We start from the raw sequence: 121,896 nt of genomic DNA, 5'->3' as shown, positions 1-121,896 counted from the left end.
ACCACTCTTTGGTAATGAGCTCCTCCTTCCATTCACTGCCAGCAACCACATCCTCTTGGCAACTGCCCCCTAGCAATCACCCCCAGCAACCATATTCCTCTGGCAGCCACTGCTTTAGGGACCCTGACAACTACCCCCCACCCACACAGACCCTAGCATCTCCCCCCCTTTGTGGGGTTGGGCCCGAAAACCACAGGATCAGACCCAGGAATCACAGGCTGTTCTTACCCCGCCCCCCTTCACTAATGAACAATGTGCATTTGCTGCCTGGTCTCTGAACCTTCAGAGGCAGCATTTCCAGCCCCCCCCCCCCCCGCCCCATCTATGCCAGTGAGAGCTGGGATTCCCCTGCCAATCCTTGACTCCAGGAGATGAGGATTTAGGGAGAACTCGGGACATGGTGAGAACATCAGGCCTGATCACCCGGGCAGAAAGCAGCCCCCCTCCCTGCACCCCCCCCCCACTCCTAGTGCACCTGCAAGGGTGTTTACACCAACCCAGAGTTCCCCAGGGACGTGCCAGGAAATGTGGAGGCCGGATAGAGAGAGACACTCGCAGAGACAGGGCCTGCCCTGGGGCAGACAGGGAGCATGGTGGAGGTTCGATGGGGTGAAGGGGACACGCTGGGGAAGATGAGATGGAGCTACCCACGAGAGGGGACACAGGATGTGGGGCAGCAAGACAGGGTGGACGGTCATAAGGTGGGGGATATGGAGGGGGGAGATGGGGTCAGGGGATGTGGTCTGCCCCCATCTCCTGTCCCCTTCAGTCGATGCCTTGTCACAGGCAGGAAATCCCAGAGGCGTTCAGGCCTCGCCTCTCTGATCAGAGAACACCCCCCCAATCTATGGGGCTGCACCCCCCTCTGGGCACCCCTCCACCGTGGAGCCCCATGACCCTTCCCCACCAGCTGCAGGGCCCCAGCTACCCCCTGGGACCCTCTGCCGAGAACGTCATGGTCCAGGGCCCCACCCGCCCGCCAAACCACAAGGCCTTGCTGGAAATAGCAGCCGTGGGGCCCTCCCCTCGCCAGGCGCCGCGGGGCCATTGCACTGGGCAAGGGGATGGCGCCCGAGCTGCGCTGCCTCCTGCTGCTGACGCTGCTGGGCTGGGTGGCGGCGGCCGGGATCGGGGCCCCCCCGAGGCAGGGGGAGACGGCCAGACGGGTCACCGCCACAGGTGGGAGGTTCTGGGGGAAGCAGACCGTGGGGGGAGGCTGAGGCCCTGGGGCCTGGGAGGAGGCTAAGGGGGGAGCAGGGGAGCGTCTGGGCCAGGGCTGGGCCCGGTGATGTCTCAGGGCTGGGGGAGCCAGGGGGCGTGTGGGAGAGGCTGGCGAGCCAGCTGTGACAGGTGGAGGATGGGCCAGGCGGTGGCTGGACCGGGGGCCATGGTGAGGGGGATGGTCTGTGGATCAGGCCACGGTGTGGCTGGGGAAAGGTCGGGGGCTGTGACTGAAGTGGGAGGCTTGGGAGGCCATGGCTGCGGAGGAGGCTGGTTCCCCATTTATGTGTCTCTTTCCCCCCCCCACCAGAGTCGAAGGCTGCAGTCCTGCCCTGTGGGGGGACCGGAGCTCTGTATGGGGACCCCCCCACTCAGCTGTCACTCTCCTGGCTGTGGAGGGACCCACGGGGCCAGGAGCTGCTGAGCCTGAACGTGACCCTGGGGGAGCCGCCCCCCCACACCAGGATGGGCATCGGGGCCCAGGGGTCACTGGTGCTGCCCAGCGTCTCCACCTCGGACGCAGGCGTCTACAGCTGCCAGTGGGACGGGGACAGCGGGGGGAACGTGCTGCTCAACGTGCCAGGGAGCCGTGAGTCCGGGGGGGTGGTGGAGGGGCTGAGGTGGGGGGCATGGCAGTGGGGCAAGGTCTGGATGGAAGAGATGACTGGGGGGAAGGTGGTGGTTGGAGGGCAGGGTGGGGAGTTAGGGGGCAGGCACTGGAGGAGTGGGGCTGGCCCAGGGGACTAAGCCATGGCAGGCAGTGGGGTGTGGGGCGGAGTGCAGATGTGGGGGGCTGATCCAGGAGGCAGATAGTGTTTTGGGGAATGTTAGGGGGCTGATCCAGTGAGAGGAGGGGGGCAGATCCAGGGGGGCAGAGTCAGGGACTCAAAGGTCCCCTGTCCTCGGCTCTGTATGGCCCCTGGGAGTAGCCCCCCTTGGGTGTGACAGCCCCCCATGGAGGTCGCACTCACTCTCTCTCGGTGCCCCCGCCACCGCCTGGAAACGCACCGCTGAGCTTTCAGCACAGCTGTCTCTGCCGTGGGCCCCTCGGGGAGTCCACTCGCTCGGCACCCGCCAGGGCTCCCACCCCCAGAGGGAACGATGCCCCCTGATCTTTAGCCTGCAGTGACTCAGCCCGTGTAACACAGGAGGTTTATTGAGCGTCCGAACCCAGCGCAGGAAACTCTCCGGCCCCTCAGGCCTGGCCTCCCTCAGCCCAGCACATCTAGCTCTCTCCCCCATCCAGGTGGCTCCGGCTGCTCCCCCTCTCCAGCACAGCCACCCCCTCCTTCCAGCTGAGCCCCCAAGATCATCTCCCCTTTGGCCCCTCCTCATCCTTTGTCTTTGGTCCCAGGCAAACAGGTCACCGGGGTCCTCTCTCTTCCGTCCTTTGTTCCCCTCTGGCTGGAACTGGCTGGTCAGGTCACCAGGGTCCTCTCTCCTCAGCCATTTTCCTCCCACTGGCCAGAACCGGCTGACTGCCAAGGTGGGCTGAGCATCTTGGTCACCAGTCACTGGGTCCCCCATCTCCAGGCCATTGTCCGGGGTCCCGGCTGCCAGGCGAGGTCACACTTGTTCCTGTGCAACAACAAACCCCCTCCCACCGCCCGGTGCCATAGGAACCAGCAGGCTGTCCTACCAGCCCTTCCCTTGGGCCCTGGCTAGATTCTCCCTGGCCAAACCCATGAGCTCTGTGAGCCTTCCCCAGAATTTTCCTTTCATCTTCCCCTCCCAGTCGTCCCTCATCCAGCCGAAGGAACCCCTCGCTCTCTTTCCGGACACCAACTCGAAAGGGTGGACCCCTGTGCATTTCTTGGGCAGCCTTTGCCCGGTGTGCTGGCCCCATATCTCTAGAGAGAGGCACCTCGCAGCCAGGTACTACCACCGGTGGTACTTCTGGTGGACGACCAGCTGCCTCCTGAGCCCCCAAAGTTGTGTTTTCCCTCAGGGAGCCCTTTCCCGGTACCCGGTCCCTTCTCTCACATGGATCTTTCCCTCCGATCCTCCCCCAGGGCCTGCAAGGGCCCTCAGCTTCTTCCAGGCGGGACCCTTCTGCTGCTAGATCTGGAATTCAGCTGCTGGGGTCAGGGCCCAGCCCCTGTTGCTGTGTGTGTTTCTCCACCACGGGACAAAGCCTCGGTCTCAGCCCTGCTAAGCCCTGCCCCTGGTAACTCACACCCCATTGGAGGTGTTACATCCCCTGCCAGGTAGTTTGCTGGTGTCAGGCCAGGCGGGCGCTGTCTGGCCTGTTCTCCGACCCACCCTCCCGTCAGCACTGCCTCTGGAAGCGGATTGGGCACCCCAACCTCCTTGGGGACCCCATTTCAGATGTACCCTTCTTACAGGCACCTTAACCTGGAGGGTCCGACGACCCCCCTCAGGGTTGGGTTTGCACTGGGCACCACACAGCTGTGCCTGCATCACCTCAGCGCCCGTGTCCCAGTGCCCCCGGCCCCCCTCCCATCTACTTCTATGGGGATGAGGTGGCAACTGCCCCACTGGGCTCTGCCCTATGCTCCCCTGTGGAATGAGCCCTCTCCTGGCCCCCGTCTGGAGGACTGAGATCCGGGCTCTCTCGCTTTAGCTCTCCGGGGGTTACAGATACCAGGTCTGGATCTTGTCTCAGAGAGACATAGTCACTTTCCAAGAGTACATCAAAGCTGATGTGCTGAAGGACCCCAGCTACCAGTCCCCCCGGTCCCCCTCTGAGCCTTCCTGTGTTTGTGCGGGATCTGAGCTATCGGCAGGTGAATGGCTTCTGTTGGGGAGCCTTCCCCCCAAGTTACACAGCCCCTTGGGGGGTTGTTCCACACCAACAAGAGTCTCTTGGTCCCAGAATCTCTCCATCCCATGAATGCTCCCCATTGACCCCCACCTTCCACTCCCACTGGGAGATGTCTTCTTGTGCACCCCTGGGCTCAGGCATCAAGTGGGCTTGGAGTAGAAGCCCGTCTCTCTCCTCCCCTCCCCTGGCCAGCTCTGCCCCAGGAGCTGGCTGGTTGGGATAGACACAGCTGGCTCTCTGAGCCTGCATTACAGGCTGTCCTCCTGTGACAAACTGGGAATGTTCTGAATGTTTTCTCTGAATACGGTGTTGGTGCCTCAGTGTCCCCTCTGCAGTTCTTAAGTATCTAGGTGGTGGGATCAGGGGGTGTGATTGCTGCAGAGGAAGGGGCCAGTGCACCTAAATGCCTGACCCTCTGTCTCTTGGCAACTGATGGCCTGGGGCCCCCCTCGGCAAAGGTGCCAACTGAAGGTGTTGGAGACAAAGAGGTCAGGTGACCCCCTGGCCTGGGAAAGGGTCTGAGCAGAGGAGGGGCTGGGGGGGGTGTCAGTCTGGAGCTGGCTGGGGACGAGGAGTGAGGGCAGACGTGGGGGTCTGGCTCACTGCCCCCCCGAATGGACCCGGCTGAGGGGTCCCGTTAGCTGTACCTACAAGCTCTGTGTTAGACCCTGTTCCTGGCATCGAATAAACCTCTGTGTTACTGGCTGGCTGAGAGTCACGTCTGACTGCGAAGTGGGGGTGCAGGACCCTGTGGCCCCCCCCAGGACCCCGCTGGGTGGACTCGCTGGGGGAAGCGCACGGAGGGGCCGAGGAGGCTGAATGCTCCAAGGAGAGACCCAGGAGGCGAAGCCGTGGGAGCTTCTTGCCCTGCAGACAGTCTGCTCCAAGGGAGAGGAGGCTCCCCAAAGTCCTGCCTTGCTTTGTGGGGAACAGTTCCAGAGCATCACCCGGGGACTCCGTGACACCTCCCTCGCCACATTAGCCCTTTGCAGGCTCTCTTGGGCCAAGATTTCCTCTTGCTTTGGGCATTGCACCACCTGGTATCCTTTTGCACTGCAGTAATTACAGTTCAGGTCTCTCGGGACCCATGGAGGGGGGTCTGCCTGCTCCAGCATTCGTGGGCAGCCGTGCACTGGGCTTCCTGGAGTCCCACCTCTGAGAGGCCTCTGGGCGACTCCCCTTCCAAGTCACCGATGTGGGTTCCTCCCCGCTTTGCTGCTAGAGTACCTGCACTTCTCAGGTCTTTGTGCTTCTGAGGGCAGACGTTCATCAGCTGCTCCAATCCCACCCGATTATACCCATCCTCTGCAGGAGTGGCCCTGCACCCTTTCCCCCCTTTGTAAATGGGTTGGACTCACCCCCGCGGCGCCTCCTGCTGGTGACTCTGGGAATTAGCTCGTTCCAGCGCTGGAGCGCCCTCTGCAGGCTGGTGATCCACCTGTCTTCAGGCCCCCGTGTCCCTCCCTGGACCCGGTGCCCTTTCACATGGGGTGCTGCCCCCTGGCAGTAATCCCTTTCTCTCTGGGTCTCCCCTCCCCAGGGAACCCCACCCTCTATCCCCACCTTGCCTCAGTATTGGCCACTGCCAGTCATTGTCTAGCCCCACGCCCTGGGGCAGGCTGCAGTATCAGCCACTCATCACTGGCAAAGTTGGGGTTGGACCTGCTGCCTTGGCCGACCCCTGGGCTGCCCTCTGCAACCCCCAGTACCTGTTGGCCCTCTGATAGGCCGCAGCCTGGGGCTTTCCAGGCTGGAGCTCCCCAGCCTTTCCCCAGCCCTGCTTCACTCAGGTATCCAGTCTCACGCTCCCTGCAGCCAGGCCCTTCTCTCTCTGAAGGCAGAGAGAGACTGTCCTTGGGCTCCTGGCTCACAGCCTCTTATAGGGGCCAGCTGGACCTGATTGGGGTGTGGCCCAGCTGCAGCCACTGCCCCAATCAGCCCAGCTTTCAGAGCAGCCGCTCTCAAGCCCTGCCAGGCTGCTTTTAAACCCCTCCGGGCAGGAGCAGGGTCCACCCCGCTACACCCTTGCAGAGATATTCCCCCAGCAAGGTGGCAACCTCCTTGTACGTGACCCCTGGGGTTTCTCATACATGCCGGAACCTTTTCCTGTCTGCCTCAGGGGTCTATTCAAACTTAAGCAACAAAGCCTGTTTGAACCATTCATCGTCCCCGGACTGTACACCGGCCATTTGGCTGAGCACTCCAGTGGCCTTGGGACCAAGCAAGGGCCCCGGGGTGTAACGGGGTCAGCACCCACCTCTTGCGAGCGCCCCCTCTGGTTCAGCACATCTGTGTTCTTTAGTTCTGGTGACCCTTTTCGGTGGTTCTCAGCGACTCGGTCCTCTGGCTGAGTCACACACACTGTCTGCATGTGAACAGACCCCTTCTGATTTATACAGTCCACCGGGGCCTATCTCAGTGCCCCTCTGGTGGTGTCTCTCTAGCCCTCCCTGGGCTTTGGACTTTAAATAGTCCAGCCGTGGTATGGGGCCATATCCCCAGGGCTGCTTCTCTGGAGACACGATTTTCTTGCTCAGTCCCCACAGCCAACCAGGAGCTTCTTCTTTGCTCCCCTGGTCCCTGCTAGCAAACTGTCTTTGGCTCAGTCCTAGCCGTCAGCCAGGAGCCTCTCGCTCCCCCAGTCCCTGCCAGCAGATTGTCTTTGGTCCTGCCGCTCGTCCAGCCAGGCACACACTCCTTTCTGCTCCAGCTTCACAAAGCAACTAACGACAGCTGTCATCTGCAGCTCGTTTTCTAGGGCCCTCCTGGCCCCTGATTGGACGTTCCAGCAGCCCCTCTGATTAATTGCACCTGTGGCACCTTGTAGACTAACAGACGTATTGGAGCATGAGCTTTCGTGGGATGCATCCGACGCAGTGGGTGTTCACCCACGAAAGCTCATGCTCCAATCCGTCTGTTAGTCTATAAGGTGTGTGATACAGCATGGCCAGAGGGCAGCAGGAGAGTGTTAGCAGGGAGCCTTATTCCCTGCAAGGGGAGGAAGGTTTGCTATAGATTAACTAGAGCACCTGAAGCCAGTTAGAGCACCAGCAGTCAGTCACATGATATAAACCCCCTGCTTCAGCCAGACAGTGTGGGGGTTGGAGCAGGAAGGTTTGGTTGGAGCAGAGAGCGGTTTGAAGGAGTTGAAGCAGAGAACAGTTTTGAAGAGAGACAAAAAGGAAAGTTTGGAGAAGTGCTGCGGTGGGTGGAGAAGTCCAAGACCCTAGGTAAGGGGCACCTGGCTTGTGTAGAAGGAAGGCAAGAAGCCCCTCCACAAGCTGAAGGGCAGGAGAGGGAAGGAACCCAGGGGAAGGAACCACCAGTTCTAGCGGTTCACCACTAACCTCAGGGCCCCTGGGTTGGGACCTGGAGAAGAGGGCGGGCCCAGGTCCCTCCCTCTCCACTCCTCAAGGACACTAGTGGGGTAATTAAAAATACCGGTTCAGAGGCAAGCAATGGGGCCCTGAACCTTCCCCAAAGAAGAGAGAGCGTGAGACCCAGCATAACAGTATCGGCAATTTTCCACAGGTGCCACAGGACTCTTTGCTGCTCTTACAGATCCTGACTAACACGGCTCCCCCGATACTCTGATTAATTGCTTCCTCATCACTCTAAGCCACTTGGAGGACTTCTCCACTGCTCCTTTCCTGGGATGGGGGTGGCAGAATCCTGAGGCCTTGTTCACCCCATCACAGGGGGTTAGACAGCTGTGCCTGTCCATTGGGTCATCCTGATTCAAATCACAAGCCTCCTCACAGGCCGTGTGGGAGGAATTGATATCCTCCCTCCCGCTGCCCCATTACACTGGGGCATCTAGGCTTCCTGCAGAATTGGCACCTCGGGGTCCCTCCCCACTTACCCCGTGGCAGGTCCTCTTGCCCCGCCTCTCCTCCAGCTCATGTTTTCAGTTAGCCTCCACTCCTCCAGCTCCAGGAGGGGGCAGGCAGCAGGGGACCTGGGGGCTGATCCAGAGGGCAGAGACTGGGGTGGACACGGGGCTGGGCTGTGGTCTGAGCTCACTCTCACCCCTGCCAGGGGAGCTCTACATCTCTGGGACCCAGGGGGGGCAGGTCGTGCTCCTCTGCGCCGCGGGAAATGCCACTGCTGTGGACTGGTTCAGGGATGCAAACAACGGGACCCACCAGTTTGACCGCGCTGGCCCTCGGCATCGGCCCAACGGCAGCTCCCTGCTCATCGAGAGGCTGGAATCAGGGGATGCCGGGCAGTACCGGTGCCAGGCCGGGAGCCAGAACTGGACTGTGCACCTGCACCTGGGAGGTGAGGGACCCTGCTGTGCCCCCGGCTAGAGTTGCAGAAAACTGAACATCCTTGTCCCACCTCCTGCCCCTTCTCTGAAACCCCCAAACTCCTTCCTTCCCCCTCCCTCCATCGCTCGCTCTCCCTCACCCTCACCCACTCGCTCATTTTCACTGGTTGGGGTGAAGGGAGGGTGAGGGCTCTGGCTGGGGGTGCAGGCTTTGGGGTGGGGCCAGGGATGAGGGGTTTGGGGTGCAGGAGGGGGCTCCAGGCTGGGGGGTTGGGCTGAGGGATTTGGAATGGGAGGCAGCTCCAAACTGGGTCTGGGGTTGGGGTGAGGGCTCCAGCTGGGGTCAGGGATGAGGGGTTTGGGGTGCAGGTTGTGGGCTCTGGGAGGGAGATTGGGTGTGGGAGGGGCTCTGGGGTGGGGCAGATGGTTGGGGTTGGGGCTGAGGGCTCCATCTGGGGTCAGGGATGAGGGGTTTGGGGTGCAGGTTGTGGGCTCTGGGAGTGGGTGTGGGAGGCTCTGGGCTGGGGCTGCGGGTTTGGGTGTGGGCGGGGGTGTGGGCTCTGGGAAGGAGTTTGGGTATGGGAGGGGCTCAGGGCTGGGTCAGAGGGTTGGGGTGGGGGGGCTGAGGGCTCCATCTGGGGTCAGGGATGAGGGGTTTGGGGTGCAGGTTGTGGGCTCTGGGAGGGAGATTGGGTGTGGGAGGGGGCTCAGGGCTGGGGCAGAGGGTTGGGGTGCGGGAGGGGGTGTGGACTCTGGGGGATTTGGATGTGGGAGGGCTCTGGGCTGGGGCAGGGGTTGGGGTGTGGGCTCTGGGTTGGGATGTGGGAGGTTGGGGTGTGGGAGGGGTGTGGGCTCTGGGGGAGTTTGGGTGTGGAGGGGGCTCCAGGCTGGGGCAGAGGGTTGGCGTGTGGGCGGGGTGTGGGCTCTGGGGGAGTTTGGGTGCGGGAGGAGGATCCGGGCTGGGGCAGAGGGTTGGGGTGTGGGGGGTGTGGCTCTGGGTGGGAGTTTGGAGTGTGGGAGGGGGCTCAGGGCTGGGGCAGAGGGTTGGGGGGCGGAAGGGGTTATGCACTCCTGGAGGGAGTTTGGATGCAGGAGGGGGCTCAGGGCTGGGGCAGAGGGTTGGGGTGTGGGCTCTGGGGTTGGGATGTGGGAGGGCTCCGGGCTGGGGCAGGGGTGGCGTGTGGGAGGGTGTGGGCTCTGGGGGAGTTTGGGTGCGGGAGGAGGATCCGGGCTGGGGCAGAGGTTGGGGTGTGGGAGGGGTGGGCTCTGGGGGAGTTTGGGTGCGGGAGGAGGATCCGGGCTGGGGCAGAGGGGTGGCGTGTGGGAGGGGTGTGGGCTCTGGGGGAGTTTGGGTGTGAGGGGCTCTGGGCTGGGGCAGAGGGTTTGGGTGTGGGAGGGTGTGGGCTCTGGGGGAGTTTGGGTGTGGAGGGGGCTCAGGGCTGGGGCAGGGGTTGGGGTGTGGGAGGGGTGTGGGCTCTGGGGGTTGGGATGTGGGAGGAGGATCCGGGCTGGGGCAGAGGGGTGGCGTGTGGGAGGGGGTGTGGGCTCTGGGGGAGTTTGGGTGCGGGAGGAGGATCCGGGCTGGGGCAGAGGGTTTGGGTGTGGGAGGGGTGGGCTCTGGGGTTGGGATGTGGGAGGCTCAGGGTTGGGGCAGGGGTGGCGTGTGGGAGGGTGTGGGCTCTGGGGGAGTTTGGGTGCGGGAGGAGGATCCGGGCTGGGGCAGGGGGTTGGGGTGTGGGAGAGGGTTTGGGGTGCAGGCTCCGGGTGGTGCTGACACCAAACCGCTCTGGGGAAGCAGACAGCATGTCCCTCCGGCTCCTAGGTGTAGGGGACGGGGGGGTCCACGTGCTGCCCGTGCCCACAGGCACTGCCCGCACGGCTCCCATTGGCCGCAGTTCCCAGCCAATGGGAGCTGCAGAGTTGGTGCTTGGGGTGGAGGTATCGCATGGAGCCCCCTTGGCCACCCCTGCACCTTGGAGCCGAGGGACATTTTGCCGCTTCCCAGGAGCTGCGTTAAGCCGGGCAGGGAGCCTGCCAGCCCCGCACCAACCGGACTTTTAATGGCCAGGTCAGCGGTGCTGACCAGTGCCGCCAGGGTCCCTTTTCGACCGGGCGTTCCAGTCAAAAACCGGACACCTGGCAACTCTAGTTCCTCCGGCACCCCAATCGCCTCCTGCCCTCTGCTCCTGCCTTCCTGCCCTACAGCCCCCCAGGCCCTTCCCGTCCCACCCCTGAGTGTGCCTGTCCCCCGCAGGGGAGCCGTCATTCTCGGTGCTGGCGGGGGACACGGCCCGGCTCCCCTGCAATGGCTCCATGCCGAGCGGCTGGGTCCAAGGCTCCCTGGCCTGGAAGCGGCTGGGCCCGGGGGTCTCGTGGCAGCAGCTGGTGGAGCTGGCGGCTCGGCGCTACGGAGCCTCCAAGTTCCAGCTCACCCTGGACACCGGGGCAGCCCTGGTGCTGCCGGCAGTGACACTCGACCAGGCCGGGACCTACCACTGTGTCCGGGGCAACCACAGCCACGCCGTGGAGCTGGAGGTCACGGCCCGCACAGGTAGGGGGCAGAGTGACCCGGGGGAGGGGTCACGGCCCGCACAGGTAGGGGGCAGAGTGACCGGGGGGAGGGGTCACGGCCCGCACAGGTAGGGGGCAGAGTGACCTGGGGAGGGGTCACGGCCCGCACAGGTAGGGGCAGAGTGACCCGGGGAGGGGTCACGGCCCGCACAGGTAGGGGCAGAGTGACCCGGGAGGGGTCACGGCCCGCACAGGTAGGGGCAGAGTGACCCGGGGAGGGTCACGGCCCGCACAGGTAGGGGGCAGAGTGACCGGGGGGAGGGGTCACGGCCCGCACAGGTCGGGGGCAGAGTGACCCGGGGGGGAGGGGTCACGGCCCGCACAGGTGGGGGGCAGAGTGACCCGGGGAGGGGTCACGGCCCGCACGGGTAGGGGCAGAGTGACCGGGGAGGGGTCACGGCCCGCACAGGTAGGGGCAGAGTGACCCGGGAGGGGTCACGGCCCGCACAGGTAGGGGCAGAGTGACCCGGGGAGGGGTCACGGCCCGCACAGGTAGGGGGCAGAGTGACCGGGGGGGGGGGTCACGGCCCGCACAGGTAGGGGGCAGAGTGACCCGGGGGGGGAGGGGTCACGGCCCGCACAGGTAGGGGGCAGTGTGACCCAGGGGGAGGGGTCACGGCCCGCACAGGTAGGGGGCAGAGTGACCCGGGGGGGAGGGGTCACGGCCCGCACAGGTAGGGGCAGAGTGACCTGGGGAGGGGTCACGGCCCGCACAGGTAGGGGCAGAGTGACCCGGGGAGGGTCACGGCCCGCACAGGTAGGGGCAGAGTGACCCGGGAGGGGTCACGGCCCGCACAGGTAGGGGCAGAGTGACCCGGGGAGGGGTCACGGCCCGCACAGGTAGGGGCAGAGTGACCCGGGGAGGAGTCACGGCCCGCACAGGTAGGGGCAAAGTGACCCGGGGAGGGTCACGGCCCACACAGGTGGGGGCAGAGTGACCGGGGAGGGTCACGGCCCGCACAGGTAGGGGCAGAGCGACCGGGGGAGGGTCACGGCCCGCACAGGTAGGGGCAGAGTGACCCGGGGGAGGTCACGGCCCGCACAGGTAGGGGCAGAGTGACCCGGGGGAGGGTCACGGCCCGCACAGGTAGGGGCAGAGTGACCCGGGGAGGGGTCACGGCACAGGTAGGGGCAGAGTGACCCGGGGAGGAGTCACGGCCCGCACAGGTAGGGGGCAAAGTGACCCGGGGGAGGGTCACGGCCCACACAGGTGGGGGCAGAGTGACCGGGGAGGGTCACGGCCCGCACAGGTAGGGGCAGAGCGACCGGGGAGGGTCACGGCCCGCACAGGTAGGGGGCAGAGTGACCCGGGGGGGGAGGGGTCACGGCCCGCACAGGTGGGGGGCAGAGTGACCCGGCGGAGAGGGGTCACGGCCCGCACAGGTGGGGGGCAGAGTGACCCGGCGGAGAGGGGTCACGGCCCGCACAGGTGGGGGGCAGAGTGACCCGGGGGGAGGGGTCACGGCCCGCACAGGTAGGGGCAGAGTGACCCGGGGAGGGTCACGGCCCGCACAGGTAGGGGCAGAGTGACCCGGGGGAGGGTGGGTTGTGGGGCAGGATGGTGACAATGTCTCTACCCAGGGGTTGGGGGCGTTAGTGGGGGTGGGTACTGGGGGGCAGTAGCAGGGGGGAAATGGGGGTGAGCCAGGCCCGTAATGATGTCTCTGGCCAGGGGGTGGGGGTATTAGTGGGGGTGGGTACAGGGGGGCAGTAGTGGGGGAGATGTGGGGAGGACATGGGGGGGTGCGGTGAGGCCAGGCCCGTGACGATGTCTCTGCCCGGGAGGGTGAGGGCATTAGTGGGGGTGGGTACAGGGGGCAGTAGCAGGGGGGACTCAGGTGGGATATGGGGGGTGAGGCCAGGCCCGTGACGATGTCTCTGCCCAGGAGGGTGGCAGCCCTGGATCGTGGGGGCTGCGGCACTTGGATACGTTGCTATTGGCCTGGCCTCCTTGTTTGGATACTACCAGATCCGCCGAGGTGAGTGGGGGGGCTGGGACACCCCCAATCCTGACCCACATCTCAGTCCCTCCTTGCAGACCTTCCCCCAGCCCGCTCTGTGCTGTGGGGTGGGTGGGTGTGACTGGGCTCCAGGCTCCGGGGAGGGGGTCCCCACTGTGGGGGGCGCCTTCCCCCTCAGACGGTACCTTCAGTCCTGGGGTGATGACCCCGGCCATAGGGAGAAGAGGTCGGGTGGGGGCAGAGTGGAACAGATGCTGAGTGGGGCGGGGGCTGGCTGGGTGAGGAGGGGGCTGGCTGGGGGAGCACTGGGTGCTGGGAACTGGGGGTGGCTGAGGTTGGGGGCTGGCCTCTCTAAGCCCCCCTCACCATCCTGTGCTGTCTGGTTCCAGCCCTGCAGACCAGGAGGAGGAGGAAACGCCTGATGGATCCGGCCAGGAGGTGACCTGGGTGGGGAGAACCTGCTACCTGGGGTGGGGAGGGAGGGTCTGTGCCCCAGGCGGGATGGGGGTGTCTCTGGGAGCTGGAAGGGGGGTCTGTGTGGGCTGTGGGGAGGGGGCTGCTGGAAGCAGGAGGGTCCCTGGCTGGGCGGGAGGCTCTGGGGTGTCTGGCAGCCGGGCACAGGATGTCTCTGACCACGCGATGTCTGTGGGGTCTCTGGGAGTGGTGGGGGGCAGGGTGGGCCGGGGTTTCTGCCTGGTGGTGGCAGGGGTGTGTGTGTGGAGTTTGTGATTCTGATTTCCCGGTGATGATTACTCCATTTCCAGGTTTTTCAAGGTGACTGGGAACGGGGCTCACACCCCTTACGGGAATGTCCTGCCCCTTGCAGACATCGCTGGTGAGTGCCCCCTTCTACCCAGCCCCCCAGCCCCCCAACAGCCACTGCCCCCAACACCTTCTATCCAGCTCCCCCAGCCCCCCAACAGCCACTGCCCCCCAACACCTTCTATCCAGCTCCCCCAGCCCCCCAACAGCCACTGCCCCCCAACACCTTCTACTCAGCACCCCCAGCCCCCCAACAGCCACTGCCCCCCAACACCTTCTATCCAGCTCCCAGCCCCCAACAGCCACTGCCCCCAACCCCTTCTACTCAGCCCCCAACAGCCACTGCCCCCACAGGAACATCCTGCCCCAGCGGACACCCCCAGTGTGTGGCCCCTGCCTCCACTGGGTCCCCCAACACCCCGACGGCTCCTTTTGGCCCCCAACACACCCCCTGCCTGCCACAAGAACAGTCTGCCCCTATGAACACAGCTGGTGACTGTCCCCCACACCCCATTGCCCCCCTGCTTCCCCACCCTCTACAGGAGCACCCTGCCCCCCAGGTGATCAAGGCCCAAAGAGTCTATTGGATCAGCCTGACTCCCTGTGGTTCACAGCCCATTGTAACCCCCCCATATGGACCCATTGCACTGAAGTGGTTTAGTCCCAAGGAGGCTGAGCTGTTCTGGCCCCAGGCAGAGAATAGGGGAGCCTGGGGTGCCCCAACGCCTGCAGCAGCCCACGGCCCCCCCAGTGTCCCAGCCAATCTGACCTGGGGAAAGAATCCTTCCTGACCCTGCAAAGGGCCATGAGCGTGTCTCTGAGCACGGGAGCCAGCCCCACCAGCCAAGTGCCGGGAGGGCTCTCTGACCCCCCTCAGAGCCCGCCCGCCCGGTGTCCCCTCCCCAGCGCGGCCGGTCACTGGTGCTTCACAGGAAGGGGAAAATGAAACTGAGAATCCAGCCAGCCAAAGTTCCTTCCTGACCCTGCATGTGACAGGCCACAGCCCTGAAGCATGCGATTGGATCATAGGCATTGTCTTAATGCAGAGCCCCCCTTGCCTTGTGTACCCTCACGCCAGTCACCCAGGGGGCTGCGTCCCCACAGTCAGCCCAGGGAGGGACGTGCTGATGCCCTGCTTCTTTCCAGCTCCAGGGCTTGTGGGGCTCGACCCCAGGGATGGCTAGTTGCCACATCTGTCAGCACTGACCCCCTTTCCCCTGCTCCTGCCCAGGCCAGCTGGTGTGACGCCCCCCACCTGTGCCACCCTTCCCTCACTGTGCGTCTTCTGGGGGCCCCGCTCTGACCCTGCCCCTGTTCTCAGGTGTCGGGCAGACAAATGCAATGCCCTATGAGAACATGGCGCTGGATGCAAGAGGGCAGGGGAGGCCACTGCCTGCAGAGGGGCCCATCAGTACTGTCGAATCAGAGGGTGAGTATCAGAACCCCCCTGAGGTGACCCCAACCACGGCTCTCCAAGCACTGCAGAAGTGGGGTGCAGAGAGGGGGCAGGGGAACAGACTGGGAGGATGGGAGTGATGGGGGGCACATATTGGGGTGGGGTGTGTGACGGGATCCCCGGGGTCCTCTCCCCAGCCTGGGCCGTCTCTCGTGGTGCCTTGCTAGTGACCAGCAGCAAACCCCTCCCAGCGCTGGGATCACTCAGCACAGCCGCACGTGGAGCCCACACCCAGCTAGGTTGTGTGCCTGCTCCCAGAGCCACCCCTGAACGCTCCCAGAGAAAGGCACCAGCCAGATCCCCCCAGCTCCCAGCACGGTGCCTCTGGAATGTGCCCTCTTGCCCTGCTCAAGACGAGCAGTGCAAATTTATTAATTGGTTCCCCACTTCATCAATGGAAGGTGGACATACACCAGCCTTTGTAAACCGGAGCAGATTTACCAAACCCTTCACACAAACTGACTGGTAAAGAGAAACCGTTAAACACGTGTATTGATTACAGAAGGGAGATTTTAAGTGATATTAAGTGATAGGCAAAAAGTCAGAGTTAGTCACCGAAAGGAATAAACTATAAGCCTGCGGTCTAACCTCTCAACCCTATTAGACTGGGCTACCACTAGATGACGCCGTTTTTCTCACCCCCCGGGATATTGCAGTTCCTAGTACACAGATTTCACCCTGAAAACCTGGCCCAGTCCCCGCAGTTGGAGTCTTCTGAGCGCCCTTGTTGCTTGCAGTGTAGGTGGGGGGAGGAGAAAGGCCCAGCGTGGGGCCCCTGTGTCTGTTTTATACCCTCAGTCCCATGTGCTTGTGTCACGGGGTCCCCGGGCGCTGCTCTGGAGCTGCTCCCCACCAAGCCAGGCAGGACTCTGGGGAGCCTCCTCTCCCTCGGAGCAGCCTGTCTGCAGGGCAAGCAGCTCCCACGGCTTCACCTCCTGGGTCTCTCCTTGGAGCATTCAGCCTCCTCTGCCCCTCCGTGCGCTTCCCACAGCGAGTCCGTCCCAGCGGGGTCCTGGGGGGCCACAGGGTCCTGCCCCCCCACTGCGCAGTCAGACGTGACTCTCAGCCAGCCAGTGACACAGAGGTTTATTCAATGACAGGAACAGGGTCTAACACAGAGCTTGTAGGTACCGCGAACCGGACCACTCGGCGAGGTCCATTCTGGGGGGCAGTGAGCCAGATCCCCACGTCTGCCCTCACTTCCCGTCCCCAGCCAGCCCCAAACTGAAACCCCCTCCAGCCCCTCCTCCTCTGCTGAGCTCCTTTCCCGGGCCAGGAGGTCACCTGACCTCCTTGTTCTCCCCCAACTTTAGCATCCCCTTGCAGGGGGGAAGGGCCCTGGCCATTAGTTGCCAGGAGACAGAGTGTTGGCCAGAAACTGAGGAACCCACACAGGATTGGGGGGGTTGGACTAAATACCTCCTGAGGTCCCTTCCAACCCTGATATTCTATGAAATGTATTCAGAGGAAACATTAAGAACAGCCCCAGTTCATCACAGCTTGGGACACAGGAGTCCAGGCCTGTCTGGGGCGTTGCTGAGTCCCCGGCAGGCGGAGCAATTCCCCTGGTGAGGCCTCATGCAGGGGAGTCACTGCAGCCTGGCTCCCTTGCTGCACAACGGCTGGTGATGGTTGTTCGACACCCACCCGGGCGTCGGTTACTTTCCTTGCTGTTGCCTCTGGGGAGCTGATATCTGGCTGATTCCCCAACTTACAGCATGTTTCAGTGCCAGGCACACAACACAATCTCATAACTTCACATGCACTAACGACACACATCTATGGATAGAGAAATGACTCTCAGCAGATCATCACCTTTCCCCGATACCGCACAAGGCTGCTTTCTAGGTGAGATCACCAGTATATACAACTGAGGAGTATGGGGGTTACAGGATACTCCCCCAAGGTAGAGAATGTCACAGGGTGTGATGGGGATACAGCCAGATGATGGGTGGGGTGGGGTGGGGTACTGAGGGGCAGGGGCACAGAGTGGGGGACAGTGGGGGTAATGGGGGCCCAGATGGGATGGGGGGCAGCAATGGGGGCCAGCCACAGGCAGGAAGAGCCAGAAAGGGGGTGATGGCCAGACAGGGGGAGTGATTGGCATGGGGTGCAGTGGGTGGGAGGGGCAGGGGGATTACAGTGACAGATGCGGGAGGGGATACTTGCCCCCCCCCCCGAGGGCCCTATGGAGCGAGAGATGGCAGCTCAGCACAGGGAGGGACCAGAGTAAAGGGGACTGGGGGGCGCAAGACCCACATTGACACCCCCTCTCCCCATAGATGAGGAGGAGTATGAGCACCCAGAAAGTGAGGAAGAACAAGCACCCGAGGGTGAGTGGGGGGCAGGAGAGGTGGGGAGCTGGGGTTAGAGAAGGGTATTGGGGCATGACAGGGCAGTAATGGGGTGGAGGGGGTGCTGGGAGGGGACAGGATGGGGGGCATGGGGAGGGGTGATGGAAGGGGCCGGGCTGCCCCCCCCAGGGCCATTGCTTGGGGTCACTTGTTCTGTGTTTCTCTCCTGGCTCCAGATGGTGATGGCTACGAAAACACCAACGGGGACATGAAACTGTGCATGGGGGACAAGGAGTCCAGCGGTAACAGCCCCCCCAAACCACCCCCAGTTCCCCAACCCTTACCCTGCACCACCCACTGCACAGGGGATGAGACGGGACTGACCTCCCTGAGCCAGCCAGTCCCTGCCCTGGGGGCGGATGGGAGCTGGCACCCCTAGAGGGGACAGGCCCCAGGTCCCATTCCCCACCCCCCTGAGCCGGCCCGTCCCTGCCCTGGAGTGCATCGGGGCTGGCGACCCCTAGAGGGGAAAGGCCCCAGGTCCCATTCCCCACCCCCCTGAGCCGGCCCGTCCCTGCCCTGGAGTGCATCGGGGCTGGCGCCCCCTAGAGGGGAGAGGCCCAGGTCCCATTCCCCGCCCCCCTGAGCCGGCCCGTCCCTGCCCTGGGGGCGGATGGGAGCTGGCGACCCCTAGAGGGGAGAGGCCCCAGGTCCCATTCCCCACCCCCCTGAGCCGGCCCGTCCCTGGCCTGGGGCCAGATGGGAGCCGGCGCCCCCTAGAGGGGAAAGGCCCCATGTCCCATTCCCCGCCCCCCTGAGCCGGCCCGTCCCTGGCCTGGGGGCGGATGGGAGCCGGCGCCCCTAGAGGGGAGAGGCCCCAGGTCCCATTCCCCACCCCCCTGAGCCGGCCCGTCCCTGCCCTGGAGTGCATCGGGGCTGGCGCCCCCTAGAGGGGAGAGGCCCAGGTCCCATTCCCCACCCCCCTGAGCCGTCCCGTCCCTGCCCTGGAGTGCATCGGGGCTGGCGACCCCTAAAGGGGAGAGGCCCCAGGTCCCATTCCCTGAGCCGGCCCATCCCTGCCCTGGGGCCAGATGGGAGCCGGCGACCCCTAGAGGGGAGAGGCCCCAGGTCCCATTCCCCACCCCCCTGAGCCGGCCCGTCCCTGCCCTGGGGGCGGATGGGAGCCGGCGACCCCTAGAGGGGAGAGGCCCCAGGTCCCATTCCCCACCCCCCTGAGCCGGCCCGTCCCTGGCCTGGGGGCGGATGGGAGCTGGCGCCCCCACGCGGGGAGAGGCCCCCGGCCCCGTACCCCCCCCCTGAGCCGGCCCGTCCCTGCCCTGGGGCCAGATGGGAGCCGGCGCCCCTAGAGGGGACAGGCCCCAGGTCCCATTCCCCACCCCCCTGAGCTGTCCCGTCCCTGCCCTGGGGCCAGATGGGAGCCGGCGCCCCTAGAGGGGAAAGGCCCCATGTCCCATTCCCCACCCCCCTGAGCTGGCCCGTCCCTGGCCTGGGGCCAGATGGGAGCCGGCGCCCCTAGAGGGGAGAGGCCCCAGGCCCCATTCCCCACCCCCCTGAACTGGCCCGTCCCTGGCCTGGGGGCGGATGGGAGCCGGCGCCCCTAGAGGGGAGAGGCCCCAGGCCCCATTCCCCGCCCCCCTGAGCCGGCCCGTTCCTGGCCTGGGGGCGGATGGGAGCCAGTGCCCTCTAGAGAGAAAAGGCCCCGTATCCCATTCCCCAGGTCCTCAGTCTTTCTGGCCCTAGTCTGCACTGGGGCCTGCGGTCTCCACAGCGGGTGAAGCTCAGGGCCTGTTTAGGGGCATCCGCTCCCCTGACGCCCTCCTGTCCTTCCCCCAGACAGCGCCTGCTACGAGAACAGTCTGGAGGAGAACAGAGCAGGAGGCAACTGGGCTTCAGGTAATGGGGGACTTGGATGGGGGGCAGGGCTGAGAGCAGGGTCCTGTGTGGGGAATGGGGGGGGCAGGGCTGAGAGCGGGGTCCTGGCTGGGGAATGGGGCGGCAGGGCTGAGGGCGGGGTCCTGGCTGGGGAATGGGGCAGGGCTGAGGGCGGGTCCTGGCTGGGGAATGGGGAGGGCTGAGGGCGGGGTCCTGGCTGGGAATGGGGCAGGGCTGAGAGCGGGGTCCTGGCTGGGGAATGGGGGCAGGGCTGAGAGTGGGGTCCTGGCTGGGGAATGGGGGGGCAGGGCTGAGAGCGGGGTCCTGGCTGGGGAATGGGGGGGCAGGGCTGAGGGCGGGGTCCTGGCTGGGGAATGGGGGGGCGGCAGGGCTGAGGGCGGGGTCCTGGCTGGGGAATGGGGGGGGTCAGGGCTGAGAGCAGGATCTTGGGGTGCGGGGGGTGAGGCTGTGGTGTGGCGGGGGGCAGGGCTGAGTGTGGAGTTTCGGGGGGTCTCCCCTGGGCTGACAGAGCCCCCTGTCCTGCACCCCCAGTTCCACAGCTTCCCCCCGTATCTCTCACTTACTGGTCTCCCCCATCCCGGTCCCCAGACACTGCCCACTACACAAATGCTCGCCAGAGCCCCGGGGCCGAAGACCAGGTCTCTGAAGGTAACAGCGTGGGGTGCTGGCGGGGGGCTGCCCGGAGGCCACACCCCGCTCCCAGGCATCCCCCAGGGCGGGAGGGGCCCATCACCCCAGGGTTTGGGGGCGGTGAGGATCTGCGCGCTCAGGGCAATGGTTTCCCAGGTTTGTCCAGAGCATCACCCTGGTAACAGCACCCCTGCAACCATTCATCACCCCGGTAACGGCTCCCCTGGTAACACTGGCCTATGGCCCCGGTAACGGGATCCCTGGTAACTCCAGGCAGCCCAGGGGCTTGCCCCCTCCTGCCCCGGTAGGGTGCCCCAGCCCCACAGCCCATGGGAGGGGAGCAGGCGCAGGCTGCTGCTGACAGGGATCTGCCCCCCCTGTTGGCAGACAGCGAGTGTTACGAGAACACGGAGGAGGACAGCGCCCCGCTGAGCCCCGGAGCTGCGCGGCTCGTAACAGGTGATGGGCTCAGGGATGGTGGGGGTCCCTGGGTGGGGAGCTTGGGGTCAGTCTTCCCCCCCAGGATCTGCGTGTGTCTGGGATCCCAGGGTGCCTATAGGGGGCACTGTGTGTGTGTGAATCCCATGGAGCCTGTAGGGGGCGTATGGGGAGGGTGAGTCCCGGGGTGCCTGTAGGGGGCACTGTGTGTGTGTGAATCCCATGGAGCCTGTAGGGGGCATATGGGGAGGGTGAGTCCCGGGGTGCCTGTAGGGGGTACTGTGTGTGTGTGTGAATCCCATGGAGCCTGTAGGAGGTGTGTGTGAGGTGGTGAGTCCTGGGGTGCCTGTAGGGGGTGCTGTGTTTGGAGGGGGATCCTGAAGTGCCCATAGGGGGTGCCGTGTGTGTTTGTGCTTGTGGGGTAAATCCCAGGTGCCTGTAGGGGGCGCTGTGTGTGTGTATCCCGGGGTGCCTGTAGGGGGCACTGTGTTTGTGTGTGTGTGTGGATCCTGGGGTGCCTGTAGGGGGTGCTGTGTGTGTGTGTATCTCAGGGTGCCTATAGGGGGCGCTCTGTGTGTGTGTGTGGTGTGTGTGTGTGACGGAGTGTGGGGGAGTCAGGGCCTTGCACCCCTCTTCCTGAGATTGACCCTGACTCTCAGCCAGCCAGTAACACAGCAGGTTTATTAGATGACAGGAACACAGTCCCAAGCAGGGCTTGTAGGTACAACCAGGACCCCTCAATCAAGTCCTTCTGGGGGTTCAGAGAGCTTAGACCCCAGCTTGGGGTTCCCTGCATTGCACCCCCCAGTCCAAAACTGAAAACAAAACTTCCTCCAGCAGCTCTCTCCCCCCTCCCCATTGCTCCTCCTCCCTTTGTTCGGTCTCTGGGGCAGACGGTGTCACTTCTCCCCACCCCGCTCCTGGCTCCGGTTACAGCTCAGGGAGCTTCCTTCAAGGGAAGTCCCCCATCCCCAATGTAACCCCCCTGCAACCTTCCCACATCCACACACAGTGGATCCCGAGGTGCCTGTAGGAGGTGCTCTGTGTGTATGTATGGATCACGGGGTCCCTGTAGGGGGCACTGTGTTGTGTTTATCCTGGGGAGCCTGTAGGGGGGCACTGTGTGTGGGGGGAGGGGGATCCCAGGGTGCCTGTAGGGGGCGCTGTGTGTGTGTATCCTGGGGTGCCTGTAGGGAGCGCTGTGGGGGGGGAGGGGGATCCCAGGGTGCCTGTAGGGGGCGCTGTGTGTGTGTGAATCCCGGGGTGACTGTAGGGGGTGCTGTGTGTGTGGATCCTGGGGTGCCTGTAGGGGGCACTGTGTGTGGATCCCAGGATACCTGTAGGGGGGGCTGTGTGTGTGTATCCCGGGGTGCCTGTAGGGGCAGTGTGTGTGTGGGGATCCCAGGGTGCCTGTAGGGGCGCCTGTGTGTGTGTATCCCGGGGTGCCTGTAGGGGGGCGCTGTGTGTGTGTGTGTGTGTATCCCGGGGTGCCTGTAGGGGGCAGTGTGTGTGTGTGTGTGTGGGATCCCAGGGTGCCTGTAGGGGCGCCTGTCTGTGTGTGTGTGTGTATCCCGGGTGCCTGTAGGGGCACTGTGTGGGAGGGGATCCCAGGGTGCCTGTAGGGGGCACTGTGTGTGTGTGTATCCCGGGGTGCCTGTAGGGGGGCAGTGTGTGTGTGTATCCCGGGGTGCCTGTAGGGGGGCAGTGTGTGTGTGTGTGGAGGGGATCCCAGGGTGCCTGTAGGGGGGCAGTGTGTGTGTGTGTGGAGGGGATCCCAGGGTGCCTGTAGGGGGCGCTCTGTGTGTGTGTGTGTGTGTGTGTGTGTATCCCGGGGTGCCTGTACGGGGCACTGTATGTGGGGGGAGGGGGATCCCAGGGTGCCTGTAGGGGGCACTGTGTGTGTGTGGATCCCGGGGTGACTGTAGGGGGTGCTGTGTGTGTGGATCCTGGGGTGACTGAAGGGGGTGCTGTGTGTGGATCCCAGGATACCTGTAGGGGGGGCTGTGTGTGTGTATCCCGGGTGCCTGTAGGGGGGCAGTGTGTGTGTGGGGGGGGGATCCCAGGGTGCCTGTAGGGGGCGCTCTATGTGTGTGTATCCCGGGGTGCCTGTAGGGGGGCGCTGTGTGTGTGTGTGTGTGTATCCCGGGGTGCCTGTAGGGGGGCAGTGTGTGTGTGTGTGTGGGATCCCAGGGTGCCTGTAGGGGGCGCTCTGTGTGTGTGTGTATCCCGGGGTGCCTGTAGGGGCACTGTGTGGGAGGGGATCCCAGGGTGCCTGTAGGGGCGCTGTGTGTGTGTATCCCGGGTGCCTGTAGGGGTGCTGTGTGTGTGTGTATCCCGGGTGCCTGTAGGGGCAGTGTGTGTGTGTGTGGGGATCCCAGGGTGCCTGTAGGGGCAGTGTGTGTGTGTGGAGGATCCCGGGGTGCCTGTAGGGGGCGCTCTGTGTGTGTGTGTGTGTGTGTGTATCCCGGGGTGCCTGTAGGGGGCACTGTATGTGGGGGGAGGGGGATCCCAGGGTGCCTGTAGGGGGCACTGTGTGTGTGTGGATCCTGGGGTGACTGTAGGGGGTGCTGTGTGTGTGTGTGGATCCTGGGGTGACTGAAGGGGGTGCTGTGTGTGTGTGTGGATCCCAGGATACCTGTGGGGGGGCTGTGTGTGTATCCCGGGGTGCCTGTAGGGGGGCAGTGTGTGTGTGGGGGGGGATCCCAGGGTGCCTGTAGGGGGCGCTCTGTGTGTGTGTGTGTATCCTGGGGTGCCTGTAGGGGGGCGCTGTGTGTTGGGGGATCCCAGGGTGCCTGTAGGGGGCGCTCTGTGTGTGTGTGTGTGTGTATCCCGGGGTGCCTGTAGGGGGGCGCTGTGTGTTGGGGGATCCCAGGGTGCCTGTAGGGGGCGCTCTGTGTGTGTGTATCCCGGGGTGCCTGTAGGGGGGCGCTGTGTGTTGGGGGATCCCAGGGTGCCTGTAGGGGGCGCTCTGTGTGTGTGTGTGTTGGGGGATCCCGGGGTGCCTGTAGGGGCGCTGAGTGGCCTCACCCAGTGGCTGGTCTGTCCCCCCAGACCTGCGGATGCTGCTGCTGGGTGCGTGTGAGGAGCCGGAGCGGGATCGGCAGGACGGACACAGCGAGGGCTCTGCTGGTGAGGGGCTGGGAGCTCCCCCGGGGGGGTGAGGGGTCCCCAGACCTTTCCCTGATGCCCCCTTGTTCCCCACAGGCTCCCAGGCCTATGAGGAGATGGCCGGGGCCCTGTATGCAGCCCCTGTCCGGCGCCTCCGGGACCGCAGCCAGGAGGAAGGTGAGCTCCAGGAACGGGGCTGGGACCCCAATATCCCACTCAGGGTCACCCCCATATCCCAGCACCCCAAGTCCCCCTTTCTGGGGTCACCCCATATCCTAGTGCCCTGAGCCCCCATCCCACTATAGCCAGTGCCCCGATCCCCCTCCCTGGGTCACTCCCATACCCTAGTACCCTGACACCCCTGGGGTCACCCCATCTCCCAGTCCCCCTCCCTGGGGTGACCCCAGTATCCCAGCATGCAGGGACCATCCCTGGCCTTGGGGCCCCCACACCAGGCCCTCTCCCTGATGCACCCAAGATGTTTCTGCCCCTGCCCAGGGCCAGGGGTGCAGGGGGAGGCTCCCCAGGAGAAGGGCTGGGAGGGGCTCAGCCCTCCACCTCCCCCACCGGAGATGAGGTGTGTATGGGGGGTGGAGTGGGGGCAACAGCCCCCCCAGGCCCTGGCTCTGAGCCCGGCTCCCGTCCGCAGATGCCGATTCCTACGAGAACATGGAGGGGGGGCCGGGCTGCGTCCTGCCCTCCTGGGAGGGGAGCGTGGAGCTGCGAGGAGACGGTGAGTGATGGGTGGGTGGTGGTAAGATGGGCACTGGGGGGTACCCGGGGCGGGGCCTGGTGGCAGAGGTCAGTGGGGGGGCGCCCCTGGGCTCTCACCTGTTTTGCTCTCATTGCAGCTGCTGGGCTCAGGGCCCCAGGGCCCGTCGGAGCTGAACCCCCCAGGCGGGGGGTGCCCCGGAGCCTGACTCGGGACTAGGAAACGCCGCCCCTGGGCCGAGACAGGCAGCGAGTGTAGCTGAGCCCACGAGCACAGAGCTCCCGGGAGGGCCCTGCGCCCCCATGGATCCGCTCCCCATCCCGGCCCCACGTCCTGGGTCCCGCCGCCAGGGACAGCCCCAAGGCTGCGGGGGGGCTGTGGGCTCCGGGAGCTGCACCGCAGGGCTCCAGACACTGATCCCATGGCTCTGCAATGGCCAGCTGCCCACACCGTGCCCCCAGGTGCCTCTGGCCTGCCCCCCACCCAGGCTCAGCTGCCCCACACGGGCAGCTCCATCCAGCTGGGCCGAACCGCATTCCCGCGGCGTCTGACGCATGCATGTCCGGGCTGAGGACAGGCGCCCCCCCCCCCGTGTCTGTATCCCACCATGACAGGCTGGGGACAAGGATCCCCCCATGTCTGTACCCCCCCGATGACATGCTGGGGACAGGGATCCCCCCATGTCTGTACCCCCCCGATGACAGGCTGGGGACAGGCCCCCCCATGTCTGTACCCCCCAGTGACAGGCTGGGGACAGGGAGCCCCCAGGTCTGTATCCCCCCAATGACAGGCTGGGGACAGGACCCCCCCATGTCTGGACCCCCCCGATGACATGCTGGGGACAGGGATCCCCCCATGTCTGTACCCCCCCCGATGACAGGCTGGGGACAGGCCCCCCCATGTCTGTACCCCCCCAGTGACAGGCTGGGGACAGGGATCCCCCATGTCTGTATCCCCCCAATGACATGCTGGGGACAGGGATCCCCCCATGTCTGTACCCCCCCATGGCAAGCTGGGGACAGGGATCCCCCCATGTCTGTACCCCCCATGACAAGCTGGGGACAGGGATCCCCCCTTGTCTGTACCCCCCAGTGACAGGCTGGGGACAGGGATCCCCCCATGTCTGTACCCCCCATGACAAGCTGGGGACAGGCCCCCCAGCATTTGTCCCCACCATCCCATGACACGCTGGGGACACGCTGCCCACCCTCCTGAGCAGCAATCTCTCCCCACCCATTTCCACTGCCCCTTGGCCTGACATGTAGGAAGAGCAGGGGCCATGGCAGGCAACATGCCCCCCAAACCGCCCCCCCCCACCAGTGTGCCTCCATCCCCAATAAATCCTATTATCCTGGGCCTGAGTTTGTGTCACTGGGGTCACGTTACAGCCAGAAGTGGGAAGGGCCTGGGGTTGGGAGCCAGGACTCCTGGGTTCTCTCCCTGGCTCAGGGATGGGGGCTCTAGTGGTTAGAGCAGGGCTGGCTGGGAGCCAGGACTCCTGGGTTCTCTCCCCGGCTCTGGGAGGGGAGTGGGGGCTGGTGGGTTAGAGCAGGGCTGGCTGGGAGCCAGGACTCCTAGGTTCTCTCCCTGGCTCAGGGAGTGGGGGGTTGGGAGCCAGGACTCCTGGGTTCTTTCCCTGGCTCTGTGGGGGGGGTCTGGTGGTTAGAGCAGGGCTGGCTGGGAGCCAGGACTCCTGGGTTCTCTCCCTGGCTCTGGGGGGGGGTGTGTCTGGTGGTTAGAGCAGGGCTGGCTGGGAGCCAGGACTCCTGGGTTCTCTCCCTGGCTCAGGGAGCGGGGGGTTGGGAGCCAGGACTCCTGGGTTCTCTCCCTGGCTCTGTGGGGGCTGGTGGTTAGAGCAGGGGCTGGGAGCCAGGAGTCCTGGGTTCTCTCCCTGGCTCTGTGGGGGGGGGGTCTGGTGGTTAGAGCAGGGGGGCTGGGAGCCAGGACTCCTGGGTTCTCTCCCTGGCTCTGTGTGGGGGGGGGGTCTGGTGGTTAGAGCAGGGCTGGCTGGGAGCCAGGACTCCTGGGTTCTCTCCCCATCTCTGGGTGGGGAGTGCGACTTAGTGGGTTAGAATGGGGTTGGTGGTGGTGGGGGAGAGGCTGCGAGCCCGGACACCTGGGGTCTGAGAACAATGGAAAAACCTTGTTCCCTCCCGCCCCATTGAGAATAATGGAAGCTGAGTTCTCTGAACACGGCCCTGGTATGGCCCCCCTCAAAGAGGGGTCTGTGGGACACTGGCTCCGGGCAGGTGTGGGGGGGACCCTGCAGTGTGTGAGGGCTGGGCAGTGAAGCTGTGTGCGGAGGGCTGGGATCACCGTGGCTTTGAGCCACCCCTGGGCCCAGGCGTGGCTGTCTCAGCTCTGGCTGCGAGGGAGCCCTGCAGCCCCGATCCCGGCCTGGTTTCACTTCCATCTCTCTGACGCCCACAGACTCCGCTCCTCGGGGCTGGGTGGGAAATGACGCGGCCACTGGTGGTTGGGCGCGTGCTGCGCTCTGACCGAGGGGCCAGCCCGAGCCAGGCGCCGCTGAACGCGGGTCTCTGTAAGGTTGGCTCAGAGCCGCAGCTCCCGGGGGCTCGGCCCAGGGGAGGCAGCAGGATTTGGTGTCGTTCTGGCGAGTTGACCGAAGCCCCCACATGCGAAAGTTGGGTGTCCCGACTCCCGGGCGCTGCGAGGGGCTGCTGGAGAATCTGCGCCGGCTCTAGGTGAGCAGCTCTGTTGGTTAATTCCCCTCCCGGACAAACACTGGCACTTTCGGGGCTGTCACTCTGCCCTGCTCTGCTGGCCGCCGAGGGCTCTGCTCTCAGGAATCCCCTCCCCGGGCAGGTGCCCCTCACCGCTTCGTGTGGCTGACCTGAGTGGATCCAGCTCCGCCAGACAACCCTTTGCCAACCCCTTCCCGGCGTCTACCCGTCTGTGCGGTGCAGAGCCCAGCCCTGGACGCAGCAGCACCCAGTGATGGTCGCACCCGGCTCTCCCCAGCCGGGGGCTTGGCTCTGTAGGGCGGCTGCAGGACAGCTCTGTTACCTGGCACCCTTGGCATCAGGGCCGGGCCCTGCACCCCGGGTGGGCACCACAGGCTGGTCTCTCGCTGCTGGACCCAACCAGGTGTGAGTACAGAATCTGCCGGGGCGTCTCCCTGCCCTGAGAGAGCCCAGAGCCCTCGGAGACCCGGCGGCCGCCCCAGGGATTCACCGACCGAGGGTTTGTTACCGGCCCAGGATGTGTCGCATGCTGCCCATCTGGCTCGTCCTCCTCGGCTGCTTCCTGCTGCAAGGGTCAGGTACCATGGGGGCTGACTTCAGGGGATCCCGGGGGAGGTGGGTGGTGTGGGGAGAGCAGGCCAGGGACGGGGAGTGGGGGCGGTTCCTGGGGAACACACGCCAGGTGAGAAGGGGAGGGGTGCTCCTGGGAGGTTGGGGAGAGACCCTGGCAGCAGAGTTGGGGGAACTGGGGAAGGACAGGGTCAGGGAAGGTCCCCAGCAGCAGGGAGCCTGGGAAGGCGGGAGGGTTCCCAGCAGTGGGGATCCAGAGATTGCAGGGGGGCGGGTCGCAGCCTCTCCTGCTCTGCTCAATGTCTCTCCTCTCCCCCCCCACCCCGCAGAGGTCCGAGTGCACCAGCCACCGGAGCTGAGGGCCTCACCGGGGGGCTCCGTGCTCCTGAACTGCACCTTCTCCGCCACCCCAAAGGCCTCCAAGCTGGCGGTGACCTGGGTGCGGAGTGCACCCGGCGGCAGTGGGGAGGTGCAGATCTACCCCCCGTCCAGCCAGGTCACCGAGCTGCGCAGCCGCCTTGACCTGGACTCGGGGCGCTTTCGGCACCAGCGGGACGCGTCCCTGCACCTGGCCAACCTCAGCCAGCACGACGCCGGGCTCTACCGCTGCTTCATCTGGACCTCGGCCACCAGCAGCCACGCCGGGAACGGGACTGAACTCAGCATCCTGGGGGAGGGACCAGGTACCCCTCCACCCCGTCTGTGGAACCCCCTGGGGGACAGGGGAGCCGGGGCATGGAGGGAAGGGGGAAGGGCAGGGAGAGGAGGGGAGGATGGAGGGAAGGGGGAAGGGCAGGCAGAGGAGGGGGAGGATGGAGGGAAGGGGGAAGGGCAGGGAGAGGAGGGGGAGGATGGAGGGAAGGGGGAAGGGCAGGCAGAGGAGGGGAGGATGGAGGGAAGGGGGAAGGGCAGGCAGAGGAGGGAGATGGAGGAAAGGAGGAAGGGCAGGCAGAGAAGGGGGAGGATGGAGGAAAGGGGGAAGGGCAGGGAGAGGAGGGGGAGGAAGGGGGAAGGGCAGGCAGAGGAGGGGGATGGAGGGATGAGGGAAGGGGAGGGAGAGGATGGAAGGAAGGAGAGGGCAGAACAAAGGAGGGGGATGGATGGGGGGACCCCCAGCAGCCCCCTGTTGCCCCCCCTGCAGGGACCCACACATGCTCCCCTCTGTTCCCTCTCCAGGATCCGGGGTGCAGCGCTGGGCAGCCTGTGGCCCCCTGGGAGTCCTGGCGCCCATCCTGCTGGTCCTGCATGCCATGGTGTGCTGGGAGTGCCAGGGCCTGCGGCACCGTCGGAGGTACATGAGGTCTGGTGCCCAGGGACGGGATGTGGCTGGGGACCTGGGCTCACGGCCAACCCTTGGGCTGGCAGGGAAGGATGGAGCCCCCCGACCCCTCTGATGGCTGGTTGGCTGCAGGGCACCATCGCCTCCGCTCCGGGGTCCTCTTGTCCCCAGGGTCCCCTCCCTTGTTCCCATGCAGAGTCGGCTGGGGGACAGCAGCAGCCGGGGAGGGAACCCCCAGGGAGCCCCCCTGGCAACCTGCACCCCGGAAAGGAGAGGAGGTGCCCGATGTGAGGCGGCTGTGAGATGAAGGGCCCGGGGACGTGCAGAGGCTTTTTGGGAACCCAGGGGGCCCAGCAGCTCCCAGTCCCCCAGGAGGGCACCATCTGGGCCATATTGAGTAGATGGTGCACAGGATCCATGTGGGCGATGCCATCCCCGGCACAGCGACACAGCCCCGCCGCATGGTGCAGGGCCTGCAACCGGCAGCTCTCGTCCCCACAAGCCACAGCCCCAGAGCGCAGCCTGGCCTCCCCGCGTGGTCTGCAGCCTGCAGCTGAGCCTGTCTCTGCCGGGGGAACTGAAACAGGAGCCACATCTGCTCGCAGGGCCGGGAACACCCCAGGCTGCTCCGACCAGGCCCAGCTCAGGGCTGAGCTCTGCTCTGCCTCTGCAGCCGGGGGACGCAGCACGCCCCAGCTGCAGCTCCAGCGCTGCGGGACGGACCGGGGGTCTTTGCATCCTGTGCAGGGCTGGATTCCCAGTTCGGCACAGGAGGCACGTGCCTGGGGCGCTGGCAAAAGCTGCCAAGTATGTGCTTTGCTAGCCCAGCTGGGCAATGTTCAGCTGCCAGTTGCTGCGGTTTTTTAGCAGTTGTGCTGCGGCATTTTATTTTGCTGCCCTGTTGCCGCTGGCCACACTGCTCGGGACTTCTCGGGAGGGAGGGAGCCTCCGGGTCTGCCCCACCCCCTGTGCTGACACCCCACACGCCACTTGTCCCCATCGCGCCCCCTCCCCACAGCACGCGCAGGGTTCTTGTCCAGGGAGGCAGAATTTTTTTTCTGCAGAAAATATTCTGCAGTTCTGCCTTTTGCCCACCAGAGGCGCTGCTGAGGCGCCAGAGCAGCCTGGACTGGCAGGTGTGGGGGGTGGTTTCTCTGCCTGTAATTGTGAGGAAGTGGGGATTTTCCCTTGTTATGTTGTGAGAGTCTTACTGCTTGGCATGAGAGCTGTGTGTGCCTCAGTTTCCCTCTGTGCTGCACCAATGTCCAGGTGGTGGGAATAAGCGTGTGACTTTTGCGGGGGCTTCTCCAGCTGCCTGCACAGATGCTGTAGCCTCCCCTTCATAACCTGAGACCAGGAGGGGGATGCCACCAGGTGACTCTTGGCCCAGAAAGCAGGAAGTGAGACAAAGGCTGGAGGAGGAGCAATGGGCCAGGCAGGGGCCAGGCAGCTGGAAGCGAGTCAGTCCCAGCTGGCTTGAGGCTCAGGGGGAGGACGAGAGCCCTGGCTCTGGGCCCCCCTCCCCCCAAGTTGGACTTGGCTGAAGGTCACTGATTTCTGTGCTAATAAGCTCTGCCCTACGCGGCGTTCCTGTTGCCTAATAAACCTTCTGTTTTACTGGCTGGCTGAGGGTCACATCTGACTGCGGAGTTGGGGTGCAGGACCCTTTCCCTGCCCCAGAAGCCCCGCCCAGGCGGACTCGCTGCGGGAAGTGAACAGTGTGGAATAGGGTGACCAGATGAGAGGAAGAAAATATCGGGACACATTTCGGGGGGAGATCACTGTGGAGGGGGAAAAAAAAAAGCTGAGTGCCGTTGGTGGAGAAAAAACAAAAACAAAAAACGGAGTACCGTGAATTATCAGGACAAATTGCGCCCCAACCAAACATTGGTTGGGACGCGGGACAAACGCCTCAATATCGGGACAGTCCCAATTTTATCGGGACGTCTGGTCACCCTAGTGCGGAAGGGGATGCTGAATGCTCCGAGGTCAGACCCAGGAAGGTCGAAGCTGTGTGAGCTTCTTCAGTCTGCTCAGAGAGAGGAGGCATGATCTGTGTAGCAGGGTTTGGCCAGCGCTCGTCCCTCTCCGGGGTGGCGGGGAACCACACCACCTTCCTACTTCCTTCCTAATGGTCTCCAGTTGCAGTGGGGGAGGTCTAGGTGGGATATTAGGAAACACTATTTCCATAGGAGGGTGGTGAGGAACTGGTATGGGTTCCCTAGGGAGGTGGTCGAACCTCCTTCCTTAGAGGTTTTTAAGGCCCAGCTTGACAAAGTCTTGGCTGGGATGGTTGAGTTGGGTTGGGTCCTGCTCTGAGCAGGGGGTTGGACTAGATCCCTCCTGAGGCCCCTTCCAACCCTGAGATTCTATGAGTCTATGATTCCGGTCGTTGACGGGGAATTGGCCTGGCCACGGGAGTCTCTCGCTGCGGCAGCAGCAGAGGCAAACACAGGCAGTGATTCGCGCGGGCGGCAACGGTGAGTCACGGGCTCAGGTTCTCAGGCAGGGGCTGAAGAACAGACTATGCAATTAGCAGATCCAGGCGCTGGGTCAGGGCTGGGCTGCAGAGAGTCATTGGCTCAGGCAGCGGCTGAGCTAAGATGGGTTCACAACTAGCCCAGGCTCTTGGCTCAGAGGGGCCTGGAGAGGGGGAGACTGACACCCGCGGGGTGGGTGGCAGGGGGGCCGCAGGCCCACCCACTCCACGGCGTCCCAGCCCGGGGCCCTAGCACGGCAGAAGACCCGTCAGTGGGATCCTGACCGCACCGCGCTGACATGGGCTCTGGCAGTGTCACAGCCAGACTTGGGTCGGCTGCCCCCAGGCCACTTCCTACCTCCCCCTCTGGAGGAACCTGGGCCAGACGGTGTCCTCAGGGGGGTCCAGCACCATGGGCTCCTCTGGGTAACTGGCGAGGGGCAGGCTGGGCAGTTCCTCGGGCCGGCCGTAGGTCGCTGGGTCTCCCAACCGGGAGCTGGGCCGGAGGCATCTGGCCTCTGCGGCGGCTGCCTCTCGAGTGAGCTCTGGTTTGGGCTTTGATAGTTCCTCTCCTGCGCCTGGACCTGTGGGGGGCAGGCACGGGACTCGCTGGCTCTGCTCACTCTGGTGTCGGGAGGCGCTCGTCCCTCTCCGGCTGGCGGGGAACCACACGGCCTCGCTGCATCCCCCAGAGTCCTGCCTGGCTCCGTAGGGGGCCATCCCAGAGCATCGCCGCTGGCCCCGTGATGGTAATAAAATCCATTCGGAGCCCGAGGAGCCGTCTGGTCCTCACGCCCAGGGAGGCGGAGCCCCAAGAGCTGGGGGATAAAGTGTGTTGGGCCCCCGAGGGGACACAAGGACGGGACTTTAACCCTAACTCACATTCTGTGGGTGCTTCTGGCTGCCCATGGGCGGGCCTAAGACACCCCCCATAAAGCCCACGGGCGCAGGCAGGCCCCCAGGTGTGAACCCAGCTGCGCATCGTGGGGGCGGGGAGCCGCGGCACTGCGCGGAGCCGGGTGGATCACAGGTGTGCCCTGGCCGGCAGTGCAGGGCCTAGCGTCCCCGCTGCAGCCTGTGGGAGCTGGAGCGTGGCCCTGAGGGGACACAGCGAGACAGCGCTCCACGGGGCAGAAGAGGGACAAACGGGGAGGTTTCTGAGCTCGGCACTGCTGGCTGCTATGTGCAGGGCCACCCCGGCTCGTCCTTTGTCAGGAAAGAGGGTTGCACTGAAGAAACACCTGGCTCGGCGTCATGGAGTGTGGGGGAGTCAGGCCCTGCACCCCCGGCTTCCTGCGATTCCCCAGGACTCTCAGCCAGCCAGGAAAGCAGAAGGTTTATTTAGACGACAGGAACACAGTCCAGCACAGGTCTTGCAGGCACAGACAGCAGGACCCCCTTTAGTTAGATCCATCTGGGGCCCCCAGGGAGGCCACAGCCCCATTGGGAAGTCCCGTCAGGGCTCCCCTCCATTCCTCAGCCAGCTCCAAACTGAAACTCCCGCCAGCCTCTCACTCAGCCTCCCCCCGGCTCCTCCCCCAGCCTTTGTGTCCTTTGTTCAGCTTCCCCGGCAGGGGTGTCACCTGGCCTCCAACCCCCCTCCTGGGTTCTCATGTTACATGCCCCGGTATCCTCCCTTCCCCAAGGCAGCCAGTCCCAGCACAACTCCCCTGCAACCTTCCCAGGTCAATACTCCCCACTCGGCATTCACAGACCACAGCCAGAACATCCCCACTTCGGCACACTCGGATCAACCGTTTCCCCTTCTCCCGGGAGCCAGCCCCAGAGGTTGGCAACCCCCTCGGCCAACACTTCCCTGGACTAGCTTCAGTGTGGCAGCCCGTCAGTGTGAATCAGGGCCCAGGCTGTGTGCACACAGCAGGCCTGGGCACGGCTCTGTTTGCTCACTGCCTGGCTGTGCGCAGGGCGGAGACAAGGCAACCAGCTGTACGGGAAGGGAAAGTGAAAGCATCCGGTCACTGCTCCCTGCTCTAGGCCCACGGCTAGGGAGCAGCCAGGCAGCTGGAGCCCCTCCTGGCTGGGGCTATGGGGGCGCGAGTCGGGCTCCTCTCTCTGCTTCTCGGGGGCGTCTGTGAGTATATGGGCAAGGACCCAGCCCTCTCCCCAGCTCCCTGGTGCACCGGGGGCAAGGAGAGCGGGAGGGTTGCGTCAGTGGGACGACCCCGGTTGCTGCCAGGCAGGGGATCGGGGTCTGAGTCTCTCCCACGGCCGCGCGAGGTTTGCACAGGACCCGAGGGGAGGGTGCGGCTCTCAGGCAGCACTAAACGGCTCGTTGTTGTTCACGGTGTCACCTCCGCCATGAACCAGAGACTCGCCATCTACTGATATCGCTGCCTGTCATAAACAGATAGTTAAGGGTTAAGGTCTCTTTTACCTGTAAAGGGTTAACAAGCTCAGTGAACCTGACGGACACCTGACCAGAGGCCAATCAGGGGACAAGATACTTTCAAACCTTGGTGGAGGGAAGCCTTTGTTTGGGTTCTTTGTTTGGGGGGTTGTTCTCTCTTTGGATCTAAGAGGGGCCAGACGTACATCCAGGCTCTCCAAGCTTCCTGAACTAGTCTCTTCTATGCAGTATAGTGAGTAGTAGAAAGGCGGATCAGTCTTTTGATTGATTTCTGTATTTGCAAATGTGTGTTTGCTGGAACAATATTTTACCTTTTACCTCTTTGCTGTACTTATACTTATGCTAGAGTCCCTCTAGTTTTTATAAGCTGGACCCTGTAAACTTCCAGCCGGATTTTACAGAGATCGTTTTTATCTTTTTCTTTTTCTTTAATTAAAAGCTTTTCTTTTTAAGAACCGGATTGATTTTTCCCTTGTTTGAGACCCCAGGGGATTAGTCTGACTCACCAGGGATAGGTGGGGGGAAGAGAGGAGGGGGAAGGTGAATCCCTCTTTGTTTTAGATTCAAGGAGTTTGAATCAGGGTAGGTTTCAGAGTAGCAGCCGTGTTAGTCTGTATCCGCAAAAAGAACAGGAGCACTTGTGGCACCTTAGAGACTAACAAATTTATTTTAGCATGAGCTTTCGTGAGCTACAGCTCACTTCTTCGGATGCATCCGAAGAAGTGAGCTGTAGCTCACGAAAGCTCATGCTAAAATAAATTTGTTAGTCTCTAAGGTGCCACAAGGCCTCCTGTTCTTTTTGTGAATCAAGGTAGTCTTCCCTGACGACCAAGGGAGAGAAAGTCTGGGAGAGGGAATGGTTTATTTCCCTTTGTTAAGATCCCAGGAGTTTGGATCTGTGTTCCCCAGGGAAAGGTTGGGGGGACAGGGAGTGTGCCAAAACACTATATTTTTGGCTGGTGGCAGTGTTACCAGATCTAAGCTAGGATTTAAGCTTAGAAGGATCCATGCAGGTCCCCATCTTTTGGACACTAAAGTTCAAAGTGGGGAACAAACCTATGACACTGCCTTTGTCCATCACCCGTCCCCAGTGTCTCTCTCCCTCCGGGGTGCGTGGATCTGCTCCTGCCTCGCATCCGCCCCTCCCCCAGCCACTAGAACCACCCGTGACCAACAGTTCATGTCCACACTGACGCGTCATCCTGGGGAGGTACAGCTGAGGCTCCAATCAGACTAATAAGAGCCAGGGGAGTTTGCAGCTCAGAGCGATAGGCTCAGGCTCTCTACAGACCCAGGCAGCGTCATTGTGTCGGTCACATCCGGGGCAGCTCACCCCTCTCACAGCGATGGGCTCAGTCTCTCTGCAGACTCAGGCAGCATCATTACATATGTCACACGCAGAAGGTTCTCTCTGCAGCCATGAGGGGTAGAAACGTACTGTGTTTTAAATGAAAGCTGAAATTCTAGCGAATCTGTTGTGTGTGGCACATCTGGCCCCCGGGCTGGACATTTAACAGTCCCGATTTAGAGAATATTTAGTTGAACAAAAGTTATTTAATCCCCCTCCTCCCCCCCCCACCCCGCAACCTCTTCTCCTTCCTCTCCCGGCTCCACTTCTCTGCGTCCCTCTGTCTGGCTGCGAGCCGTTCTCTGGTGCAGGCTGGGGATGAACCGGGCTCCATTCCATGCAGGCGCCCAGCTGGAGGTGATGGTGGACTCCCCAGTGACGGCTCAGCTGGGCTCCCAGGCTCTCCTCCCATGCACCTTCACCGTGGCGGACGACCCCATCAGCCCAGAGTACCTGGCTGTGCACTGGTATTTCCAGGGCCAGGAGCTGGCGTCGTACGATGACTCCCTCAGCGTCTCCCGGCCGGGAGTGTCCATGGACACGGAGCAGCTCGCCAGGGGCAACGCCTCTCTGGTTCTGCACAATGTGACCGTGTCGGAGCAGGGAGCCTACCGGTGCCTGGTCATCCACAGCCCGGACAGAGGGGAGCAGAGCCTGCACCTGGCAGTGCTGGGTCAGTGCTGGCGAGGGAGCGGGGAGACAGGCGCGGGAACTGGCTCTGCAGCCGGCCCCTCTGCTCTGGGCACGGCCCACACGGCGCGTGTCGCTGGGGCTGGGCAGGGTGTTTCGGGGATAGTGGGCACAAAAGGGGGCAAGGGGTTTCCTTAAATTCCCAGCACGTGATTAGCCCCCCCCCCTGCCGCCAGCCAGGAGCGGGTGCCTCCAGGGGGCTGTTGGCCTCCCGCCCTGGCGTTCCGGCAGCTCTGGCTGTCCCGGGGGGAAGAACCACCCAGCCCAACAGGGGGATGCTTGGGAGGCCCCCAACCCCCCCGGGCTCTCCCTGATGATGCCCTCTGGTTCCCCGCAGCCATGCCCACCGTTGCTGTCCCCAGTAAAGCGGTGCTGAGGGGGGAGCCGAACTTGCTGAAATGCTCCGTGTCCGGCTTCCATCCGGCCGACATCGTGGTGACCTGGCTGAGGGCTGGGGAGGTCCTGCCGGCGTCCCCACTCCCCGTGCCCCAGAGGAACCCAGACGGCACCTTCAACATCAGCAGCTCTCTGACCTTCCAGCCCACGGAGCAGGACCAGGGCGTCACCTTCTCCTGCCAGGTCCAACACGCCGCTCTGCCGCGTGGCGCTCTGCAGACAGACTTCCAGCTCGTGTTCGGAGGTGACAGCGTGGGCGGGGAGCGGGGGGAAGTGCCCCTGGAGGCACTGACTGGCTGGCCCTGTATTCCTGGGGGAAGCATGGCCTGGTAGTTTGTGCGCTGGCCGGGTCTCAGGAAACCTGGGTTCAGATCCCAGCTCTGCTCCGGACTCCCCGAGCAACCCGGGGCCAGTCACTGACTCTGGGCATCTGGTGCTGGAGCTGCTGCTTCGCCAGATTCCTCCTCTTGCCAAAGCTGCGCCCCCACCCCGTCTCCTCGCTCCCAGGGTGCTGGCGCCGGCGTGCACATGCCCGGGCACAGCGGTGTGGCTAGTAACAGTGGCAGGGGTGCTGCGGCAGGCAGGCCTGGCCCTAGGGTTGCCAGGTGTCCAGTTTTTGACCGAAACGCCTGGTCGGAAAGGGACCCTGGTGCCTCTGGTCGGCACTGCTGACCGGGCCGTTAAAAGTCCAGTCAGTGGCGCAGCAAAGCTAAGGCAGGCTCCCTGCCTGCTGTGGCTCCGAGAGGCTCCCAGAAGCAGCGGCATGTCCCCCTCAGGTTCCTACATATAGGAGCAGCCAGGGGCCTCTGCACGCTGCCCCTGCCCCAAGCGCCAGTTCTGCAACTCCCATTGGCTGGGAACCGCGGTCAATGGGAGCCACAGGGGTGGCGCCTACAGACAGGGCAGCGTGCAGAGCCACCTGGCCGTGCTTCCATGTAGGAGCTGGAGATGGGACATGCCGCTGCTTAAGGGAGCTGTTTGAGGTAAGCACTGCCCGGAGCCTGCACCCCGACCCTCTCCTGCGCCCCAACCCCCTGCCCCAGCCCTTATTCCCCTTCCACACTCCGAACCCCTTGATCCCAGCCCAGAGCCTCCTCCTGCACCCCTGTCATAGAGTCACCGGGTGATACTCTGGAACTACTCCATGAGTCCAGTCAGGACTCTGGGGGAGTCTCCTCTCTGTGAGCAGACTGTCTGCGAGGCAAGAAGCTCACACGGCTTCACTTCCTGGGTCTGACCTTGGAGCATTCAGCATCCTCTGCCCCTCCGTGCGCTTCCCACAGCGAGTCTGCCCAGGCGGGGTCCTGGGGGGCCACAGGGTCCTGCACCCCCACTGCGCAGTCAGACGTGACTCTCAGCCAGAAATCTCGGGGAGTCCAGGGCCAGGTGGCCTTGACTCCCCCTCTTCCAGTCCCCCCAAGCAGACTGCCAGCTTCCAGCGACCCCACCTCAGACACCCCCTTTGCTCCCCTCCTTGTCTTTGTCTCACTTCCAGGGCAAAGGGTCACTTGATCTCCTCCCTTGGTTCATCCCGCTCCTGGGTCGACTCTCAGGTTACGAAGGGCACCAGTCACAGCACCTGTGCAGGCAGCTGGAGCAGCCTCACCTGCCCCAGAGGGTCTCAGACAAAGTCTCACACCCCTGTTCCCAGCACCGAGGTATTGGTGCAGCACACAGGGAAACTGAGGCACACACATTATTCATGCAAAACGGTAAAACTCACATAGGCTCAACAGTAAGAGTCACATAGAACATAACAAGGGAAACTCCCCACTTGTCACAACCCCAAACCCCTCATCCCTGGCCCCACACCGTATCCCACGCTCCCAGCAAGGGTGTTCGGTTCTGTGTGAGTAGCTGGTTGGTGACCTTACCTGGCCCGTACCCTGTGCTGCTTGTCCCGTGGGATCTGGATCCTGGCCTCGCCCCACGGGCTGTCCCGGGGTGGTGCTGTCTGTCTCTGAGCTGCTGTGTAACAACTCGCACGGCCCTGGTGTCGTTAACCCCCTCTGCAGTCTCCCCCGTGGTGAACATTCACGCCCCCACGTTTGTGCAAGGCAAGGCCCAGGTGTTAACGTGCGACGTGAAGGGGTTTTACCCAGAAGCCATCGCTGTTAACTGGCTCCTCAATGGCGTCCGGACAGAAGCCCCCCGCGTGAACCCCAATGGCACCTTCAACCTGGAGTCTTTCTACCAGTTCAAGCCTGCGGCGGAGTCGGAGGGTGCTGAGATCAGCTGCGAGGTGCAGCACGAGACGCTGAGCCGGCCCATTGTCCGGAGCGTGCGGGTGCACCTGGAGCGTGAGTGAGGACAGGGACGGAGAGCGGGGCTGGTGTCAGGCGCCTGCCGGCTGGAAGGGAGGCGGGGTCCTGTCCCAGAACCAGGGGGAAGGGACACTAGCCTCTCTCCCTGGAAGAACTGGCTGGGTCAGGGGGCGACATGGGGCCTTTCCCTGCTAGGGGGCACTGGCTCTGATCCGGCTCCAGGGCAGGGGACAGGCCAGCTTAGGGGGCAGGGAATGGGACACGGGGCCTCTCCCCTCTAGGAGTGCTGGCTCCCATCCAGCCCCAGGGCCGGGGACTGGCTGGCTCAGGGGGGCAGGGAATGGGGCAGGGGCCCGTCCCCTCTAGGGGGTGCCAGCTCCCACCTGGCCCCGGGGCAGGACTGGCTGGCTCAGGGGACGGGACATGGGGCCGTTCTGCAGAGATTGTCAGCTCCCACCCGGCCCAGGGCGGGGACTGGCTGGCTCTGGGGGTAAGGGAATGGCACACGGGGCCTATCCCCTGTAGGAGGCGCTGGCTCTGATCCGGCCCCAGGGCCGGGGACTGGCTGGCTCTGGGGGGTGGGGAATGGGACATGGGGCCTGTCCCCTCTAGGGGGTGCCAGCTCCTACCTGGCCCCGGGGCAGGGACTGGCTGGCTCAGGGGACGGGACATGGGGCCGTTCTGCAGAGATCCTCAGCTCCCATCCGGCCCCAGGGCCGGGGACTGGCTGTCTCAGGGGGGTGGGGAATGGGACATGGGGCCTGTCCCCTCTAGGGGGCGCCGGCTCCCATCCAGCCCCAGGGCCAGGGACTGGCTGGCTCTGGGGGTCAGGGAATGGGACATGGGGCCTGTCCCCTCTAGGGGGCGCCAGCTCCCATCCGTCCCCAGGGCAGGGACTGGCTGGGGGGAGCAGGGAATGGGGCAGGGGCCTGTCCCCTGTAGGGGGCGCCGGCTCCCATCCGTCCCCAGGGCAGGGACTGGCTGGGGGGAGCAGGGAATGGGGCAGGGGCCTGTCCCCTGTAGGGGGCGCCGGCTCCCATCCGTCCCCAGGGCAGGGACTGGCTGGGGGGAGCAGGGAATGGGGCAGGGGCCTATCCCCTGTAGGGCGCCGGCTCCCATCCGTCCCCAGGGCAGGGACTGGCTGGGGAGCAGGGAATGGGACATGGGGCCTATCCTGTAGGTGCCAGCTCCCATCCTGGCCCAGGGCAGGGACTGGCTGGCTGGGGAGCAGGGAATGGGGCAGGTGCCTATCCCCTGTAGAGGCGCAGCTCCCATCCGTCCCCAGGGCAGGGACTGGCTGGGGGGAGCAGGGAATGGGGCGGGGGCCTGTCCCCTGTAGGGGGCGCCGGCTCCCATCCGTCCCCAGGGCAGGGACTGGCTGGCTCTGGGGGTCAGGGAATGGGGCAGGGGCCTGTCCCCTGTAGGGGGCGCCGGCTCCCATCCGTCCCCAGGGCAGGGACTGGCTGGCTCTGGGGGTCAGGGAATGGGACATGGGGCCTGTCCCCTGTAGGGGGCGCCGGCTCCCATCCGTCCCCAGGGCAGGGACTGGCTGGGGGGAGCAGGGAATGGGGCAGGGGCCTGTCCCCTGTAGGGGGCGCCGGCTCCCATCCGGCCCCAGGGCAGGGACTGGCTGGCTCAGGGGGGTGGGGAATGGGGCAGGGGCCCGTCCCCTCTAGGGGGCGCCGGCTCCCATCCGTCCCCAGGGCAGGGACTGGCTGGGGGGAGCAGGGAATGGGGCAGGTGCCTATCCCCTGTAGGGGGCGCCGGCTCCCATCCGTCCCCAGGGCAGGGACTAGCTGGGGGGAGCAGGGAATGGGGCAGGGGCCCGTCCCCTCTAGGGGGCGCCGGCTCCCATCCGTCCCCAGGGCAGGGACTGGCTGGCTCAGGGGGTCAGGGAATGGGACATGGGGCCTATCCCCTGTAGGGGGCGCCGGCTCCCATCCGTCCCCAGGGCAGGGCCTGGCTGGCTCAGGAGGGCGGGGAATGGGGCAGGGGCCTGTCCCCTGTAGGGGGCGCCGGCTCCCATCCGGCCCCAGGGCAGGGACTGGCTGGGGGGAGCAGGGAATGGGGCAGGGGCCTGTCCCCTGTAGGGGGCGCCGGCTCCCATCCGTCCCCAGGGCAGGGCCTGGCTGGCTCAGGGGGCCAAACCCACGTTCCCTTTCTCCCCAGGTGAGGGGACTCAGGGCAGCGTCATAGTCCTGGTGGTGTCAGTGCTGGTCTCAGCGCTGGCGGTGGCTGGAGTCGCGTTCTGCCTGTACCAGAGAAGCAGAGGTAAGGGACGGCTCGGCCGGGTGCAGCTGCACGGGGCTCTCTCCTGCACCTCCCCACACGCCTGGTCCCAGGGGCTCCCGGCAGGGCAGGTCTGGGTTTACAGACCCGTGTGTGGTGCTGGCTGCCGCCCAGTAGTTCAGTGTGTCACCGGCGGCGGGTGCCAGGTCTAGTTTTTAACCATCACTTGCGCAAAGAAACGATTTTCATTGGCCATTAAAAGAGCCCGTCAGTGTCCCTGGGGCAGGGTCCCTGCTGCATTTCAAGGGTCTAACACCTACCCCACAGACACCAGAGGGGTTCACCCCCCAGTACAGTTGGTGACAAAGCTGTTTCCCCCCCTGTCCCTCCCCCCCAATTCCTTGCGTCTCTAATAATGGCTGAGCTGTTTGTGCTCTTTGCAAAGAACGGTACCCGGGAGAGCCGGGCCAGGCGTCAGCCCAGACGGGTGCCGGCCGACAGAGTCCTGGTGCCCGACACGGCCCTTTGGAACGGAAACGCGGGGGCAGCGTTCGCTGTACGTGCGGGTACCTGTGACCAGGCTTTCAAAAGAGCCGTAAATGTCTGTGAGGCCTCACGCCCGGCTCCCCCTTCACTTCCAAGCCGCGCAGGGATGCCCAGAGAGGCCCACTGCAGGCTAGCACTGTTCCCATCGTGTGGGGCTCAGCGCCCGCAGGCTGCACTGACCGGCCCTCGGTTAGGGTGACCAGATGTCCCGATTTTATAGGGACAGTCCCAATATTTGTTTGTTTGTTTTTCTTATATAGACTCTTATTCCCCACCACCCCCGTCTCCTGATTTTTCACACTTACTGTCTGGTCACCTTGCCCTCGGTCAATCCGCCAGGTCTCGGATTTGAGAGTCCTGAGCCAGTCGGTACATTTCTCTTGGTCTCCCTTTCTCTGGGTCCGCCTCTGCCCCCGTGAAGGGTGGGCCTGCGCCTCGAGGCCGAGGCGTGAGACTGGCTGCGCTAGCTCTGGTCGAGGGAGCAGGCAGCCGGGGAGCTGTGCCCACTGCACAGCCCAGGGTCAGAACGGTTCCCGTCATTTCCTGGGGCTCCCCCTCGCCTTTGTCGTGTCCCCGGCATCTCTCACCCTCACCTCCATTGCAGGCTCTCTGGGGCAGGGCCGCTTTTCGTTACGCCCCACGCAGCGTAGCCCTGGCCCCTGACGGGGACGCTGGTGCGGTATAAATAATCATAGAATCACAGACTCTCAGGGTTGGGAGGGACCTCGGGAGGCATCTAGTCCAACCCCCTGCTCAAAGCAGGACCAACCCCAACTAAATCATCTCAGCCAGGGCTTCGTCAAGCCTGACCTTAAAAACCTCTAAGGAAGGAGATTCCACCCCCTCCCTAGGGAACCCATCCCAGTGCTTCACCACCCTCCTAGGGAAATAGTGTTTCCTAATATCCAACCTAAACCTCCCCCTCTGCAACTTGAGACCATTGCTCCTTGTTCTGTCATCTGCCACCACTGAGAACAGTCTAGATCCATCCTCTTTGGAACCCCCTTTCAGGTAGTTGAAAGCAGCTATCAAATCCCCCCTCATTCTTCTCTTCTGCAGACTAAACAATCCCAGTTCCCTCAGCCTCTCCTCATAAGTCATGTGCTCCAGCCCCCTAATCATTTTTGTTGCCCTCCGCTGGACTCTCTCCATTTTTTCCACATCCTTCTTGTAGTGTGGGGCCCAAAACTGGACACAGTCTCCAGATGAGGCCTCACCAATGCCGAATAGAGGGGAATGATCACATCCCTCGATCTGCTGGCAATGCCCCTTTTTATACAGCCCACAATACCGTTAGCCTTCTTGGCAACAAGGGCACCTGCTGACTCATATCCAGCTTCTCGTCCACTGTAACCCCTAGGTCCTTTTCTGCAGAACTGCTGCCCAGCCACTCGGTCCCTAGTCTGTAGCAGTGCATGGGATTCTTGTCTCTACATGTGTCTCTACAATGCTCGCTCTCTTTAGCCGCCCGCCAGATGTTCACCGCCAGCGACATCGTGGGGCCTAAAGTCTGGGTCCCCGGGGAGTACGTTTCCCTCGTGTGCATTGGCTACCACTGCCCGGCGGGCACGGAGGCCAGGTGGGCAAAGTGCCAAAATGAAGAGCTAACGTCCATCGCCGGGGGTGACCCGGCTGGGAGCGACGGGGAGCAGCAGCCGCTTGTTCCCATCAACGCTCTGTACAAAGTCCAGACACAGATGCTGCCCTTGGACAAAGGCTCAGCCACTCTGGCCACGACGCTCATGTTTCGTGTCAGGAGCCCGGAGGACCTGGGAGCCCGGTACCAGTGCTGCTTCATCAGCAAGGACGGGAGAACGCTGAGCACCAAGGAGTTCGGAGACTACACCCTGCGCCGTGAGTCAGGGGTGCCGCTGGATCGCCGCGCAGGCCAGAGGGTCACGGGGTGTGGGGGAGGCTGGGAGTCAGGACTCCTGGGTTCTGTTCCCAGCTCTGTAATTGGTTTGCGTTAGTCACTTTTTCGCCTTGCCTCAGTTTCCCCCCTTGTGATGACACGGACCCCTTCGCGGGGGGGGGGGGGGTTTGTGGGGCTTCAGTAGCGTGTGGCGAGCTCTGTGCCGCGGGGACGCGCTAATCAGGAAGGGACGGCAGCAGCAGGGCCCCCAGCTGGCCAGCTAGGTCCATAGGCTCCAAGAAGGTGCATTGACGGGGGAGCGGCCTCGGGGGGGGGGGGTTCTGCTACGCTCCTTTGGCCCTTTGTGGTGGGAGTGACGCCGCCAGGGCTCCCGGGGACCCAGCAGAGCGGAGCTGAGGCAGGGGCGGGTGTAAAACACACCTCTGGCCCGAGGGCGGTGACCTGACCTGGGTGTAAGGTGAGGGCTGAGCCCGGGGGATGTTAGGCTCCCGCTGAGCCGGCCCGGGAGCTCCCGAACTGCTTTGCTTTGCAGCCTTTGCTCAGACTCAAGGACCGGCTGTGGACCCGGCAGCAGCCCGGCCTGCAGAGGAACAACGGGAACGGCCACCGGGCTGTGGGGGCCCAGGCAGTACGAAGCTCCTGGACAGTACTGAACGGAGCACCCCGAACCCAGGGCTTCCCGCTGGCGGTGTCGCACAGCAGGGCGGGGGAGGGACAGCGCGCTAAGCCCCCCTTCCCTTCACACACAAACCAGTCTGACACGGGTCAGCAGCACTCAGGGCCTGGGTCCCAGGACCCTGCCAGGGGGGTGGGTCAGAGCCCGAGTCCTGCTGTGACTCGGGTCCAAGCCCATCATTGTGCAGTGTGGACGCAGCTCAAGCCGCAGCCCCGAGTCAGGAGGGCTGCACGGCGCAGTACGGACGTGTTAGCCTGGCCGTGAGACCTGGGGCCGGCAACTTGTGATCTCAGGTTTACAATGCAGCGTCTATGCTCCAGCATGGGCTCGGAAACACCAAATCCACAAGCCCACTGTGAGTGCCTCAGTTTCCCTCAGACACTGCATTGCTACCGGTGGGGGACAGAGGATTACGTTTGCGCTCAGGGCCAGCTGAGAGCCCCAGCAGTGTGTGTGTCGCCCAGCTGTCTGAGCAGAGTGAATGGCTCATGGCCAGCTCAATGGAGAACTGAGAAGACAACGGAAAGCCCAGTCACCAGCACACTGACACCTGGATGGATTTCCCACCCCCCAGCAGGGAAGCTGGGCAGAGACCCCAGCTCGAGAACAAAGGGCTGGGAGGTGAGGGAGAAAGGGCTGGTTTCTGGATGGAGCCTGGGAACTGAGGAAGTCAGAGAGACAGAGCCTGAAAATGGAGTTTTACTCCGGAGGGAATTCAGCGCCGAACAATTAAAAATTCTGTGCACAGAGGTGGGAGATCACTGTGCAGCTCCCCCCACCCCGGGACACGGACTCTGTGGTGAGGCTGCACCCAACCCTGACACAACACAAGGGCTGGGCCTGCCCCTCCGCTCCAGATGACAGGAATAGGGTCTAAAACAGAGCTTGTAGGCAGGGGCGGCTCTAGGATTTGCGCCGCCCCAAGCAGGGCAGCACGCCGCGGGGGGGCGCTCTGGCGGTCACCGGTCCCGCGGCCCCGGTGGACCTCCTGCAGACGTGCCTGCGGATGCTCCACCGGAGCCGCGGGACCAGCGGCCCCTCCGCAGGCACGTCTGCGGGAGGTCCGCCGGAGCCGCCTGCTGCCCTCCCGCGGGACGCTGCCCCAAGCGCGCTTGGCGCGCTGGGGTCTGGAGCCGGCCCTGCTTATAGGTACAGAGAACTGGACCCCTCAGCTGGGTCCATTCTGGGGCCCATCTGCCCTCACTTCCCGTCCCCAGCCAGCTCCAAACTGAAACCCCCTCCAGCCCCTCCTTTCTGGCCTTTGTCTTTTTCCCAGGCCAGGAGGTCACCTGATCTCTTTGTTCACCTTTAACTATCCCCTTGCAGGGTGAAGGGCCCCAGCCATTTGTTGCCAGGAGACAAAATGTCAGCAATTTATGCACACTGGAGATTTAAGAAATGCACTGGGGAAACTGAGGCACCCACACAGTATTTAGAGGACACATTAAGAACAGTCCCACTTTGTCACAACTATGTACCTGTATTTCAAATGTTTGCTCATGTGGTTACACCAATAAGGTATTTAACCTGCACATCTCGAAGGGACCATTCACATTAAATGGCCCATCGAAGAACACTGAACTCCCAAGGGGAGATGCCTGTCTACACTAAATGGACTTTCCTGTGAACGTTCTAACTGGGGTGTGGATAATGGCCTCTGCTGTGACTAAGGGTACGTCCATACTACCCGCCGGAGTCGGCGGGTAGCAATCGACTTCTCGGAGTTCGATATATCGCGTCTCATCTAGACGCGATATATCGAACTCCGAACGCGCTCCCGTCGACTCCGGAACTCCACCACCGCGAACGGCGGTGGCGGACTCGACGGGGGAGCCGTGGACTTCGATCCCGCGGCGTCTGGACGAGTAAGTTGTTCGAACTAGGGTAGTTCGACTTCAGCTACGCGACTAGCGACTAGCGTAGCTGAAGTGGCGTACCTTAGTTCGACCCCCACCCCCTAGTGTAGACCAGGCCTAAGCGAAGCAGCAGGGACCTGTGACTTGCCCATGTGACTCCAAGCCCCATCTTATTATCTGTAACTTCCCACAGTGAGAACAAGGGGGGTTTCCCTTCGCTTGGCAGGAGCTACAAACAGCCCTGGACACATCTCCATTTGGCCTCTTTCCTGCTCAAACCTCGAGTCCCTCTAAGCTGCCAGCTGCCTACTAAGCCCCATGCGGGGGCTCAGGCCTGCGGCCAGTGGAGAGGCGTCTCCCCCAGCCCCGAGCTGCTGCAGCGAGAGAGGGCGGGGGGGGGGAGTCGTCTCTCCCCACTTCAGCCCCATGTCAGCCTGTGCCCCAAAACCCTCATCCCTGGCTCCACCTCAGAGCCTGAACCCCAACCCTCGGCCTCAGCCTTGAGCCCCCCCCTGTATCCCAAACCCCTCATCCTCAGCCCCACCCCAGAGCCTGCAAACCCAACCAGAGCCCCCCTGCACCCTACCCTGAGCTCCCTCCCACACCTCAAACCCCTCATCCCCACCCCAGACCCCACCAGCCCAGCCAGAGCCGTCAGCCCCCTGCACCCCACCCCCCTGCCCCAGCCCTGAGCCCCCTCCCACACCCCAAACCCCTCATCCCCAGCCCACCCCAGAGCCTGCACCCCCAGCCAGAGCCTTCATCCTCCCGCACCCCAACCCTCTCCCCCAGCCCTGAGCCCTCCACTACCCCAAACCCCTCATCCTTAGCCCTCCCCCAAGCCTGCACCCCAGCCGGAGCCCTCACCCCCCACACTCCTACCCCCTGCTCCAACCCTGAGCCCCCTCCCACATCCCAAACCCCTCAGTCCCAACCCAGAGCCTGCACCCCCAGCCAGAGCCCCCATCCCACCCATGCCCCAACCCCCTGCTCCAGCCCTGAGCCCACTCCCACCTTCCAAACCCCTCAGTCCCAACCCAGAGCCTCCTCTGCACCCCAAAACCCTCATCCCCAGACCCCCTCAGAGCCTGCACCCCAGCCAGAGCCCTCACCCCCCCAACACCCCTGCCCCAGCCCAGAGCCCCCTCACACACCCTGAACCCCTCATTTCTGGCCACACCCCCATCCCAGAGCCCGTATCTCCTCCCACATCTCAATCCCCTGCCTCAGCCCAGAGCCCCATCCCATACTCTGAATCCCTCAGCTCCACACCCCACAGCCTGGAGCCCCCTCCTACACCCCAAACCCCTCATCCCTGGCTCCACCCCCAGCCTGGAGCCCCTCCTACACCCCAAACCCCTCATCCCTGGCTCCACCCCCAGCCTGGAGCCCTCCTACACACCAAACCCCTCATCCCTGGCTCCACCCTCCCCCCAGCCTGGAGCCCCCTCCTACACACCAAACCCCTCATCCCTGGCTCCACCCCAGAGTCTGCACCCCCAGCCAGAGCCCTCACCCCCCGTGCACCCCAACCCCCTGAGCCAGGCCGGTGAAAATGAGTGAGTGCGTGAGGGTGGGGAGAGCGAGCAACGGGGAGGGGGGATGGAGTGAGTGGGGGCGGGGCCTCAGAGGAGGGGTGGGGCAGGGGTGTTTGGTTTTGTGCAAGTAGAAAGTTGGTAACGTTACCCGGCTCCAGGCTGCTCCAGCTCCAGCTCCTGGCTCCACCTCCTCTGGCTCCTCTGCTTCTGGCTGCTGCTGCTCTGCCCCCAGCTCAGCTCAGCTCAGGCTGCTGCTCTCCCCTTAGCTCTGCCCCGCTCTGGCTCAGGCAGATTCAGCTCACCCGCAGGACGGGACCCCCGGGCTCCTGGCTCCCTCATTGGCTGCCTGCCCTGTCTATTGGGCTGACCTGGAGCAATAGCCTTTCCCCATTGGCCCTGGGGACTGTCAGGCTCAGGATCTCGATTGCTCTTCAGCCCGTCCCCTTTCTTTTGGCGCTGGGAGAGGGGCCAGCCAAAAATCCCCCTCAGTGTAAGTGAGGGGCCAGCAGCCCCCTCCATACAGGGACTATGTGTTACGCTGATAAAACTACACAGGATCTTTTCGGGGACAAGGCAATAGGCCACGTTTATTATGAGAACACAATTTGATTTATAAACAGTAGCTAATACCCCCCCACACACACACACACACAACTGTTCAGCAGCTGCTGGATAGTTACCAGTCCTGGATGGAGCTTGAGTCCCTAGCTTGAGTTCGCAGCTCGTGGCGGTAACTGGCCAGGAAAGCCGGGCACAAGGGAGAGCTGGGTCTCTGTCGGTCGCACACCGATGCCCTTTGATGTTGTCAGCAGAACGTTACCCAAAGTCTCCCATCTCACCCATCCTTTTTATAGGCTTTAGTTTGAACAAGAGTCCGTAGGTCTTGCTGTGTCCCGCTGCCTCTGGGTTTGGTGATTGATCACCTGTCCATTGCAGAGGTGACTGTCAGCCTCGGACCTGACTTTGAGCTTGTTTCAATTGCATCTTTGTTCTTTTCTTTTGGGGTAGATTCTTCTCGCTTTTCAATGCATCTTCAGCCGTTGGTGTTTGCACTTCACTTTGTCAGGACAGGTGGGGCTGGAGGTTGATTCCATTATCCCAGTGGTTCTCAGACTATTGTCCTGGTGACCCCTTTCACATAGCAAGCCTCTGAGTGAGACCCCCCTTAAAAATTAAAACCACTTGTTTATATATTTGACACCATTATAAATGCTGGAGGCAAAGCGGGGTTGGGGTGGAGGCTGACAGCTCGCGACCCCCCATGTAATAACCTCATGACCCCCTGAGGGGTCCCAACCCCCAGTTTGAAAACTCCTGCATTATCCATGCCTACCTCATTCACACACCTGAACTGAGTTAATGAGGTGACAGCCGGGTTTTGCAAAGTGGAGTGAGCATTTCAAAATGGAGTTTGAGTTACAATACGGAGTCTTATCAAAACAAGTGTCAGGAACAATTTACAGTGTTGGGAGGCAAACAGCGAACAGGGATTACAGTGTTAAAACAAGTTTCAGAGTAGCAGCCATGTCAGTCTGTATCCGCGAAAAGAACAGGAGGACTTGTGGCACTGTTAAAACAGTGACCCAAAGAAGCAAGGACCAGCGATCCAAGCAGCAATTGAACTGAAGCTGCAAGAGCAGCCGGCCGAACAGCTGCGGCTCTAAGAAGCAGATGGTAATTGAACCCAACAGCTGTGGACTTTTTTTATGTGTGTGAACTGCGGGGACTTAACAAGCAGTTTTATTGCCATTTTGCTGGTTATTGCAAAAGACGGTTTTATGAATGAATGCTGTTTCAGTCATAAGACTTTATTCATGAAGTTAAAAAGTAAATAAATAGGAGATATCTTCTCTCCTAGAACTGGAAGGGACCTTGAAAGGTCATTGAGTCCAGCCCCTGCCTTCACTAGCAGGACTAAGTGCTGATTTTTGCCCCAGATCCCTCAGTGGCCCCCTCAAGGATTGAACTCACCACCGAGGGTTTAGCAGGCCAGTGCTCAAACCACTGAGCTGTCCCTCCCCCTCTCTGTTCAGTCATTTGATACAAAATAAAGTCATATTAATAAAGTCTCACTAACGATAGTAATTAAAAAGAAACAATGTCATTCGTCAGCTCTACGTTTGGCAAACAACCGTCCCTTCCTGCAGCTTCTCACTGAACTCTCCTGTGTCCAGGGCCTTGTCTCACTCAGTCTCTCCTGCTTCTGGGCTCATGGCGGGAGCCCATCACCCTCCGGCCGCGCCTCAGGCCTGCCCCAGGCTGACTGCCCATGAGTTACCCTTCTCCAGGGGCGACCGAAGGTGCAGCTGCCCTTCTGCAGCCCCCCACCACTCAGGAGAGGCACTTCCTGGCTTTTATACTCATCTGCTCCCTCCCCAGCTGGGTCGGATAACAGAACAGGGCTGGCCGGCCCAGCGCCGCTGTCCCTTACGTGTGTGTCTACACAGCGCACTAAGCCCAGACTCTCACTCCGGTTTGAGCCTCCCTTCTGTCCCCACACAAATCAGTCTGACACTGGGTCAGCAGCACTCAGGGCCTGGGTCCCAGGACCCTGCCTGGGGGGTGCGTCAGCGCTTGAGTCCTGCTGTGACACGGGTCAAAGCCCTGTCACTGTGCCGTGTGGATGCAGCTCAAGCCGCAGCCCCGCATGAGGAGAGCTGCACGGCGCAGTATGGACATGTTAGTGCAGCTGTGAGACCCAGGGCTGGCGATTGTAACCCTGGGTTTACAGTGCAGTGTGGACACAGCTCAAGCCGCAGCCCCGCGTCAGGAGAGCTGCACGGCGCAGTATGGACGTGTTAGTGCAGCTGTGAGACCCAGGGCTGGCGATTGTAACCCTGGGTTTACAGTGCAGTGTGGACACAGCTCAAGCCGCAGCCCCGCGTCAGGAGGGCCGTGCAGCGCAGTATGGACGTGTTAGCACGGCTGTGAGACCCAGGGCTGGCGATTGTAACCCTGGGTTTACAGTGCAGTGTGGACACAGCTCAAGCCGCAGCCCTGTGCAGGAGGGCCGTGCAGCGCAGTACGGACGTGTTAGTGCAGCTGTGAGCCCCACTGCTGGCGATTGTAACCCTGGGTTTACAGTGCAGTGTGGACACAGCTCAAGCCGCAGCCCCGCGTCAGGAGGGCCGTGCAGCGCAGTATGGACGTGTTAGTGCAGCTGTGAGACCCAGGGCCGGCGATTGTAACCCTGGGTTTACAGTGCAGTGTGGACACAACTCAAGCCGCAGCCCCGCGTCAGGAGGGCCGTGCAGTGCAGTACGGACGTGTTAGTGCAGCTGTGAGCCCCAGGGCTGGCGATTGTAACCCTGGGTTTACAGTGCAGTGTGGACACAGCTCAAGCCGCAGCCCCGCGTCAGGAGGGCCGTGCAGCGCAGTACGGACGTGTTAGTGCAGCTGTGAGACCCAGGGCCGGCGATTGTAACCCTGGGTTTACAGTGCAGTGTGGATGCTCCAGTGCGGGTTTGGCAACACCGACTCCCCAAGCCCCGTCCCACAGAGCAGGGTTAGTGAGCCGTACGGGATGCGCTCCGAAGGGGCAGGCTGCCCGCCTGGGTCTGACACGTTCCTGGACTTGAAAAACAAGGTGTTGAAATGATGAAAACGGCCGGTGGCAACTTGGTGAAACCAAAACATTCTGGTTTGCAACAACTTTGTGTTTCACGCGTTAAGCTAATCACAGCGCCAGTGTCTTAAAAAGGACAAAACAGGACGACTTCCAGGTCACCTGGTGCTGGCTCCATCTTAGGATACCAGTGTTTTCCCACTGACGGGGGTGGGAACTAAGCTTGGAGAGATAAAGGTTCCCGCCATATGCAAAAGCTACTTAAGGCAGGGGAGTGACATCATCGGGACTCTTCACTGACTCCCTGCCCATGGAAACGCCTGAGGAACAAAGACTGACCTGGGGGAAGGGCTGGACCCAGGCTGGAGAGGGTTTCTAGCCTGTGAAAGGAACATCTGGGGATTCCAAGCTGTGAGCAAGTGCAACTGGCCCCTTAAGAATCTCTGCAGCCTGCTTGAATCACCCCCGGGGGGAGAACTTGCTACTCATGTCCAATCTCGTTAGTACATTAAGCTTAGTTTGCGTTTTTGTTTGTTTGCTAGGTAATCTGCTCTGATCTGTTTGCTAGCCCTTATAATCACTTACAATCTGTCTTTTCTCGTTAATAAACTTGCTTTTGCTTTGTCTAAACCCAGGGTGTGGGAGTCATAACTCGGGGCAGACGGGGGTTGCATCTTCCTCTCCACATTGAGGGAGGGGGGGAATTTCACGAGCTTACGCTGTACAGGTCCCTGTGCAGCACAAGACGGTATCATGCTGGGTTTACACTCCAGACGGGGGGTCCGTACCTTAGGGACTGGGAGGTGCCTTAGCTGAGCCATCCCAGGCAGGGGCTGGTTAGAGAACCCGTGTGATTGTAACTGCAGCTGGGTGTGTCCCTACCCGTGTGTGTGCTGGAGCCTGGGAGAGGGCGTGGCAGGCTGGTCCCAGCAGCACAGTGTGAGAGGGAGCCCAGGCTGCTGGGCCAGGGCGGCTCAGTGGTACCCTAGTTCCAGGTGGCACCCTGGGGGGACCCCTCACAACCATCCCTGTCCATCCTGGGTAATAGCCATTGATGGACCTGTCCTCCATGAATTCATCTAGTTCTTGTCTGAACCCTGTTATAGTCTTGGCCTTCACAACATCCTCTGGCAAAGAGTCCCACAGGCTGACTGTGCGTCGTGTGAAAAAAAACTTCCTTTTGTTTGTTTTAAACCTGCTGCTTATTAATTCCATTGGGTGACCCCTAGTTCTTGTGTTATGAGAAGGAGTGAATGACCTGTTTACCCAGTGTGATAGACCCAGGCCAGCTGGGCACAGCAGAATAGCAGAAGGCAGATATACTGGCCACTGGATTAACAGTTTTCTGTTCCCTGACTGACCAGAGCAGGGGCGGCTCCAGGCTAATGAGAACACCTGACTCCAATTAACCTGTAACGAGTCAGGTGAGGCCATTAAGCTAATGTGACCACCTGACTCTAATTCAGGCCCCGCTGATACTATACAAAGGGCTCACTCCAGCCAGGCAGGGGAGTCAGGGAGCCAGAGGAGAGGAGGTGCGGCTGAAGGGCTGGTCACTGAAGACACCCTCAGACCATCGTTAAGGGAGCCCTAAGGTGAGGGTGAAGAAGGGAGAAGCAGGAGAGCTGTGGGGAAGTGGCCCAGGGAAATGTAGCAACTCTGGCAGTGAAAGGTTGGCTGCCAACAGCTGCTGCCATTAGGGTCCCTGGGCTGGAACCCGGAGTAGAGGGGGGGGCCCGGGTTCCCCCCAACCCTCCACTACAGGAACAGCTCCTGGGAGGGGAAGTCAGGCCCCTGCCAGGACAGGAGGCTGAACAGAGACTGGGGGAGTTTCTCCCCCCAACCTCCTTGCAGCCTGTGATGAAAAGGGCTCAGCAGACTGTGACCCTGGCCCTAGAGAGAGAAGGGCTACGGGGAGGGTCACAGTGAGCCCCTGGGGCTAGTGAAACTGCAGGACCCACGGGGGCAAGGTCAGAGCTCCGCCACACCAGTAAGGGGACAAAGCCCGGAGGTGGGGCAGCTGGGTGTGACTGAGGCTGGGCGGCTGGAAGCTGGTCAGTCTCCTGGGGCCCAAAGCCCACCCCCCCCCAAGATGGGCTTGGCTGAAAGTTCCTGTTTTCTGAGCTAACAAGCTCTGTTCTACGCTGGGTTCCTGTTGGCTGATAACCCATCTGTGTCACACGCTGGCTGGGAGTCCCGGCTGGCCGTGGAGTGGGGGAGTCTGGAGTCCCGGCTGGCTGAGGGGTGGAGGGCAGGGTCCCTCTGGCTGCCCCAGGGCCCTGTCCAGGGGGACCCACTGCCGAAAGCTCAGGGAGTGAACGGGGGGCTGGACGCTCCGAGGTCAGAACCAGGAGGAGCTGTAGCCGAGGAGGCTCCCCCTAGTGACAATGTTCCCCGAGGGGTGTCACACGACAAGAGGCCTGTCCTGAACCCGTGACTCCATGACGAGCGCAGAGACTGTCCGACCTCAGCAGGGCTGGGCGGTAACACGCACCGTGTGCTCGCGAGGCTGAGACAGGAAACCCAGCCGCCTATGGAGCCTGCAGACTGGGCTCAGGCGAATCGCTACACAGGGCAGTGGGTGGCAGTGCCAGGAGCTCAGGGCCGGCTCTCCAGGTGGCTGGTTCTTTTAGCGAGTGACCAGGGGGTGTTACCATCCCCTGTGCAGAGTCCCACCGACCCGCAGTCACAGCGGCCATGCTGAGGGTCTGTCACCGCGTCACTAACACCCCCGTTCACTCACCCCAGTGATAAACGCTGCAGCCGGCAGCCTGCCCCGGGCATGGATCCCTGCAGCCCCCAGACGCCCTGGAGCAAATCCCATGTCCCTCCAATCTGGCCCTGCAGCCTAGCGCGTCTCAGCAGAGTTAAATCCCCTTCACAGACACTCGTTTGCGATGCTGGGGGCTGCTGACTCAGGCCCATCCTCCCTGTGCCGCTAGGACCGACGGGCTGTCATCACCCAGGGCTGGGCCGCGGGGACAGCAGGGAGGAAGCAGTTACCCCGAGATGCCCCGTAACAATCGCTAGCCCTGCCTGCCCCCTGCGGCCTCGGGACCCTGCTCACGGCAGGAGCTGTTGGAAGTGGAGCCGAAGGGCAGGACTGGCCATCGTGGGGCCTGAGTCCTGTTTACACTCGCGATGCGCAGATCAGTGGAGCTGTTCTAGTGAAACGGGCACAGCCGCCCCCCAGCCTGGAGCAGCGCGGAGCCCCCTACATGGACCCAACGGGGCAAGGCCCTGCCCAGCGCTGGCTCCAGCAACCCCCTGCAGCGCCCAGCCCCAGCGCCAGCCCCAGAGCGGCCCTGCTGGGTCTGGCCAGGACACCCCAAAGGTGGGTGAGCTGCTGGGAGCAGCTCCCGTTTCCCCGGGGCTTGGGGGGCCGACTGGAAGGCTGGTCTCAGCTCTGCGCTGGGAGGAGCCGGAGCGGCCCTGAGCCTGCAGGGCTGTGTGGGGTGTGGCGGTGGCGGGTTTCTGTGCCAGGAAGGACTTGGGACTCGAAGGTGATTCCTGCCTCCTCACCTGCTTTTATGGCCCTTGGGGCGTCGTCGTGGGAGGGAAAGTGAAAGCAAATCCGCTCACAGCCCTGAGATGGCGACTCTGTGGGAACGGAGGGCAGGGACCATGGGGCTGGGGGGTCTCCTCCTCCCCCTCCTCGTCCTTGGGGTGGCCGGTAAGTACAGACCCCTGGTGCCCTGGGGCAGGGCAGGGCCCCGGGGCTCCCGGCAGAGTAAAGTCCTGGGGACGGGGCCTGGGTACAGGGGGGTCAGTCACTGCCCAGCTCTGCCCGGCCTCAGCCGCAGGGTCTGCCCTGAGCCCGTGCGAATGCCCCAGAGTGTGACAGGAGCCGGGGAGGGACCGGGGGAGCCGCGGGGGATCCCGGGGCAGGAGAGGGGGGTCGGGGTCTGAGAGCTCAGACGGGGAACCAGGGAGCTGCCGGTGAAGGAGCCCAGGTCTGTTCCAGGTTCGATATCCCAGCAGTGACCCTGGAGGGGAACAGGTGGGAGGCAGGGGGATAAATGACAAATGAACATCACCCTGTGACCAAACCCAGCTCGCTCCACTCTCCACCATGGCTGGCTGTGGGCTCGGTGCTGTGACGGGCCCTGCAGAAAGCCAGGCTGGGGTTTGCCAGGCAGCGCTCCCCGGGCCCCCATCGGGAGCAGGCGCCGTTACTCTGAAGCGGATCTTTGCTGAGCCAGCCACCGCCAGCAGCGCGTTGATCGCCCCAGCCCAGCGAGTGCAAAGGAAAGGACTGTCCAGGCTGTACCCGGGGCAGCCCGGGGCTCATTTCACCAGCCCCCCGCTCTGCCCAACCTGGGTCCTGTCCCCCACTCCGCTTGCAGCCACAAGGGGCCAGATCCTCTTGTCTGACCTCGGGGGGCACAGGCCAGAGAATCTCATCCGGCCACCCCTGCACTGGGCCCAGTGACTTGAGCTTGGCTAACGCCCCTTCCCAAAAATCCTCCTGGTTGGGCTGGAGCCACCCAGAGGTAGTGACACCGCCCCCACTTCTGCCCGGGGGGTTGGTGCCGGTGGGCAGGCAGCCTGGCTGCTCACTTTGTGCCTCATTTCCAATGTGAATGTGTCTGGCGCCAGCTCCCGGCCACTGGGGCGTGTTCAGCCTCCTCTGCTAGGTGAACGGGACCCTCAGCACCCAGGATTTTCTCCCCAGACACGTAATTATACACTACGAACAAGTCACCCTCTGCCGGCTGTTTGATGAGCTGACAGACCGAGTGCTGCCAGGCCCTCACTGTCTGGCCCCGTCTCCAGCCTGCTGAGAATGTATCTGTCTGTTTTCTCCAACTTTGACACGTCCTTTCTAAAGTGGGGACACCAGAGCCGGGGGCTGGATTCCAGTGCCGGTCTCACCAGGTGCAGAGGTAAATCACACCTGGAACGTCCCACTCGCTGGGCCCGTTTCCACATCCCCGGGGCACAGGAGCCGTTCGTGCTCCGGGAGCCGGAGGTGAGTTGCTTTTCCGCTCTGACCTGAGCTCCTGGCGGCATCTCTGCTGTCCAGGACACGTCCCCCAGCCTGCAGGTGAGGCCGGCACCCCTGGGTCCCTGCTGGACCATCTCACATGTGGACGCGTTCAGCAAAACACACTTTGTTTGAGTGGGCCCAGCTCACTGCGTGTTTCTCCCCCAGAGTCCCAGCTGATCGTGACTGTGGGGCCCTCCCCGGTGAGGGCCGTGCTGGGCTCAGACGTGCTGCTGCCGTGTAGCTTCACTGTGGGCGAAACCATCAGTCTGTCTAAATTCTACCTGGCCTGGGCCCGGGGAGCTGAGAAGGTGGCCGAGTACCTCAGAGAAAAGCCGACTGAGCAGCCCAGGGTGAAGCTTTTCCCGGAGGAGCTGAGCAGGGGGAACTGCTCCCTGTGGCTGAGGAACGTGAGCCTGGAGGACAAAGGCAGATACAACAGCACCCTCATCTACACGCCCGACAGATCTGACCAGCAGCTGGAGCTGCAGGTGACAGGTGGGTTTGTTAAACGGTGACGTTCCTGCTTCCCAGGAGAGTGAAATCTCAGCCGCGACACTGGATTCAGGGAGCTTCTTCCATGTAACTCTGGGTGTCTCGTTCCCTCTTCCAGCTGCTCCCCGACTCTCCGTCCCCCAGCGATCGGCCAGGACAGACACAGCGAGCTCCTTCCCCTGCCACGTGTGGGGATTCTACCCCCAGGACGTCACCGTCACGTGGCTGAGAGACGGGCGGGTTCTGACCGACGCCACCCACTCTGCCCCCCAGAGGAACCCGGACGGGACCTTTAACCTCACCCTGACCTACACCTTCACCCCCACCGCCAGCGACTCCGGCAGCATCTTCTCCTGCCGCGTCAGCCACGCGGCTCTGGCCCAGCCCCTGCGGGAGGAGTTCCTCCTGGATGTCACAGGTGAGTCTGGGCTGGGGGGATACTGAGCCAGTGGGGCTCTGGGCCCCCATTTTCCTGTTGCTCTGCCATGGGGAGAGATTTCCCTGTCCCACCCTGGGTCGCAGAGCCCATCCCGGCCCCAGTCCAGCGGGCGTGAGCGCTGCGGGGGAGATCCTGCCGGCTGCCCCAGTAACCTCTGAACTGGGGTCTCGGCGGGTTAGAGGCCAGTGCAGTGACGCCGTCTGGTCCCAGCACAATGTCCCTCCTCCACTGAGCTGCAGTGCCGGGAGCTGGGCAGGGCCTGTCTCCTTCGGCCCCTGCAACCAAGGACCCAGCCATGGGGCACCCGTCTGCCCTGTGCTCACGGGCGCTGGGGCCCTGCAGAGACGCTCAGTCTGGGTTTGTTCATCCCACTCTGCCATCACACACAGCCCAGAAACCCCTGGGGTCTCCCATGTCCCCTGGCTGGGGGGGCTGGCCCTGGGGGTCCCCTGGCTGGGGGGGCTGGCCCTGGGGGTCCCTGTGGAGGGCAGCGCGCTTCACAGGGAGCTGCTCCAAGCAGGGCTCTGACTTCCCTGCTCCTCATCAGCAGGTGCAGACACGGCTCTTTCGAAGGCCATCACCGGGGTCTGCATCGCGCTGCTGCTAGTCATGGTGGCTGGGTTAGCCATTTACTACTGGAGACGGAGGAGGGCACAGAAAGGTAACATGGGCCCAGCCCAGTGGCTGTGGGGACTCAGAGGGAGCAGAGAGTCCGGGGAGGGCTGAGGGGACAGGGACACCCCAGGGACACCCCGGGAGCTATGGGGCTGGGGGGCTGCGTGGACCCAGAGGGAACAGAGAGTTCAGCAGGCTGAGGGGACGGGGACACAGCCAGGGACACCCCAGGGGCTGTGGAGCTCGGGGGGGTCTCTCTACAGACTGAGCCCCCTGCAGCAGGGCCCATCCCCAGGGGAGTTTCACCCTCCTGCTCTCAGCGATCTGCCGTTCCCGGCCCCGAGCTCCGGCCGGACGCGTCTCCCAGACCATCCCCCACTGACCCCGTGTGTTGCTCTGTCACGGAGTGTGGGGGAGTCAGGCCCTGCACCCCCGGGCTCCCTGCCGATTCCCCAGGATTCTCAGCCAGCCAGTAAAGCAGAAGGTTTATTTAGACGACAGGAACACAGTCCAGCACAGGTCTTGCCGGCACAGATAACAGGATCCCCCCGGTTAGGTCCCTCTTGGGGGCCTTACAGCCCCCCTCGGGGATCAGAGCCCTTTCTCCCTGCTTCCCCTGTTCCCCAGCCAACAACAGTCTGCCCCACCCCCTCCGGCCCCTCCTCCCTGCTCTGCCTCTTTCCCAGGCCAGGAGGTCACCTGACCCCTTTGTCTCCAACACCTTTGTAGGGAGGGGCCCGGCCATCAGTTGCTAGGAGACAGAGTGTCAGGCATTTGTGCTGCTGGAACTTAGTTTCTGTACCCAGCCCCCAGTACGAACAGTCCCACTTTGTAACATGCTCTGACCCCTTCGAGACCGAACTGAGCGGGGTCACTCCAGCCAGTGACCTGGGGAAGTTCGAACCCACCTACATTCCCACAGAGGCCCCAGGGTCCCCCCCGATCTGGGGGGGAGAGTTACCCCAGGTCATTCCAGTTTCCTGCCCCCAGGGGGGAAGCCTTATGCCGCCCGCGCCCTTTCCCCACCCCAATACCCCTGGGGTGTATGCGGGGCTGGGGCCTTCTCCCCACGTTCCAGTCTGGGGGACTGTGATTCGGGCTGTCTCGGTTCAGAGCCCCCCTTTTTACCCTGGCCCCCCTCTGGACAGGCTCCTCGGAGCGGGGCGAGGGTCTTACAGCCATCTCCCCCCTGTCCCGGGCCTTCCTCCCCCTCTGGCAGACGTCACAGGAGCGGCAGTGTTGCCGGACATGGGCAAAGACCCCAGGCCAGTAATAGTTCTGCAGCAGCCGCTGCTGGGTACACCAGGCTCCCTGGTGCCCTGAGGGGGGAATGTCATGGGCCCGGCACAGCAGCTGGTGGCGATACTCCTGGGGTACCACCAGCTGCCTCCTGATCCCCCCTGACTCCATCTTCCCTGGGGGAGCCCATTCTCGGTACAGGAGCCCCTTCTCCCACAGGAACCTTTTCCGGCCACCTCATCCCATGGTCTGTCCCCCCCCGAGGCTGGCCAGGTCCCCTATCCTCCGCAGGGAGGGGTCTTCCCGCACCGCGGCCTGGTACTCAGCCGCTGGGGCAGGGACGGGGATCTGCTCTCTCTCACCGGCTGGGTCCGGGGCCACAGCCTCTCTGAGCCCTGTCCCTGGGCGTTCCCTCCCCACCGGGTCAGGGCCCAGTGCCTCGGTACCTTCCCCGGTGTCAGGGTGCAGAGCCCTGCGTCAATTCTGACTACGGTTCACGGCCAGAGCACCCCGTGTGTTACTGGGCCAGTCCTCGAGATCCCCCCCCATTAACACCTCCGTGGGCAAATGTGGGTGCACCCCCACGTCCTTGGGGCCCTCCTGGTTCCCCCACTTTAGGTGCACCCTCGCCACAGGCACCCTGAATGGGGTTCCGATCACACCCCTCAGGTTCAGGTAGGTGTTGGGCACCATCCGATCTAGGCCCACCACCTCGGGCCGGACCAGCGTCACCTCTGCGCCCGTGTCCCAGTACCCAGTGGCCTCCTTCCCGTCTACCTCCAGGGGAACAAGGCACTCGCTCCGGAGGGGCAGCCCTGTGCCCACCCTGTAAACCCAAAACTCGGGGCAGGGAGCATCCAGCCCCTCGGAGGGGTCAACCCGGGGCCCCCCTCCCTCCTTTGCAGGGGGTACGCGGCCAGCCCCCCTTTCCTGTGAACGCTGCCCCTCATCCGGCTGGGTCTCTACCAAGTTGACCCGGTGTGGGGTTGGTCTGCTCAGTTTGTCCCGGAGCTTGGGGCACTGGGCCCGTATGTGGCCTTGTTGGCCACATTGATAGCAGCCCATGTCTCGTGGGTCCCCTCGAGAGGGACGACTGGACCTGATGCCAGATGTTTCCCTTTGGTGGGGGCCCTCCCTCGGCTCCTTCTGGGAGGTCCCATGGTGACTCTCTCTCTGCATTGAGGCAGACCTGCTCCTTCGAGACGCCTCCCTGCTATCCCCTGCCCGACGGTTCACAAACTCGTCGGCCAGCCGGTCTGCGTGCCGCGGGTTCTCCGGCTTCTGGTCCATCAACCACAGCTTCAGGTCCGATGGGCACTGCTCATACAGGTGCTCCAGTATGAATAGGTCAAGCAGGTCCTCTCTAGTTTGGGCCCCAGCTGTCCACTTGCGGGCGTACCCCTGCGCCCGGTTGACCAGTTGTAGGTATGTGACCTCCCGGGTCTTATGTTGACTCCGGAACCTCTTCCGGTCCATCTCCGGGGTCAGCCCAAACTCGCGGAGTAGGGCCTCTTTGAACAGGTTGTAGTCCCCCGCCTCCGCCCCCTTCATTCGGCTGTACACCTCCACGGCGGTGCAGTCCAGTAAGGGGGTGAGGCACTGGATCCTGTCTGCAGGGGCAACCCGGTGCAGCTCGCAGGCATTCTCAAAGGCCGTCAGGAAGGTGTCTATGTCCTCCCCCTCCTTACACCAGGCCAGGAAGCTCTTATCAAAGCTCTTTGTAGGCTTGGGCCCCCCCTCAGTCACCGCAGCCGGGGCCTCCCTGCTTTTCAGCTGGGCCATGGCCAGCTCATGTCTGCGCTGCTGCTCCTTCTCCCTCTCCTCGTATTCGCGTTGCTTCTGCTTCTCCTCCAGCTCATGCTGGCTTTGTCTCTCCTCAAATTCCCTCTGTTCCTTACGCTCCTCCAGCTCTTTCAGTTGTATCTCTCTCTCCAAGTCCAGCCGCCTGCGCTCCACAGAGGCCGAGCGTCGCCGGGACGATCCCCTGCTGGCCGGGGGGGTCACGGTGCCCTCAGTAGTCGCTGGGCGGCTCCTCCCCCTAGGCCTAGGGGTGGGGGGTCTCGGGGAGCCCTCAGCGGCCGGCTGACCACCCCCAGCGGGGACAGACACTGGTGCCTGCGCTGCATCTGCCCGGCTGCTTCCCTCAGAGACAGGGATTGGCTCATTCACATGATCTGCGTCCTCCAGCTGGGCAATCAGCTGGGCCTTGGTGAGCTTCCCACAGTGCAGCCCCCTCTGCTGGCACAGCTCCACCAGCTCACACTTGCGCTTCTGGGAATACATCTTCCTGCTGGCCGCCCACAGGCCGGGGTGCTCGCCGCTCCCCACGGGTTCCGGGGGGACCCCTAGTGTGCCAGTCCTTGAGGTCACCCCCTCTCTGCCAGGGTCGAGCTGCAGACTTCTCCGCCCCTGGGACCGCTCGCTGTGATCCCCCGGGGGACCCTGTTACTGCAAAGTCCTGCTCTCTGGTCACACTCTCCCATGGGGTTAATTGCCCCTTCGTTTTACTGCTCCCCAGTCACTTACTGCAGGAAGCGCCGTCCACAGGGTGCCGCCGATCCCACCGCTGCCGCCAGTTGTCATGGAGTGTGGGGGCGCCAGGCCCTGCACCCCCGGGCTCCCTGCCGATTCACCAGGACTCTCAGCCAGCCAGTAAAGCAGAAGGTTTATTTAGACGACAGGAACACAGTCCAACACAGGTTTTGCAGGCACAGATAACAGGATCTCCCTGGTTAGGTCCATTTTGGGGGCTTCCCAGCCCCCCCCCCCCGGGGATCAGAGCCCGGTCTCCCTGCCTCCCCTCTGTTCCCAGCCAGCTCCAGTCTTCCCAGCCCCCTCCGGCCCCTCCTCTCCCCTGCCTCTTTCCCGGGCCAGGAGGTCACCTGACCCCTTTGTCTCCAACACCTTTGTAGGGAGGGGCCGGGCCATCAGTTGCTAGGAGACAGAGTGTCAGGCATTTGTGCTGCTGGAACTTAGTTTCTGTACCTAGCCCCGAGTAAGACCAGTCCCACTTTGTCACATGCTCTGACCCCGTGTCACGGAGTCCCCGGGCGCTGCTCTGGAGCTGCTCCCCACCGAGCCAGGCAGGACCCTGGGGAGCCTCCTCCCCCTCGGAGCAGCCTGTCTGCAGGGCAAGAAGCTCCCACGGCTTCACCTCCTGGGCAGGGGCGGCTCTACAAAGTAGGCTGCCCCAAGCAGCGCGGAGCGCTGCGCCGCCCTTCCCCAGTCCCGCGGCGGGTCCCCTCTTCCCGCGGCTCCGGCTTCCTGGGGAGGGCGGCATTTGGCTCCGGTGGAGCTCCCGCCGGCATGCCTGTGGCAGGTCCACCGGAGCCCGGGACGAGCGGACCTGCCGCAGTCATGCCTGCGGGAGCTCAACCGGAGCCGCGGGAAGACGGGACCCGCCGCAGGCATGACTGCGGCAGGTCCGTTCGTCCCGGGCTCCGGTGGACCTGCCGCAGGCATGCCGGCGGGAGCTCCACCGGAGCCAAATGCCGCCCCCCCGGGAAACGGCCGCCCCAAGCGGGTGCTTGGCCCGCTGGTGCCTAGAGCCGCCCCTGCTCCTGGGTCTCTCCTGGGAGCATTCAGCATCCTCTGCCCCTCCGTGCACTTCCCCCAGCGAGTCCGCCCAGGCGGGGTCCTGGGGGGCCACAGGGTCCTGCCCTGCCACTGCGCAGTCAGACGTGACTCTCAGCCAGCCAGTAACACAGAGGTTTATTAGATGACAGGAACAGGGTCTAAAACACGTCTTGCCGGTACAGACAACAGGACCCCCTTTAGTTAGGTCCATCTGGGGCCCCAGGGAGGCCACTTGCCCACTGGGAGGCCCAAGCCCCATCAGGGCTCCCCTTCATTTCCCAGCCAGCTCCAAAACTCCCAACCCCCCCTCCAGCCCCTCCTCTCTGGGCTGTGTCTCATTCCCGGGCCAGGAGGTCACCTGATCTCTCTGTCTCTCCCACCTTTAGCCTCCCCTTGCAGGGGGAAGGGCTGGGCCATTAGTTGCCAGGAGACAGAGGGTCAGCCAGGAACTGAGCCCCCCCCCCCCGTGTTCAGAGGAAACATTAAGAACAGCCCCACTTCCTCACACCCCGTCTGTCTCCTTGTCTCTGTCTAGGGCCTCCCAGCACAGTGGAGACGCCCCCCGAGGACCCAGCTGGGAGCAGCGACAAGACGCGTGGCGAGGACACGGTGGGGCTGGGGACTGACGGGGTCAGCGACGCCGGGGAGGGGTCTGAGCAGCAGCCGCTGTTACCTGCTCAGGGCTGGGAGCAGAGCGAGACACAGGAGCAGGACGGGGCGCAGGGCACAGGTGAGGGGCAGGGGGGGAGAGCGACTCCGGAGGGGTCATGCTAGGGGGTCCGTCTCCTTCCGCTGCGTGTGCCTGTGGATCCCATGGTGGGAGGATGGGGGGACACTGCATGGGGGGCTGAGGGGGTCACATGGGGCCAGCCATATCCACCAGCCCCCATGGCTCAAGCGTGAGTCAGGCCCCCCGAGAATCAGGAACTGGCTTAAACCCATTTCAGTTCTCGCAATGGACGCCAGGACTGGTGAGGGGCTGGGCCTAAATATCAGGAGACCTGACCGATGAACTGGGCAGAGGCTCTGGGACCTGAATTAACCCCTTGCTCCCAGGCAGGGCTGGGGCAGCCTGTGGTCCTCCAGGATCAGGGTAACCCTGGGGGCTCTGGTTCTGCCAAAGGAACTGACCCGGGGCGCCCCTCAGCGACTCACTCTCCCACTTGCTTTGTTTTTCAGCAGGTTCCAATTCTTCTGGATCAAAATCATCTGCCATAAGCGCAAGGGCATCATCCTGGAACATGCAGGGGGGCCCAGAGGCAGAGAGGCCATCCCTGACCATGCAGCCATCGGGGGATATGGGAGCCCTAGATGAGGAGCGAGTGGGGACAGCTTCTCCACAGGCACAGCCGGCGACAGAGGTGGCATTCCCAGCCCAGCACAGTATGGCTGGGGAGGAGGGAGAGATGGATCTGAGCCAGCAAAGTCAGGAGGTGATGCTGCCCATGAGACAGCCTGGCGAGAAAGATCAAGGGGTGACCGAGGGCCAGAAAGTTGGGAATGTTCAGGGGGCACCTGAGGGCCAGAAAGTCGGGAATGGTCAGGGGGTGACCGGCGGCCAGAAAGACGGGAATGGTCAGGGGGCGACCGACGGCCAGAAAGACGGGAATGGTCCGGGCGCGACGGACGGCCAGAAAGACGGGAATGGTCAGGGGGCGACCGACGGCCAGAAAGACGGGAATGGTCAGGGGGTGACCGGCGGCCAGAAAGACGGGAATGGTCAGGGGGCGACCGACGGCCAGAAAGACGGGAATGGTCAGGGGGCGACCGACGGCCAGAAAGACGGGAATGGTCAGGGGGCGACCGACGACCAGAAAGACGGGAATGGTCAGGGGGCGACCGACGGCCAGAAAGACGAGAATGGTCTGGGGGCGACCGACGGCCAGAAAGACGGGAATGGTCTGGGGGCGACCGACGGCCAGAAAGACGGGAATGGTCTGGGGGCGACCGACGGCCAGAAAGACGGGAATGGTCAGAGGCGACCGGCGGCCAGAAAGACGGGAATGGTCTGGGGGCGACCGACGGCCAGAAAGACGGGAATGGTCTGGGGGCGACCGACGGCCAGAAAGACGGGAATGGTCAGGGGGCGACCGACGGCCAGAAAGACGGGAATGGTCAGGGGGCGACCGACGGCCAGAAAGACGGGAATGGTCAGGGGGCGACCGACGGCCAGAAAGACGAGAATGGTCCGGGGGCGACGGCCGGCCAGAAAGAGGGGAATGGTCGGGGCGACCGACGGCCAGAAAGACGAGAATGGTCAGGGGGCGACTGATGGCCAGAAAGACGGGAATGGTCAGGGGGCGACCGACGGCCAGAAAGTCGGGAATGGTCCGGGGGCGACCGACGGCCAGAAAGACGGGAATGGTCAGGGGGCGACTGACGGCCAGAAAGACGGGAATGGTCAGGGGGCGACAGACGGCCAGAAAGACGGGAATGGTCTGGGGGCGACCGACGGCCAGAAAGACGAGAATGGTCCGGGGGCGACCGACGGCCAGAAAGACGAGAATGGTCTGGGGGCGACCGACGGCCAGAAAGACGAGAATGGTCGGGGGGCGACTGAAGGCCAGAAAAAGCGAGAGAATGGTCTGGGGCGACCGACGGCCAGAAAGACGCGAATGGTCAGGGGGCGACTGATGGCCAGAAAGACGGGAATGGTCAGGGGGCGACCGACGGCCAGAAAGTCGGGAATGGTCCGGGGGCGACCGGCGGCCAGAAAGAGCGGAATGGTCAGGGCGACTGACGGCCAGAAAGACGGGAATGGTCAGGGGGCGACAGACGGCCAGAAAGACGGGAATGGTCTGGGGGCGACCGACGGCCAGAAAGTCGGGAATGGTCAGGGGGCGACCGACGGCCAGAAAGACGGGAATGGTCTGGGGGCGACCGACGGCCAGAAAGTCGGGAATGGTCAGGGGGCGACCGACGGCCAGAAAGACGGGAATGGTCCGGGGGCGACCGACGGCCAGAAAGACGGGACTGGTCGGGGGGCGACCGACGGCCAGAAAGAGCGAGGAATGGTCTGGGGTGACCGACGGCCAGAAAGACGGGAATGGTCAGGGGGCGACCGACGGCCAGAAAGTCGGGAATGGTCCGGGGGCGACCGACGGCCAGAAAGTCGGGAATGGTCCGGGGGCGACCGACGGCCAGAAAGACGGGAATGGTCAGGGGGCGACCGACGGCCAGAAAGACGGGAATGGTCAGGGGGCGACCGACGGCCAGAAAGTCGGGAATGGTCAGGGGGCGACCGACGGCCAGAAAGACGGGAATGGTCAGGGGGCGACCGACGGCCAGAAAGACGGAATGGTCAGGGGCGACCGTAGGCCAGAATGTCGGGAATGGTCTGGGGGCGACCGACGGCCAGAAAGTCGGGAATGGTCAGGGGGCGACCGACGGCCAGAAAGTCGGGAATGGTCCGGGGGCGACCGACGGCCAGAAAGACGGGAATGGTCGGGGCGACCGGCGGCCAGAAAGTCGGGAATGGTCGAAGCGACCGACGGCCAGAAAGACGGGAATGGTCTGGGGGCGACCGACGGCCAGAAAGTCGGGAATGGTCAGGGGCGACCGGCGGCCAGAAAAGCGGGAATGGTCGGGGCGACCGGCGGCCAGAAAAGCGGGAATGGTCTGGGGCGACCGGCGGCCAGAAAGTCGGGAATGGTCAGGGCGACCGGCGGCCAGAAAAGACGGGAATGGTCTGGGGCGACCGGCGGCCAGAAAGTCGGGAATGGTCAGGGGGCGACCGACGGCCAGAAAGACGGGAATGGTCAGGGGGCGACCGACGGCCAGAAAGTCGGGAATGGTCAGGGGGCGACCGACGGCCAGAAAGTCGGGAATGGTCCGGGGGCGACCGGCGGCCAGAAAAGCGGGAATGGTCGGGGCGACCGGCGGCCAGAAAGACGGAATAGTCGGCGCGACGGACGGCCAGAAAGACGGGAATGGTCAGGGGGCGACCGACGGCCAGAAAGACCGGAATGATCAGGGGCCGACCGACGGCCAGAAAGAGCGGAATGGTCAGGGGCGACCGGCGCCAGAAAGACGTGAATGGTCCGGGGGCGACCGATGGCCAGAAAGACGGGAATGGTCAGGGGGCGACCGACGGCCAGAAAGACGGGAATGGTCAGGGGGCGACCGACGGCCAGAAAGACGGGAATGGTCAGGGGGCGACCGACGGCCAGAAAGACGGGAATGGTCAGGGGGCGACCGACGGCCAGAAAGACGGGAATGGTCTGGGGGCGACCGACGGCCAGAAAGACGGGAATGGTCAGGGGGCGACCGACGGCCAGAAAGACGGGGAGGGTTGGGGGGCGACCGACGGCCAGAAAGACGAGAATGGTCCGGGGGCGACCGACGGCCAAAAAGACGGGGAGGGTTGGGGGGCGACCGATGGCCAGAAAGACGGGGAGGGTTGGGGGGCGACCGAGGGCCAGACGAAAGCAGAGGAGCAGGGGGCCCCTGGGAGTCAGTAGACAATGGTGGAGAGGGAGATGAAGCCCCCAGAAGGGACCCCTGTGATGAACTAGTCAGGCCTCCCGTGCACCCTGGCCAGAGACCTGCCTTGAGTTAATTTCTGTCTGAACTGGAGCAGATGTTTTGGACCCTTTCCCCCACCCAAGTTTGGTTTGAAATTTGCCAGCAATGGAGAATCCTGCTCCGCTCTGGGACACTGTTTAAGGGTTCGTGCCCCCAAGCAAGCAGCCGGCAGCAGAAGGAGGCGGAGGGCCGGTCCATGGATGTGCAGCTGAGCCACGACCAGGCAGCAAAGGCAGAAAACGCAGATCAGCTGTCGTGCAGAGAGGCTCCTTGTCCACGGCTGGCAGGCGTGAGGGGGTTCACATGGGCAGTGAGCTGATGCCAGCCGGAAGATCTGGGCCCAGGAACGCTGCTCCCCTCCCTCCTCGCTGAGCCGGGTGCTCGGCCTTGTCCTGCCACGCTGGGCTCAGCAGCAAATCTCCAGTCACCTCAGTGCAGCTCCAGCCCCGGGCCTGAACCAGCCACTAAGGAGGGTCGCAGTGGAGATGTTCCTGGGCCCAGTACCCGGGGTGGGGTCTGTGCACTCGGGTGAGGGGTGGGGAGTGGCTGGGGCTGTGATTGATTTCCTTCCCCCCGTACCAGCCTGGGTCACATCAGTGCTGTGGTTTGTGGTCAGCTGAATAAACCAAAAGTGTCTTAGATCCCGTGTGCTGCAGTGTCTGTGCTGAGCCCTGAATAACAGCCGGTGCTGCCCCTCGGGTGATGGGATCCAGGTCTGGTGTGTCACACGCTGTGCGCCACTAGCACACCCCTCGACACGCTCACACCCCGATGCAGTGCCCCTGCTGCGCTGTCACCCCATGGCTCCTGCAGACTCAGTGCGGGGGAACAGACCTGCCCCAGGGCTCGTTACACCGATATGGGATCCCAGTGATGTCACACTCGCCCCGTGTTCTCAGTGCAGGGGAACAGACCTGCCCCAGGGCTCATTACACCGATATGGGATCCCAGTGATGTCACACTCGCCCTGTGTTCTCAGTGCAGGGGAACAGACCTGCCCCAGGGCTCATTACACCGATATGGGATCCCAGTGATGTCACACTCGCCCCGTGTTCTCAGTGCAGGGGAACAGACCTGCCCCAGGGCTCATTACACCGATATGGGATCCCAGTGATGTCACACTCGCCCTGTGTTCTCCGTGCAGGGGAACAGACCTGCCCCAGGGCTCATTACACCGATATGGGATCCCAGTGATGTCATGCTCACCCCATGTTCTCAGTGTGGGGGAACAGACCTGCCCCGGGGCTCATTACACCGATATGGGATCCCAGTGATGTCACACTCGCCCCGTGTTCTCAGTGCAGGGGAACGGAACTGCCCCAGGGCTCATTACACCGATATTGGATCCCAGTGATGTCACGCTCGCCCTGTGTTCTCAGTGCAGGGGAACAGACCTGCCCCAGGGCTCATTACACCGATATGGGATCCCAGTGATGTCACACTCGCCCCGTGTTCTCCGTGCAGGGGAACAGACCTGCCCCAGGGCTCATTACACCGATATGGGATCCCAGTGATGTCACACTCGCCCCGTGTTCTCAGTGCAGGGGAACAGACCTGCCCCAGGGCTCATTACACCGATATGGGATCCCAGTGATGTCACACTCGCCCCGTGTTCTCAGTGCAGGGGAACAGACCTGCCCCGGGGCTCATTACACCGATATGGGATCCCAGTGATGTCACACTCGCCCCGTGTTCTCCGTGCAGGGGAACAGACCTGCCCCAGGGCTCATTACACCGATATGGGATCCCAGTGATGTCATGCTCGCCCTGTGTTCTCAGTGCAGGGGAACAGACCTGCCCCAGGGCTCGTTACACCGATATGGGATCCCAGTGATGTCACACTCGCCCCGTGTTCTCCATGCAGGGGAACAGACCTGCCCCGGGGCTCATTACACCGATATTGGATCCCAGTGCTGTCACACTCGCCCCGTGTTCTCCGTGCAGGGGAACAGAACTGCCCCAGGGCTCATTACACCGATAGGGGATCCCAGTGATGTCATGCTCACCCCATGTTCTCAGTGTGGGGGAACAGACCTGCCCCGGGGCTCATTACACCGATATGGGATCCCAGTGATGTCACACTCGCCCCGTGTTCTCAGTGCAGGGGAACGGAACTGCCCCAGGGCTCATTACACCGATATTGGATCCCAGTGATGTCACGCTCGCCCTGTGTTCTCAGTGCAGGGGAACAGACCTGCCCCAGGGCTCATTACACCGATATGGGATCCCAGTGATATCACACTCGCCCCGTGTTCTCCGTGCAGGAACAGACCTGCCCAGGGCTCATTACACCGATATGGGATCCCAGTGATGTCACACTCGCCCTGTGTTCTCAGTGCAGGGGAACAGACCTGCCCCAGGGCTCATTACACCGATATGGGATCCCAGTGATGTCACACTCGCCCCGTGTTCTCAGTGCAGGGGAACAGACCTGCCCCGGGGCTCATTACACCGATATGGGATCCCAGTGATGTCACTCTCGCCCCGTGTTCTCAGTGCAGGGGAACAGACCTGCCCCAGGGCTCATTACACCGATATGGGATCCCAGTGATGTCACACTCGCCCTGTGTTCTCCGTGCAGGGGAACAGAACTGCCCCAGGGCTCATTACACCGATATGGGATCCCAGTGATGTCACACTCGCCCTGTGTTCTCAGTGCAGGAGAACAGACCTGCCCCAGGGCTCATTACACCGATATGGGATCCCAGTGATGTCACACTCGCCCTGTGTTCTCCGTGCAGGGGAACAGAACTGCCCCAGGGCTCATTACACCGATATGGGATCCCAGTGATGTCACACTCGCCCCGTGTTCTCCGTGCAGGGGAACAGACCTGCCCCAGGGCTCATTACACCGATATGGGATCCCAGTGATGTCACACTCGCCCCGTGTTCTCCGTGCAGGGGAACAGACCTGCCCCAGGGCTCATTACACCGATATGGGATCCCAGTGATGTCACTCTCGCCCCGTGTTCTCAGTGCAGGGGAACAGACCTGCCCCGGGGCTCATTACACCGATATGGGATCCCAGTGATGTCACACTCGCCCCGTGTTCTCCGTGCAGGGGAACAGACCTGCCCCAGGGCTCATTACACCGATATGGGATCCCAGTGATGTCATGCTCGCCCTGTGTTCTCCGTGCAGGGGAACAGAACTGCCCCAGGGCTCATTACACCGATATGGGATCCCAGTGATATCATGCTCACCCCATGTTCTCAGTGTGGGGGAACAGACCTGCCCCGGGGCTCATTACACCGATATGGGATCCCAGTGATGTCACACTCGCCCCGTGTTCTCAGTGCAGGGGAACGGAACTGCCCCAGGGCTCATTACACCGATATTGGATCCCAGTGATGTCACGCTCGCCCTGTGTTCTCAGTGCAGGGGAACAGACCTGCCCCAGGGCTCATTACACCGATATGGGATCCCAGTGATGTCACACTCGCCCCGTGTTCTCCGTGCAGGGGAACAGACCTGCCCCAGGGCTCATTACACCGATATGGGATCCCAGTGATGTCACACTCGCCCTGTGTTCTCAGTGCAGGGGAACAGACCTGCCCCAGGGCTCATTACACCGATATGGGATCCCAGTGATGTCACACTCGCCCCGTGTTCTCAGTGCAGGGGAACAGACCTGCCCCGGGGCTCATTACACCGATATGGGATCCCAGTGATGTCACCCTCGCCCCGTGTTCTCAGTGCAGGGGAACAGACCTGCCCCAGGGCTCATTACACCGATATGGGATCCCAGTGATGTCACACTCGCCCTGTGTTCTCCGTGCAGGGGAACAGAACTGCCCCAGGGCTCATTACACCGATATGGGATCCCAGTGATGTCACACTCGCCCTGTGTTCTCAGTGCAGGAGAACAGACCTGCCCCAGGGCTCATTACACCGATATGGGATCCCAGTGATGTCACACTCGCCCTGTGTTCTCCGTGCAGGGGAACAGAACTGCCCCAGGGCTCATTACACCGATATGGGATCCCAGTGATGTCACACTCGCCCCGTGTTCTCCGTGCAGGGGAACAGACCTGCCCTAGGGCTCATTACACCGATATGGGATCCCAGTGATGTCACACTCGCCCCGTGTTCTCCGTGCAGGGGAACAGACCTGCCCCAGGGCTCATTACACCGATATGGGATCCCAGTGATGTCACACTCGCCCCGTGTTCTCAGTGCAGGGGAACAGACCTGCCCCAGGGCTCATTACATCGATATGGGATCCCAGTGATGTCACACTCACCCCGTGTTCTCAGTGCAGGGGAACAGACCTGCCCCGGGGCTCATTACACCGATATGGGATCCCAGTGATGTCACACTCGCCCTGTGTTCTCCGTGCAGGGGAACAGACCTGCCCCAGGGCTCGTTACACCTATATCAGACCCCAGTGATGTCACGCTCGCCCCGTGTTCTCCATGCAGGGGAACAGACCTGCCCCAGGGCTCGTTACACCGATATGGGATCCCAGTGATGTCACACTCGCCCCGTGTTCTCCGTGCAGGGGAACAGACCTGCCCCAGGGCTCGTTACACCTATATCAGACCCCAGTGATGTCACGCTCACCCCGTGTTCTCAGTGCAGGGGAACAGACCTGCCCCGGGGATCATTACACCGATATGGGATCCCAGTGATGTCACACTCGCCCCGTGTTCTCCATGCAGGGGAACAGACCTGCCCCAGGGCTCATTACACCGATATCAGATCCCAGTGCTGTCACGCTCGCCCCGTGTTCTCCGTGCAGGGGAACAGACCTGCCCCAGGGCTCATTACACCGATATGGGATCCCAGTGATGTCACACTCGCCCCGTGTTCTCCATGCAGGGGAACAGACCTGCCCCAGGGCTCATTACACCGATATCAGATCCCAGTGATGTCACGCTCGCCCTGTGTTCTCCGTGCAGGGGAACAGACCTGCCCCAGGGCTCGTTACACCTATATCAGACCCCAGTGATGTCACGCTCGCCCCGTGTTCTCAGTGCAGGGGAACAGACCTGCCCCGGGGATCATTACACCGATATGGGATCCCAGTGATGTCACACTCGCCCCGTGTTCTCCATGCAGGGGAACAGACCTGCCCCAGGGCTCATTACACCGATATGGGATCCCAGTGATGTCACGCTCGCCCTGTGTTCTCAGTGCAGGGGAACAGACCTGCCCCAGGGCTCATTACACCGATATGGGATCCCAGTGATGTCACGCTCGCCCTGTGTTCTCAGTGCAGGGGAACAGACCTGCCCCAGGGCTCATTACACCGATATGGGATCCCAGTGATGTCACACTCGCCCCGTGTTCTCAGTGCAGGGGAACGGAACTGCCCCAGGGCTCATTACACCGATATTGGATCCCAGTGATGTCATGCTCGCCCCGTGTTCTCCATGCAGGGGAACAGACCTGCCCCAGGGCTCATTACACCGATATGGGATCCCAGTGATGTCACACTCGCCCTGTGTTCTCCGTGCAGGGGAACAGACCTGCCCCAGGGCTCATTACACCGATATGGGATCCCAGTGATGTCACACTCGCCCTGTGTTCTCAGTGCAGGGGAACAGACCTGCCCCAGGGCTCATTACACCGATATGGGATCCCAGTGATGTCACACTCGCCCCGTGTTCTCAGTGCAGGGGAACAGACCTGCCCCAGGGCTCATTACATCGATATGGGATCCCAGTGATGTCACACTCACCCCGTGTTCTCAGTGCAGGGGAACAGACCTGCCCCGGGGCTCATTACACCGATATGGGATCCCAGTGATGTCACACTCGCCCTGTGTTCTCAGTGCAGGGGAACAGACCTGCCCCGGGGCTCATTACACCGATATGGGATCCCAGTGATGTCACACTCGCCCCGTGTTCTCAGTGCAGGGGAACAGACCTGCCCCAGGGCTCATTACATCGATATGGGATCCCAGTGATGTCACACTCGCCCTGTGTTCTCCGTGCAGGGGAACAGACCTGCCCCAGGGCTCATTACACCGATATGGGATCCCAGTGCTGTCACACTCGCCCCGTGTTCTCAGTGCAGGGGAACAGACCTGCCCCAGGGCTCGTTACACCGATATGGGATCCCAGTGATGTCACACTCGCCCTGTGTTCTCCGTGCAGGGGAACAGACCTGCCCCAGGGCTCATTACACCGATATGGGATCCCAGTGATGTCACACTCGCCCCGTGTTCTCAGTGCAGGGGAACAGACCTGCCCCAGGGCTCATTACATCGATATGGGATCCCAGTGATGTCACACTCTCCCTGTGTTCTCCGTGCAGGGAACAGACCTGCCCCAGGGCTCATTACACCGATATGGGATCCCAGTGCTGTCACACTCGCCCCGTGTTCTCAGTGCAGGGGAACAGACCTGCCCCAGGGCTCGTTACACCGATATGGGATCCCAGTGATGTCATGCTCGCCCTGTGTTCTCAGTGCAGGGGAACAGACCTGCCCCGGGGCTCATTACACCGATATGGGATCCCAGTGATGTCACACTCGCCCCGTGTTCTCAGTGCAGGGGAACAGAACTGCCCCAGGGCTCATTACACCGATATCAGATCCCAGTGCTGTCACGCTCGCCCCGTGTTCTCCGTGCAGGGGAACAGAACTGCCCCAGGGCTCATTACACCGATATGGGATCCCAGTGATGTCACACTCGCCCTGTGTTCTCCGTGCAGGGGAACAGAACTGCCCCAGGGCTCATTACACCGATATGGGATCCCAGTGATGTCACACTCGCCCGTGTTCTCCGTGCAGGGGAACAGAACTGCCCCAGGGCTCATTACACCGATATGGGATCCCAGTGATGTCACACTCGCCCGTGTTCTCCGTGCAGGGAACAGAACTGCCCCGGGGCTCATTACACCGATATGGGATCCCAGTGATGTCACACTCGCCCTGTGTTCTCCGTGCAGGGGAACAGAACTGCCCCAGGGCTCATTACACCGATATGGGATCCCAGTGATGTCACACTCGCCCCGTGTTCTCCGTGCAGGGGAACAGAACTGCCCCAGGGCTCATTACACCGATATGGGATCCCAGTGATGTCACACTCGCCCCGTGTTCTCCGTGCAGGGGAACAGACCTGCCCCAGGGCTCATTACACCGATATGGGATCCCAGTGATGTCACGCTCGCCCCGTGTTCTCCATGCAGGGGAACAGACCTGCCCCAGGGCTCGTTACACCAATATCAGACCCCAGTGATGTCACGCTCGCCCCGTGTTCTCTGTGCGGGGGAACAGAGCTGCCCTGGGGCTCGTTACACCGATATCAGATCCCAGTGATGTCACACTCGCCCTGTGTTCTCCGTGCAGGGGAACAGACCTGCCCCAGGGCTCATTACACCGATATGGGATCCCAGTGCTGTCACACTCGCCCCGTGTTCTCAGTGCAGGGGAACAGACCTGCCCCAGGGCTCGTTACACCGATATGGGATCCCAGTGATGTCATGCTCGCCCTGTGTTCTCAGTGCAGGGGAACAGACCTGCCCCGGGGCTCATTACACCGATATGGGATCCCAGTGATGTCACACTCGCCCCGTGTTCTCAGTGCAGGGGAACAGAACTGCCCCAGGGCTCATTACACCGATATCAGATCCCAGTGCTGTCACGCTCGCCCCGTGTTCTCCGTGCAGGGGAACAGAACTGCCCCAGGGCTCATTACACCGATATGGGATCCCAGTGATGTCACACTCGCCCTGTGTTCTCCGTGCAGGGGAACAGAACTGCCCCAGGGCTCATTACACCGATATGGGATCCCAGTGATGTCACACTCGCCCCGTGTTCTCCGTGCAGGGGAACAGAACTGCCCCAGGGCTCATTACACCGATATGGGATCCCAGTGATGTCACACTCGCCCCGTGTTCTCCGTGCAGGGGAACAGAACTGCCCCAGGGCTCATTACACCGATATGGGATCCCAGTGATGTCACACTCGCCCTGTGTTCTCCGTGCAGGGGAACAGAACTGCCCCAGGGCTCATTACACCGATATGGGATCCCAGTGATGTCACACTCGCCCCGTGTTCTCCGTGCAGGGAACAGAACTGCCCCAGGGCTCATTACACCGATATGGGATCCCAGTGATGTCACACTCGCCCCGTGTTCTCCGTGCAGGGGAACAGAACTGCCCCAGGGCTCATTACACCGATATGGGATCCCAGTGATGTCACGCTCGCCCCGTGTTCTCCATGCAGGGGAACAGACCTGCCCCAGGGCTCGTTACACCAATATCAGACCCCAGTGATGTCACGCTCGCCCCGTGTTCTCTGTGCGGGGGAACAGAGCTGCCCTGGGGCTCGTTACACCGATATGGGATCCCAGTGATGTCACACTCGCCCCGTGTTCTCCGTGCAGGGGAACAGAACTGCCCCAGGGCTTGTGTAACGAAGTGGGTGTGACGTTATGAGTCTGATCTAATATCTCATTGAAAGATGACAGGGCCAGAAAGAGTTAATTAACTCACAGGCTGACTTAACCCATGAACGAACTTTAGAGACTTGTTAGGAAAATATGTAAATGAACAGAGCTTTGAAATGCAGCCTGCACTGTTAGAGATAGGAGAGGTGTTTGTTCAGGTCTTGTGATATAAGCAACCAAGTCTTGTCTATTTCTATAGCTTTAATTCAAAGACCAAACAAGGAATATTAACATTTAGGAAGATACTTGAGTGAAATAGTGTTATTGTCTGTGTGTCTCTGTGAAGGTTGTGCTAACCTGTATCTGAACTGTTTAATGGGTAAATTACTCTGTGCTAATGGCCAGGATGTTTGGGAGAAGGAGTTGAGCCTATTGTTTTCTCAGGCCAAAAGGCTGCTGGAAATGTATAAGAACCTGGGACACGATCCTGCTTCATCTCAGATCTGCTTTGGGTTTCAAGAGGGGGAAACCTTAAGCCATAAGGATTGAGATCCCCAGTCATTGACTGGAGCCACCCTGAATATGGACATTCAACTATAACCTATGGACTATTTCTAAAAGGACTTTTGGTAACTACAAGCTCCTCTCTGCTGTGTAACTGAACCTCAAGAATTGAATTCAAGTCTGTCTGTAGATTGATCTTTTAACCAACACTCTCTCTCTTTTCTTTGTTAATAAATTTTAGCTTAGTTAATAAGAATTGGCTGTAGCGTGTATTTTGGGTAAGATCTAAGTTATAATTGGACCTGGGTATGTGGCTGATCCTTTGGGATTGGAAGAACCTTTTCTTTTATATGATGAGATCAGATTTTCAGGAATCATCATCATATCTGACAGGTGTGTCTGGATGGAGGTCTGAGGCTGGGCACTTTAAGGGAACTGCAGTGTTTGAACTTCTAAGTGACCGGTGAGGTACTGTAGAAGCTGTTTTGGGCTGGTTGGCAAATCTCAGTATTGGAATAACCACCAGCGTTTGGGGTTTGTCTGCCCCATTTGGTTTGCAGTTCACCCTGATTGAGTGACCTCAGCTGGCTCCCATGGGCAGCACCATCACAGTGGGACTCTTCTTAATGTTTCCATTGAATACTGTGTGTGTGCCTCAGTTTCCCCCATGCATTTCTTAAGTATCTGGGTGATGGGATAAAGACCAGTGTGCATAAATCACTGACACTCTGTCTCCCTGGCAATGAATGGCTGGGGCCCTTCCCCCCTGCCTGGGAAAGAAAGAAAGGTGAAAAAGGAGGGGCTGGAGGGGATGTCAGGGGGAGCTGGCTGGGGACAAGGAGTGAAGTGCAGACGTGGGGGGTCTGGCTCACTGCCCCCCAGAATGGACCCGGCTGAGGGGTCCGGTTCTCTGTACCTACAAGCTCTGTGTTAGACCCTGTTCCTGTCATCGAATAAACCTCTGTGTTACTGGCTGGCTGAGAGTCACGTCTGACTGCGCAGTGGGGGGCAGGACCCTGTGGCCCCCCCAGGACCCCGCCTGGGCGGACTCGCTGTGGGAAGCGCACGGAGGGGCAGAGGATGCTGAATGCTCCAAGGAGAGACCCAGGAGGTGAAGCCGTGGGAGCTTCTTGCCCTGCAGACAGGCTGCTCCGAGGGAGAGGAGGCTCCCCAGAGTCCTGCCTGGCTTGGTGGGGAGCAGTTCCAGAGCAGCGCCCGGGGACTCCGTGACACCCAGTTGTGATGAACTGGGAATGTTCTGAATGTTTTCTCTGAATACGGTGTTGGTGCCTCAGTGTCCCCTCTGCAGTTCTTAATATCCAGGTGGTGGGATCAGGGGGTGTGATTGCTGCAGAGGAAGGGGCCAGTGCAAGTAAATGCCTGGGTCTCTGTCTCCTAGCAACTGATGGCCTGGGCCCCCCTCTGCAAAGGTGCCAACTGAAGGTGTTGGAGACAAAGGGATCAGGTGCCTCCTGGCCCGGGGAAGGAGCTGAGCAGAGGGGAGGGGCTGGAGGCGGGAGGGTCAGTCTGGGGCTGGCTGGGGACGAGGAGTGAAGTGCAGACGTGGGGGTCTGGCTCACTGCCCCCCAGAATGGACCCGGCCGAGGGGTCCGGTTCTCTGTACCTACAAGCTCTGTGTTAGACCCTGTTCCTGTCATCGAATAAACCTCTGTGTTACTGGCTGGCTGAGAGTCACGTCTGACTGCACAGTCGGGGGGCAGGACCCTGTGGCTCCCCCCAGGACCCCGCCTGGGCGGACTCGCTGGGGGAAGCGCACGGAGGGGCAGAGGATGCTGAATGCTCCAAGGAGAGACCCAGGAGGTGAAGCCGTGGGCTTGTTACACCAGGGCCGCCCAGAGGATTCAGGGGGCCTGGAGCAAAGCAATTTCGGGGGCCCCTTCCATAAAAAAAAATTGCAATACTATATTCTCGTGGGGGCCCCTGCGGGGCCTGGGCAAATTGCCCCACTTGCTCCCCCCCCCCGCCCCATGGGCGGCCCTGGGAAAAATAAACCTTCTGCATCTCGGCACAAATCCAGTTTTGAGAAAACTTCTTTACAAGGCATTCATCGTTCTCAGAATCAGCTAGTGCTAAAAGGCACTAAAGCTCATTAAAGGGGTTGGACAAATATTTTCCATCAAAACTTTTTCTGGATCGAAAACTAGGGGTTTTTAAAAAGCAGAAAAAAATCACGGACAATGTCTGCTTTCCTTCAAAATTTGTTGTGTTTTTTTTTAATTGAAAAGCTGAAAATAGTCTGCCAAAACCTGAACATGGTTTGGGGTTTCAGAAGTGTGTGGCCAAATATTTGCTGCTTGCTGTGTTTGTTTAAAGAAACAATAAAAAATTCTGCTTAAAAAAAATCCAAAACTTTTGAACCACCTCAGCTTGTGACCAAACACCTGAGCCCATCCAGGCAGAGATTTTTCTAGGTTTCCGATATTCTGCTGGCTTCCTTGACTCATACCTGTCTCCATAACTTTGGGTTCATTTAGGTTAGAACATAAGAACAGCCACACTGGGTCAAACCAAAGGCCATCCTGCCCAGTATCCTGTCTACTGACAATGGTCAATGCCAAGTGCCCCAGAGGGAATGAACCTAACAGGTAATGATCAAGTGATCTCTCTCCTGCCATCCATCTCCACCCTCTGACAAACAGAGGCTAGGGACACCATTCCTTACCCATCCTGGCTAATAGCCATTTATGGACTTAACCTCCATGCATTTATCTGTTTCCTAGAGACTGGCTCCATGGGGTCCCTCACAAACTGGAGACAGTTACTGTGGGTTTGTCTTTAGTATAGTCTATGTACATACTCCACGAACTGAGCATTTGAGCTTGTTCCAGAATGTGGGCTGAGCCTATGTTGTGAAAACTGAAATGCTCTAAATAGCATATGCATGTGAATGGACACAGGGTGCTAAAATTAAATTAACCCAGGGGGTCTCAAACTGGAAGTTGGAACCCCTCAGGGGGCCACGAGGTTATTACTGGGGGTCGCAAGCTGTCAGCCTCCACCTCAAACCCCACTTTGCCGCCAGCATTTATAATAATGTATAAAAAAGTGTTTTCAATTTATAGGGCGGAGCGGGGTTGCACTCAGAGGTTTGCTATGTGAAAGGGTCACCAGGACACAAGTTTGAGAACCACTGAATTAACCCCTCTGGAGCCTCAGGGAATGCAGGGGAGGGGGGTCTCCCTTGGGAGGGTTGGGAAGGATATTGCTCTTCTCATGTGATCCCTCCCCCCAGTGGCTAATTTGAAATGAAGCTTCCCTCCCCTGACGTGAATCTCCCTGTGGCACTGAAATTACATGTAGACTATAATTTGGCATTTGAGAAGTGACAGGGATGGGAGCCCTAATGGAAAAGCTCACAGCTCGGCTCTTCTGCAAGCCTCAAACTGCTGAATGAGCTTTAGGGTAGGGAAGGCTGTGCCTCCCAAACAGCCTGGCCCTGCCCCCTATCCGACCCCCACCCACTTCCTGCCCCCTGACTGCCCACCCCCCCTCAGAATCCCTGAGCCATCCTGCTCCTTGTCCCCTCACCGTCCCCCAGAGACCCCCCCCCCACCACCACTACCCCCGGACCCCATCCCTGCTCCCTGTCCCCTGACTGCCCCGACCCCTATTCCCCCCCCACTGAGTCCTGACAGACCCCCGGAATGCCCACAATCCAACCCCTCCATTCCTTGTCCCCTCACCGCCCCCAACCTCTGCCCCCTCCTGTTCCCTGACTGTCCCCAGGACTCCCTGCCCCTTAGCCAACCCCCGGCCCTGGCCCCTTACCCCGGCTCCCCTCACCCGAGCCGCAGCGTGTTTGTGACGTTATTGATATAAACTGGGACCATAAAGAACATGGTTGCAACCAAGGTCCTGTAGTGGCACCAAATCTTAGGTAAAGGGGGTCATATAAGGTGTCTAAGACCAGGTTCTGGGTTGCTGGTTAGGATTATGCTGTCTGTGTGCCTGTGTCATTTTGTAGTTGAAGTTATAAGTATTGGCTCTGTACTGTCTGTATTTTGTATTGTGCTGTGCTTCTGGGTGACATCCCAGATAAGTTGGTGTCAGCCCTGCCTAGCCTGCTGGACGGCCCATTAAGGACCATCAGCTACAACTGACCCATGGAGAGAAGGCAGACACGCCTTGTGACTCAGCAAAGTGCAGGGACTTGCCCATGTGACTCCAGACTCCATTTTGCTGTAATTTTCCACAGTAAGAACAAAGAGATTCTTACACCTGGAAAAGCCTATATAAGGCTGATGCCTCATCTCCATCTTGTCTTCAATCCTGCTTCTTACCTCTGGAGGGACTTTGCTACAAACTGAAGCTCTGCACAAAGGACTGTTGACCCATCCCAGCGGGGGATGTTCCAGAGACTTGATTTGAACCTGCAGTTTACTCCAGCACTGCTGCAAGCCTGAACTAAGAACTTTGCCATTACTGTATGGAATTGATTCCATTTAACCAATTCTACCTCTCATCTCTACCTTTTTCCCTTTATGAATAAACCTTTAGATTTTAGATTCTAAAGGCTTGGCAACAGCGTGATTTGTGGGTAAGATCTGATGTGTATATTGACCTGGGTCTGGGGCTTGGTCCTTTGGGATTGAGAGAACCTTTTTCTTTTATTGGGGCGTTGGTTTTCATAACCATTTATCCCCAGGACGAGTGCACTGGTGGTGATACTGGGAGACTGGAGTGTCTAAGGAAATTGCTTGTGTGACTTGTGGTTAGCCAGTGGGGTGAGACCAAAGTCCTCTTTGTCTGGCTGGTTTGGTGCCTTAGAGGTGGAAAAACCCCAGCCTAGGGCTGTGACTGCCCTGTTTGAGCAATTGGTCCTGAATTGGCACCTCAGTTGGGTCCCACCAGAACCGCATCATCACAGCATTGTATCCAGGAGTGTCCCTGAACAGCGCTGCAGCGTGTGTCCGGCAGGGCCTGAGTCCCGCCTCGCTCAGAGCTGTGTGGTAAGGGGGCAGGGCTGCGAGCTCCGGGCCGAGCGGAGGGAGCTGAGCTCAGCCTGGAGCTGGCAACCCTGCCCCCCAACCACGCTGCTCTGAGCAGGGCGAGGCTCAGGCCCTGCCGGAGGCGCGCTGCCGCGCTGTCCAGAGACGCTCCTGGATGCGCTGAGGCTCCAGAAGAGGGGCAGGAGCCTCACCCATTCTCTTGGGGGGGCCCTGAGGAGCCCAGGGCCTGGGGCAAATTGCCCCACTTGCCCCCCCCCGGGCGGCCCCGCGTTACACCGATATCAGATCCCAGTGATGTCACGCTAACCCCGTGTGCTCAGTGCGGGGGAACAGAACTGCCCCAGGGCAGGTGATGGCAGCGTGCGGGGAACCGAATGGTTGAGGACAGTTGGGGGTTTTGCCGCTGAGAAGAATGAGGGGGGATTTGATAGCTGCTTTCAACTACCTGAAGGGGGTTCCAAAGAGGATGGATCTAGACTGTTCTCAGTGGTAGAAGATGACAGAACAAGGAGCAATGGTCTCAAGTTGCAGAGGGGGAGGTCTAGGTTGGACATTAGGAAAAACTTTTTCCCTAGCAGGGTGGGGAAGCACTGGAATGGGTTCCCTAGGGAGGGGGTGGAAACTCCATCCTGAGAGGTTTTTAAGGCCTGGCTTGATAAAGCCCTGGCTGGGATGATTTAGTTGGGTTTGGTCCTGCTTTGAGCAGGGGGTTGGACTAGATACCTCCTGAGGTCCCTTCCAACCCTGAGATTCTATGACTCCTCCTGCCCACGGCTGGGCCCCAGTTAGCAGAGCTCACAGGGGCCAGACCGAGGGGAGGGGAGCCCCCGATTCACACCGAGGAGTTAGAACGTTCTCAGAGTTACTCTCCAGCTGCTCCATCCCATCCTGGCTATTCATGGGCAGCTTGGGGGAACCAGCTCCTCCTTCCCGGCTCACCGCGTGCAGCACGGTCCCACCCCACCTCTCCTAGGCCTGCCCCACGAGCAGGGGGTGGGGTTCCCAGCTCAGACAGAGGTACTCACGCTAGCTCCCATCTCCGCTAGGGGCAGCTACCATAACACAGGCGATGGCAGCACGTGTCAGCCCCCCCGAGTACACACAGATGGGGTTCAGGGAGGTTGTACACGAGGCAGCCGGCAGGGGGCCGCGGCTGTCCGTGCGTCCAGGGCTACACGGTGATTTCAGCGTGTGGGCTCCGTGTGAGCTAGTGCCAGCGTGTCTGTGCCAGCCGGGACTCACCCCTCCTCGCTCGCAGTGAGGCTGCAGGGGCGGGGTGGATACAGCAGATTCGAAAGGGCTTGAGAGACCAGCAGCGGGAAGAATTCGGGCTCGAAGGGAGGCTGAAAAGACTGAGAGTGTTTAGTTTACAGAGAGGATGAACCAGAGGGATGTAAAATACCAGCTGGGATGGGGAAGGCAGATCCCCTGCTGCTATTCTCGTTACCCCGGGACAAGGGGCCACTGGACGAAAGCGAAAGGCAGCAGATTTAAAATGTCAAAGGAAGAGGTTTGTGCAGCAGCACCCCCACAATTAGCCTGTGAATGGCTCCAGTCTGGCTGTGCCCATGGCGCTGTGAGAGAGCCTGGGGGGCAGGCTGGGAGTGAGAGATGAGCCCATTAGCTGGATCTTTCTGCTAAAATGGTCGGCAGCAAAAGGGTTCACAGTGTTGTGATTTCCATCTCCACCTTCGGGTTTCAGCACCATCAGCCCGATCCATGGAGCAGTTCCCCTCTCAGAGCGACTGGGCCAGGCTCTCTGCAGACTCAGGCAGCGTTGCTGCATCATTTACACGTGGTTCAGGTTTTAATGTGTTCTTTGCCACCGTAAGTGCTTCGAACATCAATCCCTCCACTGAAATCTCAGATCCTGGTCACACGCCTGTAACAAGAGCTGGATTCTCTGGCAGATCCCACAGCTGTGGAATCTGCAGGGCCCTGAACATAAAATTCACTAGAAGCAGCAAAGAATCCTGTGGCACCTTATAGACTAACAGATGTTTTGCAGCATGAGCTTTCGTGGGTGAATACCCACTTCTTCGGATGCAAGCAGTCCCACTGCTTGCATCCGAAGAAGTGGGTATTCACCCACGAAAGCTCATGCTGCAAAACATCTGTTAGTCTATAAGGTGCCACAGGATTCTTTGCTGCTTCTACAGAACCAGACTAACACAGCTACCCCTCTGATAAAATTCACTGTATGATTTTGTTAGATTAAAGGTGGCCTTTTGTGAAGGCTAAAGAGCAGGAGTGTACCTGGGATGTCGCGTGGGCGCTTCTTGAACATCCCACCCTGGGAGTCTTTCATGCAGAGGAAATTATGACACAACGTTAGTAACGAACAGCCAAGGGAGAGAGGTCCAGGGAAGATCAGGACCAAGCGGGAGAGGGGCTGAGGGTTGCCAGGCTGCCCTCCCAGCCTGGTGCCACCCAACGCTGCTCTCACAGGAGCCAGCTGGGTCTGGGGGGCAGGAGGGGTGGAGATCCCAGGGCTGATTCGCCCCAGTGTGGTGGGAATGGGGATTGCTGTCCAGGTGCGGGTCTGTGCAGCAGTGAACGGCTCCCTGTCACCCTGATGGTGTCTGAGGGGGGCAGGCAGGGCCAGCCTATGATATGAGAGACCAGGGCGAAAGCCCGGGGCACTGTAACAAGCAGGATGCCTCTGGAGCAGGGATGCCCCTCCCCTGCTGCTCTGCTGCCGTCTGCAGCCTCCTGGCTCCTGCCCCCTGCCTCAGAGCTGCCCCTGGCCTGCTGCTCCCAGCAGCCTCCTGTCTGCTGTGCGGAGCGAGTGGGGGCGCTGAAGTCAGGATGTCCCCTCCCACCCACGTATCCCTAAAAGTAGCTCAGTGTAGTGAAAAGAGCAGCAGCTTATCTGTTGGGAGAGGCAATGTGCCTGGTAGGGAAAGTTTGGAGGAGCCTAGGCAGCCTTGTGAGCTAATGGCTTTGTCTAATCAGCAGTTTGGGAAGGGAGGGATAGTGGAAGATGAGTGTCCATATCCCTTACCTGTTTCCTGTATGGAGAAATGTGACAGTGCAGGGAATGTGCCTGTGTCGGTCAGGGGTATTGACTTGCCTATGAAGGAAGCTATCTCGGTCTCCAAGCAGTTGTCTGTGAACAGCCCTGTGTGCTGGGACAAGGGAAATGAGATCCCAAGCTGTGTGTCTGGTGAAGGAGAATGTGTCTCCGGCTCTTCTGTGTCTGTGCAGCAGACAGAAGGGGCCTGTCAGCCTGTGATGGGTGAGGGTCATTCAGTTGTCTCAAAGTTGGTTGTAAATACAGCTAAAGCCCAGGAAGGGAATAGTCCTGAGTTTGTGTCTGCTGGGGAGAATGGCACTGTGACTAGGTTGCATCCAGTTAGTGTCTTAGCAAAATCCCAGAGACCAGACAGTTCTGGTGCTTGTAGTTTGCCAGTTGCTAATGTGTGGTTGGAAAAGGGTGCAGCAACTCTGTCTGATCAGGGTGATACCCTAGCCAGGGCACAAGGAGAGCATAAAGGTGATTTAAGTGTGTTACCTACTGACAGTTTGACAACTTGTAGCAAGAAGGAAAAGATTCCTGAACTTGTTCATGGCCAAGGGAAGGAGACTGCTTCTGACCTGTTATCTAGAAAGTCTGTAGGTGTGCCTAAAAGGGGATTGTGTAGAAATCCGCCGGTGGGGCCTGAAGTGAGTCTAAGTGTAAGTGAGACCCAGAAAGCGGCTGTGGTTGCTCAGGGAAGTGTTCCTGTAGAGCAAGCCCTAGGTGGAGAGGGGAAGGGCAGAATTTCTGTGAGGGGTGAATTGCTGCTTAGAGAAGCTCCTAGGGAAAGGAATCCTCATGGTAGCCTGTGCAAGCAGTTTACTGCAACTGAAGGGTGTAAAAGTGATTTAATCAAGGAAGTTTCAGTTCCTAACAGCCAGAAATTTTCTGTTGTGAATGGATCCACTGACTTTCCTTTTGAGAGATCCAGTGTGGGCAGCTTTGAAAAGGTCTCAGGTGAAGTAGAAGCTGTTAAGGAAGTGGAGCAGCCCTATAACCACCTGGCTGTGTGTAGCCAGCTTGCTGGGGAGACAATGGTGGTGGGACAGGAATGTCTCCATGCTGAATCTGTAAGTGAGCAGTCTGTGCTTCAGGATCTAAGGACAGATTCAGTTACTGGCATTTCAAAGCAGAACAGTTTTATGGCTGAATGCTTGAGGAGGCAGGGGAGAGCAAGCCAGCTCTCACCCTCAGACTCTTTGGATTTGTGTGGTATCTCTGTAAGACAAAGTCCAGCCGTGGAATCCATAGCAGCTAAGAAGTTAAAAGCTAGTGTCTGTGTTGATGCGAATTACTTGGCTGGCAGGGAGAAGAAAGACTTGCTAATAGCTGTTAGCACAGAGGGCCCACCCCATCAGCCAGTGAATTCTGTTAAGCAAGAGGAATCAGGGTTTAATCCTGAAGAACAAGAAGGAAAGAGAAGACTGAATTTTGCAAAGGGAACCCACAGGTTAACCCTAAAAGGCCCAAACTCCAATGGTATTGAGCCAAGGGTGTGGCATGACAAGCATGTTTGTAGATGGACACTTGCAATCAATTTGTTGTTATTGCTAATGCTAACTGTAACAATGTACAATGTGCCTAATCTTTTGGAAAATCCCTGGAACATGTTGAAAGGAATACATGAAAACACACTTTATGTTAAAGGGCCTTGCTATACTGATGTTTCACAGTTAATGCCTGTAAACAGTGTTGGAACTTTTCACAGGGGAAAATACATTCCAGACCTAATGTGCTGTATGAAAGGGGAAACTGAGGCACACTACCATATTGCTTTCATGGCTAAATGCCAAAAGTCCTGTACTATGAACAACATCAATATCTACATTGGTTTAATGTTATTTGGGTTCAAAACATTGGCCAAAGCTGGTATGGATAAAGTAGCTGTTTTCTTTAGCTCTTGGCAAGATCACATGAAACATACAGGAACCATGCTGCAAAAGCTAACCAAGTTATACCTTGAGTTTGTAAAGAGATCCATTCATGTTATTGAACATGACTTTGATAAACCATTTCGGTTATACACTGGTACGGCCTCTAGCCCAACACTAGCTGTAGTGAGACAGACCCAAGGAAAGGGGGCTCTTGGGATGCAGTCAGTGATGTTTTGTCATCCCTTCCTGCATCAATTTTGCGGTGGGGGTGTGACGTTATTGATATAAATGGGGACCATATAGAACATGGGTTGCAACCAAGGTCCTGTAGTGGCACCAAATCCTAAGTAAAGGGGGTCATATAAGGTGTCTAAGACCAGGTTCTGGGTTGCTGGTTAGGATTATGCTGTCTGTATGTCTGTGTATCATTTTGTAGTTGAAGTTATAAGTATTGGCTCTGTAATGTCTAGATTCTGTATTATGCTCTGCCTCTGGGAAGTGTCCCAGACAAGCTGATGTCAGCCCTGCCTAGCTGGCTTGATGGCCCATTAAAGGCCATCAGCTACACAATTGACCCATGGAGCGAAGGCAGACACGCCTTGTGACTCAGCAAAGTATGCAGGGACTGGCCCATGTGACTCCAGGCTCCATTTTGCTGTAAATTTCCACAGTGAAGACAAAGGGATTCTTACACCTGGAAAAGTCTATATAAGGCCAATGCCTCATCTCCATCTTGTCTTCAATCCTGCTTCTGACCTCTGGAGGGACTTTGCCACAAACTGAAGCTCTACACCAGGGGCTGAGGACCCATCCCAGCGGGGGATGCATTCCAGAGACTTAATCTAAACCTGCAGTTTACTCCATCACTGCTGCAAGCCTGAACTAAGAACTTTGCCATTACTGTATGTAATTGATTCCATTTAACCAATTCTACCTCTCTTCTCTACCTTTTTCCCTTTGTAAATAAACCTTTAGATTTTAGATTCTAAAGGATTGGCAACGGCGTGATTTGTGGGTAAGATCTGATGTGTATATTGACCTGGGTCTGGGGCTTGGTCCTTTGGGATCGAGGGAACCTTTTTCTTTTATTGGGGTGTTGGTTTTCATAACCATTTATCCCCAGGACGAGTGCACTGGTGGTGATACTGGGAGACTGGAGTGTCTAAGGAAATTGCTTGTGTGACTTGTGGTTAGCCAGTGGGGTGAGACCAGAGTCCTTTTGTCTGGCTGGTTTGGTTTGCCTTAGAGGTGGAAAAACCCCAGCCTGGGGCTGTAACTGCCCTGTTTGAGCAATTGGTCCTGATTTGGCACTCTCAGTTGGGTCCCGCCAGAATCGCTCCGTCACAATCCCATCTCACAGAGAGGTGGGGGGGACGGGGGAGGGAGGCACAGGGCTCAAGGGTGGGACAGAGCTGCTATATCCAGTGATGAGCTGCCAAATTTTTAACAACCGGTTCCCTCCTCCCTCCAAAATTTTAACAACGGGTTCCCTCCTTCCCCCCCTCCGGGGGGGGGGGGGGTCGTGTCCCATCCAACCCCTCATGTTCCTTGACACACACACTCCGAGACCCCTGACCCATCCCCCCCTTCCCTGTCCCCTGACTGCCCCTTGCCACCACCCAACCCCTCCTCTCATTCTCAATGGCCCCCCCAGAATCCCTACCCCATACAACTACCCCTTCTCTCTGTCCCTGAGTGCCCCCACCACCTCATCCAACCCTGCTCTTTCCTGACTGCTCCCCGGGACCCTTGCCCCCATTCAATCCCCCTGTTCCCTGCCCTCTGACTGCCCTGACCCTATCCACCCCCACAACCCACCCTCCCTGCCCCCTTACCACACTGCCTGGGGACCGGGTCCACTCTGCCAGGACCACGACCGGCGCCGGGCCCAACTCCCGAGCCCGGCCGGACCAGAGCAGGCACCGCCGGCGGCAGCCGCCGCCCGACTCCCGGGCGGCACCGGGCCCAGCCGCTCGGCGGCAGCCGCCGCCCGACTCCCGGCCGGCACCGGGGCCCAGCCGCTCAGCGGCAGCCGCTCGGCCCGACTCCCCGGGCCGGCACCGGGGCCCAGCCGCTCGGCGGCAGCCGCGGGACCCGACTCCCCGGGCCGGCGCTGGGCTGGAGGGAGCCGCGGTCTGGGACCGGGAGCTGCTGAGCCAGCCGCACCTCCCCTCCCCCTCTGCGCCCCAGCTTACCTGCCTCCATGCTGCTTGTTCAGGCTTCCCGCGAACATCTGATTCGCGGGAAGCAGGGGAGGGGGAGGAGGAGAAGGGGGCGGAGCAGGAGAGGAGCGGGAAGTGAGTTTGGGCCAGAACTTTTGTCAAATTTAGGAGCCCTTAACAACCGGTTCTAAAATGGCTGCTAAATTTAACAACGGGTTCAAGCGAACCCGTGCGAACCGCCTGCAGCTCACCCCTGGCTGTATCTGAATGAGCCTTCAGACTGGTGCCTGCAGCTCTGTTAAAGGGGCAGCGCACTGCCTCTCACACTCCCCCAGCTCACACACTCACTCTCTCTCACACATACACACACTCACAGGCCTGGTCTACACTAGGCGTTTAAACCGGTTTTAGGAGCGTAAAACCAATTTAACGCCACACCCATCCACACTGAGAGGCCCTTTATATCGGTATAAAGGGCTCTTTAAACTGGTTTCTGTACTCCTCCCTAACGAGAGGAGTAGCGCTAGTATCGGAATTACCATATCGGATTAGGGTTAGTGTGGCCGCAGATCGACGGTATTGGCCTCCGGGTGGTATCCCACAGTGCACCACTGACCGCTCTGGACCGCAATCTGAACTCGGATGCAGTGGGCAGGTAGACAGGAAAAGCCCCGCGAACTTTTGAATATTTTCTGTTTGCCCAGCGTGGAGCTCCGATCAGCACGTGTGGCGATGCAGTTAAAAATCAAAATAAAGAAAGAGCTCCCGCATGGACGATGCGGACGTGATCGCTGTAAGGGCAGGCAAATCTGTTCTATCAGCGCTCCGTTACAGAAGACGAAATTCAAAATCATTTTTAAAAAAATCTCCAGACAGACGCCATAGCAGGGACTCAGCGCACTGCTGCGTGACAAGCGTAACGGAAAGCCCAAGAATCAAATGGACGCTCATGGACTGGAGGAATCAAGCTATCCCACAGTTCCTGCAGTCTCTGAAAAGCATTTGCATTCTTGGCTGAGCTCCAAATGCTTCTAGGGTCAAACACAGTGTCCGCGGTGGGTCAGGGCATAGCTCGGCAATTTACGCACCCCCCCCACCCACCCCCAGAAGTGAAAGGGAAAACAATCCTCTCTTGACTCTTTAACATGTCACCCTATCTTTACTGAATGCTGCAGATAGATGCGATGCTGCAGCACTCAACACCAACATCCTTGCTCCCCCCTGCCATGGGTGGCTGATGGTACAAAATGACTGGTACCCGTCCTCATCCTCAGCCTATTGGCACATGGGGCAGTGCAAAAGGACTGGTAACCATGCCGACTAGCATCAGTTAGGTCAATCAAGGGTGCCTGGTCCTAATTTTTCCTGGTAGATGGTGCAGTATGGCTGGTAACCATCATCATCATCATAGCAACAGGGGGCTGAGCTCCATCAGCCCCCACCCTTCATGTGTAAAGAAAAGATTCAAGTGCCCCTGGACTAGCAGAGGGATGCTGGGCTCTTCTCCTCCACACTCCTTACTGTCCTGTCTGGACTATCATAGCAGCTGGAGGCTGCCTTCCACTCATTTCTCACTAACAAGTCACTGTGTCTTATTCCTGCATTCTTTATTACTTCATCACACAAGTGGGGGGACAATGCTATGGTAGCCCAGGAAGGCTGGGGGAAGAACGGAATCAACAGGTGGGGTTGTTGCAGGAGCACCCCCTGTGAATAGCATACAGCTCATAATTTCTGTGGGATCTGACACAGAGCAGCTGTGCTCTCTAGTTCTATGATACAGTGGTTCTCTAGTACACTTGCCCATATTCTAGGCAGGACTGATTCTATTTTTAGATACCAAAAAGGAGGGATTGACTCAGGGAGTCATTCCCAATTTTGGCTTTTGTGCCCCTGGCTGATCGGCCAGGGGTACTTATGACAGCAGCAAATGGCACAGTGCAAAAGGACTGGTAACCATGACCATCTTATTACCAATTTATGGTATGGTAGATGGTACAGTATGGCTAGTAACCATCTCTGCTGTCATGCAAAAGCAAAAGCATGCTGCTGTGTAGCGCTGCTGAAGCGCCTCTGTGAGCGGCATCTAGTACACATACGGTGACAGTCACAAAAGGCAAAACAGGCTCAATGATTGCCATGCTATGGCATCTGCCAGGGCAATCCAGGGAAAAAAGGCGCAAAATGCTTGTCTGCCATTGCTTTCCCGGAGGAAGGAATGACTGACGACATTTACCCAGAACCACCCGCGACAATGATTTTTGCCCCATCAGGCACTGGGATCTCAACCCGGAAATTCCAAGGGGCGGGGGAGGCTGCGGGAACTATGGGATAGCTACGGAATAGCTACCCACAGTGCAACACTCCAGAAATCGATGCTAGCTTCGGACCGTCGACGCACACCACCAATGTAATGTGTTTAGTGTGGCCGCGCACACTCGATTTTATACAATCTGTTTTGCTAAACCGGTTTATGTAAATTCAGAATAATCCCGTAGTGTAGACGTACCCACAGAGTCTCTTTCACATTCACCTCCCAACACATACTTGTGTCATAAACATACAGCTAAGGGTAGCATAAAATCCCCCCTTTACCTGTAAGGGGTTAAAAAGCTCAAATAACCTGGCTGGCACCTGACCAAAAGGGCCAGTGAGGAAAGAAGATACTTTCAAATCTGGGGGGAGGTTTTGTTTGTTGCTCTCTCTGGACAGAGAGAAGGACCAGGCAGGAAAAAAAGTCTCCTAAAAACCTACCTGAAATGAGCATCTAAGATAACAAAAATTGTAAGTAAAGCAAGGAAAGGTGTTAGAGTAGCTTTTGTTTTAGCTTGTGAATTTTCCCTGTGCCAAGGGGTAATTTCATTCCTGTTTTGTAACTGGGAAGCAGAGTCAGAGGGGAGTCCTCTGTGTTTGAAATCTTGTTATTTACCCTGTAAAGTTACCTTCCAGCCTGATTTTGCAGGTGTGATTCTCTTACTTTTTTATAAATAAAATTCTTCTTCTAAGAACCTGATTGATTTTCAGTGTCCTAAAAACCAGGGATTTGGTCTGTGCTCAGACTGTAACCAATTGGTTGGTATATTATTCTCAAGCCTCCCCAGGAAAGGGGGTGAAGGGGCTTGGGGGGATATTTTGAGAGGACAGGGATTCCAAGTGACCCTTCCCTGAATGTTTGTTTAAATCACTTGGTGGTGGCAGCAATATCGTCCAAGGACAAGGGAAGGAATTTGTGCCTTGGGGAAGTTTTAAACCGAAGCTGGTGGAATATAAACTTAGGGGGTCTTTCATGCGGGTCCCCACATCTGTACCCCAGAGTGCAGCGTGGGGAGAGAACCCTTGACCACTTGTATTATTGCTGTTGTTACTTCTTGGTACTTCCTGCAATGCACATACATCCTCTGTAATTTCAGTCTTTCACAGTGTGTTATTTTAGTGTTTTAACCGGTTGGTGCATTTCATAATTTTATTTCTCTCTTATCCTTACATTAGAACTCACTACTCACAGAATTCAAAATGCCTAACCTGTCCTGGCTGGAGTAATTATCATTATTACTGTTATTATCATATTGTGCTTTGTCAGTCATTATGTAAAGTGGTACAATCAAATACTAGTATCCTTCCGGAATGTAACTTTAGCTAGTACTAACCTGAGCAGTGCCAGTTTAAAACCATTAGCTAAACCATAACGTTAGACTCTGTGCAGAGGAAAGTTGCTTATTTTCAGATTGTATTTTTAGTTATATCTGTAAAATAACTTAAAATTGGCATAAAAATAAATGGAATTCCAACTATGATACCAATAGCAATGATGGAATCACACGTTAGTGAGTCACGTACATGATTGTGATCAGTAAACATAAATGCCAAAATAATTAACAAAATAATTTCCCTTTCCTAATAAAAGAGAAAAAAAACCTTTATCAAGTATGTTAAAATTAAGTATGTTTTTAGAGGAGTGAAAAACCATTGACTAAAATAGAGGAGAAAATGGCAATAACACAGAATGTGTCTGTTAGAGAGTCAGCAGATTTTAAGCAGATTTTATTGATCTCTACTAAAGATAGTGTACAAAGTATCAAACGTGAGATCTGTGTTTAAAGCTCCGGAACTGACACCTCAAGGTTTGAGATTGGGAATATCTTGCTGTATTATCTCCTGATTGTTCTACAGTTACATATAAACTTTAAACATGGTTTTAATTGGCATTTGTATATATTTTTTCTGTCTTTTCTTGATATAACAGTTAGGTACAGAGCCTCTGTCAGCTAACTCCCAACTTATTATCTGCAAAAAACCCTAGAGTTTTCAGGTGCCTAAGTAGTCCCTGGAATCACGGTGTTGGGGACTTTAACCCCAACAGCGAAGTTCGTTGTCTGATCACAGAGAGACAGGCAACACCAGCAAGGTCCGATCAAAAAACTCTTTATTGACAAGTGCACGCGTCAGTAAAGAGCAACTCGTCTCCAGTGAGAACCAGCCACTCTTTACAGCTTAGCATTAGCCTATATAGACAGTTTTATTACGTCATACATCACTCACTTGAGCAACCCACCCCCCTTTGTTTAACAACTTAAAACTAGACACTTTTAATATACACACATGCCTAGACTTTATGTCTACAACTTTAGATTATTAATTATATCTTAACAACACCCAAAAGTTAGAAATACAGGGGAGTTTTAAACAAACCTATAACTCAACCAGAGAGTTAGAATCTGAACCGTGGGATGCTAGAGTTTCTTATCAGTTCTTCAAACACTGTCCTTAGCACAGCTGATGCTATGCCAGGAATCCAATCCCTGGCTTATCTCACGTTTTCCAGGGTTTTTTGAAACAATGCTGCTTCTCAGTACTTTTCCACTCTGGGATTACCCAGAAACCTCTGTTATCCTGACTTCAGTCAGGTTGGCATAACTGGTTTTGTGCTACATCTTTATTCAGGCCTAACAACGGTTAAAGTTTCCTCCTATCCCCCAAAATCGGAAATGGTGCCTGGGTGAGCCAGGAGTGGGCAGGGGGCTGCAGGAGGCCGTGGGCTCTGGCGAGATGCAGCCCACGTGTGACAGCGCGAAACCCGCCTTGAGTCGCATGCCGAGCATCAGGCACCACAACCCCCAGCAGCAGTGCAGGAGGGAGGCAACACACCATGTGCCAGGCCCCCCTGACTTCTGTGTTGCTGCGGGCGGTGGCGCTGCCTTCAGAGCTGGATGCCTGGCCAGCACCCACCGGTATCAGGCTGTCCTGCCAGGGCTTAATTTGTGCCAGGGCTGAACCCTGGCACCTCTTTCAATACAAATTAAGCACTGGGGGAGGCAGCGGGGCCCAGAGCCCAGGATGGATAAAAATCAATGATTTAAATTTAAAAAAAAAATTGGATTTTTTTTGTTTAAATCAGATTTGTTTTGATAAAATGCTTTTTTGAGGAGTGATGGGAGGGAAGGGGAGGGGCCTCTGGCAGAAGGGGCGGGGCCAGGGGCTAGCCTCCCCAAGCCGGTGGTTCACGCACCGCCCGTGCCCAGAGGTGAAGTGCGGGGGCGGAAGCCTAGGGAGCCCGTGGGGACCAGGGGTGATGGGGGGCTTGTGCCAAAATACAAGTTTGCCCAGGGGACCATTTTCCCTAAGGCTGGCCCGGGGTCAGGGACAGTCCCAGGGAGCACGTTCGTGCCAGCGCCAGGCAGATGCTTCTGAGCCTCACCCAGCAACATAAGAACGCCTGATCCTTGCACTTTGCCCATTTTTATAGCCCTCCCTGTGATCCATGGAAAGTGAAAGGGAATTCGCTGGGGGCCCTTACAGCCCTGGAGGTGGCAACTCTGTGGGGACGGAGGGCAGGGACCATGGGGCTGGGGGGTCTCCTTGTCCCCCTCCTCGTCCTCGGGGTGGCCGGTAAGTACTGACCCCTGGTGTCCTGGGGCAGGGCAGGGCAGGGCTCCAGAGCTCCCAGCAGAGTAAAGTCCTGGGGACGGGGCCTGGGTACAGGGGGGTCAGTCACTGCCCAGCTCTGCCCGGCCTCAGCCGCAGGGTCTGCCCTGAGCCCGTGTGAATGCCCCAGAGTGTGACAGGAGCCGGGGAGGGAACGGGGGAGCCGCAGGGGATCCCGGGGGCAGGAGAGGGGGGTCGGGGTCTGAGAGCTCAGACGGGGAACCAGGGAGCTGCCGGTGAAGGAGCCCAGGTCTGTTCCGGGTTCGATATCCCAGCAGTGACCCTGGAGGGGAACAGGTGGGAGGCAGGGGGATAAATGACAAACGAACATCACCCTGTGACCAAACCCAGCTCCCCCCACTCTCCATCATGGCTGGCTGTGGGCTCGGTGCTGTGACAGGCCCTGCAGAAACCCAGGCTGGGGTTTGCCAGGCAGCGCTCCCCGGGCCCCCATCGGGAGCAGGCGCCGTTACTCTGAAGCGGGTCTTTGCAGACCTGAGCCAGCCACCGCCAGCAGCGCGTTGATCGCCCCCGCCCAGCGAGTGCAAAGGAAAGGACTGTCCAGGCTGTACCCAGGGCAGCCCGGGGCTCATTTCACCAGCCCCCGCGCTGCCCAGCCTGGGTCTCGTCCCCGCTCTGCTTCCCGCTTACAGCCAAAAGAGGCCAGATCCTCTCGTCTGACCTCCGGCAGGGCACGGGCCAGAGAATCTCATCCGGCCTCCCCTGCACTGGGCCCAGTGACTTGTGCCTGGCTAACGCCCCTTCCCAAAAGGCCGAATGGCTGGGCTGGAGCCATCCAAAAATGGTGACCCCCCCCATTCTGCCTGGAGGATGCGGGGGTGGGGGTGGGGGGTTAATGCCTGTGGCCAGGCAGCCTGGCTGCTCACTTTGTGCCTCATTTCCAATGTGAATGTGTCTGGCGCCAGCTCCCGGCCACTGGGTCGTGTTCAGCTTCCTCTGCTAGGTGAACGGGACCCTCAGCACCCAGGATTTTCTCCCCAGACCACAGTTTCCTCTAATCTGTGTATGTGTGTGCGTGCACACAGATCCTAAACCCTGCGCACATGGCGAAACACCACGTGCACAACAATTTGCACAGAAGAAATTTTTTGCACACGTGGCCTGTCAAAAATTAGAGGGAACATTGCCCCGGACACGTAATTATACATGACGAACAAGTCACCCTCTGCCTGCTGTTTGATGAGCTGACAGACCAAGCGCTGCCAGGCCTTCACTGTCTGGCCCCATCTCCAGCCTGCTGAGAATGTGTCCTTTTTTTGCACCTGCTCCAACTTTGACACGTCCTTTCTAAAGTGGGGACACCAGAGCCGGGGGCTGGATTCCAGTGCCGGTCTCACCAGGTGCAGAGGTAAATCACACCTGGAACGTCCCACTCGCTAGGCCCGTTTCCACCTCCCAGGGCACAGGAGCCCTTTGTGCTCCGGGAGCCGGAGGTGAGTTGCTTTTCCGCTCTGACCCGAGCTCCTGGCAGCGTCTCTGCTGTCCAGGACACGTCCCCCAGCCTGCAGGTGAGGCCGGCACCCTTGGGTCCCTGCTGGACCATCTCGCATGTGGACGCATTCAGCAAAACACACTTTGTTTGAGTGGGCCCAGCTCACTGCGTGTTTCTCCCCCAGAGTCCCGGCTGACCGTGTCCGTGGGGCCCTCCCCGGTGAGGGCCGTGCTGGGCTCAGACGTGCTGCTGCCGTGTAACTTCAACATCAAGGAATCCCCTGTCAATCTGGCTACGTTCTACTTGGCCTGGGCCCGGGGAGGTGAGACGGTGGCCGAGTACCTCAGAGAAAAGCCGAATTACCAGCCCAGGGTGAACCTTTTCCCGGAGGAGCTGAGCAGGGGGAACTGCTCCCTGGGGCTGAGGAACGTGAGGGTGGAGGACGGAGGCAGATACACCAGCACCCTCATCTACACTCCCAGCAAAGCTGAGAAGCACCTGGAGCTACAGGTGACAGGTGGGTTTGTTAAACAGTGACATTCCTGCTTCCTGGGAGAGTGAAATCTCAGCTGCAACGCTGGATTTGGGAAGCTTCTTCCATGTAACTCTGGGCATCTCGTTCCCTCTTCCAGCTGCTCCCCGACTCTCCGTCCCCCGGCGAGCGGCCAGGACAGACACAGTGAGCTCCTTCCCCTGCCACGTGTGGGGATTCTACCCCGGGGACGTCACCGTCACGTGGCTGAGAGACGGGCGGGTTCTGACCGATGCCACCCGCTCTGCCCCCCAGAGGAACCCAGACGGGACCTTTAACCTCACCCTGACCTACACCTTCACCCCCACCGCCAGCGACTCCGGCAGCAACTTCTCCTGCCACGTCAGCCACGCGGCTCTGGCCCAGCCCCTGCGGGAGGAGTTCCCCCTGGCTGTCACAGGTGAGTCTGGGCTGGGGGGATACTGAGCCAGTGGGGCTCTGGGCCCCCATTTTCCTGTCGCTCTGCCATGGGGAGAGATTTCCCTGTCCCACCCTCGGTCCCAGAGCCTTTCCCGGCCCCAGTCCGGTGGGCGTGAGCGCTGGGGGGAGATTCTGCTGGCTGCCCCACTGTGACGGAGCAGAGAGCGGAGCACATTTGCCCTGGGAATGTTGCCGGGGGGTTACATTGGGGTTGGGAAGGAAGCTCCCTGAGCTGTAACCTGAGCCAGGATTGGGGTGGAAGAAGTGACACCTTCTGCCCGGGAGACTGAACAAAGGCAGGCGGGGCAGTGGGGAGGGGGGAGAGAGCTGCTGGAGGAAGTTTTGTTTCAGTCTTGGGGTGGGGGGTGCAACGCAGGGAACCTCAGCCTGGGGGTCTAAGCTCCCTGAACCCCCAGAAGGACTTGATTGAGGGGTCCTGGTTGTGCCTACACGCTCCACTTGGGATTGTGTTCCTGTCATCTAATAAACCTTCTGTTTTACTGGCTGGCTGAGAGTCACGATGAATCACAGGACGAGGGGTGCAGGGCCCTGACTCCCCTACACTCCGTGACAATTGGTGGTAGAGGTGGGATCTACTGCACCCCGTGGACGGCGCTTCCTGCAGTAAGTGACTGGGGAGCAGTAAAGCGAAGGGGGACTGGCGGGGACCAGGTGGGCTGAAGAGTCAGAGAGAGACGGTTTCAGGGGGCGATTAACCCCTGGGAGTGTGTGACCAGAGAGAAGGACTTTGCAGTAACAGGGTCCCCCGGGGGATCACAGCGAGCGATCCCAGGGGCGGAGGAGTCTGCAGCTTGACCCTGGCAGAGAGGTGGTGACCTGAAGGACTGGCACAATAGGGGTCCCCCTGGAACCCGTGGGGAGCGGCGAGCACCCCGGCCTGCGAGCGGCCAGCAGGAAGATGTTTGCCAAGCGGCGCAAGTGTGAGCTGGTGGAGCTGTGCAAGCAGGGGGGGCTGCGCAGTGGGAAGCTCACCAAGGCCCAGCTGATTGCCCGGCTGGAGGAGAGAGATCGCAGGAATGAACCGGTCCCTGTCTCTGAGGGAGGCAGCCGGGCAGATGCAGCGCAGGCCCCAGTGTCTGGACCCGCTGGGAGTGGTCAGCCGGCCGCTGAGGGCTTCCCGAGACCCCCCAATTCCTATGCCTAGGGGGAGGAGGAGCCCAGCGACTACCAAGGGCACCGTGACCCCCCTGGCCAGCAGGGGATCCTCCCGGCGACGCTCGGCCTCCGTGGAGCACAAGTGGCTGGAATGGGAGAGAGCTAAACCTGAGAGAGCTGGAGGATCGTGAGCGACAGAGGGAACATGAAGAACGACAGCGTCATCGTGAGCTGGCCCTGGCGAGGCAGGGGGGCAGCAGGCCCCCGGCTGCGGTGAGTGAAGGGGGGCCCAGGCCGGCGGGGAGCTTTGATAAGTCCATCCTGGCCCCGCGCAAGGAGGGGGAGGACATGGGTGACTTCCTGGGTGCCTTTGAGACGGCCTGCGAGCTGCACCAGGTGGATCCTGCGGACAGGCTCCGGGTTCTCACCCCCTCACTGGACCCCAAAGCCGTGGCATTGTACAGCCAGCTGGGAGAGGAGGAGAAAGGGAACTACGACCCATTCAAGCAGGCCCTGCTGTGCGAGTTTGGGCTGACCCCGGAGATGTACCGGGAGAGGTTCCGGAGTCAGGATAAAACCCCTGAGGTCTCCTATCTGCAGCTGGCCGTCGGGATACGCCAGCAAGTGGGCAGATGGGGCCCAGACGAAGGGGGACCTGGTTAAACTGCTGGTACTGGAGCAGCTGTATGAGCGGTGCCCATCCGACCTGAGGCTGTGGTTGAGGGACCAAAAGCCGGAGAACCCGCGACATGCAGGGCGGCTGGCCGATGACTTTGTGAAGAGCCGGTCGGGGGGTGGCAGGGAGGAACCCCAAAGGAACAGGCCCGTCGCGACGCAGAGAGAGAGTCATCCTGGGACACCCCAAAAGGGGAATCGGGAGAACCCCCTCCCAAGGGGAACGGCCAGCGCCAGGGACAACTACCCGATTCGAGGGGACCAACGGGACATGAGCTGCTATCACTGTGGCCAGAGAGGCCACATACGGTCCCAGTGCCCCAGGCTCAAGGACAGACTGAGCAGACCAACCCCACACCAGGCTAACTTGGTAGTGGCCCAGCTGGACGAGTGGCAGGCTTCCCAGGCAAGGAGGGCTGGCAGCTTTTCAACTGCTCAGGAAAGAGGAGGTCCCCAGGCTGGCTCCTCTGGGGGGTTGGAGGCCCCGGACTCAAGGTTTTCCATTTACAGGGTGGGCGCGGGGCTGTCCCTGCAGAGCGAGTGCCTTGTTCCCCTGGAGGTGGATGAGAGGAAAGTCTATGGATACTGGGACATGGGTGCTGAGGTAACGCTGGCCCGGCCCAAGGTGGTGGCTGCAGATCAGGTGATGCCCAACACTTTTCTAATCCTGACGGGCGTGGGCGGGACCCCATTCAAGGTTCCTGTGGCGAGGGTACATCTGAAATGGGGAGACAAGGAGGGCCCCAAGGACGTGGGGGTGCACCACCATTTGCCCACTGAGGTGTTAATGTGGGGGGACCTGGAGCATGGGCGCCAACTTATATGGGCTCCTGGGGCTTTAGCCCCAAGAATATTCACAGGCAGGGGCTCTGCTCCAGCAAAATTTGGAGCTAGGTTTCTCCGCTGCTCTGGGCTGCCGGCAGCCGCCGGGAGCCCAGAGCCTTTTAAATCCCAGCTGCGGCCGGAAGTCAGAGGGCTCTGGGCTGCTCGCTGAGCCCTTTAAATCCCAGCCGCGGATGAGATTTAAAGGGCTCTGGGCTCCCCGCCGCAGCGGGCAGCCCAGAGCCCTCTGACTCCCGGTCGCGGCTGAGATTTAAAGGGCTCTGGGCTCCCTGCCGCAGCGGGCAGCCCAGAGCCCTCTGACTCCCGGCTGCGGCTGGGATTTAAAAGGCTCTGGACTCCCCGCGGTTGCAGGCAGCCCAGAGCCCTCTGACTCCCAGCCGGGGCTGGGATTTAAAAGGCTCTGGGCTCCCCGCATTTGCAGGCAGCCCAAAGCCCTCTGATTCCCAGCTGCAGCTGGGATTTAAAAGGCTCTGGGCTCCCCGCGGCTGCCAGCAGCCCAGAGCCCTTTGAATCCCAGCCCCTGGCCGCTGATTGCCCCCACCCCCGACCCCAGCCCCCACGGCCCCCCAGGACCTCCACCCCCGATCGAAGCACCACTGGTCCTTGTCCCCCGATTACCCCCTCCTGAGACCCCTGCCCCTAACTGCCCCTTGGGACCTCAGCCCCTATCTAAGCCTCCCTTCTCCTTGTCCCCAACTGCCCCCTCCTGAGACCCCACCCAACTTCCCCCCAGGACCCTCCTACCTGTCCCCTGATAAACCTCCTGGACTCCCATGCCTATCCAATTGCTGCCTATCCCCTGACTGCCCCGCCGCACCTCTGCCCCATCCAACCCCCCCTGCTCCTTGTCCCTTGACTGCCCCCCGGAGCTCCCTACCTCTTCTCCAACCCCCAAACCGCTTACTGTGCCACTCAGACCAGCGTGTCTGGCTCCGTGCAGCTCCAGACAGTTGCTGCCATGCTCCTGCATGGAGCCCACAGCCCTCTCTCACCCCCAGCACCTGCCTTCCAGATTTGAACACCTCAAAATTCAGGAGTGCTCAAGCTCAGTTTGGGCAGCTTTTACTTCATTTCTCCCAAATCAGTTTCCCCTGCAAGGTGCCAACTGAAGGTGTTGGAGAATAGAGAGATCGGGTGGCCTCCTAATGCCTGGAAAAGAGACAAAGGCCAGAGGAGGGAGTGTCAGTGCCTGTGCGGACTTCTGGGAAGTGCACGGTGTGGAAGGGGATGCTGTGATGCTTTGGAACAACTCCATACAAAGCCAGTCAGGACTCTGGGGGAGCCTCCTCTCTCGGAGCATACTGTCTCCAGGGCAAGAAGCTTACAGCTTCTTGGGTCTGACCTCGGAGCATTCAGCCCTTCCACGTCATGCACTTTCCAAAGTGAGTCTGCCCAGGCTTGTCCTGGGGCAACCAGAGGGCCCTGCACCCCAACTCTGCAGTCAGATGTGACTCTCAGCCAGACTGTAAAACAGAAGGTTTATTAGATGACGGGAACACAGTTTAAACAGAGCTTGTTGGTACAGAAAACAGAACCCCTCTGTCAGGTCCATCTTGGGGGGTGGGGAGCCCAGAACCAAGTTCTGGGTCTCTCCCCATTTCCCCAGCCAGCTCCAAACTGACACTCCCTCCTCTGGCCTCTGTCTCTCTTCCGGACAAGGAGGCCACCTGATCTCTTTGTCCCCAACACCTTCAGTTGGCATCTTGCAGGGGAAACTGAGGCACCCACACAGTATTCAGAGAAAATATTAAGAACATTCCCACTTCATCACAACAGGTGCAACAAAATATAATACTGTATATTGAAGTAGGCAAGTGCTGCTTCTGACTTTCCACTTTTAATTGACCCTTGTAATCTTGTGGCACTGACGCGTTGTAGCTTCATTTTATATCGGCTTACAGGGCGGGAGCGGGGGGGCGCCACCATTTTGGGCCCCACCAAAAATTATACAAACCTGCCGCCTATGACCTGGAGGACTGGCCAAGCAACCCTCAGAACGCCTTAGTCATGACCCCTAGCCAGAGCTGGTGAGGGGCACTATGCCCTGACCTTGGGAAGGACGTCACCCCGGAGGCACAGAACCCTGATCTGGTGGGGAGGGAACGCCCAAGGACAAGGCTCGGGGGACTGTGGCCTCAGACCCAGCCGGTGAGAGAGAGCAGATCCCCATCCCTGTCCCAGCAACTGAGTTCCAGGTCGAGGTGCAGAAAGATCCCTCCTTGCAGAAGCCCAGGGACCGGGCTGACCTCAATGCAGCACAGACCATGAGGAGAGGTTGCAAGGAGAGGTTCCTGTGGGAGAAGGGGTTCCTGTATCGAGAATGGGCTCCCCCTGGGGAAGTAGAGTCATGGGGGATCAGGAGGCAGCTGGTGGTTCCCCAGAAGTTTCGCCACAAACTCCTGTACCTGGCCCATGACATCCCCCTCGCAGGGCACCAGGGAATCCGGCGCACCAGGCAGAGGCTGCTACAGAACTTTTACTGGCCTGGGGTCTTTACCCATGTCCGGCAGTACTGCCAATCCTGTGACCCCTGCCAGCGGGTGGGGAAGGCCCGGGACAAGGGGAAAGCAGCTCTGAGGCCTTTGCCCATCATAGAAGAGCCTTTCCAGAAGGCGGCCATGGACATGGTGGGACCTCTCAGCAAGGCGACCCGGTCAGGGAAGAAACACATCCTGGTGGTGGTAGATTTCGCCACTCGCTACCCCGAGGCGGTGGCCTTGTCCTCTATCCAAGCAGAGACCGTGGCAGATGCGCTGCTGACCATTTTCAGCTGGGTGGGATTCCCCCAGGAAGTCTTAACAGACCAAGGGTCCAACTTCATGTCGAACCTGCTCCAGTCCTTGTGGGAGAAATGTGGGGTCTGACCCAGCTGGGCCTCAGCGTATCACCCCCAGACCAACGGGCTGGTGGAGAGGTTCAACGGGACGTTAAAGATGATGCTAAAAACATTCATGCACCAGCACCCACAGGACTGGGACAAGTACTTACCTCACCTGCTGTTCGCGTACAGGGAGGTACCCCAGGAATCTACCGGGTTTTCACCTTTCAAACTGTTATATGGGAGGCGGGTAAGGGGGCCCCTGGACCTGATGAGAGACGAATGGGAGGGGAAGGCCGCTCCCGATGGAGAGTCGGTGGTGGAGTATGTCCTGACCTTCCGGGAAAGACTTACCGAGCTCATGGGCCTGGCCAGGGAGAATCTGGCCCGAGCCCAGAGGAAGCAGAAGGTCTGGTACGACCGCACGGCGCAGGCCCGCGCCTTCGCCACTGGGGACCAAGTGATGGTTCTCATCCCCGTGAGGAAAAACAAACTCCAGGCTGCCTGGGAAGGGCCCTTCAAGGTTGTCAAGCAGCTAAATGAGGTAAACTATGTGGTGAAGCTGTCGAACCGGGCGCACCACTGCCTGGTGTACCATGTGAATATGATGAAGCCATATTATGACCGAGGGAATATGGTGTTGGCCGTGTGTGGGCACTGGGAGGAGCCGTGGATGACCCTTTAGTGGATCTATTCTCAGGGACAAAGGCTGGTTCCCCCCTGGAGGCGATTCCCCTCTCTGATCAGCTGACCCCGGCCCAGCACGCTGAGATCAGAGGGGTGCTGCATCTGTACCGACAGTTGTTTTCCAACCAGCCTGGGTGCACTAATTTGACTGTTCACCGGGTGGAGACCGGGTCACACACCCCTATACGCTGCTCCCCTTTTCGGGTTACCGGGAAGACTGCCCAGGACCTGGAAAGGGAGGTCAGGGACATGCTGGCTTTAGGGGTGATCCAGCCGTCCGCCAGCCCCTGGGCCTCCCCAGTGGTGCTGGTCCCCAAGAAGGACGGGTCGATCCGGTTCTGTGTGAACTATCGAAAGTTCAATGCCATCACCGTATCTGATGCCTACCCCATGCCCAGGCCTGACGAGCTCCTAGACAAGCTGGGAGGCGCTCGGTACCTCACCACCATGGATCTTACCAAGGGCTACTGGCAAGTGCCGCTGGACGCAGATGCCAGGCTGAAATCAGCCTTTATCACCTCTCTGGGGCTCTACGAGTTTCTGACCCTGCCCTTCGGCCTCAAGGGAGCGCCGGCCACCTTCCAGCGCCTGGTGGATCAGCTACTGAGGGGGATGGAGAGTTTTGCCATGGCGTATATTGACGACATCCATGTCTTGAGCTGGACCTGGGAGGACCACGTGTCCCAGGTTAAACAAGTGCTGGACCGACTCCGAGAGGCTGGGTTAACCGTAAAGGCTGAGAAGTGCAAGGTGGGGATAGCAGAAGTATCTTACCTGGGCCATCGGGTGGGGAGCGGCTGCCTAAAGCCAGAACCAACCAAGGTGGAGGTGATCAGAGACTGGCCCGCTCCCCAGACCAAAAAGCAGGTCCAGGCCTTTATCGGGATGGCGGGGTACTATCAGAGGTTCGTGCCCCACTTTAGTGCCATAGCCGCCCCCATCACTGAGCTGTGCAAGAAGGGGAAGCCAGACAAGGTGGTCTGGACCGAGCAGTGCCAGCAGGCTCTCCAGGCGCTGAAGGAGGCTCTGGTCAGTGGCCCAGTTCTGGTAAATCCAGACTTTGACAAGCCCTTTATGGTGTTCACCGATGCCTCAGACTCGGGACTGGGGGCGGTGTTGATGCAGGAGGATGAAAAGGGCGAGAGACACCCTATCGTGTACCTGAGCAAGAAGTTGCTACCCCGGGAGCAGAGCTACGCGGCCATCGAGAAGGAATGCCTGGCCATGGGGTGGGCCCTTAAGAAACTGGAGCCCTATCTCTTTGGGCGCCACTTCACCGTGTACACCGACCACTCTCCCCTGACCTGGCTGCACCAGATGAAAGGAGCCAACGCCAAGCTCCTGAGGTGGAGCCTGCTCCTGCAGGACTATGACATGGACGTGGTCCACGTGAAGGGAAGTGCCAACCTGATAGCGGACACATTGTCCCGGAGAGGGGGCCCCGAACTTCCCCGGGTCACTGGGCAGAGTGACCCCGCTGAGTTCAGTCTAGAAGTGGGGAGAGATGTGCCGGAGCAGGGTGGATTTGACCTGGGAAGGTTTTTTTTTTGTTGTTTTGTTTTTGTTTGGTTGGGTTTTTTAGAGGTTACAAAGAGCATTTTATTGGGTGTCCCAGAGTCCTGGGCAGGCTGGATGGGAGGGACCATGGGCAGGGCCGGCTCCAGACCCCAGCGCGCTAAGCGCGTGCTTGGGGCGGCCTTTTACCCAGAGGGCGGCAGGCGGCTCCGGCGGACCTCCCGCAGACATGCCTGCGTATGCTCCACCGGAGCCGCAGGACTAGCGGACCCTCCGCAGGTACGTCTGCAGGAGGTCCCCTGGAGCCGCGGGACCGGCGACGGGCAGCGCGCCCCCTGCGGTGTGCCGCCCTGCTTGGGGCGGCCAAATTCCTAGAGCTGCCCCTTACCATGGGGGCATCAATTCCTCTTCTTGCCTTTGCCAATGGTCTTGGCGGGCGCCACCATGGGTGCTGCAGACTGGTAGAGCGTGGAGGAAATCTTCTTGCTGTAGTAGAGGCCAATCATGGAGAAGATGAAGCAGGTGGTCTCACACACTCTGTGGATGAGGCCTGATGCAAAGAGAGCGAGTAAGAGACAGATGAGGATCTCTGGGAATATTTTGGCTTGGAACCCTTTGCCGAAGACCAAACTCTCCAGGTTGTTGAATGCGGTGAGGGAGAAGATGAAGAGGGCAGATCCCAGCAGCCCACCCTGGATGGTCAGCCATTCAGTGGAGGCCAGCTGCTTGAGTACATCTGCATCCCAGTGAAGAGCAGCAGGGAGAGAAGCGAGGAGAGCGCCAGGGATGTGCCCATGCCCACGGCCATGACGCCCCACGAGGTGCCGCCGACGACCTGTCCGTGCTGAGACCCAGACACGCCGACCCCACTTCCTGCGCATGCGCGGCCACCCCTGCGCGGAGAGCCGCAGGGGGGTTACATTGGGAATGGGAAGGAAGCTACCTGAGCTGTAACCTGAGCCAGGAAGGGGGTGGAAGAAGTGACACCTTCTGCCCGGGAGACTGAACAAAGGGATGAGGGGGAGGGGGCAGAAAGCGAAGAGAGGAATTTTTTTAGTTTCAGTTTGGGGCTGGGGGTGCAACGCAGGGAGCCCCAAGCTGGGGTCTAAGCTCCCTGAACCCCCCAGAAGGACTTGATTGAGGGGTCCTGGTTGTACCTATACGCTCTGCTTGGGACTGTGTTCCTGGCGTCTAAATAAACCTTCTGCTTTACTGCCTGGCTGAGAGTCCTGGTGAATCGCAGAAAGACGGGGGTGCAGGGCCGGACTCCCCCACACTCCGTGACACCCACTAACCTCTGAACTGGGGTCTCGGCGGGTTAGAGGCCAGTGCAGTGAGGCCGTCTGGTCCCAGCACAATGTCCCTCCTCCACTGAGCTGCAGTGCCGGGAGCTGGGCAGGGCCTGTCTCCTTCGGCCCCTGCAACCAAGGACCCAGCCATGGGGCACTGTCTGCCCTGTGCTCACGGGCGCTGGGGCCCTGCAGAGACACTCAGTCTGGGTATGTTCATCCCACTCTGCCGTCACACACAGCCCAGAAACCCCTGGGGTCTCCCATGTCCCCTGGCTGGGGGGCCTGGCCCTGGGGTTCCCCTGGCTGGGGGGGGCTGGCCCTGGGGTTCCCCTGGCTGGGGGTCCTGGCCCTGGGGTCCCTGGGGAGGGCAGTGCGCTTCACAGGGAGCCTCTCCAAGCAGGCTCTGACTTCCCCGCTCCTTCATCAGCAGGTGCAGGCGCGGCTCCTTCGAAGGCCATCACTGGGGTCTGCATCGCGCTGCTGCTAGTCATGGTGACTGGGTTAGCCATTTACTGCTGGAGACGGAGGAGGGCGCAGAAAGGTAACACGAGCCCAGCCCAGTGGCTGTGGGGACCCAGCAGGAGCAGAGTCCGGAGAGGCTGAGGGGACAGGGACACTGCAGAGGCTTTGGGGGCTGCATGGCCCCAGCGGGAACAGGGAGTCCGGGGAGGATGAGAGGACAGGGGCACAGCCAGGGACACCCCAGGAGCTGCGGGGTTGGGGGTCTCTCTACAGACTGAGCCCCCTGCAGCAGGGCCCCTCCCCAGGGGAGGTTTCACCCTCCTGCTCTCAGGGATCTGCCGTTCCCGGCCCCCAGCTCCGGCCGGACGCGTCTCCCAGACCCCCCCACACTGACCCTGCGTGTCGCTCTGACCCCGTCTGTCTCATTGTCTCTATCTAGGTTCTTACAGCGCAGTGGAGACGCCCCCCGAGGCCCCAGCTGGGCGCAGAGACAAGACGCGCGGCGAGGACACGGTGCTGATGGGGACTGACGGGGTCAGCGATGCCGGGGAGGGGTCTGAGCAGCAGCCGCTGTTACCTGCTCAGGGCCGGGAGCAGAGCGAGACACAGGAGCAGGACGGGGCGCAGGGCACAGGTGAGGGCAGGAGTGGAGAGCGACTCCGGAGGGGTAACGCTAGGGGGTCCATCTCCTTCCGCTGTGTGTGCCTGTGGATCCCACGGTGGGAGGATGGGGGGACACTGCATGGGGGGCTGAGGGGATCACATGGGGCCAGCTGTATGCACCAGCCCCTCTGGCTCGAGCGTGAGTCAGGGCTCCCCCACAGAATCAGGAACTGGCTTAAACCCATTTCAGTTCTCGCAATGGAGGCCAGGACTGGTGAGGGGCTGGGCCTAAATATCAGGAGACCCAACCGATGAACTGGCCGGAGCCTGTGGGGCCTGGATTAACCCTTTGTTCCCAGGCAGGGCTGGGGGCAGCCTGGGCCCTGCCAGGTGCTGGGGGCTCCAGTTCTACCAAAGGAACTGACTTCGGGGGGCCCTCAGAGACTCACCCTCCCGCTCGGTTTCTTTTCCAGCAAGTTCCAATTTTTCTGGATCAAAAGCATCTGACGTGGGGACAAGGGCGTCATCCTGGAACACACAGAAAGATCCAGAGTCAGAGGGGGAGCTGGGAGCCCGGGATGAGGAGGGAGAGGGGGCAGCCTCCTCACAGGCACAGCTGGCAGCACAGGTGGCATTTCCAGCCCAGCCCAGTACAGCTGTGGAAGTAGAAGACATGGCTCTGAAGCAGCACAGCCAACAGAAGGCGCTGCTCAGCAGCCAGCACATCAGGGAGGGGACAACTGGATCCAGGAGCGAGCTCGGCAGGGAGGGGACGACTGGACCCAGTAGCGAGCTCGGCGGGGAGGGGACGACTGGACCCAGTAGCGAGCTCGGCGGGGAGGGGACGACTGGACCCAGTAGCGAGCTCGGCAGGGAGGGGACGACTGGACCCAGTAGCGAGCTCGGCGGGGAGGGGACGACTGGACCCAGTAACGAGCTCGGCGGGGAGGGGACGACTGGACCCAGTAGCGAGCTCGGCGGGGAGGGGACGACTGGACCCAGTAGCGAGCTCGGCGGGGAGGGGACGACTGGACCCAGTAACGAGCTCGGCGGGGAGGGGACAACTGGACCCAGTAGCGAGCTCGGCAGGGAGTGGACGACTGGACCCAGTAACGAGCTCGGCAGGGAGTGGACGACTGGACCCAGTAACGAGCTCGGCGGGGAGGGGACGACTGGGCCCAGTAGCGAGCTCGGCAGGGAGTGGACGACTGGACCCAGTAACGAGCTCGGCGAGGGGGGGACGACTGGACCCAGGAGCGAGCTCGGCAGGGAGGGGACGACTGGACCCAGTAGCGAGGTCGGCGGGGGGGGGACGACTGGACCCAGTAGCGCGGTCGGCGGGGGGGGACAGAACTGGACCCAGTAGCGAGGACGGGGGGAGGGGAGAGAACTGGACCCAGTAGCGAGCTCGACACGGGGGTGAAGACTGGACCCAGGAGAGAGCTCGGCTGGGAGGGGACGACTGGACCCAGGAGAGAGCTCGGCTGGGAGGGGACGACTGGACCCAGGAGAGAGCTCGGCTGGGAGGGGACGACTGGACCCAGTAGCGAGCTCGGCGGGGAGGGGACGACTGGACCCAGTAACGAGCTCGGCGGGGAGGGGACGACTGGACCCAGTAGCGAGCTCGGCGGGGAGGGGACGACTGGACCCAGTAACGAGCTCGGCTGGGAGGGGACGACTGGACCCAGGAGCGAGCTCGGCTGGGAGGGGACGACTGGACCCAGGAGCGAGCTCGGCTGGGAGGGGACTGGACCCAGTAGCGAGCTCGGCTGGGAGGGGACGACTGGACCCAGGAGCGAGCTCGGCGGGGAGGGGACGACTGGACCCAGGAGCGAGCTCGGCGGGTAGGGGACGACTGGACCCAGTAGCGAGCTCGGCGGGGAGGGGACGACTGGACCCAGTAACGAGCTCGGCGGGGAGGGGACGACTGGACCCAGTAGCGAGCTTGGCGGGCAGGGGACGACTGGACCCAGGAGCGAGCTCGGCTGGGCGGGGACGACTGGACCCAGGAGCGAGCTCGGCTGGGAGGGGACGACAGGACCCAGTCTCGAGCTCGGCGGGGAGGGGACGACTGGACCCAGGAGAGAGCTCAGCGGAAGGGGACGACTGGACCCAGTAGCGAGCTCGGCGGGAGGAGGGACGACTGGACCCAGTAACGAGCTCGGCTGGGAGGGGACGACTGGACCCAGTAACAAGCTCGGCGGGAGGGGACGACTGGACCCAGTAATGAGTTCGGCAGGAGGGGCGACTGGACCCAGGAGCGAGCTCGGCTGGGAGGGGACGACTGGACCCAGGAGCGAGCTCGGCTGGGAGGGGACGACTGGACCCAGGAGCGAGCTCGGCGGGGAGGGGACGACTGGACCCAGGAGAGAGCTCAGCGGGAAGGGGACGACTGGACCCAGTAGCGAGCTCGGCGGGGAGGGGACGACTGGACCCAGTAACGAGCTCGGCTGGGAGGGGACGACTGGACCCAGTAACAAGCTCGGCGGGGAGGGGACGACTGGACCCAGTAATGAGTTCGGCAGGGAGGGGACGACTGGACCCAGGAGCGAGCTCGGCGGGAAGGGGACGACTGGACCCAGTAGCGAGCTTGGCGGGAAGGGGACGACTGGACCCAGTAATGAGTTCGGCAGTGAGGGGACGACTGGACCCAGTAGCGAGCTCGGCGGGGAGGGGACGACTGGACCCAGGAGTGAGCTCGGCTGGGAGGGGACGACTGGACCCAGTAACGAGCTCGGCGGGGAGGGGACGACTGGACCCAGTAGCGAGCTCGACACGTGGGTGAAGACTGGACCCAGTAACGAGCTTGGCGGGAAGGGGACGACTGGACCCAGTAGCGAGCTCGACACGGGGGTGAAGACTGGACCCAGGAGAGAGCTCGGCTGGGAGGGGACGACTGGACCCAGGAGAGAGCTCGGCTGGGAGGGGACGACTGGACCCAGTAGCGAGCTCGGCGGGGAGGGGACGACTGGACCCAGTAACGAGCTCTGCTGGGAGGGGACGACTGGACCCAGTAACGAGCTCGGCTGGGAGGGGACGACTGGACCCAGGAGCGAGCTTGGCGGGGAGGGGACGACTGGACCCAGTAACGAGCTCGGTGGGGAGGGGACGACTGGACCCAGTAATGAGCTCGGCTGGGAGGGGACGACTGGACCCAGGAGCGAGCTGGGCGGGGAGGGGACGACTGGACCCAGTAACGAGTTCGGCAGGGAGGGGACGACTGGACCCAGGATCGAGCTCGGCTGGGAGGGGACGACTGGACCCAGGATCGAGCTCGGCTGGGAGGGGACGACGGGACCCCGGAGCGAGCTCGGCGGGGAGGGGACGACTGGACCCAGGAGAGAGCTCGGCTGGGAGGGGACGACTGGACCCAGTAACGAGTTCGGCAGGGAGGGGACGACTGGACCCAGGAGCGAGCTCGGCTGGGAGGGGACGACTGGACCCAGTAACGAGCTCGGCGGGGAGGGGACGACTGGACCCAGGAGAGAGCTCGGCTGGGAGGGGACGACTGGACCCAGTAACGAGCTCGGCGGGGAGGGACGACTGGACCCAGGAGAGAGCTCGGCGGGGAGGGGACGACTGGACCCAGGAGAGAGCTCGGCTGGGAGGACGACTGGACCCAGGAGAGCTCGGCGGGGAGGGGACGACTGGACCCAGGACCGAGCTCGGCGGGGAGGGGACGACTGGACCCAGTAACGAGCTCGGCGGGGAGGGGACGACTGGACCCAGTAACGAGCTCGGCAGGGAGGGGACGAATGGACCCAGCAGCGAGCTGGGCTGGGAGGTGACGACTGGACCCAGTAACGAGCTCAGCGGGGGGGAGACGACTGGACCCAGGAGCGAGCTCGGCGGGGAAGGGACGACTGGACCCAGTAACGAGCTCGGTGGGGAGGGGACGACTGGACCCAGTAAGGAGCTCGGCTGGGAGGGGACGACTGGACCCAGGAGCGAGCTTGGCGGGGAGGGGACGACTGGACCCAGTAACGAGTTCGGCAGGGAGGGGACGACTGGACCCAGGATCGAGCTCGGCTGGGAGGGGACGACTGGACCCAGGATCGAGCTCGGCTGGGAGGGGACGACTGGACCCAGTAGCGAGCTCGGCGGGGAGGGGACGACTGGACCCAGGAGAGAGCTCGGCTGGGAGGGGACGACTGGACCCAGTAACGAGTTCGGCAGGGAGGGGACGACTGGACCCAGGAGCGAGCTCGGCTGGGAGGGGACGACTGGACCCAGTAACGAGCTCGGCGGGGAGGGGACGACTGGACCCAGGAGAGAGCTCGGCTGGGAGGGGACGACTGGACCCAGTAACGAGCTCGGCGGGGAGGGGACGACTGGACCCAGGAGAGAGCTCGGCGGGGAGGGGACGACTGGACCCAGGAGAGAGCTCGGCTGGGAGGACGACTGGACCCAGGAGTGAGCTCGGCGTGTAGGGGAAGACTGGACCCAGGAACGAGCTCGGCGGGGAGGGGACGACTGGACCCAGTAACGAGCTCGGCGGGGAGGGGACGACTGGACCCAGTAACGAGCTCGGCGGGAGGGGACGACTGGACCCAGTACCGAGCTCGGCTGGGAGGGGACGACTGGACCCAGTAACGAGCTCAGCGGGGGGGAGACGACTGGACCCAGGAGCGAGCTCGGCGGGGAAGGGACGACTGGACCCAGTAACGAGCTCGGCGGGGAGGGGACGACTGGACCCAGTAACGAGCTCGGCGGGGAGGGGACGACTGGACCCAGTAACGAGCTCGGCGGGGAGGGGACGACTGGACCCAGTAACGAGCTCGGCGGGGAGGGGACGACTGGACCCAGTAGCGAGCTCGGCGGGGAGGGGACGACTGGACCCAGGAGCGAGCTCGACCCGGGGGTGACGACTGGACCCAGTATCGAGCTCGGCTGGGAGGGGACGACTGGACCCAGGAGCGAGCTCGGCGGGGACGGGACGACTGGACCCAGTAGCTAGCTCGGCGGGGAGGGGACGACTGGACCCAGTAACGAGCTCGGCGGGAGGGGACGACTGGACCCAGTAACGAGCTCGGCGGGAGGGCGACTGGACCCAGTAACGAGCTCGGCGGGGACGGGACGACTGGACCCAGGAGCGAGCTCGGCTGGGAGGGGACGACTGGACCCAGGAGCGAGCTCGGCGGGGAGGGGACGACTGGACCCAGGAGAGAGCTCGGCGGGAAGGGGACGACTGGACCCAGTAGCGAGCTCGGCGGGGAGGGGACGACTGGACGCAGTAACGAGCTCGGCTGGGAGGGGACGACTGGACCCAGTAGCGAGCTTGGCGGGAAGGGGACGACTGGACCCAGGAGCGAGCTCGGCTGGGAGGGGACGACTGGACCCAGGAGCGAGCTCGGCGGGGAGGGGACGACTGGACCCAGGAGAGAGCTCAGCGGGAAGGGGACGACTGGACCCAGTAGCGAGCTCGGCGGGGAGGGGACGACTGGACCCAGTAACGAGCTCGGCTGGGAGGGGACGACTGGACCCAGTAACAAGCTCGGCGGGGAGGGGACGACTGGACCCAGTAATGAGTTCGGCAGGGAGGGGACGACTGGACCCAGGAGCGAGCTTGGCGGGAAGGGGACGACTGGACCCAGTAGTGAGCTTGGCGGGAAGGGGACGACTGGACCCAGTAATGAGTTCGGCAGTGAGGGGACGACTGGACCCAGTAGCGAGCTCGGCGGGGAGGGGACGACTGGACCCAGGAGTGAGCTCGGCTGGGAGGGGACGACTGGACCCAGTAACGAGCTCGGCGGGGAGGGGACGACTGGACCCAGTAGCGAGCTCGACACGTGGGTGAAGACTGGACCCAGTAACGAGCTTGGCGGGAAGGGGACGACTGGACCCAGTAGCGAGCTCGACACGGGGGTGAAGACTGGACCCAGGAGAGAGCTCGGCTGGGAGGGACGACTGGACCCAGGAGAGAGCTCGGCTGGGAGGGGACGACTGGACCCAGTAGCGAGCTCGGCGGGGAGGGGACGACTGGACCCAGTAACGAGCTCGGCTGGGAGGGGACGACTGGACCCAGGAGCGAGCTTGGCGGGGAGGGGACGACTGGACCCAGTAACGAGCTCGGTGGGGAGGGGACGACTGGACCCAGTAATGAGCTTGGCTGGGAGGGGACGACTGGACCCAGGAGCGAGCTTGGCGGGGAGGGGACGACTGGACCCAGTAACGAGTTCGGCAGGGAGGGGACGACTGGACCCAGGATCGAGCTCGGCTGGGAGGGGACGACTGGACCCAGTATCGAGCTCGGCTGGGAGGGGACGACTGGACCCAGTAGCGAGCTCGGCGGGGAGGGGACGACTGGACCCAGGAGAGAGCTCGGCTGGGAGGGGACGACTGGACCCAGTATCGAGTTCGGCAGGGAGGGGACGACTGGACCCAGGAGCGAGCTCGGCTGGGAGGGGACGACTGGACCCAGTAACGAGCTCGGCGGGGAGGGGACGACTGGACCCAGGAGAGAGCTCGGCTGGGAGGGGACGACTGGACCCAGTAACGAGATCGGCAGGGAGGGGACGACTGGACCCAGGAGCGAGCTCGGCGGGGAGGGGACGACTGGACCCAGGAGAGAGCTCGGCTGGGAGGGGACGACTGGACCCAGGAGAGAGCTCGGCGGGAAGGGGACGACTGGACCCAGTAACGAGCTCGGCGGGGAGGGGACGACTGGACCCAGTAACGAGCTCGGCGGGGAGGGGACGACTGGACCCAGTAACGAGCTCGGCGGGGAGGGGACGACTGGACCCAGTAGCGAGCTCGGCGGGGAGGGGACGACTGGACCCAGTAACGAGCTCAGCGGGGGGGAGACGACTGGACCCAGGAGCGAGCTCGGCGGGGAAGGGACGACTGGACCCAGTAACGAGCTCGGCTGGGAGGGGACGACTGGACCCAGTAACGAGCTCGGCGGGAAGGGGACGACTGGACCCAGTAACGAGCTCGGCTGGGAGGGGACGACTGGACCCAGTAACGAGCTCGGCGGGGAGGGGACGACTGGACCCAGTAGCGAGCTCGGCGGGGAGGGGACGACTGGACCCAGGAGCGAGCTCGACACGGGGGTGAAGACTGGACCCAGGAGCGAGCTCGGCAGGGAGGGGACGACTGGACCCAGGAGCGAGCTCGGCGGGGACGGGACGACTGGACCCAGTAACAAGCTCGGCGGGGAGGGGACGACTGGACCCAGTAACGAGCTCGGCGGGGAGGGGACGACTGGACCCAGTAACGAGCTCGGCGGCGAGGGTCAGACTGGACCCAGTAACGAGCTCGGCGGGAGGGGACGACTGGACCCAAGTAACGAGCTCGGCGGGAGGGGACGACTGGACCCAGTAACGAGCTCGGTGAAGAGGGGACTGGACCCAGTAACGAGCTCAGCGGAGGGGGATGACTGGACCCAGTACCGAGCTCGGCGGCGTGGGGATGACTGGACCCAGTAACTAGCTCGGCGGAGTGGGGACGACTGGACCCAGTAACGAGCTCGGCGGAGGGGGTATGACTGGACCCAGTAACAAGCTCAGCAGGGACAGGACGACTGGACCCAGTAGCGAGCTCGGTGGGGAGGGGACGACTGGACCCAGTAGCGAGATCGGCGGGAGGGACGACTGGACCCAGTAACAAGCTCGGTGAAGAGGGGACGACTGGACCCAGTAGCGAGCTCGGCGGGGACGGGACGACTGGACCCAGTAACAAGCTCGGCGGGGAGGGGACGACTGGACCCAGTAACCAGCTCGGTGCCGAGGGGACGACTGGACCCAGTACCGAGCTCGGCGGGGACGGGACGACTGGACCCAGTAACCAGCTCGGCGGGGCGGGTACGACTGGACCCAGTAACAAGCTCTGCTTTGAGGGGACGACTGGACCCAGTAACGAGCTCGGCGGGGAGGGGACGACTGGACCCAGTAGCGAGTTCGGCAGGGAGGGGACGACTGGACCCAGGAGCGAGCTCGGCGGGGAGGGGACGACTGGACCCAGTAACGAGCTCGGCGGGGGGGGGACGACTGGACCCAGTAACGAGCTCGGCGGGGAGGGGACGACTGGACCCAGTAACGAGCTCGGCGGGGAGGGGACGACTGGACCCAGTAACGAGCTCGGCGGGGAGGGGACGACTGGACCCAGTAACGAGCTCGGCGGGGAGGGGACGACTGGACCCAGTAACGAGCTCGGTGAAGAGGGGACGACTGGACCCAGTAACGAGCTCGGCGGAGGGGGGATGACTGGACCCAGTAACGAGCTCGGCGGAGTGGGGACGACTGGACCCAGTAACGAGCTCGGCGGAGGGGGTATGACTGGACCCAGTAACGAGCTCGGCGGAGGGGGTATGACTGGACCCAGTAACAAGCTCAGCAGGGACAGGACGACTGGACCCAGTAGCGAGCTCGGTGGGGAGGGGACGACTGGACCCAGTAACGAGCTCGGCGGGGAGGGGACGACTGGACCCAGTAACAAGCTCGGTGAAGAGGGGACGACTGGACCCAGTAGCGAGCTCGGCGGGGACGGGACGACTGGACCCAGTAACAAGCTCGGCGGGGAGGGGACGACTGGACCCAGTAACAAGCTCGGTGAAGAGGGGACGACTGGACCCAGTAACGAGCTCGGCGGGGACGGGACGACTGGACCCAGTAACAAGCTCGGCGGGGACGGGACGACTGGACCCAGTAACAAGCTCGGTGAAGAGGGGACGACTGGACCCAGTAACGAGCTCGGCGGGGAGGGGACGACTGGACCCAGTAGCGAGGTTGGCGGGGGGGAGACAACTGGACCCAGTAACGAGCTCGGCGGGGAGGGGACGACTGGACCCAGTAACGAGCTCGGCGGGGAGGGGACGACTGGACCCAGTAGCGAGCTCGGTGGGGAGGGGACGACTGGACCCAGGAGCGAGCTCGGCGGGGAGGGGACGACTGGACCCAGGTGCGAGCTCGGAGGGGAGGGGACGACTGGACCCAGGAGCGAGCTCGGCGGGGAGGTGAAGAAGGTGATGGCACCCATGGACCAGCACACTCCACAGTAAGTGGCCTCCTGAATGCACAGGTGGTTTCACAGATTCCAAGGCCAGAAGGGACCCCTGTGATGAACTAGTCCAGCCTCCCCTGCACCCCCAGCCAGAGACCTGACTTGAGTTAGTTCCTGGCTGAACAGGAGCCGATCTTTCGAGGCCCCCCCTCCACACCTTCCTCCCCCGGCCCCACCACGCTCACAAGCTTGGTTTGGAACTGGCCAGCGATAGAGAATCCAGCACTGCCCTGGGACGTTGTTTCAAGGTTCTTGGGTTCAAACAAGCAGAAGGAGGCGGAGGGCCAGTTCCCAGATGTGCAGCTGAGACATGACCAGGCAGCAAAGGCAGATGAGGACTCAGACACGACTGCAGAAAACACAGATCAACCACTGTGCAGAGAGGCTCCTTGTCCAACACTGGCGGGTGTGAGGGCGTCTACACGGGCAGTGAGCTGACGCCAGCTGGAAGATCAGTGCCCCAGGAACGCTTCTCCCCTCCCACCTCGCTGCCATGCTGGGATCAGTAGCAAGTCTTTCCAGTCACCCCAGTGCAGCTCCAGCCCTGGACTTGACCAGCCTCAACGGGAGGGTTGCCATGGCGACGTTCCCAATCCCAGTTGTGACGGTCTGTACCCCTGTACTCGCCCCTTGCACACTATTATGATAATCCCTGTAGGAATTATGCCATTTGAAAACTCTTAACTCGCTGGTCAATATTGTCCTGGTAAAATACGTCTGGCAATACTGTATGTGAAGTTATAAGATTCCAGCATACGGTGTTACTGAAACAAATGCCAAGTCGGGAGCAGCCAAACCAGTTCCTCAGGCACAGAGGACAAACTGGCACCTCAGCCACATGTAAACAAGGTCAGACGGGCCATCCCCTGCTAGATGGCCGTTCGTTGGCAGGAAAAGAGACACAGGTGAAAAATCTCCATCTTAAAAAGAAACAGCTTGGGTGTTTCCATCCACACAGACTTTCTGTCTCCAGAACCTCCGCTATAAGAGGGGAGGGCAGAGGCCCCAAATCATTTCTCTCTGCCCATGGCATCCATGACATTTGGAGAACAAGGCAGCAGCACTGGACTGGGGGAGGGATCCTGACTGAAAGATGAGCCAGTAGGGCTGGAGAAACATGGTGAAAGAGACTTTGCTTTGAATTCACTCTAGTTTAAGTTAGGCAGTAGTTGTATTTTATTTTTATTGTAACCATTTCTGACTTTTATGCCTCATTACTTATATTCACTTAAAATCGATCCTTTTGTAGTTAATAAACTTGTTTTATCTAAACCAGTGTGCTCAAATTGAAGTATCAGGGACACTCCATTTGGGATAACAGGATTTGTGCCTATTGTTTGCTATAAATAAAATGATGGCTGTTCTATGAGCTTGTATTGGCCAGGAGGGGCTGGGCAGCACGAGATGCACATTTCTGGGGAACGTCTGGGACTGAGAGTTTGCTGGTGTTGCCCTGCAGTGTAACTCGTAGGTGGCTGGCCATAGCACTCGCACAGTAGAGTGGGGAGTGATTTACATGCTGTGTGCGGGCAGAGTAGTTGCTCGCACAGCAAAGCAGTGTAAAAAGGCACCCCAGGTTGGAGAGCTGAGGGGACACAGCTGTTCATTAGTCCAGACTGTAGCCTGGCTAATGTCACAAGAATAACCCCTGGGTTGGGCGCTGCTCTCTCAGATAAGGAGTGGGGGGAGAGGCTGGGACTCTGACCGAGTCCCTTCCCCCGTAACAGTCTGGGTCACATCAGCGCTGTGGTTTGTGGTCAGCTGAATAAACCAGAAGTGTGACGGCATCCCTGGGGTGCAACGTGGCACTGTGGGACCACTGTGTCCCCTTAACTCACTAAGCTGGGTTGTCTCTCACAATGCCTCACTGGTGACAAGCAGCAAACCCCTCCTAGTGCTGTTTCCACTCAGTACAACCCCATGTGGAGCCCCTGTGACAAAGTGGGGGATTTCCTTGGTTTTTGTGTGTGTGTGTTTTCCAATGGTTTGCATGCAGAGGGAGTGGAACTCAGCATACCTGGGTGTTACTGCTTTAACGACATGAGGGGAGAGGGAGTTTGTTGTTACAGAGGACTGGAGAGGAACTTGGGACCCCAGCCGATGGGGAACTCTCAGGGCCTCAGGCCTGGCCTCCCTCAGCCCAGCGCATCCCAGTCCCAGGGGGAGAGGAACTTGGGACCCCAGCCCCTGAGGCCCTGAGAGTTTCCTGTGCTGGGTTCAACGCTCAATAAATCCTCGTGTTTTACACTGGCTGAGAGTTGCTGGGGGCTAGAGAACAGGGGGCATCAACCCCTTCAGGGGATGGAGGCCCTGGGGGGCCCAGAGCGAGGGGACTCCCTGAGGAGGCCATGGCAGAGACAGACGTGCTGAGGCTCAGAGAGAAGTGGCTCCAGGAGGTGGAGGGGCCTGACCCCGGGAGAGAGGGGACCCCCAATGAAGGGTTAAAATCCATGTACATTTTTTATAACAACCTGGTATATGGATTGTGCCAGCTCTTTTTTAGACCCAAAGTCCAGAGTTTGGTCAAGAGACCAGACGCCTAGCAAATAAGAACATAAGAACATAAGAAAGGCCGTACCGGGTCAGACCAAAGGTCCATCTAGCCCAGTATCCTGTCTACCGACAGTGGCCAATGCCAGGTGCCCCAGAGGGAGTGAACCTAACAGGCAATGATCAAGTGATCTCTCTCCTGCCATCCATCTCCATCCTCTGACGAACAGAGGCTAGGGACACCATTCTTACCCATCCTGGCTAATAGCCATTTATGGACTTAGCCACCATGAATTTATCCAGTCCCCTTTTAAACATTGTTATAGTCCTAGCCTTCACAACCTCCTCAGGTAAGGAGTTCCACAAGTTGACTGTGCGCTGCGTGAAGAAGAACTTCCTTTGATTTGTTTTAAACCTGCTGCCTATTAATTTCATTTGGTGACCCCTAGTTCTTGTATTATGGGAATAAGTAAATAACTGTTCCTTATCCACTTTCTCAACATCACTCATGATTTTAAATACCTCTATCATATCCCCCCTTAGTCTCCTCTTTTCCAAACTGAAGAGTCCTAGCCTCTTTAATCTTTCCTCGTATGGGACCCTCTCCAAACCCCTAATCATTTTAGTTGCCCTTTTCTGAACCTTTTCTAGTGCTAGAATATCTTTTTGGAGGTGAGGAGACCACATCTGTACACAGTATTCGAGATGTGGGCGTACCATGGATTTATATAAGGGCAATAATATATTCTCAGTCTTATTCTCTATCCCCTTTTTAATGATTCCTAACATCCTGTTTGCTTTTTTGACCGCCTCTGCACACTGCGTGGACATCTTCAAAGAACTATCCACGATGACTCCAAGATCTTTTTCCTGACTCGTTGTAGCTAAATTAGCCCCCATCATGTTGTATGAATAGTTGGGGTTATTCTTTCCAATGTGCATTACTTTACATTTATCCACATTAAATTTCATTTGCCATTTTGTTGCCCAATCACTTAGTTTTGTGAGATCTTTTTGAAGTTCTTCACAATCTGCTTTGGTCTTAACTATCTTGAGTAGTTTAGTATCATCTGCAAACTTTGCCACCTCACTGTTTACCCCTTTCTCCAGATCATTTATGAATAAATTGAATAGGATTGGTCCTAGGACTGACCGTTGGGGAACACCACTAGTTACCCCTCTCCATTCTGAGAATTTACCATTAATTCCTACCCTTTGTTCCCTGTCCTTTAACCAGTTCTCAATCCATGAAAGGACCTTTCCTTTTATCCCATGACAGCTTAATTTACGTAAGAGCCTTTGGTGAGGGACCTTGTCAAAGGCTTTCTGGAAATCTAAGTACACTATATCCATCGGATCCCCCTTGTCCACATGTTTGTTGACCCCTTCAAAGAACTCTAATAGATTAGTAAGACACGATTTCCCTTTACAGAAACCATGTTGACTATTGCTCAAGAGTTTATGTTTTTCTATGTATCTGACAATTTTATTCTTTACTATTGTTTCAACTAATTTGCCTGGTACCGACGTTAGACTTACCGGTCTGTAATTTCCGGGATCACCCCTAGAGCCCTTTTTAAATATTGGCGTTACATTAGCTAACTTCCAGTCATTGGGTACCGAAGCCGATTTAAAGGACAGGTTACAAACCTTAGTTAATAGTTCCGCAACTTCACATTTGAGTTCTTTCAGAACTCTTGGGTGAATGCCATCTGGTCCCGGTGACTTGTTAATGTTGAGTTTATCAATTAATTCCAAAACCTCCTCTAGTGACACTTCAATCTGTGACAGTGACTATCTGTGATAGTGATTAGCTAAGAGAAACCTGAGGTAAACAGATAATCTTGTTTTGCTGAAAGAGGCCTGGACAGCAAATTGCCAGGTGTTGGAGCTAAGAACTAAATAATTGTCTTATTCAGAGTTGCAAATTGAACAAAGGATCCCTGTTCCTATTGTGTCAGTCTCTTCTGTAGGGAACATTCTTCCCACAGATCCAACCTTGAGTTTATGAAAAGTTGGCACATGTCAGTGTAAGATATGGCATCCTCCCACCTCCCCTTCCCAGGGACCAATGCCTGCCTTTAGACATAAAGGGGACAATCTTTATTGTCATATACTTTCATTGTTTCTTTGCTTTAACCCCTAGGAATGTACCTGGTGGACAATCAGAGGAGTTGCTTCATTCCTATGTGTAGTAAGTGCAGGCCCTGATAAAGGCCCAGTATGTGGCCTGAGGCCTGAACTAAAGTAATGGTCAAGACTTTGCTAACATAAAGCAAAGTTAAGCTGTGAGACAGAGGCAGGCCCGGTTCACAGAAGCTGGCAAGGAAAAGGGCTGATGCTGCAGAAATATATATTCACCTAGCATACCAAAGGATAAACACAGCATTAGAACATATTATACTGAAACATTCCATAGATAACGAAAGGACAGGCCGACCCATCCCAATGACAGGGGCAAAAGGGTAAAATGATGGATAGAGTTTTGTTCGAACCAACATGTACAAGGTAGAAGGCGGCACCTTAATACGTAGAGTGGTTGTACCTCAATACGTCAGGTGTGATGTGTAACTTGTTTGTATTTGTGTATAAGAATGCATCCCTGGGGAGGTGCCTTTTGTCCAGCCTAGGGGGCAGTGGAAATCCCGCCACTGACTGAGCTGAGTCCATTGTCAGGGAGCACATATGTACTGGCTAGCTGTATCGCAGAAGCACCTTGGACTACGTTTGCCAGGGAGCCGGAGGCTGTGCTTTTTTTGACAATAAACCTGGCCGACGTGCCTTCGTACCTTACTAGACTTTGTGGTTATTGGGGGTTCTCATCGGGTCTGCTGGGTCAGCTATCTTCGAAGAGCTGGGGCAGCACACAGAGGGAACACACGTACGCAGCTGAGTGATATCAACATTGGAGAGAGCAGAGCACCACACCGGTACGACTCTGACAACACTATGGACCCCAAATCAGAATTCAACATAGATATTTTATACTACTAACATTTTATCAAAGTATTAATTAAATGTTAACTTGCTAACTTGAGACCATGGGCGGAGACATTATGTAACCTTTTAACCATTGGCTAATGTGCTATCTCATCTTGCTGCAAAAACCTATCCCGGGGTGTGGAACTGCCTACCCTGTCACTTTCCCTCGCCCATGGAAAATCTATATATTCTATTGTAATCAATTGATTGACAGTGTCTCTGAGCCTAATAAGCCAGGTGACACTCCGCCAGTGCTGTGTGTAATAAACTCCTATGCTTGACCTCTACACGGTGTAGATTTATGTCCTTCACCGCAGAAGGGCTGTCTCACTGAAAGGGGTACCCCCCACGGACCGCACGGGGCCAAGAGTGGGCCCGATCTGTGAGTCCATGACAGCCCCGCACCCAGCTAAATTGCATGGATGCTCCCAGAGTCATTCACAAATCACACAGACCAAGGCACCCACCAAATCCCCCCAGCTCCCAGCCTTGTACCACTGGAATATACCATCTTGCACCGCTCAAGACCTTTTCTTGAGCAATGCAATTTTATTAATTGTTTCACCACTTCCTCAATGGAAAGTGGGCATACCTGGCTGTGTCATACGCCGCGTGCCACTAGCACACCCCTCAACACACTCACACCCCGATGCAGTGCCCCTGCTGTGCTGCCACCCCATGGCTCCCACAGACAGACTCAGCACCAGGGCAGCAGTGGGCCTGGACCCTGCCCTGACCACGTGCAGGGGTTGGGAAGTCTGGGGCAGGCCAATGCCATCTTGGGGATGGAGGCCTTGGTCAAATCAGAGATGGGGATGAAGAACCCATCAGCACCATTTACCTGGGGTTCTTTACACCGATATCGGATCCCAGTGATATCACGCTCGCCCCGTGTTCTCAGTGCGGGGGAACAGACCTGCCCTGGGGCTTGTTACACTGATATGGGAGCCCAGTGATGTCACGCTCGCCCCGTGTTCTCAGTGCGGGGGAACAGACCTGCCCCAGGGCTTGTTACACCGATATGGGAGCCCAGTGATGTCACGCTCGCCCCGTGTTCTCAGTGCGGGGGAACAGAGCTGTCCCAGGGCAGGTGATGGCAGCGTGCAGGGAACCAGCTGGCTGAGGTCAGTTGAGGGTTTTCCTGCTGAGGATTCCTCCTGCCCACGGCTGGGCCCCAGTTAGCAGAGCTCACAGGGGCCAGACGGAGGGGAGGGGAGCCCCCGATTCACACCGAGGAGTTAGAACGTTCTCAGGGTTATGCTCCAGCTGCTCCGTCCCATCCTGGCGGTGTTTGCTTTTCACAGGTAGCTTGGGGGAACCAGCTCCTCCTTCCCGGCTCACCGCATGCAGCACGGTCCCACCCACCTCTCCTAGGCCTGCCCCACGAGTGGGGGGCGGGGTTCCCAGCTCAGACAGAGGTACCCACTCTAGCTCTCATCTCCGCTAGAGGCAGCCACCGTAACATAGGCAATGGCAGCACGTGTCAGCCCTCCCGAGTACGCACCCACGGGGTTCAGGGGGGTTGTACATGGGGCAGCCGGCAGGGGGCCGCGGCTGGCCCTGCGTCCAGGGCTACACGGCGATTTCTGCGTGCGGGCTCCGTGTGAGCTAGTGCCAGTGTGTCTGTGCCAACTGGGACTCGCCTCCCTCACTCGCAGTGAGGCTGCAGGGACGGAGCGGATACAGCAGGATTCCAAAGGGCTTGAGAGACCAGCAGCGGTAAGAATTCGGGGTCGAAGGGAGGCTGAAGGATTTGGACTGTTTAGTTTACAGGGAGGATGAATCAGAGGGATGTAAAGTACCAGCTGGGATGGGGAAGGCAGATCCCCGCTGCTATTC

General features: G+C 60.4%; 5 protein-coding genes across 11 annotated transcripts; 4 read left to right on the top strand and 1 right to left on the bottom strand.

Moving 5' to 3' along the window:
• Window positions 1–968: 968 nt before the first annotated feature.
• CD19 (CD19 molecule) lies at window positions 969–24,897 on the top strand. 7 transcript variants are annotated; one of them, XM_039536826.1, is made up of 17 exons: window positions 985–1,179; window positions 1,532–1,810; window positions 8,045–8,287; window positions 10,531–10,827; window positions 12,734–12,826; window positions 13,198–13,246; window positions 13,573–13,643; window positions 14,892–14,999; window positions 17,309–17,359; window positions 17,557–17,622; window positions 19,175–19,234; window positions 19,823–19,882; window positions 20,252–20,323; window positions 23,354–23,431; window positions 23,507–23,587; window positions 24,060–24,143; window positions 24,262–24,893. In XM_039536826.1, the coding sequence occupies exons 1-17, from the start codon at window positions 1,065–1,067 to the stop codon at window positions 24,339–24,341; spliced, it is 1,887 nt and encodes a 628-aa protein (XP_039392760.1). In that variant the 5' UTR covers window positions 985–1,064; the 3' UTR covers window positions 24,342–24,893. The 7 variants fall into 7 exon arrangements, 6 of the variants coding, with proteins under 6 accessions (XP_039392766.1, XP_039392764.1, XP_039392763.1 ...); XM_039536830.1 differs by lacking the exon at window positions 20,252–20,323 and having other exon boundaries at window positions 971–1,179; window positions 19,179–19,234; window positions 24,262–24,897; XM_039536829.1 differs by lacking the exon at window positions 20,252–20,323 and having other exon boundaries at window positions 976–1,179; window positions 24,262–24,896.
• A 3,107-nt stretch (window positions 24,898–28,004) lies between these two features.
• Window positions 28,005–44,485, top strand: LOC120404391 (signal-regulatory protein beta-1-like). The gene is made up of 8 exons (XM_039536838.1): window positions 28,005–28,080; window positions 28,574–28,688; window positions 35,215–35,544; window positions 35,899–36,201; window positions 37,973–38,257; window positions 40,391–40,492; window positions 42,461–42,850; window positions 43,402–44,485. The coding sequence occupies exons 2-8, from the start codon at window positions 28,643–28,645 to the stop codon at window positions 43,593–43,595; spliced, it is 1,650 nt and encodes a 549-aa protein (XP_039392772.1). The 5' UTR covers window positions 28,005–28,080; window positions 28,574–28,642; the 3' UTR covers window positions 43,596–44,485.
• Window positions 44,486–54,124: 9,639 nt separating this feature from the next.
• On the top strand, window positions 54,125–57,516 carry LOC120404149 (tapasin-related protein-like). Its single transcript, XM_039536149.1, has 5 exons — window positions 54,125–54,177; window positions 55,660–55,989; window positions 56,105–56,404; window positions 56,973–57,086; window positions 57,497–57,516. The coding sequence occupies exons 1-5, from the start codon at window positions 54,129–54,131 to the stop codon at window positions 57,514–57,516; spliced, it is 813 nt and encodes a 270-aa protein (XP_039392083.1). The 5' UTR covers window positions 54,125–54,128.
• A 46,108-nt stretch (window positions 57,517–103,624) lies between these two features.
• LOC120405069 (keratinocyte-associated protein 2-like) lies at window positions 103,625–104,036 on the bottom strand. The gene is given in 2 exon segments (XM_039538293.1): window positions 103,625–103,955; window positions 103,958–104,036. Coding segments are annotated over 2 exon segments (408 nt in total). The 3' UTR covers window positions 103,625–103,626.
• Window positions 104,035–107,741, top strand: LOC120404148. The gene is made up of 5 exons (XM_039536148.1): window positions 104,035–104,065; window positions 104,951–105,061; window positions 105,422–105,616; window positions 106,059–106,370; window positions 107,542–107,741. Exons 1-5 carry the CDS (start codon window positions 104,035–104,037, stop codon window positions 107,739–107,741), a joined length of 849 nt encoding a protein of 282 aa, XP_039392082.1.
• Window positions 107,742–121,896: the final 14,155 nt, after the last annotated feature.

Source organism: Mauremys reevesii, linkage group 4 (assembly GCF_016161935.1).
Source record: "Mauremys reevesii isolate NIE-2019 linkage group 4, ASM1616193v1, whole genome shotgun sequence".
Taxonomy (NCBI): domain Eukaryota; kingdom Metazoa; phylum Chordata; order Testudines; family Geoemydidae; genus Mauremys; species Mauremys reevesii.
This window is presented reverse-complemented; position numbering and strand designations above follow the sequence as displayed.

Bases quoted from the DNA above. Each gene is read 5' to 3' on its own strand.
- CD19 (XM_039536826.1), top strand. From the start codon at position 1,065: ATGGCGCCCGAGCTGCGCTGCCTCCTGCTGCTGACGCTGCTGGGCTGG. The intron at 13,644-14,891 runs GTGAGTGCCCCC...CCCTGTTCTCAG, and splicing joins GCCCCTTGCAGACATCGCTG to GTGTCGGGCAGACAAATGCA. The intron at 19,235-19,822 runs GTAATGGGGGAC...CCCGGTCCCCAG, and splicing joins AGGAGGCAACTGGGCTTCAG to ACACTGCCCACTACACAAAT.
- LOC120404391 (XM_039536838.1), top strand. From the start codon at position 28,643: ATGCCATGGTGTGCTGGGAGTGCCAGGGCCTGCGGCACCGTCGGAG. The intron at 36,202-37,972 runs GTGACAGCGTGG...CCCCCTCTGCAG, and splicing joins CTTCCAGCTCGTGTTCGGAG to TCTCCCCCGTGGTGAACATT. The intron at 38,258-40,390 runs GTGAGTGAGGAC...CTTTCTCCCCAG, and splicing joins CGTGCGGGTGCACCTGGAGC to GTGAGGGGACTCAGGGCAGC.
- LOC120404149 (XM_039536149.1), top strand. From the start codon at position 54,129: ATGGGGCTGGGGGGTCTCCTCCTCCCCCTCCTCGTCCTTGGGGTGGCC. The intron at 54,178-55,659 runs GTAAGTACAGAC...TTTCTCCCCCAG, and splicing joins CCTCGTCCTTGGGGTGGCCG to AGTCCCAGCTGATCGTGACT. The intron at 57,087-57,496 runs GTAACATGGGCC...CCGATTCCCCAG, and splicing joins ACGGAGGAGGGCACAGAAAG to GATTCTCAGCCAGCCAGTAA.
- LOC120404148 (XM_039536148.1), top strand. From the start codon at position 104,035: ATGACGCCCCACGAGGTGCCGCCGACGACCT. The intron at 105,062-105,421 runs GTAACACGAGCC...GTCTCTATCTAG, and splicing joins ACGGAGGAGGGCGCAGAAAG to GTTCTTACAGCGCAGTGGAG. The intron at 105,617-106,058 runs GTGAGGGCAGGA...TTTCTTTTCCAG, and splicing joins GGACGGGGCGCAGGGCACAG to CAAGTTCCAATTTTTCTGGA.